Source organism: Pan paniscus, chromosome 2, assembly GCF_029289425.2.
Source record: "Pan paniscus chromosome 2, NHGRI_mPanPan1-v2.0_pri, whole genome shotgun sequence".
Taxonomy (NCBI): Eukaryota; Metazoa; Chordata; class Mammalia; order Primates; family Hominidae; genus Pan; species Pan paniscus.
In genome coordinates this window covers 192,476,716-192,618,891 of record NC_085926.1, presented here as the reverse complement: position 1 = coordinate 192,618,891, position 142,176 = coordinate 192,476,716, and the positions used below count along the sequence as shown (strand labels likewise).

At 47.9% G+C, this 142,176-nt stretch overlaps 3 protein-coding genes and 2 long non-coding RNA genes across 13 annotated transcripts; 2 read left to right on the top strand and 3 right to left on the bottom strand.

Annotated features, from left to right (window-relative positions):
• Positions 1-6,861: 6,861 nt before the first annotated feature.
• Positions 6,862-9,029, bottom strand: FAM43A (family with sequence similarity 43 member A). The gene has a single exon (XM_003807642.5). The coding sequence runs from the start codon at positions 9,013-9,015 to the stop codon at positions 7,741-7,743; it is 1,275 nt and encodes a 424-aa protein (XP_003807690.1). The 5' UTR covers positions 9,016-9,029; the 3' UTR covers positions 6,862-7,740.
• Positions 9,030-23,362: 14,333 nt separating this feature from the next.
• On the top strand, positions 23,363-54,238 carry LSG1 (large 60S subunit nuclear export GTPase 1). The gene is made up of 14 exons (XM_003807643.4): positions 23,363-23,796; positions 25,711-25,837; positions 29,265-29,385; positions 29,548-29,634; positions 30,194-30,280; positions 35,294-35,354; positions 36,291-36,467; positions 42,308-42,721; positions 44,240-44,341; positions 44,432-44,575; positions 46,655-46,778; positions 49,221-49,300; positions 50,633-50,806; positions 52,765-54,238. The coding sequence occupies exons 1-14, from the start codon at positions 23,698-23,700 to the stop codon at positions 52,942-52,944; spliced, it is 1,977 nt and encodes a 658-aa protein (XP_003807691.1). The 5' UTR covers positions 23,363-23,697; the 3' UTR covers positions 52,945-54,238.
• LOC134729916 (uncharacterized) lies at positions 46,017-62,035 on the bottom strand. The gene is made up of 2 exons (XR_010111484.1): positions 61,897-62,035; positions 46,017-50,704 (listed from the first exon to the last, which is right to left on the bottom strand). It is a non-coding gene; the product is annotated as an uncharacterized LOC134729916 (long non-coding RNA).
• Positions 61,342-107,368, top strand: TMEM44 (transmembrane protein 44). Of its 9 annotated transcripts, none has more exons than XM_034957925.3 (11): positions 61,342-61,520; positions 66,797-66,923; positions 69,924-70,017; positions 72,176-72,342; positions 72,561-72,647; positions 78,636-78,806; positions 80,199-80,327; positions 84,852-84,956; positions 91,414-91,572; positions 102,284-102,316; positions 106,406-107,368. In XM_034957925.3, exons 1-11 carry the CDS (start codon positions 61,357-61,359, stop codon positions 106,514-106,516), a joined length of 1,347 nt encoding a protein of 448 aa, XP_034813816.1. In that variant the 5' UTR covers positions 61,342-61,356; the 3' UTR covers positions 106,517-107,368. The 9 variants fall into 9 exon arrangements, with proteins under 9 accessions (XP_034813816.1, XP_034813814.1, XP_054966975.1 ...); XM_034957923.3 differs by having other exon boundaries at positions 78,615-78,806; XM_034957926.3 differs by lacking the exon at positions 61,342-61,520 and adding an exon at positions 61,588-61,985 and having other exon boundaries at positions 78,615-78,806.
• On the bottom strand, positions 104,793-110,752 carry LOC129397532 (uncharacterized). Its single transcript, XR_008625015.2, has 4 exons — positions 110,433-110,752; positions 105,905-106,022; positions 105,420-105,572; positions 104,793-105,191 (listed from the first exon to the last, which is right to left on the bottom strand). It is a non-coding gene; the product is annotated as an uncharacterized LOC129397532 (long non-coding RNA).
• Positions 110,753-142,176: the final 31,424 nt, after the last annotated feature.

Sequence of the window (142,176 nt, the reverse complement as noted above, 5' to 3'; positions counted from 1 at the left end):
AAAACCTGGGTTCTAATCCTGGCTCTGCTGTAAGCTTCCTGTGGCACACGCACAAGTCCTTTCCCCTCTCTGGGCCTCAGTTTCCCTATCTGTAAAATGAAAGGATCGGAACCAAGGGGTGATGAGGTTGTGTCTGGCTCTCAAGATTTTGAAATGAACTGGTGAGCCATGAGTGGCTAATCCTGGAGCAGAGGGTAGGGAGACTCCCCAGTCATCAGCCAAGACCCAACTCTTTTAGAGAAAGAATCCAGGATGGGGGTGAGTCCTGGAGCAGGAGGATCCTGCTGCAAGACAGACAGGGAAGCATTCCCCAGGCCATCAACTCACTCTTCTTCCCAGACTTCCTCAAGTGGGTCTTGGTCTCCCTTGCCAGGAGCCCCAAACTCCCTGCTGCCAGATGCCCTCATGGCCTTTGACCAGATGTTTAGGCTCTGCCAAGTTTCCTTGGACAGTACCCTGGGTTGCCTCCATACTCACTTATCCGCACCTTAAAGGATTCAGGGGAAAGAGTGTAGGACTTGGAGTCAGGGGCCTTGAGTTCTGGTCCCAGCTTGCTGAGTAATCTTAGGCAAGCGATTGCACTTCTCTGAACCCTAACTTGGCCCTTGGATTCAGTGCCAGTTGCCGTTTCAGGACCCACCATGGCCTCTAAGTTTTGAGGTAATGAAAGGGATATCTACCAGCTGGTTCCTGGCTTCGCCAAGGGAATGTCACTTCCAAACCAGACGTTGGTGAAGGTCCAGGAACGTAGGTCCTGAAGACGAGCTCTGTCCTCAGAGCCTGAGATAGTTTCTAGCCCATAGTCAGAGGCTTCTTCTGTTTTGTCCTACTAGGGAAAGGGGGAAGGGAGAAACACTCTTGACCTTAACCTTGGCTTCTTTAAGTCACAATAGTGAAAGTCTTGTTATTGTCTAATCAAGGGCACCCACTTTACCTGGGATGATCCTGGGGCTGGAGAGGGGAAGTGACTTGATTGACTCACACACTGAGGAAGTCCAGGGCTCTCCAGGCCTGGACCCGTGTCTCCCTGGCTTTCTGCCACACCATCACATTGTTTGAGTCTTCATTTGGCACAATTTAGGGAGGTTTGGGGAGTTAATTTGGGGCTGGGATGAGCAGGGATAAGACTCCAATTCCATTCAAAGCCGATTCCAAATAAACCATCCTTCTCCAAACCAGAACCACCCCTCCCTAGAAGGTCAGGGACATTCCAAGGAAATTCTTGGGAATTAAATATACCTCATGGAGAGTTGAGGAATTGAATGATTTCCAATCTTCCCTCCTCACCAAACATATATCCTTGAAACCTTGGTTCCTACTTCTGGACAATGACCTTGAACTTGATTAGACCTGTTCTCTCCTGGAGTGGAATCACTCCTTTACTCCTTCCTTTGCATTTCCTGAGTACCTACTAGGTGCCAGACCCCATGTTAAGTGAGGTAAATCAGAGCTGCCTAAGACATATGCCTGTCCTTGAAGAATTCAGCCAACCAGGAAGGACACAAATGATTCATATCCATGATACAATGGCAAGAGCTTCTCCACCCACAAACTAGATCCACTCTTCTAGGATGGGGTCTCACCACACCAGATACCAAGGGTGGGAGCAAAAGAAGACGAAGTTCCCCTGGGGGCTGCACCCCACCCACCGGCAGCATTCTCCCCAGAAGACAGACCCCCGGCCTCTTTACCTCCAGCGTCATGCACCTAGTACATATTCATTCACACTTGGTCTGGGGAGTAGGGGGTGGGGGGGGTTGGTGAACAATGTCAGAAATAGTTCTCATCAAGCATCTACCATGTATGAAATGTGGGAGTACAAATAAGGGGGAAAGTAAGGGGAAATCCAAATGCCAGTTTCTGCCATCCCAAAGGGAACAATTTACTTATATGCCAGAAAAACTGGAGGCCTAGGCTGGGTGCAGTGGCTCACGCCTGTAATCCCAGTACTTTAGGAGGCCAAGGCCGGCGGGTCGCTTGGGGTCAGGAGTTCGAGACCAGCCTGGCCAACATAGCGAAACCTCGCCTCTACTAAAAATTTAAAAACATAGCTGGGCGTGGTGGTGTACGCCTCTAATCCCAGCTACTTGGAGGCTGACGCAGGAGAATCACTTGAACCCCAGAGGCAGAGGCTGCAGTGAGTGAAGATCATACCACTGCACTCTAGCCTGGGTGACAGAGAAAGACTCTGTCTCAAAAAAATAAATTAAAATAACTGGAGGCCTATTAAAAGCGCATCAGTCTAGGAGGTTGGACCCATGGGTCTTGGTCCCTTAGCATGCCCTGGAGTTGCAGGACTGGTGCTGGCTGATGCCTATGTGCTTGGTTTGCTTTTCCTTTAAAGCCTGGGCTATCTTTTCTTTCAGGCAATATAAGATATCAGCTAGGTTTGTGGAAAGGAGAAATTCAGATGGGGAGCTGTGCCATAGGGGAATGAGGTGTGAACTGGAGAAGCAGGAAGGGGTAGAGATGAAGAGGAGGGGAGAAGAGGAGGCCTTCAGAAATGTCACTCCCCATGGAGGGTTAGAAACAAGGTCCTTTTCTGGTACCACTGAGCAGCTCAAGAAAGAGGAAGGAAGGAGTGCCAAGTTCCAGGGCCATCTTCTCACCATTCAAACCACCAAGACGATGGTTAGTCAAGGCTGCTTAAACTGGGTCACAAGAGCTTTAGAGCAAGCAGTGGGGGTTTAGTCTAGGGGACACTGGGCCTACGAACAGGGGTGAGCCAGAAGAAACAGAAACGGCCCCGGCTACTGGTAAAGCCAGATCCAGGTGTGGCCGCTGTAGTTTGGATATTTGTTCCCCCAAATCTCTTCTTGAAATTTGATCCCAGTGTTGGAGGTGGGGCCTAATGGGAGGTATTTGGGTCATGGAGGTGGATCCCTTATGAATAGGTTAATGCTCTCCCTGTGGGGAGATGGAGGCAATGAGTGATTTCTCTCTCACTCACTTGAGAGCAGGTTGTCCAAAAAAGCCTGGCACTGCCCTTCTCCCTGTCTCTTGCTTCCTTCCTCTTGCCATTTGATTCCTGCTCCAGTTCACCTCCCACCATGAGCGCAAGCAGCCTGAGGCCTCACCAGAGCAGAAGCTGGCACCACACTTCTTGTACAGCCTGCAGAACCTTGAGCCAAATAAACCTCTTTCCTTTATAAATTACCCAGCCTTGCCAGGCATGGTGGCTCATGCCTGTAATCCCAGCACTTCGGGAGGCCAAGGCGGGTGGATCACTTGAGGTCAGGAGTTCAAGACCAGCCTGACCAACATGGTGAAACCATGTTTCTACTAAAAAAAAAAAAAAGTACAAAATTAGCCGGGTGAGGTGGAGGGCGCCTATATTCCCAGCTACTCGGGAGGCTGAGGCAGGAGAATCGCTTGAACCCGGGAGATGGAGGTTGTGGTGAGCCAAGATCATGCTATTGCACTCTAGCCTGGGCAACAAGAGTGAAACTCTGTCTCAAAATAAATAAATCAATAAATATAAATAAATTACCCAGCCTCAGGTATTCTTTATAGCAACACTAAACGGACTAAGACAGTGGACATGTGCAACAAGCCTGGAGCAGAGAGTGCAGAGCGCCCTGGGCCGAGCACCCTCCTGGCTGCCTGGAGCCCTGAGTAGTTCCCCATGTGTCAGTCATGGCTCCCACCCCAGCAGTCTGTGCACATTTCTAGCTCTGTCATGCATCCCTTACCAGCAGATGCTGGGACTACTGATGCATACCACACAGAGGAAAGAGTTCTGCTTATTAAATTACTAAATCCTGTTTTAAAAGACGGCAACTTGCTCCTAATAGAATTTCTATGTTTCTCGTGATCCTTGGCAACTACAATGAGATTTTTAAATCTCCAATATGGTGCCAGGGGTAGATTCTTCCAACCAGTTCTCTCTCTACTCAGAAGCAGAACCCTCAAAAACAGCTCTGTCCCCTGGGAGGGAATTGTGCTTTCTTAGTATAACAGAGCCTTTCTAATTTGGTTAAAATCTGTTCTGCTGACTGTGGGGCAGTGAGAGGTGTTTCTTTAGGGAAACCATGTATGTCCACACACGTGTGTGTGGAGGGGGTTCTCTGAAGCTGTCATAGTTGGGAGGGTATGAAATACTATTGTTTATTTTATGCCATTTTATTCCTCCCACCTTCCTGCTTACATATGCAACAAATGGTAGAAGTGAACATGGGATGTTTGTGCTGTGAGGAGTCGATGAATGCCTCCTCCCGGACTCACGCTGCCACCCCTGGAGGACCGCGTGCCGCCGGGAGTCACTCTGTTTTTCATGCAGTCAATGCTGCATTGTTGAACACGGAGGATTACCTAGGCTGGGAAAGAACGTGGAAAGTGTCTCAGTGCATTTAAAGTACCATCAGGTTAAGTCATGGAGAAACATGAGCCTCACTTTGCAGGAAAGAAAAGCTAAATTTGATGAGTAAACCAGACTTCAGGTGTTTTCTGGAAGGTGTATTTTATCTAATGACTCAGCTTTGCTTTTGTCGCTCCATTCTTTTCCCTCTGAGCTCCAAGAGCAAAGTAGTTTTAGGGTCTTTCTTTTATTTTCATTCAAAACATCTCTTCTTACTCTAGTGATATCATCCCTGGAAGACTGAGAAGTCAGAAGAGGTGAATCACGTGTCACCTTCACATCTCTTCTAGAATTACATCAGTCAGAGCTCTGAGGTGCAGTGGGCATCGATGCCAAAAAGCAGAGGGGAGGAAGGAGAGATGGGGAGGGCACAGACGGAGGAGGAAGGGAGCTGGCTCTTTCCAGCCTGCTTATTTTCTTCTTCCTCCTCCTCAACCTTCAAGCCCCCCTTCCTATTTATAAATCACATAAGAGGAAATATCAGACTTTAAAGAGATGGCTGCTTTATATTTATTGATGGTGTTGGTTTCAACACTATTTGCCTGAACTTTTGGACCAACCACCACATGCCTGTCAGTCACAGATGAAAGCCAACATTGGCATTCTCACAGGACACTTAAACTAGGTAAGAATGAAGACACACAGACCCTGCCCTGTCTCCCAGGTATTAGCCATATTATCTTCACTCTGTCTCATCTCTTCATCAGTTTCAAACAGCAGAGGAACTTGGCTATGCATGGGAATAATTTCAAACGTGAAATCTAGTCACGCAGGCTAGTGATGGCCCACACAGCCGTCTGCTTATCAGGTGAGCACACTGGTGTGGAAGGGCTGGGATGGGTGGCTGGGCTGAGACTGGACTTTCCTGACCTCTCTCTAGCTGGGGTTTTTAATGTCATTCAATGATGTGTATCTGAGGTATTCAGGGAGAGGGATCGGGACGCACAACCAAGCCAAAATATAATAGATTCAAAGGCCTGGACCTTGTCCTAAGGCCCTTAAGACTGAATTTTTTAAAAATGTTTTCCACTCAGCTGGGTACAGTGGCTCATGCCTGTAATCCCAGCACTTTGGTAGGCTGAGGTGGGCAGATCACCTGAGGTCGGGAGTTTGAAACCAGCCTGACCAACATGGAGAAACCCCATCTCTACTAAAAATACAAAATTAGCCAGGCGTGGTGGCGCAGGCCTGTAATCCCAGCTACTTGGGAGGCTGAGGCAGGAGAATCGCTTGAACCCGGGAGGTGGAGGTTGCGGTGAGCTGAGATGGCACCACTGCACTCCAGCCTGGGTGACAAGAGTGAAACTCCATCTCAAAAAAAAAAAAAAAAAATATATATATATATATATACACACACACACACATATTTTCCACTCGCCCCCTTTGCTTTTCTTTCTTAAAGATAGTTCTATGCCTGAATCATTCCTGTTAATTAGGAAGAAAATCTTTCACCCCTCTTTCCTTTATGGTTCCAGTGAATTCCAGACTCCTTAGGATTTCTGGGTCTAGCTGCTCAGAACATATTTATGATGAAAACAAAGCAAAGTGGCCTCAGGACACCAGGGAAGGCCAGGAGTGAGATCCATTTCTGCAACACAGGAAGAGAGGCCTCAAGGGGCAAAAGGAAAATATAATTTGCAGAAGGCACAGTTTTGGCAGCATCTTATTACAACTTCCAGCTGATCGGGTGTAGCCAAACTAGAGACATCTGTTTGGAGTTTACAACAGAAACAAACACACAGAAAGCATGAAAGCACTGAAACATGCACACCCATACCGCGCTCTAACAGCTCCTCTCCCCCTCGACCTTCGCGCCATCCCCCAACTGGGTCACACTGGGTTGTAGAAGGGAAGGAAATGGGCTCTGCAGCCTGCCCAGCCACCCACCCACCTGCACCGTGACTCACTCACACCAGGATCGGAACTTGTCAACTTTTCTCTCTCCTTGGTTTTCCTCCCAGCAAAAACAGAGATGGCCCCACTCCTCAGAGAACTCCTCTTTGGGTTTCTAGTTCATCTTTAAAGCTCCCTGAGCTGTTTGTAAAGGAAAAGATAAGGTAGTCTCCTTACGCTTGATTATTAGCATGGCCCACAGAAGGAGGTAGTAAAATCTCAGCAGATCTGGAAGTCACTCCTCCATAAATAACCTCACAGGTCTGGGAGTGCGATACGGAACTCACCGTGGCCTCTCCAAAAGACCAGAAAAAGATCACACAACTTAATTAGTGAAAAATACAGGATAATACAAGAAAAGGCTGGTCCCAGACACAGCACCCAGAGTTGTGGAGGTCCAGGAAGGCCCCAGATGGCGCATAAAGTGGACCTTCCTTCCCTAATTCTCTCCAAGCACAGGAAAGGCCAAAGACTGTCTTATGACACCATCCCAGGGTGGGACACAGCCTCTCCCACCCCAACGCAGCAGTTCCAGACGCTCACCTGTTCTGTTAAATTTTCCTCTTTATTCTCTCCCCACTGGCGTGCAAACAGAACCAGAACAGTGCTACTTTTAAAAAATAACAAAATGTTTTATACACATTTCTGTATATACAACTGAACAACATTTTACATGTTTCTTTTGCACAGCAAAAGATATAAACATTCAGCTCTGAGAACACAGTTATGTACAGAAAAAAGTCAAAAATACTTCACAACAGTGCAAAAATATTTTACACAGTATCATGGAGTGCGATCTTTTGAGCAAGAGGAAGGGTGTGTGTGTTTCTAAAGGAAAACTCCTTTTTAAGATATTGGATGTCTTTAACTGTAAACAAAATGCAACTCTTTCATCTCCCCCCACCCCCCAAACAGTTATTTGAAGAATTTGGCAACATTTCAGGGGTGTGAGTCTGAGGTAAACAGCCAGAATTCTTGCACCAAAAAGAACCAAGGGCTAAAGGGTTGTATTAAAGCCTCAAACACCTTGAGAGCACATTTTTTTTTTTTTTTTTTTTTTAATGAGATGTCAGTGACAGCGCAGGGCCGCTCCCAGGGGGTGGGAGGAGGAAGTGAACCCCTCCTCCTCAGGCCCCAGCTGCCCCACAAACAGGAAACTGGCCAGGCACCTACGGCCTGAGACTAGGAACTTCAGCCAACCTTCCCTCACCCGCATCCCAGAGGGGTGCCTCTCTCTCCCTCCTGGCGGGGTTTTCCCCTCTCAAATCTCCCCGCATCCCCACGCGCAACAGAGCCAAAAGTGCTGGGGCGGGAGCGGGGGCCGGGAGGTAGGGGGAAGCGGTCGGGGGAACGCTGGACCTGGGCTCCAAGTGTAGGTCTGGGCCCCAAATGCCCCATTTCCCCCTTCCTGGGGGCGGGCAAGGGACAGGGAGGTTGTCGGGACCACGGATGGGTAGCCACGGTGGAGCGCCGGCGACGCGCGGAGGAGCTCAGCCCGAGTGGGGCTCGTCTGCACTGGCGCCGTCGGCCTGGCCGGACGAGTCCCCGGCGGTGGCGGAGGTGGCGTCAGGGCCCCCGCCCTCGATGGAGCTCTCGCTGCCCGTGCTGTCGCCCGACAGCAGGCGCGTCACCCGCAAGTCGGCCTGCAGGGTGCGCACGTCGTTGCCGAAGCTGAGCTCGCCCAGGTCGCTAATAAGTTGCGACAGCTCAGCCTTCATGTCGGAGGCGCTGCCCAGCAGCAGAGGCGGAGGCCCGGCCCCCGGGCCCAGGGAGCCCCCGCCGCCTCCTAGCGCCTCCCCACGGCCATTCTCCAGAGTATCCAACAAGTCCCCGCACTCAAAGTGCATGGCGACCACTAGCGCACGCTGCGCCTCGGCGGCCTCCTCCTCTGCTGGATCTCCCTCTGCCGCACGGTTCTCCTCCTCCTCCGGGCAGCCCTCGGGTTGCTCCTCTTCCTCTTCCTCCTGCAGCTCCTGCTCCTGCTGTTCGCCGAGCAGGTCCTCGGTGATGGAGCCGAGCTTGGGCGCGCTGCGGCTGCGCTCCACCGGCGGTTTATAGCAGCAGGGTCCGTGTAGGAGCAGCTTGCGCAGCGGCACTAGCGGGATGGTGTGTGCGCCCACCAGCTCCTGCTGCTGGTGACGCGCGTCGTCCCGCCGCTTGAGGCGTTTAAATTCCGCCAGCGCGTTGGCCGACGTCTGGTAGAGCAGCAGGGCCATGGCCTGCGCCTTTTCGGGCTTGGACACCAGCACGGCGTGGCAGCGCAGCATCACGGCCTTGTGCTTCAGCTCGTGCCGGTACACCCAGGCGAAGACCTTGGGCAGCCGCGCGTCGGCCACGCAGTAGGTGACGCGGTGCAGCAGGTAGAGGTGGCCCGGGCGGCGCAGCGCGCGCTCCTCGGCGTGCACCATGCGGATACCCTGCGCACTCACCGTCAGCTTCATCTTGGTGCCCTGACGGCCCGCCTCGCTCTTGCTCCAGATCTTGCCCACAGCAAGGTCGGTGCAGCCGTCGCCGCGCGCCTGGATGGTGGTGGCATTGCCTAGGTAGAGCACGGTGTAAGTTGGGTCCTCGCTAGTGATGTGCAGCTTCTTGCGCTTGGAGCGGAACATGCTGCCCACCCGGCTAAGCGCGCCTTCGGGACACGCCCGCGCCAGCGAGCTCAGCGCCGAGTAGTGCAGGCTCACAGCGTAGCCCTTGGGCTTGGACGCCTGCCGCGGCGGCGCCTCGGCCAGCAGCTCGAACTTGTGCTTCTTCCACGGCAGCATCTCCGGAGGGCGCCCCGGCGCAGCAGGGCGGCGGCGGCGGCGGAGCGCCGGGTGCGAGGCCCGCTGAGCCACCGGCCCCTGCCGGGCTCGGCCCGGGCAAGATCGAAAAATAAAACTACTGGCAGCGGCCCAGTGGTAGGGAGTTGGGGGGAGGGGAGCAGAGAGAGTGCTTAGGAACCCCGCAGGGGGTGGGGGTAAATTTTCTAAAAAAGAAAATATTCAGCTTCGAGTGTGCAAAAAAGGTTGGTGCGGGGGAGACACGCGCGCACACAGAATTACCCCAGCCTGGGCAAGGGCGAGAGCAAAGAGTCTCAGGCAAGCAACAAAATGCAAGGGAGAGAGAACGAGCGTGGAATGGAAAATGTCAGGAAAAAAGCTAGAAGCGCGCGTGCAAATAAATAAAGAGAGCCCCAGCAACAGCACCCGGGATGGTGCGAGAATATGCAGGAACTCCTCGGCGAACGTGAGGTGGGTCCCCTAACACACACAACCCTCAGGACTGGGGCCAAAACCCGCGGAAACTCCACAGCGAGTGTGCCCAGGGGCCGGTGCTCCCCACCTCCGAGGGGTGCTGGAGACGGAAAGCCCCTCGGCTGGGCTGGTCTCAAGAGTCAGCAGCTCGCCCAAAGTGCGGTCGGATGCTGGGTCCGGCTGGCCGCGGCGGGCCCCGCGCAGCAGTCCCGCGGGGACTCACTGCATCTTCGCTCCGCCGGACGCCGGGGACTCGCGCTCGGCCCGCTCAGTGTCCGGGCTGGCCTGGCCGAGACAGCGCTGGGCTCCGAGGACAGGGGACGGGCATGGCCGGGTCCGGGAACCGCCGCTACCTCATTTCTTCCCTCCGAGGCGGTGTCCAGCTCCGCTCCCGGGCTCTCCACGGTCTGCTGCCCGCCTTTGCAGCGCGCCCTCTCCGGTGCTGCGAGCGGCGTCCGGCTCGCCTGCCTCACATCCTTGCCGTCCGGGAAGAAGATCTCGGGTAAATATAGGCCGGCGCGAACCATTCGCCGCGCGGGGACAGGGGAGAAGCAGAGAAGAGGATCTGTTTTGGGCTCCGACTCCGGGCGGATTCCTGGTTTCTTAAAGGGACCGCGTGACAGCCATTGGTCGAGGGAGCGGGGAGACCGGTCCAATCCGCCAATTACATCCCAAATTTACCAGCATCTCTTTTGTCTATGGAAATCACTGGGACCTGGGGTTACCCCGCAGCAAAAAGACTTGAATCCTGACACTCCACCCCCCAGGCTGAATTGCCACTCACTGAATACATGTATGTCTAGATCGAAACTTCTGAGGGAGGTGGCAGAAGATGAGATTACAGATTATAATTTCCTGTACAAAAAGTTTGGGAAAATAGTGGTTTCTTCCTTGTGTGACGGCTTTCTGAGAATGACTGGGTGCTGTTTAATATTATTTTCAGAATTGTATTCCATTAAAGAAAAGAGAGATGCACAGAAAACACCAAGGCTTATCTCTCACTATCTTGAGCTCGTATTCACAGGTAAGCAGCAGACAGTGTAAAGTGAAGTGAGTGGTAACATGATTGGGGTGACTACTGTAGAATACCGTCAATGAATAAGGCGCTTCCCCGTCCGAACCCCAGCAAGACCCCCTCCTGCTGTCAGGCCTCAGGGTAGAGCAGTTTTCTGAGATACACACAATTTCTAATGCTCGTGTGTAGTTAGGACTTAGTTTACTTTGGCAAGCCGGTCATGCGGTTTCATTATATCATTGACATATTTTGGATGAGAATTCCTAGTAAAAATTCAAATGACGTTTTTTATTTAAGTGACAAATAATGCCAGGTCACCCTCCAATGGGAGTGATAATTGCATCAGTATTGCTTTTATCATGTGCCAACTGGACAGTGTAGTTGTCTTCTGACCGGCTTGACCCTTAACCAGTAACTCATTTCTGGGCCCTTGAAACAGCCTGCTTGCCTCTATGGTATGGTCAGTCAAAGCAAAAAGACGTATGGCTGGAGTGGGATCAATGTCCAAATGATCCTGCATCAAACTCCCAGCCTGGTCCTGGAGGAGGACAGTGATCCCTTCCCACCATCCCAGTCCCCTGGGGATCTTTGATGTCTCTGGCGTCCACGCCAGGTCTTCATGCCAGACTCACTGCAACCATGACTGGAAATTCCCTTGGGATATTCCAACAAAATAAAACTGACCCCTGCCCACCCTCTACCTTTGCCAACTTTTAACCTTCCTTTGAAATCTAACTCAATTTTCTCAGAGTCGTTGATGCTGAGTTTCCATTTAAGTTACTTTTCTGACTACCTTTTGGTGCCAGGCCCTGAGCTAGGAGCAGACGGGATTCCTGCCTCCTAGTCCAATGAAGGTTGTAAACTCCACCCAACTCTGGGTTTCCACTGGACTGTGGGTTCTCTGCAAGTACCCTGTATCCCCAATATGGTACAAATAGGCACTCAGTAACTAGAATTAATGAGCAAGATATGCATGTGGACGAGAAGACAGAGTGGGCTAAATGCTGTGAGAAAGACTCAAAGCACTATGAGAAGCTGGAGGAAGAAAGCATTCACTGTGACTAGGAAAATCAGAAAAGGCTTCATGGAGGTGGTGACCTTTGAAAGATGAACAGAATTTATCCAAATAGGAAAAGACTGAAGGGCTTTATGGGTATAGAGGGTAGCAAAATTACAGAAGCATGAAAATGCATGCATAAGGCCAGGCGCGGTGGCTCACGCCTGTAATCCCAGCATTTTGGGAGGCTGAGGCGGGTGGATCACTTGAGGTCAGGAGTTCAAGACCAGCCTGGCCAACATGGCAAACCTCTATCTCTACTAAAAATACAAAAATTAGCCGGGCATGGTGGTGCACGCCTGTAATTCCAGCTACTTGGGAAGTTGAGGCAGGAGAATCCCTTGAACCCGGGAGGCGGAGGTTGCAGTAAGCCGAGATCGCGCCACTGCAGTCCAGCCTGGATGACACAGTGAGACCGTCTCAAAGAAAAAAAAAAAAGATAGAAAGAAAGAAAATGCATACACATGTAGTAATTAAGATGGAGCTTGTAACAATCAAAGAAGAAAGCTTCCTGATTGTGTTTTTTGGCTCTCTTACACTCCAAGGGAAGGAACGGCCTCTTCATGGCTAACTGGCCTCACAGGGTCCTTCAACCAGAGCTATAATGCCTTACTCCTCAGCTGCACTGATGGGTTAATGGAGGGATGCCAGACATGCTGCTGGAATGAGGTAGTTAGCACTATAATAAGCCACTTAAGCCAACATTAATTCCTTAAATTTCTGGGCTGTCTTGTAGTGGCAATGAAGGAGACAGCACACGCTCTAAAGAACAAAAACTCTGGTAAAAACACATCAAATGAGGCTGTGTTCAGTGACCTTTAGTAGGTCCATAATCTTGAACTCCACAAAAGCAGACATCATGTTTAAGCAGTGATCATTTCCAAATTGCTCAAAGTTCCAAGGCTCAAGAGGGTTTGGGGAAGAGGAAGAGGGAGTAGTAGCAGGAGCTGAGGCTGGTCTCAGCCTCAGCGAGAGGCACCACTTTGCACTTCATGCAGTGGCATGGACCCCAGTGGCCCACAGAGGCAGGGAGGAGTCTACTGGTGGGCCGGGCTGTTCAGCAGCAGCCGGAGTGCCAGTCCCAGCGGCACAGGCCCACAGAGCTGCTCCTGTTGACGAGGCTATGTCACACCTTGACCGCCTTCCTAATAAGCTTGTTTTCAACCTTGGGAGAACAGAAAGGTTCTAGGCCAGTGTGAACACCCTGGTGTGAGTCATGCCCTGGAGGAGAACCCGCGGTCCCCTTGTGGCCTGGACCTGCGCCAGCCTCTAGGGCCCGCCTCACCTTATGGAGAAGCTGGCCACCCCACCTGAAGCACACATCACAATTAAGGCTGCGTTTCTTCAGCTGGGAGAGCTGGCAGCACCATGTAGGAGTCCACATCACAGATCTGAGACACGGCAACTCCAGAACAGACCGTCAGCAAAGTGGAGCTGGGAAACAGGTTAGAAACTGCAGTGTACTTTTTTAATGACACTGCCCCATCTACTGGTAGCAGGCAGACATGCTGCTCGGTGGATGGTTTCTCGTCAAACCGGATAAGCTAGTGGTTGAAACTACACACAACCGGGTCGCAGTTGGAAGGAAATGCTGCCATCAGGAGTCCCAGCCCTAAACTTGACATCCAGGAGTAAGCCTTTCATCTCACAGAGGATTTGGACCAGCTTCCTCCCACCTTACGTCTTACATAATGCTCCTACCTCTCGCCCCTCCTCCAACATCCCACTCAGTGGACATTGACTTCAGAGATGACACATGACGAATCTGGAATCTTCAATGTCATCTAGTAAATACTTGTGGAGAGTCTCCCATGAATGTCACATAGTTGCTGGGGATATAGCACTAAAGAGGACAGATAGAGAGGTCTTTGCCTGCATGGGATTTATAGCCTCTGGTGGAGGCAGGAGGGCAGACAGTAAACAAAAAACTAATGAAATAGCAGATAGTGAAAAGTCTCTGGAGAAAAGGAGGCAGTGCTGGGAGTGGAAGGTGGCTGGTTTAGACAGCATGGCCAGGGAAGGTGGCTCTGGGCAGAGACAGGAATGAGATGAACCTGCAAAGAGATGGGGGAGAGCATTGCAGCCTGTGCGGCCCAGTACACAGTCACCAGCCACAGGCTGCTGCTGCCACTTGAACCATAGCTGGCCCAAATTTAGACGCACTACGAGTATGAACTACACACTGGATTTTCAGGACTTAGTAAAACAAAAAGAATGCAAAAAATCTTCAGAATGTTATATTCATTATATATTGAATGATAGTATTTTGGCTATGTTGATTTAAATAAATTATTCAGATTAATTTTACCTATTTCTCTAGCCTGGTCAACATGGTGAAACCCCGTCTCTACTAAAAATACAAACATTAGCTAGGCATAGTGGTGCATGCCTATAATCCCAGCTATTCGGGAGGCTGAGGCAGGAGAATCACTTGAACCTGGGAGGCAGAAGTTGCAGTGAGCCGAGATTGTGCCACTGCGCTCCTGCCTGGGCGACAGAGCGAGACTCTGTCTCAGAAAACAACAACAACAACAACAAAAACTTACCTATTTCTTTTTGCTTCTTTAAGGTGGCTACCAGACACCTTGGTTTTAGCCCAGTGAGGCCCGTGTTGGGTTCTAACCTGCAGCGCTGTGAATTTGTGTTGATTTAGGCCACTACGTTTGTGGCAGTTTGTTCCAGCAGCAGTACACCTCCCATCCAGCCATCTTTTCCCTTATCCTGACTCTCTTCCCTCTCCCACTCTCCTCAACACATACGCTAAGTCCTCACTAGTTTCCCAAAGCCACTGGCTCCCCCAGAGCTCAGCAGAACTGACTGGGTGCTTCCCCCACAATAAACGAGGCAGTTAGAGCAACCTCCAGCCCCTGCCAACCTACAAAGAGCACATCCACACCCAAGCCCACCTCCCTCCTCCAGGCTCCGAAGTCTCTCCTCCCTTCAACCTGCCCCTCTGAAAGCCACCTTCAATACTTACCAAACCACACCTCTGACCTTTTCTCTCTTCCCCTTTTAACCTTCAAAGTGGCTTCCCATCAGCCACAGGGTACACTCCCACTCCTCAGTATAACACATGAGAATGTTCAGGTCTGGCACCTGCCTATGTCTCCAGCCTCATTCTTTTCTCCTGGACTCCTAATTTATGAACCAGCCACAGAGAATAGCCTATGCTTCTCCCCATGCTCGTGAGAGTGGTTTTTCCCTTCCTGCCATGACTTATGTGGCTCTATCTAACTGATATGACCTCCTCCTGCCATTTCTCCCGGCCAAGGCTTACTCATTCTTACAGAGCCATCTTGGATACCATTTTCTCCAGGTAAACCGCCTAGGCCTACTCATCGCCTCTCCACATGCCCTTGTGTGCATCCTTACCTCTGCACTTGCCCTGTTATAATATTGTCTTTTTTTAAGTCTTGCTGTGTTGCCCAGGCTGGAGTGTGTGATCTTGGCTCACTGCAACCTCTGCCTGCCAGGTTCAAGTGATTCTCCTGCCTCAGCCTCTTGAGTAGCTGGGATTACAGGCACCCACCACCATGCCCAGCTAATTTTTTTTTTTTTTTTTTGAGATGGAGTCTCTGTTGCCCAGGCTGGAGTGCAACGGCACAATCTCGGCCCACTGCAACCTCTGCCTCCTAGGTTCAAGTGATTCTCCTGCCTCAGCCTCCTGAGTAGCTGGGATTACAGGTGCGCAAAAGCGCATCTGGCTAATTTTTGTATTTTTTTAAGTAGAGACGAGGTTTCACTATGTTGGCCAGGCTGGTCTCGAACTCCTGACCTTGTGATCTGCCCACCTCGGCTCCCCAACATGCTGGGATTACAGGCGCGAGCCACCGTGCCCGGCCTATAATATCGTCTTTAACTCTCTGTCTCCCCCAGTAGACTATGGGCTCCTTATGGCTGGTGACTGTATTTTATTCACTCTTTGTATCCCCAACTTCTAGCACAATGCCAGCCACCAAATTAATGTATGGCAAGTGTTTCTAGAACGAACATTAACCATGTGTTTATTTTCAAAGTCATGGGACTGTCATGAGCACAGACTGTCAGAACTGGAAGAACGTTGTCTGGAAGGCCCTTCGAGATAATCTAGTCAACCTCCCCTGGCTTTACAAATGAGGAAACTGAGGCCCTGACAGCGCAGGTGCATGGCCATACAGTAATTTAGTGGCCACACCAATATGAGGACCCATGTGGCCTGAATCTCAATCCAGGGCCCTTTCCTGTGGCTAAACGTAAAGCCAAAAGCTTCTAAACACATATATGTATGTAGAACCCACGTCCTTCGTTTGCTCCCCCTCTAGCAAGAGCTGCTTGGGGGCTCACAGGTTCATTTGATGATCTGAACAGGAGCAGAAAGCCAAACATACTTCTGTGACTTGACTGAGTGGCCACTCGCTGGGCCCCTTAATGAAAAGTGCACTTTGCTAATGGCTCTCACTGCCCCCAAAGACGTTAGAGTCAAGCATGACTGTCACAGGACTCCACCAGTGAGACGGGTCTCTGTTGTGGTCGACATCGCACTTGGGTCTCTGAGAGTCTGGTAGCCCATTTCCCATTGCAGGAGAAATAACTTGTAGTCAAACAGTGCCCAGACCAGGGCCCTCTTTAGGAAGGAAGTGGACTTCATGCTAAGCATGGAAGGAGGGGCAGATTGCTGTCGACAGAGGCAGGAGAGAGCGGTCCAGAGGAAGAAAATGGCCCATGCAGAAGGTAGTTAGTGTTGAACATCCAACAACTGGGCAAAAGGAGGGAATGCAAAAGCACTGAGCCCCTACCGCATGTCAGACACTGTGCTGAGTCAGATCCGTCCAAACATTTCATGCTCCTAAGAGTGTTGTCAGGTCTGTGCTAGTCTCTTCATTTTTCCGGGGGAAAGGACCACAGCTTGGAGGAGTTAAGAAATTTGCCCAAGATCTCCAAAGCCTGTGTTCTCTGTGTTTGGGTCAGGCCAGGGCCTGACTCCTGATGGCCCTGAATGGCAGGTGGAGGCGTCTCATAAGCTGTGGTGAGTCACTGGAGGTGCTAGAGCAGGGACATGCCACGATCAGAGCCAAGGCTCAGGTACACAAGATTGGCCAAGAAGGAATCCAGACCCCCGCCCTCCAGCCCTGACTCACCAAGGGTCCCGGAGCACGCTGCTGCCCTTCTCTGCCTATTGGGGAGCTGAGCAAATCCTCATTCATTTCTAAGATCACAAGAAAGCTGCAGGTATTTCCTGCAGCTGCCATAACAGATTACCATAAATGAGGTGGCTGAAAACAACAACAATGTAGCCTCACAATTTTGGAGGTTGGGAGAAGGCAGCATCCTTCCTTGCATCTTACTTAAGCCTTCTGATGGCTGCCTGTCATCCTTGGCGTTCCTTGTTTTTTAGACATATTGCTCCAGTCTCTGCCTCTGGCCTCTCCTTCTTTGTCCTCTGCATATGCAGCCAAATATTTCTCTTTCTAAAACAGTAGTTACTGGATTAGGGCCCGTCTAATCCAGTATGACTTCATCTTCACTTGATTACATCTGCAAACACCCTTTTCCAAACCTGGTACAGTGAGTGGCTCATGCCTGTAATCCCAATATTCAGGAGGCCCAGGCAGAAGGGTCATTTGAGCCCAGGAGGTTGAGACCAAGCCTGCACAACATAGTGAAACCTCATCTCAAAAAAAAAGACCTTTTTCCAAATAAAAGCACATCCACAAGTACTAGGGGTTAGGTCTCGCTCTGTTGCCCAGGCTGGAGTGCAGTGGCACTATCATAGCTCACCACAACCTCGACCTCCTGGGCTCAAGTGATCCTCCCACCTCAGCCTCCCAAAATGCTGGGATTACATACAGGCATGAGCCACCAGGCCTGATCATGTCTTTTTAAGGGACACCGTTAACTCAAAACAGAAGCCATGTTTCCAACAAAGCGCGCTGAAAATAAATAAATAAATAAATATAAAAGACAAAAGATCAAAACAGAGCCCATGACAGGAAATTGCAGGAGTGAGAGAGAACCAACAGACAAGTCAGAGGTCTACGAGCTCTGGAGGTCACCCTGTGACCAAAGCTCCCAGAAGTGTTCTCACCATGCCCCTTGCCTTGGAGCCTCTCCTTTCATGGGCTGCTTGCTTGGAACCTTGGACGAGGTTCGCACTTGGGTCTCTGAGAGTCTGGTAGCCCATTTCCCATTGCAGGAGAAATAACGTGTAGTCAAACAGTGCCCAGGCCAGGGCCCTCTTTAGGAAGGAAGTGGACTTCATGCTAAGCATGGAAGGATGGGCAGATTGCTGTAGACAGAGGCAGGAGAGAGCGGTCCAGAGGAAGAAAATGGCCCATGCAGAAGGTAGTTGTTCTGATGGACAACCCGCCATCAGGAGTCAGGCCCTGGCCTGACCCAAACACAAAGAACATAGGCTTTGGAGATCCAGGCAGAAATGCAAGGGCACTAGAAGGAAGCCAAGAGTGATGAAATCATGAGCCTGACAAGCGAGGCTTCTCCTCAGTGCCACCAAAGGCAGGGACCAGTCAAGATGGGTTTGTCCCCTCTGAAGATGGAAGGAGGGGACATGTTACCCCTACATGATTAACTTTAAAGCAGAAACCATGGATCTTTCATTCAAACTGATTCTTTTTAACATTTCCATTTGTGTTAGTAGTATCTGTGACTAATGATGGCTGAATTTGCTAAATGGTGGTTCACGGTACCCTCAACTATCTCATGACAATGAGGGCAAGATGTACTCTTTTTCTCATGTGACATGCTGAAGGCACCACCCTGCTTTTGCCAACCTAGGCACCATTTCTGAGACCATCACTGAGACCCTTGTGATTTCAAATACTGGGATGAGGCAAGGGATAGCATAAAGAGGAAGAGAACCTACCAGGGTCAGGAATCTGTTAAGTACCTTAGCAGTTCTTTATTCCAACACCCACTTTGAGGCTTGAACCTGACTTAGAACATCTGACACCTGATTATCTGGCTTTTGCTTGAATACCTCTGGTGGCAGGGAGCTCACTACCTTACTAAGCTGTCCAATATGTCTTTGAGCCCCTCTGATTGTAAGAAGTTTCCAACAAATTGAACCTAAAATTATAACCCTGTGATTTCTACCCATTTGTTCTGGTTGTTCTTGCCTTGTGTCCTCTCAGAACAGTCTTCTCTCCTTTCCCTATGACAGTCCTCCACATAAATGGAAATAGTTCCCACATACCCCTGGAGTCTCCCTCCTTAGGCTAGTCTCATTTCCATCACCTTTTCCTCATACGACATAGTCGTGCATTCCAGCACCATCCCGGTTTACATGCATATATATATTAGGATATTTACTATGGTTTACATGCATATATGTATTAGGATATTTACTATGGTTTACATGCATATATGTATTAGGATATTTACTATGGGGAATTAAGGAGATGGATCACTTTCAGAGACAAAACATAAAATCCTGGTGGTCAGAAGCCCTCTTAATGGAGTAAGGTCTACCTGGTGGTGTAGTTCATGGCTCCCTGACTTGAGCTCTTTAACCCTGGCTGAGTCTCTCTATTAGGCTGATCACCACTAAAGTGTAAGCTCTTCAGGGCAGGGAGTGTGTCCAGTGCTGAATCCTCAGAGTCCTGTGATGAATGAACGAACGAATGAATGAATGAATGAGTGAATGAATGAATGGATGAGTGAGTGAATGAATGAATGAGTGAATGAATGAATGGGAGAAACCTAGGACTTTCCATGTACAGATTTTAGAGTTGGTGATTATTAATTCTACTTCTAGCCTCCTTTATTTTACTTTATTTGTTTAACTTAACCCTATTGAGACTCAACTTCTACAGCTAAAAGTGCAGTAAAATAACAATACCCTTTTTCACTTGACTGTCAAGAGGGAAAAAGTAATTGCAAAGTCATCTCTGAATAAAAGACACTAGATATTCCATACATAACACGAGTTGAGAAAAAGTTCATGGGTTCAAATACATAGGATCTTGTGGCCTGTGTCACCAAAGCAAGAGGTCTTTTACACATTTCCTTGCACAGGCAAGAAATCAATGTTTGAGTGCAGGGACTCAAATTAATCATTATAATAGCCACCAATAAATGTCTGCTGACAGTAGCGTGACTATGGTTGACAATATTGTGTTGTATATTTCAAAATAACTAGAAGAGAGGATTTTGAATGTTCTTACCACAAAGAAATGATAACTGAGGTGATGGATATGCTGAATACTCAGATTTGATTATTACACAATGTATACATGTATCAAAACCACCTCATACATACATACAATTATTATATGTCAATTAAAAAGATTTTTTAAAATCTGCTGAATTATGAAACTCATGTGAGAATCCACCCATTTTCAATAGGGATAAACTGAGAATGGCAGATAATCATAGGGAGTTTCCCTACTGATTCAATTACGCTCTACAGAGGCTGCCAGTGTCTATTTTCACAACTCTCAGTCTTATGCAAACTGTTTTAATGTCCTTGTAGAAGGAGGTGGTGTATCGTATGGGAAAGAAGGAGAGACCAGACTGCAAGCTCGCCTTGGAACAACTTTTCTGCCACCAACTCATTTTTGGCCAAAGTATGACAGGAAAAACAACAGAAACCAACCCACTCTTTCCTCTCCTTCCTCAGACAGATGTGGAGCCCAGAGGCACAACAGTGTGGACTTGGAAAGCTGAAAGCAACTCCAAAGTTTGTTGCTGGGTGTGGGTTTCAGAGCCTGTAACTACATTTGTTGAGACGCGGTAGAAATCAAGCATTATGCAACCCCATGAATAGGGAACACTCCCTGTGTCACTATTTAGAAGCTGGGTGCCAGGCTTCCAATCCCCAAATCAATGCAGCCTCCTCCAGGAGCCAGCTTTTCAGAGAATCCTGGCTTTAACGGAAGCGTTCAGCTACGTGGGGAATCGGGAGGATCTGACCCATCTTCCAGTCACAAGCCTGGTGGGCGACAGTTTCCGCTGGCGTGAGAAAGCAGTGACAGGGGTTCGGCTAGGTATTGCTGTTCCTGAAGTGTGTGGGTGAAATGGTTTCTGCAGTTGGAGGGCAGGGACCTGGACTGATTCATCTTTGCAACCCCCTCACTTGGGCAGCAGCCAGCACCTTGCTCCACCCTCCATCACCACCATCATCACTCCCCCACGATCTTACCTCCTTCCTTTTAATCTGGGTCCCATGATCTTGTCTCATCAACACCTTCAATTCCCTTCCTCCTTGTCCTTCTCACTGAACAGTTATCCAGCTGGGCTTTCACCGTCATTGCTTAGTTTTGGGGGAAAGAAAACGTGTTCAGCTGTGCCAGATGATACCCCCACAAATTACTAGGCAATCACCTTGCAGCATTATCTCATTTGTTACCTCTTCAGGGCAGGAATTGTTATTAGCCTCATTAACCAGATGAGAAGACCGAGACTCAGTTGTCTGTCATCGGTAGATTTTCGTAACGTCTTGGGAGAAATATTAGGATTATCTATCCTTTTCTTGTCAGCTAGGAGTAGTTGCTGCTAATTAAATCTTTATGACCTTTTGACTCCTCACCACTCCTGATTATCACTTTGGTTTATTTGGTTAAGTTTTTTTTTTTTTTTTTGGAGACGAAGTTTCGCTCTTGTTGCCCAGGCTGGAGTGCAGTGGTGCGATCTGGGTTCACTGCAACCTCTGTCTCCCGGGTTCAAACAATTCTCCTGCCTCAGCCTCCCGAGTAGCTGGGATTACAGGTGCATGCCACCACACCGGGCTAATTTTTCTATTTTTAGCAGAGACGGGGTTTCATCATGTTGGCCAGGCTGGTCTCCAAACTCCTGACCTCAGGTGACCCACCCGCCTCAGCCTCTCAAAGTGCTGGGATTTCAGGCGTGAGCCACCACGCCTGGTCTTATTTGGTCAAGATTTTTTAAGCCCTTAGAAAAGTAACAGTGGAAAACCAAAGTGTTTATTTTCTCCAGAGGTGACAAAATCTGGAAAAAGAAACTAGATGAAGTCCCAAGTTCCTGGTTGAGCTCTAGGAATGAGATGGTGAGTTTCTTTATCTCACCTCCTAGTATTATTATTAAAATGTGAAATCTTACTTCATGAGTTAGTTTGACCTTTAACCACTTAGCTCTGGAGAGAATGCCGGGAGCTGTCTGCTAATTCTATTTCGTGGGTCTTCCTCATATCTTACTTCTGGAGATTATGTGTAGGATTTTAAAGATACACTGTTTCTAAATTGAGAAATGGGAGAAATGATGTTCTGATGCATTCCTTTGCTCATCTGTGAGCACTGCCTTCTCAAAGCGTTGCCAATTGCTTCACAGCTTGTCAGCAGTCCCTTGGGCATTTCCCAAAACTCACTTCAATTCAGTAAGAGGGGTAAGGTGTAGCACACAGAAACCCTGGCAGGGAATTCAGAATGGGTGGGAGTCTGGACCCAGTTTCGCCTGATGCTAACTTGCTATGACTGACCTTTAGCCAGTCCACTTCTGTGTCTTCATTTGCACCAGAAAAGAGTGGACTACGCTTGCTACTCAAAGTGTGACCCAAGGACCAGTAGTATGGGTATCACCTGGAAGCTTGTTAGAGCCACAGGCCTCACCCCAGAGCTTATGAATCAGAATCTGCATGTTAACAAGATTCCCAGGGGATTTATATGCACATTAAAGTGTGAAAAGCCCTAGGTTAAACGGATTCTTGAGCCTATTTATTTCTTTTTGGCTGTTGTTTTAATTGACAACTAAAAATTGTTTATTACTTATGTTGTACCGCATAATGTTTTGATATATGTGTACATTGTGGAATGGCTAAATCAAGCTATGCTAGGTAATATATGCATTACCTCGATCCTATGATTTAAAAATACATGTTTAGCCAGGCGCAGCGGCTCACACCTGTAATCCTAGCACTTTGGGAGGCCGAGGCGGGCGATCACCTGAGGTCAGGAGTTCGAGACCAGCCTGGCCAAAATAGTCAAACCCTGTCTCTACTAAAAATACAAAAATTAGCTGGGTGCGGTGGCACGTGTCTGTAATTCCCGCTACTCGGGAGGCTGAGGCAGGAGAATCACTTGAACTCTGGAAGCAGAGGTTGCAGTGAGCCGAGATCATGCCATTGCACTCCACCTGGGGGACAGCGAGACTCTGTCTCAAAAGAGAAAAATAAATAAATAATACATGTTAACAACCCTCATTCCCCACTCTCCCCAGGGGTGTACAGGCTAGTGACAAGACTTGGGTTTATTCCTGACACTGCACGCACTCAATCTACGACTTGCTCAAGCTGCTTCCTCTCTCCAAGCATCAAAACAAAGAGATGGTTCTCTGGATCAATGAGAATGTAGTTCACCAGCCACTCTAAGCTGACTTTCTATTATTCCCATTATAGGGAAATCAAACATTCAAGTGAGGAACAAAAGCCCAGGCCTCTAGGAGTGGAGCTGGCTCACTGTTTTCACTTTCATTTTAATTATTTTTAAAAAGGGTAATGAAAATATAATTAGAACTGTTTAAACATTTTTTTTCTTTGAAATAAAGCGTAAGTCACTTCCTGTTGGCTTTTCCTACAACCTTGCCAAGCTCTGGAAATACTATTCAGCCTCTCATTCCAAATTCACATCCAGGCGAAGACTTTTCTCCCCAGTTCGCAGCTGGGGTCGGCTAGATAAACAAAAAGTTAGCTGCTGTGCTGGACCTCGGAGAGACCACTCCTCGGGACGCCAGCTGAAAACCAGCGCTGGGAAACGCCCCCGACCCAGCGCCACCGAAACACTCTTCCTCCGAGTCTCCGCGTCCTCCTGACGGAAGCAGCGGGAGGCGGAGCTAGTGCCGCGAATAGGAACCGCCATGTTTCCGAGGTGCGCTAGTTTCTCGCCGGACGCTAAAGACCGACGCACAAATTAAGAATGGACCATTCTTTTAACTCAGTCATTTATCCAAACTCGAGACATTCGCCAGGAAATCTATCGAAAATTTCCCAGAACCATTTTTTCACTTATATTCTATAATACTGGTAAAATCGAGACGTAAAAGGAGCACTTTAGAACAAGTCATTCTGCTTTCCCCTCTCAAGTTTGAGCCTGAACTACTTGGGCTCGCTTATCGTCACTTCCGGGGATCGAACTGTGAATCCCGGAAACTGCACGCGCAGAGCCGGGAAGCTTCGTCCAGCGGTCGTGTTGCCATGGGCCGGAGGAGAGCCCCGGCCGGTGGGTCGCTGGGACGGGCGCTTATGCGCCATCAGACTCAGCGGAGCCGAAGCCATCGTCACACTGACTCCTGGGTAAGACAGACCATGTCATCTTTCTTATCTTTTCTGTCTAGCCTGAGTGCTGCAAAATTCGGGGTCAAAAGTCAGATAAGTTTTGCAGGAGGGACGCCTCAGCCGGGTTTTGAAGGATGAGTTGGAGTTTCTGCCAAGCTGAGTAGCAGGCCCTCCTCCTGGCAAGGCCCAGAACACAAAGGTAGGAGAAGCTTGAAAGAAGAGTTAGTGTGGTGATGAGGCGTGGAGTGAGAATCTGAAGAGTCTTCAGTGCCAGGTCTTGAGTACGTTTGGGTTTTGCCCTAGAAGCCACCGAAGTGCTTGGAACTTCCAGAGCAGGAAAAAGACAAAACGTATTTTTGTATTGATTTGTTCAAAGAATGGATCCTCCAGAAGCGGTTGGTTACTGCCAGAAATATAAAATAATTCAGATCCTTGCCTCACCCTTGCGAAGCACCCCCTAGTGGTTTAGCTCAAAGATAAATCATTAATTTTTCAGGTGTGACAAGACCTAATATTTTACTAGGTTATAGAAGGATCTTTAAAAAAATGAATGAAGTGATTTGGCTTGTGTTCATCATTCTAGTCTGTATTTTCACCATTCATTCCCCCGGGAATGAATGAGAACATGTTGAGTGCTAAGATCGTGTGCTAAATTTAGTTAAATATGTCCCTGGTGTGCACTGTCACACCAGCTGACTTTCATCCATATAGTCTGCAGAGTAAACAGCATAGAGTGCTTATCAGTATTCATCAGGTCAGAGTTACTCTTGACATTAGATTACTGGTAATTTTTAGTAGCTTTGAAGCAACTTGTTATTAATGAAGCCTTTTAGGAAATTGTGGGAAGATGGAACATGAATGGTAAAGAATTGGATCCTAATTCCTTATTTTTGCTGATTCTATGCCCACTAAACTTTTGGCCCTTAATATTTATTTAGGAAATTCATTCATCATTCAGTCATTCATTTTTAGAGACAGGTCACACTCTGTCACCGAGGCTGAGTGCCAGTGGTGTGATCATAACTCACCAATTCACTACAGTCTCAAACTTCTGGGCACAAATGATCCCCCTGCCTCAGTCTCTTGAGTAGCTGGCATTACAGGTGCACACCATCAGGCCTGGTTGTTTGGTTTTGTTTGTTTGTTTGTTTTGGAGAGACAGGGTCTTGCTATGTTGCCCAAGCTGATCACAAACTCCTGGCCTCAAGAAATCCTCCTGCCTTAGCCTCTTGAGCTGGGGTTACAGGCACAAACCACCACGCCTGGCAATTTTTTTTTTTATTTGTATCTATACTAAGTATATAGCTTAGGGTGATGATTATCAAACTCTGGGTTGTGTCTGGAAGTCAATTTAGTGGTCTGCAGCTAGCTGTTTTGTTTTGTTTTTATTTTTTCCCCAGCAAGATAGAGAAATATCAGAATGTTGCATGTAATAGGGTGTGGTTTCAGTATTCTTCTATTGCCATTTTACTGTACTGAATGGTACTTGAATGCTTATATCATTATATGTACATACACCTTTGGGTCACTATGTAAAATGTATTTCTTATTGTGGGACTATATCAAATAAAGTTTTGACTAATTTTGACTAGCAGAGTCAGACAATCTGGGTTCAAGTTCTACCTGTGCCATTTAGTTTTTGACTATAGGCAAGTTATTTTATCTGCTGAAGCCTTAGTTTCATCATCAGTAAAATGGAAATACAATAAAATTCACCTCAAAAGATTTTGAAAATTAATGAAATGGTGAAAGGGAACTGCCTATTGTGAGGTAAGAACGTGTTCCTTTAAACATTAACTATGAGTAGTATTGATTCTAAAGGGACTACAACCACCCTCAAGACCATAGACTAGTTGCAAGGAATTTTAGAGCTTATTGGATGCCAAGAGCGGAAGAGAGCAGCTGTATTTATCACCCTGTGTTTTTTCATAGTTGCACACAAGTGAACTCAATGATGGCTATGATTGGGGTCGTCTTAATCTTCAGTCAGTGACTGAACAGAGCTCCCTTGATGACTTCCTTGCTACTGCAGAACTTGCAGGAACAGAGTTTGTAGCTGGTAAGTTGTTTATTGCTGAGTGCATGTGACACTGTCACATTTCCATCTGGGGCTGAGGTTTTTTTTGTTTTTTGTTTTGAGATGGAGTCTCGCTCTGTCACCCAGGCTGAAGTGCAGTGGCGTGATATCAGCTCACTGCAGCTCCGCCTCCTGGGTTCAAGCAATTCACCTGCCTCAGCCTCCCAAGTAGCTAGGACTACAGGCACGCACTGCCACGCCTGGCTAATTTTTGTATTTCTAGTAGAGATGGGGTTTCACCATGTTGGCCAGGATGTTCTCGATCTCCTGACCTCGTGATTTGCCTGCCTCGGCCTCCCAAAGTGCTGGGATTACAGGTGTGAGCCACCGCGCCCAGCCTGAGTCTTGAACAATGAGTAGATGTTCAAAGGACAGATGAGATAAGACCTTTTACACAGACAGGCAGAGGACTCGAGCCCAGATGTGAAGCAGCAGCCAACTTTGTTCAGAAAATGGCTAGAAGTTTGGCTTTGCTGGTGCAGGGGGCGGGATGTGATGAGCACAGGTGCTGAGGAGGTGGGCAAGGGCCAGATTCTGGAGAGAACAAAGGTTTAAGGCTTTACAGGGCTTTAAGCACGTGTACAACATGATTTCAGATTTCATTGTTTAGTGTTTTTTGGGGGGATGTGTGGGTTCCAGCTTTAATGAGCTATACAATTGGCAACTAAAAATTGTATATAGTTATAGTATATAGTGTGACTTTGGTTATATGTATGTATTGTGAAATGATTACTAAAATCAAGTAATTAACGTATCCATCACCTCACATTGTTTTTTTGTGTGTGCGGTGAGAACAAGATATATACTGTCTTAGCAAATTTCATATTATTAACTAATAAATGCGTTATTATTAACTATGGACACCAGGCTGTACATTAGACCTCCAGAACTTATTCATCCTGCCTCAGTAAAACTTTACCGTTTGACCAGTATCCTCCTATTTGCCCCACTTCCTAATCTCTGGTAACCACCATTTTCTCTCTGCTTCTATGAGCTCGGCTTTATTCCACATATAAGTGAGATCATGTGGTATTTGTCTTTCTGTGCCTGGGTTATTTCTCATACCAGAGTGGTTCATTCATATTGTCACAAGTGTCAACATTTCCCTCTTTTGTAATGCTGAATAGTATTCCATTGTATACGTACATATACCACGTTTTCTTTATCCATTCATACGTTGATGGGCATTGAGGTTGGTTCCATATCTTGGCTATTGTGAATAGCGCTGCAGGGAACATGGGAGTGCAGGTATGTCTCATGGGTACATGAGATTTCATTTTTTAAAAGATCATTGATGAATTTTAAGGAAGCAAGATGAGTTAGGAGACCGTATCACTTTAGTCTAGCAAAATAGGCCAGAACTGAAATACAGGTAGTAGAAGAAGGGAGAAAATAAGAGGAACAAGAACACTTAAGGAGCTAGAGTAAACCAGACTTGATGGAGAGGGTAGTGTAAGTGAAAAAGAGTGAAGGGACAAAAATAAACTCCTGGGTTTCACAGTGAAATAAGCACTTCACCCACTAGGATAGCTAAAATAAAAGAGACTATAACAAATGTTGGTGAGGATGTAGAGAAATTATAACACCATACATTACTGTGGGAGTATAAAATGGTGTAGCTGTTTTATAAAAAAATTTTGGCAGTTCCTCAAAAGGTAAAACATGGAATTACCATCTGATCCAGCAGTCCCACTCCTGGGTATATGCCCGAAAGAAATGAAAACATGTCTACACAAAAATATGTGCATGTGTATTCATAGCAGCATTATTCGTAATCACCAAAAAGTGGAAACACCAAAAAGTCCTAAAGAGGCAAATCTACAGAAAGTAGATGATTTCCACCAGGTACCTGGGGGTGTACAGTGACTGCTAATGGGTAAAGCTTTCTTTTTGGAGTGATGAAAATATTCTAAAATGGATTGTGGCAATGGCTGCACAACTCTGTGAATATACTGAAAATTATTGAATTGTATGCTTTAGTGGGTGGATTGTATAGTATGTGAATCATATTGTAGTAAAGCTATATATATATATATATATATATTTTTTTTTTTTTTTTTTTTTGAGACGGAGTCTCTCTCTTGACGCCCAGGCTGGAGTGCAGTGGTGCGATCTCAGCTCACTGCAACCTCTGCCTCCCAGGTTCAAGCGGTTCTCCTGCCTCAGCCTCCTGAGTAGCTGGGATTACAGGCATGCACCACCACCCCTGGCTAATTTTTGTATTTTTACTAGAGACGGGGGGTTTCACCATGTAGGCCAGGCTGGTCTCGAACTCGTGACCTTGTGATCCGCCCACCTTGCCCTCCCAAAGTGCTGGGATTACAGACGTGAGCCACCGCACCTGGCTGCTATTTTCTTCTTAAAGTCATTAGTAATCTCTGCCAGAACAGTTTTAGTGGAGTGAGAGAGCCACAGCTGGAATCTAGAGAAACAGGAAGTGGGAGGTGAGGAAATCAAGGAATGAGCAAGTTGTATTCTCCTGAGATAGCTGACTATGGCAGGGAAAGAGAAGTGTAAGGGTGTGTGTGAGAAGGATCAGGGTTAATGGTAGTATGTTCTTAGGTTATGGGGTGAGACAGTAGAGAGGGAAGTTGGAAAGATTTGTTTTGGCAGTATCTGTTCGAAGTTTACAGTTGCAGGCCGGGCGCGGTGGCTCATGCCTGTAACCCCAGCACTTTGGGAGGCCGAGGCGGGCGGATCACCTGAGGTCAGTAGTTCGAGACCAGCCTGGCCAACAAAACCCCGTCTCTACTAAAAATACAAAAATTAGCCGGGCGTGGTGGTGCGGGCCTGTAGTCCCAGCTACTCAGGAGGCTGAGTTGGGAGAATTGTTTGAGGTTGCAGTGAACCGAGACTGTGCCACTTCACTCCAGCCTGGGTGACAGAGTGAGACTCTGTCTCAAAAAAAAAAAAAAGAAGACAAAGCAAGTTTACAGTTTCATATCCTATGAGCCAGCACCTCTACTTCTCAGCATCTACCCCAGAGCAGCAGAATTGCCCGGAGAACTCTTTCATACAGATTCCTGGCCCTATCCTCTAGACTCCAGAGCATCTATTCAGTGAGTGGGGGTTAGAGCTGCAGCATCTACATTTTTAACAAGCTACCAGATGATGCTGTATTTTAATAATGAAAACTTGGAAACTGAATGTTCAATAGCAGGGAAAATGTGATATAGACACAGTATGAAATACTGTGTGGCAGTCAAAAAGAATGTAGTAACTCCGGATAGTTATTTGGTATAAAACTTCATTTGGGAATAATAATTTACCCAAGGCTAGAAGAATCTAAATCAAGAAATCTTAAGTTCTCTTAGGCTCTCATTTTTAGTTTTCTAAGTTTATCAGTATGACCAAACACTCTGTATCTATACTGCCTCTTAAGTAATAGTACTTTTCTTTATTTGAACAGAGAAACTTAATATTAAGTTTGTGCCTGCTGAGGCTAGAACTGGACTACTGTCTTTCGAGGAGAGCCAGAGAATTAAGAAGCTCCATGAAGAAAACAAACAGTTCTTGTGTATACCGAGGAGGTGAGCTGAAGAAGAATTTAGAATGCCACAAAACATACGAGGCTGCTGAGTATTCATTTTTTAAATTGCTTCTTTTTCTCAGCTGCCATTATTAGATCCAAATTCCCTATTTTATTTTGGTTACTTATATGAGGAATTTTTTTCCTTCTGTGATTGTTTCAGACCAAACTGGAACCAAAATACTACCCCAGAAGAACTCAAACAAGCAGAGAAAGATAACTTTCTAGAATGGAGACGTCAGCTTGTCCGGTGAGTATTATAGACTCTATGAAGACTTACTTTGAAATCCTGAGTTCAGACATCTGGCATGCTTACACAGCCATTTGTGTTTTGAAGTTTTGATTCTTTTAAGAAGGAAATGGTAGCATTCTGCTAACAAGTGCAAATAGATGTATGCACAAACAAGATTGCTAGGTGTAAATGCATCCTTGCACAGAGATCGTGAGTTGGTTACTCTGCTCAGTTCCGGGCCTTTTCCTTTCATTCCCTTCTTTGGCCATTGGGCATCCTGGAGTTGATCGCTGCTCTCCTGCACATTTTTCCAGTAAGAGTGTGGGAAAGAAATGACTTTGTGTGATAGGTAAACTTCCAGGGCATAAATAGCTTCAGGATAAAATTTGAATTTGGTGGAGTATTGTCTAAATAAATAGTATTTTTATGGTGTCTCAGCAGGAAATACATAAAATAATTTGACTCTGGATATTTGTGCACAGTACTTATTTTTAATGTAATAAATTTGAGCATTTACACTGCTGAAAATTGTCTATTATAATCTGGCAAATATATAAACTTCTCATTCAAAAACTAGGCTAGAAGAGGAACAGAAGCTCTTACTGACTCCATTTGAACGAAATTTGGACTTTTGGCGCCAGCTCTGGAGAGTCATTGAGAGAAGGTGAATTATCATTTTCTTTTGTGTAATAAAGACATTGTAGTGAAGTTATATTTGATTTGGATGTTGATATAGGCTTATAGGCTCAGGGTATGGGGAATTAAGCTATGCAGAGGGTTACTGAGAATTATTATAAAAACACAGTATGATACTACCATATATTTTGTATAGTTTTTTTGTTGTTAGATGAATATGTTGATAAGTGTATGAGAATAATGAACATTTTCTGCGAGGTGAATTCTGAAGCCCCTATATAGATATTTTAGCAAATGTATATTTAGTTTCTACTGGTAATGTGGAAAATATGGATACGAAAAAGAGTTAAGTTCCTGCCTGCAAAGAGCATCTATGTTATGGGGAGAGGCGAATGTCAGAGCTCCTGTCAGCCGAGTTACACCATGTTCAGCTAAATGCTAAGCAAAGCACCAGGCACCAGGGACACACAGATGAATGAAGTGCAGTTCTTGCACTCAGAAAACTTAATACGTAGTAAAATACAGAGGGCAGTATGATTCCTGCTTTGCTGCAGATAGAAAGGCAGTGGGCTGAGTCATAGCAGAGGAAGGAGCAGTTGATAAGTATTGAGGAAATCACAGGGTGGTTATTTTATTTATTTATTTATTTATTTATTTATTTATTTATTTATTTATTTATTTATTTATTTTGAGACGGAGTTTTGCTCTTATTGCCCAGGCTGGAGTGCAATGGCACGATCTCAGCTCACCACAACCTCCGCCTCCTGGGTTCAAGCAGTGCTCCCGCCTCAGCCTCCCAAGTAGCTGAGATTACAGGCGCACACCACCACGCCCAGCTAATTTTTTTTTTTTGTATTTTTAGTAGAGACAGGGTTTCACCATGTTGGTCAGGCTGGTCTCGAACTCCTGACCTCGTGATCCGCCCGCCTCAGCCTCCCAAAGTGCTAGGATTACAGGCATGAGCCACCAGGCCCGGCCTGGTTTTTATTTTTTTTAACTGGGCTCTGAAAAGAAGAGAATGATTTTGACAAATTGAGAATGGGAGATTTTTATTCTTTCTCATGTAACGCTAAGGAGAATTCCTGATTGTTAGAAGTTGATGAACACCTGTCTCTAATCTCATCTCTTTGGTAGAGTTAAAAGGTTTCTGTTTTCCTCAAAGAGTTTCTGAATTACTTTCAAGGATGCCATAAATAAACCTTATATTTGAAATGATGTTTTCAACAAGGACCCTTCAGGCTGGTTTTTTTTTCCTTTGAAATCTATAAAGTGAACCTAGTAAGAACACTAGGAAACGGAATGCTTTAATTGGGATTCTCAGAAAAGAATCTTATCACATTTAGCATTGTTATTAAGAACACAGGGCCCAGCGCGGTGGCTCACACCTGTGATCCCAGCACTTTAGGAGGTCCAGGCAGGTGGATCACTTGAAGTCAGGAGTTCGATACCAGCCTGAGGAATGTGGTGAAACCCTGTCCCTACTAAAAATACAAAAATAGCCAGGCTTGGCTACTACTTGGGAAGCTGAGGCAGGAGAATCACTTGAATCCAGGAGGTGGAGGTTGCAGTGAGCTGAGATCGCTCACTGCACTCCAGCCTGGGTGACAGAGCAAGACTCTGTTTCCAAAAAAAAGAAAACAGTACTTGGACTAAACTTGTTAAAGTCACTTACATTTCTTATTAGGGTGATGACAATTAAAGTCACTTGAATGCCCCCATCCTCAGCTCTCTGCGGGTACAGAAAGGGCTCTTGGGCTGGGATGTGGGGAGGTCAGAGAAGCAAGGCAAATCTCTAAGGCGGAAGAAGGGAAAGGCTTTCTCTGAGGCGGGAGAAGGGAAAGGGTTTCTGCTGATTTGGGGTCCATGCAGGCTCCTTTTACTCAAGCTTGAGGAGGGCTTCGGAAGGCCCACAGGCATTCTCCCGGGGAACTGGGGAACTGCTGTGGAGCAGAGTAGCCTCTTCTTTGGTGCCTCCTTGGTAGTTGACGCTGTGTACTCCTGAGAATGCCCGTTTTCTAATTTCCGAAGAGAAATGGTAACAAGCGCAGAAGTACTGCAGCCCGGACCTTGAGGACAGCACCCTCCATCTTCACACTGAATTAGTTTTTGTTTTGTTTTCAGATTTTGTCCTACTTCCTATATTATCTGTCTTTCCTCTTTGTTCCTTTTCTTTTTCTCCTGGTTTCTGACTTTTACGGAAGAGGCTTTCCTCAGGTGTCTAGTGGTGTTTATCTGTCTTTAAGAACAAAGCATTACAAAGCCGGTTGACAAGCCTGCCTGTTTAGGTGGAATTTGCCAACTGGTGAGCTTCACTGTAGGGTGCCTGGGCAGGGGTCAGTTTTATTTTGTTGGAATACCCCAAGATGTTAAGATCTGTAGGTCTTTTCCCCAGAGCCAGTCAGTTTTGTGTGTGTGTGGTTTTGTTTTGTTTTTTGAGACGGACTTTCGCTCTTGTTACCCAGGCTGGAGTGCAGTGACGTGATCTCGGCTCACTGCAACCTCCACCTCCCAGGTTCAAGCGATTTTCCTGCCTCAGCCTCCCGAGTAGCTAGAATTACAGGCACGCGCCACCACGCCCGGCTAATTTTGTATTTTTAGTAGAGACGGGGTTTCTCCATGTTGGCCAGGCTGGTCTCGAACTCCTGACCTCAGGTGATCCACCCGCTTCAGCCTCCCAAAGTGCTGGGGTTACAGGCATGAGCCATTGTGCCCAGTGCCAGTCAGTTTTTAAAAAGAAGAATGATCTCCTGCCAGGAAAGGGGCAGGAGGTGGTATAATACAAGGGTGCTGGGCACCTTCACAGTTCAGTATCTTCATAGGCTTATGCTGAATTCCCCTTTTTGCCCTATGGCAACTCTTTCCCATTTTCCCTGTGCCTGAGGTCCCAGTCCTGGAACTTGTCAAGTTCATTTTCTCCATAATAAACCCTAGCCTTCTGCTATTGGGGTGGGGAATGGGGGCTGTGTGGTGGGTTGCAGTTGCCTCACTGAATGGAACAGGGTAGCCGACCTACGAGCTCACTGTTCAGATGGATTACGGGCGCGGGCCTCGTTCTTGCCCTGGAGAGATAGAGCTGATGCTTCTAATCCTGGGCTTTCTTGGGTGTCAGGGGCATGAACAGGTTTGCTTCTTGTTGGTTTGACATTTGGTTGCTGCCGTTCTTTCTCTTTATCCTAATGGGTTTCAGCCTTTGTTTTTGTAGGTTTTGAGAGGGAGCAGAGGTAACCATCTGTGTTCAGTTTAACAGGAAGCCCCTCTTACACTGTTTATGTCCCTAATCATTTCCCAAGTGAGCCTGTACATGTTGAAACTTCTAGCTTCAGCTTGGATTACAGTATTATTTGCTCTCTTATTTTTGTTATGTGATATTTCTCCTTTTTTTAAATAAGAGAACATGTTTTCTAGCTCAAGGAATATAGTTATATGAAAGTGGATCTGAGTTACACAGAAATATTTATTTAAAAATGACTGCCGCCACATCTTTGAATGGGAAATATTTATTGACGTCTTCTCCACAGCAGATGTCTCCTGTTTGGTAACAGGCTGGCTAAACCATCTGCCTCTTTAATTCTAATAGTAGTTATCAGAAAAGTTTAGATGTATAACATGTCATTGAAATGCAGGAAACCGCAGAGACACTGAGGGCGGAACACTGTCTTCCAGTCAGATAAGGCACTTCCATTGTGCTGTGTAGACCCTTCCTGCTACATGGCTGGTGCTTTGCTCTGCATCCTCACTCAGCACATGAAGCAGCTGTCTTGAAATGCCTTTTCTTACTGGTGTTTCTAAACTGATGGTTCTTCCTACATGTTCCGTATAAACACAATGTTTGTAGACATTGTAGTTTTGGTTGATTAGGCTTTGTCCATTTTTTTGTAATCATTTTTTCATTCACTATTAAATATCCAGTTTGAAAGTGCATTATTACCTTAAAGAAGGAAATACTAGAAGCAGCTGAACTAGAGAACTTAAAAAACAATTTGTCCAAAATTAGCAACTCTGTGAGTTTCTTTGTGTCGCAGGATTATGCTGACATTTTAACTATCCTAAAAGAAAATGCACTTTTAATTGTCAAAAGAATGTCCTAAATGGTAACCTTAATTCCTTGGAATTTAGCATATTTGCAAAGTTGCCTCAAAAAGGCTGGTTAACAGAATAAGGATTTTGGGGAGACTCTGCCATGAGGTAGTCATGCATCTGTAGCTTGTTTCCTCCCAGTGGCAGTCACGGTGGGCCTTTATAACATCTAGCTCAGAGGCTGAAGGAAGGGAGGAGCCTCCCATAGAAGGGAATTTTTTTTTCTCCTTGCAGTGCTGGACACCTGTAGTCCCCACTGTATTTGTGAGGGATTTGAGGGGCTTGCCACCAGCTGCAGAAAGTTATCTTATTGCTGTACCTTCTTATATGTGATGGAAGAAGTTGGACTTGCCATTCCTGCTTCAGCCGGGCAACCTAAGTTAATACTTTCCTGTTTTCTCTGGAATTGGTGGATGATTGTTTGCCAAAAATATGCTTTCTTCCTTGTTATTCCTGGGTTTAAATAAGATACTAGCTTCAATAGTGGCAGCTGTCAGCAAGTGATTTACTAGTTTTCTTTTGAGGCCTTAACATGAGGGCAGATTAGGGACTGAGTATTTAGTAGACTTCGCCGTGGAGTGAAGTGTTTGGAATACTCTTTTATCTCACCAGGACAGTTTAATAGAAGTACGGTGGATGTCTTAGCAATGAAACATCATCTGAACCCCTCTAGGCTGTATGAGAGCAATAGCACGTTATGATTAAGAGCATCACCTCTGGTCCAGGCTGCCTGGGCTCCCATTCTGGCTGTGTTACTTACTAGCTGGTGGCCTTGGGCAAGTTACTTAACTGCCCTGAGCCTTAAGTCACTCATATATAAACCGGGAATAATTATACCTTAAAAAGTTAATATATGTCCAGTGCTTAATATATTGCCAGGGTTTGCTACTCTGGCCATTATTATGTGGTTAGTAAAATCCCTTTCACTTCACAGTGATTGGTCTATCTCGTGTTTGTTTTTCAGTGATATTGTGGTCCAGATAGTAGATGCTCGAAACCCACTCCTGTTTAGATGTGAGGATTTGGTAAGTCAAGTTTGACAAAATTCAAACATCAGTCCTTTGAGTAGCAGTGCGAGCACCGCATCCCTGAGCAATGACTGTAGGCATACATTCTGCCCTCCCTGGCTTCGTTTAGTGAGGCCTTCCCTCCTTCCAAGGCCAGGAGCTTGCAGAATGCCACTGTTGAGACAGATGTTTTCTCCAACAATGGTGTCCATCTGCAGGAAGGCACAGACACTTCAATGAGCTTCCTAGCTTTTAGTTTAGAAGCCACTTAAGGCATTTGCCGGTTTCCCATTTGTCAGGAAACACCAGTTGAAATAGCATTTTATTTATTTTAGCATATTGCCGGTCACTGCACTTTTTAATTCATCCCATAAGGTTCTGTCTTCTCACACTTTAGTTATGACTCCCTGTGGTATTTTACAAGTGAACTAAGTTTATGAAACACCACAGGGGCTGATAACTAACGTGTGAGAATCCCATGAAATAATGTAATAGAGCTTTGGGTTAGTTAACAAAACATTGTATAATATGTGAGGTATTCATATTTCTTTTTGAGAACTGTAATACATATTATTTATTTATTTATTACTATCTTATATATCTAATTTTTTGTAGACAGGATCTTGTCATGTTGCCCAGGCTGGTCTGGAACTCCTGGGCTCAAGCAATCCTCCCTCCTCCGCCTCCCAAAGTGCTGGAATTACAGGCGTGAGCCCCCATGCCTGGCCCAGATTATTTTTAAACCCACTGGTGCATAACAAAAATATTAATGGTGGAACTTCTTTTCAAAGCTTACTGAAAGGATTAGTATAATGTGTCATGATTAAAAATGTTTAAATTAGGAAATGATTTAAAACTGGGGGCAGTAAAAACTTGTATTGGGATCTTTAATATAATTAGCCTCATTTTTTACTTGTTCGAAGAGGTCTTTCTAAATCTCTTTGTCTTGCTTAGGAATGTTATGTGAAAGAAATGGATGCCAATAAGGAGAACGTCATTCTGATCAACAAGGCAGACTTGCTGACTGCTGAGCAGCGGAGTGCCTGGGCCACGTACTTCGAAAAAGAAGATGTGAAGGTTATTTTCTGGTCAGCTTTGGCCGGAGCCATTCCCCTGAAAGGTGACTCTGAGGTAACTTGAGGGACATTTTAGGTTGGCTTTCAAAGAGGGGGATTTTGATTTCTCGTTAATGTGCTTCGTTTGTGTTTTGTTTATTCTTATTGCAAATCTGTGGGAATTAGAGTTTTTCCCCTGTGTGCTGGATTAGGATGACCTGTAGAAAGCGAATCACAAAGTTACTTTCTCTGTGGTTGCTGGACAGTCTGACATCTCCAGTGTTGTTACACACTGATATTAGCTGTATTTTTTAATTTTTTTAAAAGGTTGTAGACAGGAAATTGTATAGGAAGTTCCACAGTGACCCTGTAACTGCTTTTAAGAGAAGTCAGAACACAAGGGTACAACTGAAGGATGTAGTCAGTTCTCAGGACTTGATTAGAATCTCTTTTGACTTTGTTTTGAAAACAGAGAAACTAAGTAACCCTAAATTAGGATATACCACATATTTTGTCTTTTAGCCCAAATTTTGCAAAAGTAGTTTGGGCTTTATTTTTACTTTTGAATAAAATAATATCTATAAGAGGGCCAGGTGCCGTGGCTCACTCCTGTAATCCCAGCACTTTGGGAAGCCAAGAGGGGCAGATCACCTGAGGTCGGGAGTTCGAGACTAGCCCTACCAACATGGAGAAACCCCATTTCTACTAAAAATACAACATTGGCCGGGCATGGTGGCGGGTGCCTGTAATCCCAGCTACTCGGGAGGCTGAGGCAGGAGAATCGCTTGAACCTGGGAGGCGGAGGTTGTAGTGAACCGAGATCACGCCATTGCACTCCAGCCTGGGCAACAAGAGCGAAACTCTGTCTCAAAATAATAATAACAATAACAACTATGAAAAGAAATTAGTAATTAGAATCGTAGAGATGGAGAGACTTAAGAAGTACTGTCTTTTTCCCTGTCCTTTTCTCCTGTCTCTGTTTATCAGGCATCTGTTGACTGTGGAGTGTGTGTTGAGCTGGGTTATGAATACAACACCCTCCCCTCCATGAGCTCAGTGTATAAGCTCTCACCTCTAACTATGTGAAGGAGTTTCTTCCTCCACTTCCCTGTCAAAGTTGCATATTTCTCTTTGACTACTTTAAGCGACAGGATGCTCGAGACCAGGTAACTCATTTCTTTTTACCTCTAAATGTAGAAAGTTCTTCCATTCAGTGGAACGAAGCCAGCCACCCTACCCTTTGATCTGAGGACTCTTTGTCCCTTCGTTTCTCTCCTACAGCTGTGCATTTTCAGCTTTCATATTCCTCGTAGGCACCAGCTCTGGGACACCCATCCTGGGTGCCTGTCTTCTTGCGTCAGGACCACAGGCAAAACTAGCCACACCTAATTGAATACGTTATTCCAGGTGGTATTTGCCTAGGGCGTATACACGGCATTCATATTTCTTGTGATCAGGATAGTCACATTAATTCAGTTTCTGTTAGTTCATCCCCTTTCAGAAGCTGTTTGCTCTTGGCTCATTGAACCTGTGAGCAACCGAATCCCTCAAATATCAAAAAAAAAAAAAACTTACTGAGCAAACCTCATCCCATCTTTATATGGAAAGATATTTGTTCTGTTTTACCTCAACTTAGGAGAGTACTGTTCCTTTTAAATATGTTAATGGTTTAGTACCAAGGTAGAGTTCGTTTTAGAGTGTGCAGTTAGCATTTCCTCGCCTTCTAACTGTGAATTTTTGTGTCATTGATAACATCGTTGAACAGGCTAGGTCCAAGGATACAGCTCTGTGATCTTTTGTGGACTTACTAGCAGCACTCTATGCCAAGTGTTTTTTTTTTTTTTTTAAGGTTGCCTTTTTTTTCTTTTTAATTTTATTATTATTATACTTTAAGTTTTAGGGTACATGTGCACAATGTGCAGGTTTGTTACGTATGTATACATGTGCCATGTTGGTGTGCTGCACCCATTAACTTGTCATTTAGCATTAGGTATATCTCCTAATGTTATCCCTCCCCTCTCCCCCCACCCCACAACAGGCCCTGGCGTGTGATGTTCCTGTTCCTGTGTCCATGTGTTCTCATTGTTCAATTCCCACCTATGAGTGAGAATATGCGGTGTTTGGTTTTTTGTCCTTGCAATAGTTTGCTGAGAATGATGGTTTCCAGCTTCATCCACGTCCCTACAAAGGACATGAACTCATCATTTTTTATGGCTGCATAGTATTCCATGGTGTATATGTGCCACATTTTCTTAATCCAGTCTATCATTGTTGGACATTTGAGTTGGTTCCAAGTCTTTGCTATTGTGAATAGTGCTGCAGTAAACATACGTGTGCATGTGTCTTTATAGCAGCATGATTTATAATCCTTTGGGTAGATACCCAGTAATGGGATGGCTGGGTCAAATGGTATTTCTAGTTCTAGATCCCTGAGGAATTGCCACACTGACTTCCACAAGGGTTGAACTAGTTTACAGTCCCACCAACAGTGTAAAAGTTTTCCTATTTCTCCACATCCTCTCCAGCACCTGTTGTTTCCTGACTTTTTAATGATCGCCATTCTAACTGGTGTGAGATGGTATCTCATTGTGGTTTTGATTTGCATGTCTCTGATGGCCAGTGATGATGAGCATTTTTTCACGTGTTTTTTGGCTGCATAAATGTCTTCTTTTGAGAAGTGTCTGTTCATATCCTTCGCCCACTTTTTGATGGGGTTGTTTGTTTTTTTCTTGTAAATTTGTTGGAGTTCTTTGTAGATTCTGGATATTAGCCCTTTGTCAGATGAGTAGGTTGCAAAAATTTTCTCCCATTCTGTAGGTTGCCTGTTCACTCTGATGGTGGTTTCTTTTGCTGTGCAGAAGCTCTTTAGTTTATTTAGATCCCATATGTCAATTTTGGCTTTTGTTGCCATTGCTTTTGGTGTTTTAGACATGAAGTCCTTGCCCATGCCTGTGTCCTGAATGGTATTGCCTAGGTTTTCTTCTAGAGTTTTTATGGTTTTAGGTCTAACATGTAAGTCTTTAATCCATCATGAATTAATTTTTGTGTACAGTGTAAGGGAGGGATCCAGTTTCAGCTTTCTACATATGGCTAGCCAGTTTTCCCAGCACCATTTATTAAATAGGGAATCCTTTCCCCATTGCTTGTTTTTGTCAGGTTTGTCAAAGATCAGATAATTGTAGATGTGTGGCATTATTTCTGAGGGCTCTGTTCTGTTCCATTGGTCTATATCTCTGTGTTGGTACCAGTACCATGCTGTTTTGGTTACTGTAGCCTTGTAGTATAGTTTGAAGTCAGGTAGCGTGATGCCTCCAGCTTTGTTCTTTTGGCTTAGGATTGACTTATGCCAAGCGTTTTTATGTGAATATAGATATATTCACAAGAATATACCAATAATAATTATTACTATAATTAAAACTAACCCATAAAATTAATCAGTTAATAAAAACATATTCTTTACCAGACACCACTATTCTAAACACTTTACATATTTTACTCATTTAGTCTTCTCGGCAGTAAGTATAGATACTTACCATTCTTAGGCAGAAGAATAGTTTGCCCTGTTAAACCATTATTTCTATTGTTTCCAGTCTTTCCTGGAAGTCAATGTCTTGGTGAAGTTTTAAAATAGATACTTATCATTATATTGCTCTGCCCTGATGCAATAACCCTATCAAAAATGGAAGAGATTAGTTTCTGCATCTGTGGCCTTCTTGATTTACTAACCAAGATAACAAAGGGAAATGAAATTTTTTGCATGATCAGTTTTCAGGGAACTCACTGCCTCCTGTTGATGACTGTCTTATTTTTAGGGCTCACCAGGTCACCTGTAGAATTGTTTTAATGTCAGTGTCTGGATTAACAGTGTATAGTTTATGGAAGATATTCTTTCCTCCTTTTTAAGAGTGAGGCGCCATTTGCTTCTTCCAAGTTTTCTGGACTCTGTTGTTTTCCATGATTTCTCAGGTTGTGAAGTCTTACTTGTAACTTGTTACTAACATCTGTAATTTGGGTATCAAACATGAATGTATTAGAAGTAGCCTGATATTCACTGTTTTCTTGCCTGGAAGTTTGGGTCATCTTCTATAGTTGTTCAACTTCAGTTGTTTGAAAAACATGAATGTTCTGAAAAAATGTGACATTTTTCAAAAGACACAGGCCAATTCTGAGTTGAGTATCTCTGGTTTCCTTTGGTCACCTTGAAATTGCACTGTGTTCCCCGAAAGCTTGACTTTTTCCTTCTTTCTTTTAATTTTTAACATAATTACGGCAAAGTCCTTTGATTGTCTTTAGTACTTTTCCTGAAGCTGAACTGCTCCCCGCTGTAGTTTTTCTACTACACATTCATGTTCAGTTCACATTCTTGTTTTTATGCTTTCATATTTGAAAATGACTCAAAAGAGCCCACAGTGACGACACTGACTTCTTTACCTTCGCTGCTCATTTACCATAGAAATTGCTTCCAGTTCTATATTTCTCTCATAAGCCAGGGTTCTTTTTCAGTTGCCAGGCTTGATTGTTAAATCATACCTATTTTTCCTGACATTTTGTTTTTATTTCTGCTTTCTTAAGATTTAGGATACATGTTTGAGTTCATTGTGTCCCCTTCTGTGACTGTTAATCATTCTAACAAAGGTACTTGGAAATGATACAAGGTTTCCATCACTTTCAAGTCCCGACAAATTCACCCTTATTTCTGCTTTGTTGTCAAGAGGGATTCAGAAGAATTAACACACCCTTGAGTAGTAAATGATTTGTACCTTTCGCTTTCCAAAGGGAATCTTTCATCAGTAAATAATTTCCACTGTGGAGTTGAGTTTTGCTGCCACATTTCCCACACAGGGATCTGTGTGTGCTCCATGGTGCTTTGACTTCTAAAAGCAATTATGAGAGAAGAGCAGATTTCTTTAAACATCCACCACCGTCTTTAAAAACACCAACCACCGTCTTTAAAAATACAAATGTAAAATGAACTGCAAATGGCAAAGTCTGCCCTTGCTTTGTGCAGAGAAGAGTGTGTTAAATGTGTTACTGTTCCTGAGAAATGCTTTGTTTTATCGTGCAGCCCATTGCAAAATAACATACTGTCAAAGAGTTCAGTTTAACATAAGCTTTTCCCCTTGCTGTCTTTGAAGAGTTTTGTTGTTGTTGTTGTTGTTGTTGTTGTTGTTTTCTGTTTGTTTTTGTAGACACCCAGTCTTGCTGTGTTGCCCAGACTGGTTTTGAATTCCTGGCCTTGAGCGATCCTCCCACCTCCGCCACCCAAGTGCTGGGATTACAGGCGTGAGCCGTAGCACCCGGCCTAGAGTTATTTTAAATTACAAAAGTAATACATGTTCTTTGTACGGAGTTCAAATAGTATAGAAACATATAAAGTAAAAAGTGAAGGGAAGGTCCAATTCTCCTCCCCTCCAGGAGGGCGCCACCCTCGATGGTTGTCTGTCACGGCACTGAACTGAAAGGCTTTCGTTGTCTCCTCCCTGTATTCACCATTCCATCTCCGTCGAACTTTGCTTGTCCCCTGTTCATCTTTTTTTTCTTTTGTGAGACAGAGCCTTGTCTGTTGCCCAGACAGGAGTGCAGTGGCACCATCTCGGCTCACTGCACCCTCCGCCTCTCAGGTTCAAGCAGTTCTCCTGCCTCAGCCTCCCAAGTAGCTGGGATTACAGGTGTGCACCACCATGCCTGGCTAATTTTTGTATTTTTAGTAGAGGCGGGGTTTCACCATGTTGGTCAGCCTGGTCTCAAACTCCTGACCTCAAATGATCTGCGCACCTTGGCCTCCCAAAGTGCTGGGATTACAGGCTTGAGCCACCACGCCCAGCCATCCTCTGTCCATCTCACAACTCATTAAGTATTTTTACTAGAGTGGAAACTGCAGTTATATACTTCTGAGCGTTTCTATTATTTTGTCAGGAAGAGGCAAACAGAGATGATAGACAAAGCAACACAACCGAGTTTGGACATTCCAGTTTCGACGAGGCTGAAATTTCCCACAGTGAATCCGAACATCTCCCACCTAGGGATTCTCCTTCACTTAGTGAAAATCCCACAACGGATGAAGATGACAGTGAGTATGAGGACTGTCCAGAGGAGGGGGAAGATGACTGGCAGACGTGCTCAGAAGAAGACGGTCCCAAGGAAGAGGACTGCGGCCAGGACCAGAAGGAAAGCTCTACTGCAGATTCTGAGGCTCGGAGCAGGAAAACCCCACAGAAGAGGCAGATACACAATTTTAGCCATCTGGTATCCAAGCAGGAGTTACTGGAGCTCTTTAAGGAGCTACACACTGGGAGAAAGGTGAAAGATGGGCAACTTACGGTCGGACTGGTAAGATGACATATGTCATAACATTGTTACCACGTGATTGTCTTTAATCCCCATTTTTCAGTAGCTGCACGACCCCAAAGACCAACCAGGCTTCCGGCATCATAGGGAACATTGCCCTCTTGTTGCCCACTGGCATCACGGGATTAGGCAGTGGGATAGACAGAGCCCAACTCAAAGGAATCAACTTCCTCAAGGCCTGTGTTGGTAACATACCTATTCACATTGAATGTATTCTCCAGTCTCCTTTCAGTTCAGCTTTTCCTGCCGTGTGAAGTACCGAGACAGCAGAATGAGAGAGATGTTAATGTTGTCTTCAGACTTCAGCCCAGTGTTCTTTGGGCACCCTGTGATCCTTGCCAGCTTATGCTGTAAATGTTCCAGATGCTTAATAGGGAGAATCCCAGCATCTTGGGGCTGGACGAAATATGACAAATGCATTAGTTGCATAAACACGGCATAGTAGATAGGGGAAAGCAGATCACATCCCCAGCCTTATATACCCTAATTCCAGAAGTGGCTGCGGAAGTGCGTAAACCCCGAGGGGCTACGGCATGGCTCTAGATGGCCCCATCCTTAGCTAAGGAGATGTGAGATGTTAGAGAAGGTATTTATTATAAAGATCTATCCAGAATATAACAGTGAGGGAAAGGAGATCATGGCAGGTTTAAAGTCTCCCAGCTTTTCAGTTACATGCTAAGTGCAGCTAATCCTAGTTAGTTCTGAGCCCCATTCTCTCTGCCCCAACCCCCTGCCCCAAAATGCCTGTTTAAAATGACTACAGTAGATTAGCATCTTATTTTAGTGCAGTAGTTAAAAGAGCTGTCTGTGGAATCAGACAGACCTAGGTGTAATTCCCAATTCAGCAGTAGAACTAACTTGGTAGGAACACGGGGAAAGTTGCTTAATGTCTCTGAGCTTTAAAGCTTCATTCTCTATATCGTTGCTAAAAATTTGTATCAGAAAGTTCAGCTTCTCTACAAGTTTTCTCACATTTATGGAAAAACTGAGCATCCTCCCTCATTTTCTGAATTTCTTACTCTAGAAATTCTGCAGACACTTATTGATCACCTGCCACGTGCCAGACATTCCACTTGGCTTTAATTAAAAAGTGACTGAAAATTAAAAATAATTGTGTGTTGTGATTATTCAAATGTCCATCCGATCAGCCTCACCCAGTGTGGAAGATGCGATGGAAACCACTGTCTGTAGATGGGGCAGTGAGGGAAGGCTGGGAACAAGGGGATGAAATTTTCTGTAGCATCTGCTGTTAACAGCAAAACGTATAAAATTAAAATGTGCATAGCTTTGCCATTTGTCACTGGAGACGTGTCTGAATAAATATACCCACACACCACAGGAGAAAAAAGATGTCTCAACAAACACAGAGAGCATGGATTTCAAATAATTTTCTAAAGTAACCAGATGCTTATGCTAGTCTTGCCACCATCTATGTCATATCTTTGAGTCTTTTGATAGATGTACTGTTTTACTGTTTGGTAACTTCTGAGTCTCTTCTAGGTGGGCTACCCTAATGTTGGTAAGAGTTCAACAATCAACACCATCATGGGCAACAAGAAAGTATCTGTGTCTGCCACACCTGGTCACACAAAGCACTTTCAGGTATTTCTGTGGTGCTTTGCCACTTGCATGCAGCTCTTTCTTCCTTTTATCTGTTGTATACCCAGCTCAAACCTCTTGCTTGTCTTCCAGACTCTCTACGTGGAGCCTGGCCTCTGCCTGTGTGACTGTCCTGGCTTAGTGATGCCATCTTTCGTGTCTACCAAGGCAGAAATGACTTGCAGCGGAATCCTCCCAATTGATCAGATGAGAGATCATGTTCCTCCTGTATCATTAATATCCTTTCTGCTTTGGAAACACTCTAGTTATTACGTGTATATTAGGGCTTCAGGTTTATTTGGGGCATTTGAGGGATTCAGATTTGATGAAGAATTGAAAATATTAGTGATCTGCACAAGTTTATACTGTGAGATAGCATGAGAACTTCAGAATAGAACCTCATTTCCTGATTTCAGCAGTGTAGCCTTGAAGAAATGGGAGAATCCAGGTTTCAGATACTCAGTTCCAAGTTGCAAACCTATTTAACAATGCCATGTAACCATTTGAATGACCTTGGAAAACTTGCTTAACCTTCCCAAATACTTTCCTTTTCTCTAAGTGGGGGAAAATCTATCTCACGGTTGATTATATTTAATCAGTATAGCTATCATATATTGAATACTTGCTGTGTGCTTTTCTAAACCCTAACCAAATACCTTTTAATCCTCAAAAAGCAACCCTTAAGGCAGATACTGCTGTTATTCCCATTTCCTCAAACTTGAGGAAACTGAGGCACAGAGAAGTTAAATAATTTATCTAAGCTCTTATAGCTAGTAAGCAGTAAATTAGGAACTCTGCTACCTCTCAGCAGCATCATGAATTAACTTACATAAAGCATCTAGGACAGTGCCCGGCATGGAAAAAAGACTCAAAGATGGATTTGTTAAGAACTATGCAGGGGCCAGGTGTGGTGGTTCATGCCTGTAACCCCAACACTTTGGGAGGCTGTGGCAGGCGGATCACTTAAGGCCAGGTTTTGAGACCAGCCTGGCCAACATGGCGAAACCCTGTCTCTACTAAAAATACAAAAATTAGCTGGGCCTGGTGGTGCACATCTGTAGTCCCAGCTACTCGGGAGGCTGAGGCACGATAATCTCTTGAACCTGGGAGGCGGAGGTTGCAGTGAGCTGAGATGGTGCCACTGCCCTCCAGCCTGGGCCACAAAGCGAGACTCTTGCCTTTAAGAAAAAAGAAAATGAAAGAAAAAAAAAACTGCAAGGTCTGAGATTTTACTCTACTTATAAGCTATAATAAGTTAGTCTATTATTGTTTTGTAGATACTAGCAGAAAACAGGAGACTTCATGAAATTGGCACACAAATCCACTGGCTTGTAAGTAGAGTAAAATTCCCTTCATAACTACACTTAAGGCCACAGCTTATTCATAGATACATATATATGAAAAAGTGTATAGCTTTTTTTTTTTTTTGAGATGGAGTCTCGCTCTGTCACCCAGGCTGGAGTGCAGTGGTGCAATCTCTGCTCACTGCAACCTCCACCTCCTGGGTTCAAGCAGTTCTCCTGCCTCAGCCTCCCGAGTAGCTGGGATTAACAGGCATGTACCACCATGCCCAGTTAATTTTTTTTTTTTTTTTTTTTTGGTAGAGACGGGGTTTCACCATGTTGGCCAGGCTGGTCTCAAACTCTTGACCTCAGATAATCTGCCTGCCTCGACCTCCCAAAGTGCTGGGATTACAGGCGTGAGCCACCGCGCCCGGCCTTTTAAGTTTCTCTGTAAATTAATAGTGAGACATGAATCATTTATTGCAGGTAGCCTTAGGTTAGGTGCTGTGGAGGATAGGGCATACATAGAGATGGCTCCTGCCCTTTACGAAGCATCAGTCTGTTGGGGCACATGAGGCATGTACTTGAATAACTCTAGTACAAGGTAGAATATGGTTAGTGGCTTAAGGAAAATTTGTACAAACTATGGGAGATGAGACAAAGGAGGAAAAGTAATCCTGCGTAACTGTAGGCATTAGAAACAGAGACTCCCCTTGCTTTATCTCTAAATTAGAATCACAAATGCGTCATCTTTTCAGGGTAAAAATGTGTCATCTTTAAAGTCTGTTTCAGATATATTTTAAATTACTATTTTAAATGAATTCATATGGAAAAGTCGTGGGAGCTTAAGGCCTTGTTTAAAAGGGAAAAAACAACCGAGTCTTTGTAGATTAATCAAAAACTATCCTCTTCCTGTGGAGAGGACAGAGTGTTTGTCACACGCGGAATGAAGTGCCATGTTCTTCGAGGCACGATTTGTATGCCGTGGGGAGGAGGGAGTCAGTTCAAGAGAATGGATTCCCTGACAAGCTACGTTTGCCAGAATATTCCAAGACATGTTTTAGAAGCTACCTATGGCATTAACATCATCACGCCTAGAGAAGATGAAGATCCCCACCGACCTCCAACATCGGAAGAACTGTTGACAGCTTATGGATGTAAGTTGTGATTCATCAGAAAATGTGAACAAAAGTAACAGTATACCTAATGAATAGAAATAAGAATAGTAATAGTACTAGAATTGCTGTTCTGCAAAGATATACATTTATAATATTTCTTCAGCATTTTTCAAGCCATCTTTCCCACCATCTTTTGTCTCTGCGGGCCTTGCCTACAAAGTAACTTAAAGTGCAAAAAGCTTTTAGGACGTTGGCTGCTTTGATGGTACCCACGTGCAGCACAGGGGTTCTCATCGTAGGCTGTGTTGGCTCTTTCTGGAGTCGTCTCCCAAACAAGAAGAAGGCGGATGTGTGGAAGAAAATGAATCCGCACGCCACAGCGAGGCAGGAGAGTTAGGAGGGGAGCACCAGAAGGGAGACCCCTCAGAGACGGGGACAGAGTGGAGCTTGTTTAGGATAGGGGCACAAAGCATCCTCCTTCCTCTCCCATCAGCCCCTGTAAACTTATTTGACATTAAAATGAGTCCACAGCTCTCCCACCTCCGTGTTTTATCCCAATTCCACGTGGGAACCTATGATTTCTTGCCTTAAATGTAAACTTTAAAGGTGGCCTGGAGAACCTTGTGTCTACCTAAAAAAAAAAAAAATAATAGCAGTGTGGGAAACATTTCCGTGCGTGGGTGACTTGCCTTTACAGGGATTGCTGCTGGTTGGGAAGGAGTTCAGCTTATTTGAGTATTTACTGGCAGAGAAAGGTGAAAGGTGATTTGATATGAATCACACTTAAGCCTTGAACTTAGAGACTCTAAAGAGGATAAATACTAAACACTTGTGGTAAGACTATTCTAATTACAGATTCATAGAACAAGAAAAGACCTTAAAGATCACCTCACCTCCTAGCCCCTGCTTTTAAGAATAATCATCTGAACTCAGAGCCTGAGCTGACCCGAGGTGAGGTGGCTGGTCAGTGGAATAGCCTGGGTGAGATCTCCCTCCAGGATGTTAGCCTGCAAAATGCAGAAAGGTGGACTTCCACCAAACTTCCAGTTTGATTGCACTTCCGATACAACTGAAAATAACGTGAGTCTTTTAAGATGTTTCATCTAATGCTGCCTGATAAAATCAGAGTAAGGAAAAAGCCAGTTTGTAAAAGCAAATGACCACACGTACAGTTTCTAAGTTCACTATCTGCAAGTCCATATAGAAGAAAATCTCTGACAGTAAATTTTCAAAGATATTGCCAGATTACTCTCATTTTACTTTGTATTTCTTTAAATACTAGTGAAGTTGAGCATCTTTCCAAATGTTTTGTGACCATTTATTTTTCTTCTGGGAATCACATTTTCCTATACATGGTTCTGTCTCAATGATTTGTAGAAGTTCTTTGTTATATGTGCTACACATTTTTTCCAATGTTAATCTATGGTTTCTTTGGCCCCAAAGAAGTTGACAATTTTAATAGACTATATTTTTCCTTTTCGGTTTGACTGGGTTTGGTGTTTTACTTGGGAAGGTCTTCTCCCTCCCAAAAAGATAAAACTATCTTCCTGTAATATTTACTTACTTTTTTAACATTTAGATTTTTAATCTGACGAAATTTATTGTTGTATATTGTGTAAATTAGGATTCTAACTATTTTCTTCTAAACTGGAAAAGCCATTCGACAGCTAGTATGTGAGGGAACTGAGTTTTGAACCCAGCCTGTCTGCTGAAGCCATGTTCTTAACCACCGTGCTTCGCTACTTTTCTAATTGAGTTAGTATTAAAGGGATCTTACCGGGGAAAAAATGTAGGTACATCATTCAGTAAGAAAACTTCTCTGTTGCTTTCTGTTTTGCAAGTAGTATTGATAGCGTAGCATTCTCCTACAGGTAGCCTCCATGAATAAATGTTTAAAATAAGGAGGCTGGGTGTAGTGCCTCACGCCTGTAATCCCAGCACTTTGGGAGGCCGAGGTGGGTGGATCACCTGAGGTCAGGAGTTCAAGACCAGCCTGACCAACGTGGTGAAACCCCATCTCTACTAAAAATACAAAAAGTAGCCAGGCGTGGTGGCATGCGCCTGTAATCCCAGGTACTTGGGAGGCTGAGGCATCAGAATTGCTTGAACCTGGGAGGTGGAGGTTGCAGTGAGCCAAGATTGTGCCTCTGCACTCCAGCCTGGGCAACAGAACGAGACTCCGTCTCAACAAAAAATAAAATAAAAATAAAATAAAGAGAAGAAATAACTGGAGTAGAGAGAGATCGAATTTGTCTTTCATAGTGTGGTGCTAGGTGGCATTTTTAGGATATCAGATATAAGTAAATATTCTCCTGGATTATCTAGTGTTTTTAATGCTAAACAATATATATTCTACAATGATACCTAATTTTTTAAAATCCAAGAGTAAGAATGCTTAGTAATAGAAGCTACATCACCTCAGTTGTCTTTGTTGTGATATTCTGTCATCTAAGATTTTGCAAAATTCTTTTCTCTCCACAGACATGCGAGGATTCATGACAGCACATGGACAGCCAGACCAGCCTCGATCTGCGCGCTACATCCTGAAGGACTATGTCAGTGTAAGTGAACCCTGCCTCTCATGCTCTCCAATACACAAGTCTTTTCCACATTCTGTGTTCTTAGATAATGGCAACCTGTTTGATTATAAAGGAAATATTTTTTCATTGAAACTGGAGTTGTGTTCTTGATGTAGGGTAGTTAACATTATATGGATTATAGACATTACAAAAGATGGAGATCTCTGAACACCTATTATGAGTGAAAATCACCAATATATGCATCTGGCTTTTTTTGTCTCCTACAGCCCTTTGCTTGTTATGATTGCAACTATTGTCACAGTCTTCTTCGTAGTGTAGCTGTTTATATGCCTATCTCTATATTTGCCTAGTAACGATAACAACAGCTAACATTTCTTGAAAGCTAACCCTGCTAGAAATAGTTCTGTTTTACGTGCGTCTTCTCAGTAAAAATATGTAACAAGTCTGTGAGATTACTATTTCTCCTTTTCAAATGAGAACATGCTATTTGGGGGTTTCCCCATAGTAAAATGGAGATGAACAGGGCCTATCTCATGAGATTATTATGGGAAATAAATGAAAACTCTGTGTGTGTGTGTGTGTGTGTGTGTGTGTGTGTGTGTGTAGCACTAAGCTCAATGCCTGGCACATAATGAGCCCCCAGTAATTGTTATCTATTAAGTTTCTTTCCACAAATAAGCATTACAGGGCCCTGTTAATAACCAGTTGTGAGGATTTGGCTTTATTTCCTCCTCTTCTCAAGACCACATCGGTGGAGCTCTTGGAGCTCAGTGGCAACCATATGGGCTTGCCTTCAGTTCAGGAAGAAAGCAGTTCATGCTATTGGTATGGATAAGTCATGTATTCGTTTACCACTTACTGTGGAGGATGTAAAGATGAGGTAAAAATAGTCACAGCCTTCAGATCATTTATGATGGAAAGAGGCAGACTTGCACCCAGTGAGCAACTGCAACCCCACATACAGGAGTCGAGGAACTCTCCTGACTTTAACAGTCTATCCCGGCATTACCGTAACTGTCCAGTTATGTCTTGAGTTTGGTTTTGGAAAATATTCACCATAAGTGTGATCATGTCCGTATACTGAAGAATACTTAAGTGGGAATGCAAACGAGAAAAGAAGAAAGAGATTTCATCCTAGTCTGGGGCGCCATGGGAAGAGCTAGGTCTCTAGAACACTTTGACCATTGATGTGTTAGAAAAAGGACTCTTCAGCTGCAGTAGACCAAAACTCAACTCAGCTAACTTAACCAGAAGGCAGAAAGCTCCATCAGAGCGTGACTGGGTGGAGCTGTCTCCTCTGAGGCCACAGATGGCGCTTAGGCTGCACTGTTGTCATTCATGTTGTCTTTGTAGGGTAAGCTGCTGTACTGCCATCCTCCTCCTGGAACAGATCCTGTAACTTTTCAGCATCAACACCAGCGACTCCTACAGAACAAAATGAACAGTGATGAAATAAAAATGCAGCTAGGCAGAAATAAAAAAGCAAAGCAGATTGAAAATATCGTTGACAAAACTTTTTTCCATCAAGTAAGTTTTAAAGCTTTTCTTAAACTTCTGATCCAACACTCTTTTTATAACAGCTTTATTGAGTATCACATGCCATAAACACATTTTATTAACCCCAAAAAGGGTTTAATAATTCCCAAAAGAAACCTTATTTATTAGCAGTTACTGCCTGTCCCCTTTTTTCCCCCAGCCCCTGCCAACCAATAATCAATCTTTATGAACAGATTTGCCTGTTCTGGAGACTTCACGTGACTGGAATCATACTATGTGCTCTTTGTGACAGGCTTCTTTCATTTAGCGTGGTATCTTAAACATTCATCCATGTTGTAGCCTGTGTCAGTATTTCAGTCCTTTTTATTACCGAATAATGTTTCATTGTATAGATATGCCACATTTTGTTTATCTATTTATCATTTGAGGGACGTTTGGGTTGTTTCCACTTTTTGGCTACTATGAATAATGGTGTAATGGACACTTGTGTACAGGTTTTTGTGGAGACATGGATTTCGTCTCTCTTGAGTATATACCTCGGCGTGGGGTTGCTGGGTCGTATTGTAACCCCATGTTTAACATTTGAGGTATTGCCAAACTTTCCAAAAGCGGCTGTGCTGTTTTACATTACTCCCAGTGATGTATGAGGTTTCTAATTGTCTCCTCATCCTTGTCAATGTTTATTATTTCCCGTCTTTTTTTCATTTTAGCCATCCTAATAGATGTGACGTACTGCATTATAGTTTTGATGAGTATTTCCCCAACTACTAGTGATGCTGAGCATCACTTTATGTGCTCATTGGCACATGTATATTTTCTTTAGAGAAATGTCTATTATTAAGTTGTAAGAGTTCTTTATATATTCTGGATACAAGTCCCATATCAGATTTATGATTTACAAATATTTGCACCCATTTAGTCAGTTGTCTTTTCTCTGAGCCAGCACATTTGGTGATAGAAAGTGCTAAAGAAACAGACTTCATAAATGTCTTCTGCACTTTAAAATATTGATAACTTCAGTTGCTTATATCACAGCTACAATTTGTAGGCAGTATTTTAAAGGTCAAATGTACATGCAAAAGAGCTAAATCACACAGTTGTACCCAGTGTAGGTTAAAAATGTTTTTAAGTGACTACTATAGCAAAAATAGGACAGGGGTTAGGATGGGGTGATCAGCTATATCCAGAGAATGTTTTTGTATTTATCCCGTGCTTTATCTGCATGCCTTACACAATGAGCCTGTGAAGCAGGCCAAGCAAGTATTATTCCTTGAGGACACTGAGGCTCAAAGAGACTGAGTTACCCAAGGGCACTTGCTTTAAATTGCAAAGCTGGGATAAAACTTAGATGTTTGTAGCTCCTAGTTTGAATTGTTTTCAAGTTGGTACGTACCAGTATTTGGAAGAAAATTTACCAACATGCAAAAAGATTGCAAGTTTATTCTTGGGCCTACAGCTGTCAGACAGAACATTTCATTTGGAATTTTAAATGTTTATAGGTTTCTAAAAGCTATGTACCAGAAAGCTGAAAACTTGTCATAATTTTAATATAATTCATATGTCTAAACCGTAACCCTCTAGAGTAATATTTTACTATTATAAGTAACTTGCAAATCGTAGGGTACTAATTTTTTTTTTTACTAAGTAAACTTTACATTTGTTTACAGTCCATTTCTAATGTGGTTGAAGCAGGTTAAGTTTTGATATTAAGACAAATTTCCAGAACACAGCTGGTATTAAGTCTAGTTGTAGATGGCATTTGAAAGCATGGGACTAAACAAAGTTGGCGACGGAATGAGGAGGGGGAAGAGATGAACTGAAGACAGAATGCTGGGGGGGAAGGAGGACCAGTGAACGGGAGGGGGGCGGAAGTTCACCCAGTGACTGACTCCTTTTTATCTTGAAGTGATCCACTAATAGTACTGTGCATATCCCTTAAAGGATAGCCTGCTGACAGCTCAGATAATGTTTTCTCTTTTATTTCCTAGGAGAATGTGAGGGCTTTGACCAAAGGAGTCCAGGCTGTGATGGGTTACAAGCCCGGGAGTGGTGTAGTGACTGCAGCCGCTGTGAGCTCTGAGAACGGGGCGGGGAAGCCCTGGAAGAAACATGGCAACAGAAATAAAAAAGAAAAAAGTCGTAGACTCTACAAGCACCTGGATATGTGAGGTTGGGCTGCAACAGAAATGTCATCTGCATTGTGCAGATGGAAAAGAGCAGAAGCTGCCTGTTGCCTGTGGAACTGTCCCAAGACACTAGCACTGTAGAATGGGCCCTGCTCTTGCGGAGCACAGCTGCACCCGACAGTCTCCATGTCAAGACCAAGGGCCTCCTGGAAACACCAACTCTGACGAAAAGGAGTCATCTGGGAGCCCGAGAATCCTACTCCTGGCCGGGCACAGTGGCTCACGCACCAACATGGTGAAACCCCGTCTCTACTAAAAATACAAAAAAATTAGCCAGGCGTGGTGGCACACACCTGTAATCCCAGCTACTCGGGAGGCCGAGGCAGGAGAATCACTTGAACCCGGGAGGCAGAGTTTGCAGTGAACGGAGATTGCGCCACTGCACTCCAGCCTGGGCGACAGAGTGAGACTGCATCACAAGAAAAAAAATTTGCAAGGGATGGTTCACGAGACACATTTGGGACGAAGGTGAAAGAGAAATTCCCCATTCTGAGTGTCCTAGTTGGGTTCCTCCGACTCTAAACAAGGGACTTGGGTTCAGTTAGTGTGCAGCGGGGGCTCACGTCCACTAAGGAACATGTAGAATGTAACCACCAGGTGACAGGGAAGCTGCAGTATTTACTACCTAGCCCCCATCTTCACTGGTTATTCCACTTATTTAAAATGTCCAGAATAAGCAAATCTCCATATAGAGGAAGTAGATTAGTGGTTGCTTCAGGATGGGAGGAATGGGAAGATTGAGGTCTTTCTTTTGCAGTGATAAAAATGTCCTAAAATTGACTATAGCGATGGTCACACAACTCTGAATATGCTTAAGACCACTGAATTACACACTTTACGTTGGTGAATTGTATGGTATGTAAATTATAGTTCAATAACATAGTTACAAAAGATCATCGAAAACATGAAAGCACTATTGATGTGGTTTGGACCTGTGTCCTCACCGAGTCCCATGTTGAAATGTAAGCCCCCTGGTGGGAGGGGGGACCTGGTGGGAGGTGATGGGATTATGGGGCAGAGTCCTCACGAAGGGTTTAGCACCACCCCCTCAGTGCTGTTCTCGTGATACTGAGTCCTCATCACATCTGGTTGCTTCAAAGTGTGTGGTGCCTCCCCTCTGTCTCCCTCCTGCTCTGGCCATATAAGATGTGCCTGCTTCTCCTTCGCCGTCTAACATGATTGTAAGTTTCCTGAGGCCTCCCTAGAAGCAAAAGCTGCTGTGCTTCCTGTACCACCTACAGGACCGTGAGCCAATTAAACCTCTTTTCTTTATAAATTACTGTCTCTGGTATTTCTGGTTTTCTTTTTTTTTTTTTTTTTTTTTTTGAGACGGAGTCTCACTCTGTCGCCCAGGCTGGAGTGCAGTGGCGTGATCTCGGCTCACTGGAACCTCCCTCTCCCGGATTCAAGCAACGTGCCCTCCCAGAAGAGAAAGCTGTTGAGCTGCTGGCCTGTCTCCACCAGGCGGCTGGGATTTATGGTCACCATTGGCTGCCCACTCCCGTAGGGCCGCCCAGGCCGCTGCAGCCTTTCCTTCAGAAGGACGGTGCCTGAGGTCCTGCCACCTCTGCCAACAGGAAATGCCTTTGAGCAGTCACATCACTGCCCACTGTCCAGGAGGACAAGTGCTGCGGTCCTCTTGTTAGTTTTTCTTTTTGGCTAACTCTGAACCATGGCCAAAAACATTATCTTTAGCTCCTGGGCAGCTGCTGGACCTCTGAGGAGCCTGGTTAAGGAACTGATTCATTTCCTGAGGGCCGACCACGTGCAGAGCCCTGTGGAAAGTACAGGGAGAACCTGGGCAGGGTTCTAATGACCCGGAGGGAGCTAGTTAGAAGATACCGTCCAAAGTGTTCACGGCAGGATGAAGTCCCGACTCCCTCGCTACTGAACGCTGACCGTCTCGCCTCCCCTCCTGCAGGTGCTGCCCTCCCTCTGCTATTTGCCTTTCTCCCTATACCATCTCTTGCCGCCTCCAAGGGCCTCTGCAGAGCTGCTGCCATGGCCTTGTTGCCAAAAGCAAACATTCTCCAAGGCCCAGCTCATGCATTATTTCTTGGAAACCTTCCCCCACACACCCCCGCCCACAATGCGGGGTGTCGTCAATGTACTTTAAAGATGCCCCTGCTGTAGTACATGTCGTATTTTTATGGCTTGTTTAAAAATCAGCATATCCGGCCAGGCATGGTGGCTCACGCCTGTAATCCCAGCACTTTGGGAGGCTGAGGCGGGTGGATCACTTGAGGTCAGGAGTTTAAGACTAGCCTGGCCAACATGGTGAAACCCCGTCTCTACTAAAAATACCAAAATTAGCCGGGCGTGGTGTTACGCACCTGTAATCCCAGGAGGCAGAGGTTGCGGTGAGCCAAGATCGCACCCCTGCACTCCAGCCTGGGCAACAGACAGAACAAGACAGTCTCAAAAAAAAAAAAAAAAAAAAAAAAAAAAAAATCAAAAAATCACTGCATTCATTCAGTAAATATTTTCCTTATTATGTGCCAGGCACTGAGCTAGAAGCTGAGGATGCAAGTGTAAACTAAACAACCCTGGCTGCAAGAAGCTCACAGCCTGGTAGAAAGATGGCACTCTTCACCCTTTAGAGGTGTCTTTGTAATAGAGTGGCGCAGGCACTGGGGCTTGGGCCCCCCAGGACCGGACAGCAAGTCAGCTGAAGCAAGGATGACTGCGGTGGAAGAGCCCTGTGAGGGAGAGCCAGGAGTTTGGCTTTAGACGTGTGCAATTAGGCATGCAGGGCAGACGTCAAGTTATCAAGTAGGCAGCTGCGTATGTGAGTCTAAAGTTTGAGAAGGAGGTGACCTGGAGCTGCACATTCGGGAGGTGCAGGTACAGGGACAGTAGTTAAAGCCAGAGACCCGATGAGATCCCCAACAGAGGATAGGTAGGGATGAGAACCAAGAACTGAGCTGCATGTCTCCCCCGCATTAGCTGACCTTCCTCCTTTTACAGAAAGGAACACACAAGTGCAGAGAGGACCAGTGCTTTGCCCCAAGTCACAGCACAGCTGCTGCAATGCGGAGGGAAAATTCCAGTGTAAGATCAGCAGGCTTCAGAGCCCACACTCTTCCCATTGCTTCTGTTTTGTTTGTTTGCTTGTTTTTTGAGACAGAGTCCTGCTTTGTCGCCCAAGCTGGAGTGCAGTGGCACGCTCTCTGCTCACTGTAACCTCCGCCTCCTGGGCTCAAGTGATCTGCCTCAGCCTCCCAAGTAGCTGGGATTACAGGCACCACACCATGCCTGGCTATTTTTTGTATTTTTAGTAGAGACAGGGTTTCACCATGTTGGCCACGCTGGTCTCAAACTCCTGATCTCAAATGATCCACCCGCCTCGGCCTCCCAAAATGCTGGGATTACAGGTGTGAGCCATCGCACCCAGCCTCCCATTGCTTCCTTCTGTGAGCCAGCTTGTCCAGTGACGGGGAGCAGCTCCCTGACTGAGGGCCATCTCCAAAACCCATAGTTTCTTGTAAGAATTGTCATGAAGCTTGTGGAGATGCAGTGTAGGAGGCTGAATAATGGTTCCTGAATATATCAGGCCCTAATCCCTGGAAACTGCAAATGTTACCTTATATGGAAAAAGGGTCTTTGTGGTTGTGATAAAATTTTTTTTTTTTTTTTTTTTGGGTCTTGAGATGGAGTCTCTGTCACCAGGCTGGAGTGCAGTGGCACGAGCTTGGCTCATTGCAACCTCTGCCTCCCAGGTTCAAGCAATTCTTCTGCCTCAGTAGCTGTAATCCCTCCCGAGTAGCTGGGATTACAGGCACGCACCACCACACCCAGCTAATTTTTGCATTTTTAGTAGAGACGGGGTTTCACCTTGTTGGCCAGGATGGTCTCGATCTCTTAACCTTGTGATCTGCCCACCCCAGCCTCCCAAAGTGCTGGGATTACAGGGGTTAGCCACCGCGCCCAGCCAGTTGTGATTAAATTAAGGATGGGGAGATTATCGCAGATTATCTGAGTAGACCATGAATGTAATCACAAGTGTCTAAGAGAGAGGCAGAGGGAGACATGACACACACGGAGGAAAAGGCAATGTGATCACGAAAGGCAGAGATGGATCGACCTGGGTGACGCCATTAAGGGAAGGAATGCTGGCAGTCACCAGAAGCTGGAAGAGGCAAGGGAATGATAGATTCTCCCCCTATAGCCCCCAGAATGGGTACAGCCCTGCTGACACCCTGGCTTTGGCCTAGTGAAACTGATTTCTAACTTCTGGCCTCCGGAACCGTGAGGGAATCCACTGAAGTTGTGCTGATTTGTTACAGTGGCCACCGGAAACGAATCCATGGCGAGTCCAAGGACACGTGCCCAGGAGCTGGATTTAGTTATGTCTATGTTCTTGATAGGCAGAGTGGCTGTGATACCAGCGATCTATGGACCACGCTGCCCCAACTGCTCAGGCAGGGGACTCGAAGCAAAGGACTCAAACCCTTGAACGGGGGGTTTGTAGTCTGGGCTCCATGGAATCCATAGTTGAATTTCAGTGGGTGGGGGCTGGTTCATAAATTTTTTTAAATTGTATGAGGAACTATGTGTGGTGTGCACATATATTCATATTTTTCAAGGATGAGGTGTTTTTGTTTTTGTTTTTTCAGATTCTCAAACGGGTCACAAAAAAAGGTTAAGAACTAACCACTAATCTAAGAACAAACTGCTGAGGTGTGTAAACCCAGCCCAGAGTAGGTGGGGAGGAGTGAAGCACCTTTTAAATCAGGCCCAGCTCTGAGGGTTCATGCTGAGCCGTTCTCCAAGTCTCTACAAAACTCACAGCACAGGGAGCTCTGCCCCAGGGCCTGGTGAGAGGATGACACAAGACTGGGTGGGGCACTTCCCTGCTTTAGCAGGATAGCGAGCAGCAGGTGGACAATGTCCCCAGGAGAGCTAGGATCCAGGCAATCACAGGTTAGTATCTGAGGAAGGTAAAGGCAGAGATGACCACTGATAAGCACACAGGACACACCAGAAGTTCCAGGAAGAGACGGCAGGAATTTCAGACGGGGGGTCCTTCAACAGTGTGGGCAGTGGCTCAGCTAGAAAGACCCTGTGGTTACTTAGTATTTATAGACTATGAGAAACTTGGTTATGTATTTTTTTTCTTTTAACACTTGACTCATTCCTCCATTCATTTTATAACACTTCATCTTAATTGTTTTATTATTTTAATTTTGGCCCTTTTTGGTAAAAAACCATTTTAATTGTATCTTTTTGTTCAGTTGCTTGCTTAATTTCTTTTTTTTGAGACACGGTCTTGCTCTGTTGCCCAGGCTGGAGTGCAGTGGTGCAGTCTCAACTCACTGCAACCTCCGCCTCCAGGGCTCAAGTGATCCTCCCATCTCAGCCTCCCAGGTAGCTGGGACAAATGCATGCAACCACGCCAGGCTAATTTTTTGTAGTTTTTGTTGACATGGGGTTTCACCATGTTACTTAGGCTGACCTCAAACTCCAGAGCTCAAGTGATCCACTCGCCTTAGCCCCCCTAATTGCTGGGATTACAGGCGTGAGCCACAGTGCCCCGCCAGTTGCTTGCTTAATTTCTGTCTCTCCTACTGGACTGTAAGCTCCAAGTAAGTAGGACCCATGTCTGTTTTACTCAATAGTGTGTTCCCAGCTCCTAACGCAATGCCTGTCTTAGTCTATTTGAGCTACTATAACAAAATGCTTTGGACTGAGTGGTGTGTAAATAACACAGATTTGTTTTTCACAGTTGTGGAAGCTAGGAAGTCCGAGATCAAGGTGCCTGCAGATTTAGTTGAAGGGTCTGCTTTCTGGTTCCTAAAGGCGCCACCTAATATAGTTTGGTGCAAAAGTAATTGCGATTTTGGCCATTAAATGTAAGCCACTTTTAATGGCCAAAAAAAGTGGCTTACTTTTAATGGCCAAAACCGCAAATACTTTTGCACCAAAGCTTGCTTTTAATGGCCAAAACTGCAATTACTTTTGTACCAAAGTACTTTTATTTATCTGGCTTTTTTTGTTTTGTTTGTTTGTTTGTTTGTTTGAGACAGAGTCTTGCTCTGTTGCCCAGGCTGGAGTGCAGTGGCGTGATCTCGGCTCACTGCAACCTCTGCCTCCCAGGTTCAAGAGATTCTCCTGCCTCCGCCTCCCAAGTAGCTGGGATTACAGGTGCCTGCCACCACACCCGGCTAATTTTTGTATTTTTAGTAGAGACAGGGTTTCACCATGTTGGCCAGGCTGGTCCGGAACTCCTGACCTCAAGTGATCCACCCGCCTCAGCCTCCCAAAGTGCTGTGATTACAGGCGTGAGCTACCGCTTCCAGTACTTTTAATAGCCAAAACCACAATTACTTTTGCACCAATCTAATACCATCAAATTAGTGATTAGATTTCATTTCTCCTGAGAGGTTATAACTTTGTTTTGTTTTGAGAGACTGGGGTCTCCCTATGTTGTCTAGGCTGGTCTCCAACTCCTGGGCTCCACTGATCCTCCCACCTTGGCCTCCCAGAGTGCTGGGATTACAGGCATGAGCCACCTTACCAAGCCAAATCATAACTTTGAAAACACAGTGAACCACTAAAATAGTGTAGCCACTTTGGAAAATAGTCTGGCAATTCCTCAAAACATTAAACACAGTTACCACAGATCCCAGCAAGGACACGCCTAGGTATATACCCAAGAGAACATGAAACCTGTGTCCACACAAAAACTTGTGCACAAATGTTCAGAGCAGCATTATTCATAATAGCCCAAACGTGAAAGCAATCCAAACATCCCACTAATGAGTGGATAAACGAAATGTGGTATAAAAATATCCATACCATGTATTATGATGAGCCATAAACAGGAATGAAGTACTGATACACGCAGCAACATGAATGAACCTTGAAAACATGCTAAGTGAAAGTCACAGAAAGGTCATATAGTGGATGATTCCATTGATGTGGAATGTCCAAAATGGGCAAATCCATAGAGACAGAAGGTAGATTTGCGATTCCTGGGCTGGGAGTGTTGAGGGGAGTGGACAGTAACTGCCAGTGGGCCGGGTTCTTTTCAGATGGGGGTGATGAAAATGTTCTAAAAGTAGACAGTGATGTTGGTTGCACAACGCTATGGATACACTAAAAACTGCTGAATTGTACATTTTATTTTTTGTTTTGTTTTGAGATGGAGTCTTGCTCTGTCGCCCAGGCTGGAGTGCAGTGGCGCCATCTCAGCTCACAGCAATCTCCGCCTCCCAGGTTCAAGCGATTCTCCTGCCTCAGTCTCCCGAGTAGCTGGGATTACAGGTGCCTGCCACCATGCCTGGCTAATTTTTGTGTTTTTAGTAGAGATGGGGTTTCACCATGTTGGCCAGGGTGGTCTCAAACTCCTGACCTCAAGTGATCCACCTGCCTTGGCCTCCCAAAGTGCTGGGATTACAGGCGCGCACCACCATGCCTGGCTAATTTTTGTATTTTTAGTAGAGACCGTGTTTCACCATGTTGGCCAGGCCGGTCTTGAACTCCTGACCTCAAATGATCCGCCTGCCTCAGCCTCCCAAAGTGCAGGGACTACAGGTGTGAGCCACCGTGCCTGGCCAGAATTGTACATTTTAAAAGTACTATGTAGGCTGGATGTGGTGGCTCACGCCTGTAATCCCAGCACTTTAAGAGGCTGAGGAGGGCAGATCACGAGGTCAGGAGTTCAAGACCAGCCTGGCCAACATGGTGAAACACCGTCTCTACTAAAAATACAAAAATTACTCGGGTGTGGTGGCACGCACCTGTAGTCCCAGCTACTTGGGAGGCTGAGGCAGGAGAATTGCTTGAACCTGGGAGGTGGAGGTTGCAGTGAGCCAAGACGGCGCCACTGCACTCCAGCCTGGGCAACAGAGTGAGACTCTGTCTCAAAAAAAAAAAAAAAAAAAAAAAAAAAAAAAAAAAGTATGTTTATGGCATATAAATAATATCTAAATAAAGCTGTAGTTTTTGAAAATTAAAAAAAAAAGATTTTTTTCAATCCTGCTCCTTCTATAGAAATATTTTTTTCAAGTCATGTCTTGCTTTAAACAAACCTACTAAAATCAATAAGGAGATTTAAAAATTACAATAATAGTTTACTCTCAAGAAAAACAGCCCTGTGTACTTGAACTGTGCGGTGTGTGGCTGGACAGGAGGCGGCCGGTTGCAGAGATAACCAGCTCTTGGCTGCGGGGCCGTGGGCTAGGATGACATCCAGGAGCCGGGCTTGGGCGACTGCCTGGGGGCGGAGGGTGCCGTTGGCAGCTTCAGAAAGGAGAGTGAGAGGCAGATGTGGGGGGGTATTTGTTCTCCGGCACGTTTGTTTGCTCCTTCCTGGCCTTGCACCCCACCCTTTTTACTGCGCCCTGTCCGCGATCAGGACCACGCCCCCTTCACCTCGGGATCCCAGCACCCATGCGCTTCAGCAGCGCAACTAATTGCTGTTGGCTCAGGAAATGTGGAGAATACGCAGGAAGGGCCGCCCTGCCTTACAGCGACCGGCAGGGACTCGGCCGTCCGCGAGCCCAGCCGCCCGCCCCGCTCCGGCCAGGATGTTGGAGGTGGATGACCGCGAAGAGGTCGGCGGGGGGCGGGGGCCGCAGTCTTTGTGCGCGCGCAGCTCCCGGCTCCCGCCGCTGGGGGGCGGCCTCCGCCCTGCCGACCCCCGACAATAGCGCGAAGGGTGGGGAGCGCGCGGTCCCGGAAACTTTTCCCCGGCGCCTTCGCCGCCGCCGCCCGCGCCCGGGAGCGCGCCCTTCTCTGCCCGCGGTCGGTGCGCTCGGCCGGAGGCGCCGCGGCGGAACGGAACCCAGAGAAGGGGACGCGGGGCGGCGGCGCTCGGGGCTGCCCGCGGCGAGGGAGGCTGCGCCCAGGTCCCCGGCCCCGCGCCGCGCGCCCAGCCGCGCCATGGGGGAGGCGCCCAGCCCCGCGCCCGCGCTCTGGGACTGGGACTACCTGGACCGCTGCTTCGCCCGCCACCGCGTCTGCATCTCCTTCGGCCTGTGGATCTGCGCCTCCTCCTGCTGGATCGCCGCCCACGTGCTGTAATGGGGCCACGGGTCGGGGGGGCTGTCGGGCGGGGAAACGGGCGCCAATCCCCTGCTGCTCCCTCTCGGAAACCTAGAGGAGGGGGCGGAAAGGGGGATGAAGGAGATGGCTCAGTAATAGGATCCAATGGAACATTGCTCTGTAGACTGAAGTGGGATCTTCTTTCCGGATCCCACGCACAGGGAAGCTGGGCTGTGAGCCAAAGGGAAGAGGCTGGGTGGTGCAGCGGATGGGGCCCCGAGGACACCGCGAGCCCTGGGTGCTGTTGTCAGCCCTTCCCCATTGACTCGCAGTGTGACCTGGGCAAGCTCCAGAACCTCTCTGGGCCTCCTATGACCAGAGATAATACCTCATAGGATGATGGGAGGATTCGATGAGTCAGTACCGTTAAAGCACTTAGTAAATGCTCATTAAACATCATTTGTATTGCTCCAGCTAGGCCACCAACTCTTAGGACCTTGGCAAGTCCCTTGATGTTTCTGGCCTCAGTCTACCCAAAGTCCTCTTAGGTGGGAAGGGAGGTAGTGATGATCCAGCTGGCCTGTCTTTGCCCTGGTCTGTCCAGCTGGACTGGTTTGTCCAGATGCCCACGGTAGCCTAAGCTCTAAGAGTGAATCTCCAGGTCCTCAGCCGCTCTGTCCTAGGCATGGAAATCCACTAGCAGTGCTCAGGATGGTGCCGCCCAAGCATTCCCTGGCAGGGGAGAAAGGACCAGCACCCCTGGGAGAGGTTAGAACTGTCTCCCCGTGGGCACTCGGTGGATATTCTCCTAAGGCATTTGGTCGTATTGCGGAGATTCTGCAGCCCCACTACCCAGTGACTGGAATACAAATAAAAAGACGCCTTAGAACATTTACTGTAGGCCCAGTGTTGCATTCATTAACTCATTCAATGCCTGCCACTCACAATATCAGCACCAGGAGGTAGGTGCTGTTACCCCCACTTTCAGGAGGGAACACTGAGGTTCTGAGAGGTTAAATAACTTGTCTGAGTAAAAGGAAAGAACCAAAACCCCAGATCCTATTGAAAAGAGGCAGGCTGGTAAAAGAGATTAAACTGTCCAGATCAGAGGCTGGAAACTAACAAGGCGCTGGACACGCATTATCCTTTTGTTCCTCACAGTTGTCCTCAGACCAGCACTGTTAGGCACTTTGCCAACCTTGGAGGGGTTAAGAGCGAGCCTCTGCTTCTCACCCTGCCTGGGATCTGGACATACCCATTTGTTTTCAGGGCCTTGCCATCCCTGAACCTCCCCTGCTCCCCTTTCTCTTAGAAGAATGTCTCTTCGGAGTGGTGTGTGGGCTGGGTTAAGGTCAGCTGGCACCCTGGCCCCAAGAGCTGGGGAAGTGGCTGAGAACAACAGGGTACGGAGCAAAGCCCCTGCAGGTGAAGCCAGAAGACCACCATTAACTCACTTTCTCACCAGAGGCCTCAGTTTTGTCCTCTCAAATGGGAGGGTTGATATAAATTATTTCTAATTTGGGTCCGCCTCTGGGAGTCTCCAATTTAAGAATCTCCACTCCTTGGTCTTCAATTGGTTTTAGGAGCCCAGGGCCCAGATTAAAGTTGATGTTGCCACTGTGAGCTTCAGGCTTGGGCCAGCAGGTCAGGAAATGTTTAGAAAGCCAAGAGCCCTCTGTCCTCATCCACCATTCCCAAGGACAGGCGCTCAGAATCAGCTAAATAGTCCTAAGGATGTGGAATGAGCACCACCCTCTGCTGAGTGGAAATGAAGCCAGCACTGCCGCCCTGCCTCGGTGTCTCCAGAGAAATGTAGCAAGGAGGCAGGTACGACAACGTATTTCAGAGGCCCTATCAGTGATGCCGATAGAAACAGCCAGCCCCTTCAGAAGGCAGGTACGACAACGTATTTCAGAGGCCCTATCAGTGACGCCAATAGAAACAGCCAGCCCCATCGGGAGGCAGGTATGACAACGTATTTCAGAGGCCCTATCGGTGACGCCGATAGAAACAGCCAGCCCCTTCCGGAGGCACGTACGACAGCGTATTACTTCAGAGGCCCTATCGGTGATGCCGATAGAAACAGCCAGCCCCTTCGGGAGGCACGTACGACAGCTTATTATTTCAGAGGCCCTATCGGTGACGCCGACAGAAACAGCCGGCCCCTTCGGGAGGCACGTACGACAGCATATTATTTCAGAGGCCCTATCGGTGACGCCGACAGAAACAGCCGGCCCCTTCGGGAGGCACGTACGACAGCATATTATTTCAGAGGCCCTATCGGTGACGCCGACGGAAACAGCTGGCCCCTTCGGGAGGCAGGTGCGACAACGTATTTCAGAGGCCCTATCGGTGACGCCGACGGAAACAGCCGGCCCCTTCGGGAGGCAGGTGCGACAACGTATTTCAGAGGCCCTATCGGTGACACCGACGGAAACAGCCGGCCCCTTCGGGAGGCAGGTGCGACAACGTATTTCAGAGGCCCTATCGGTGACGCCGACGGAAACAGCCGGCCCCTTCGGGAGGCAGGTGCGACAACGTATTTCAGAGGCCCTATCGGTGACGCCGACGGAAACAGCCGGCCCCTTCGGGAGGCAGGTGCGACAACGTATTTCAGAGGCCCTATCGGTGACGCCGACGGAAACAGCCGGCCCCTTCGGGAGGCAGGTGCGACAACGTATTTCAGAGGCCCTATCGGTGACGCCGACGGAAACAGCCGGCCCCTTCGGGAGGCAGGTGCGACAACGTATTTCAGAGGCCCTATCGGTGACGCCGACGGAAACAGCCGGCCCCTTCGGGAGGCAGGTGCGACAACGTATTTCAGAGGCCCTATCGGTGACGCCGACGGAAACAGCCGGCCCCTTCGGGAGGCAGGTGCGACAACGTATTTCAGAGGCCCTATCGGTGACGCCGACGGAAACAGCCGGCCCCTTCGGGAGGCAGGTGCGACAACGTATTTCAGAGGCCCTATCGGTGACGCCGACGGAAACAGCCGGCCCCTTCGGGAGGCAGGTGCGACAACGTATTTCAGAGGCCCTATCGGTGACGCCGACGGAAACAGCCGGCCCCTTCGGGAGGCAGGTGCGACAACGTATTTCAGAGGCCCTATCGGTGACGCCGACGGAAACAGCCGGCCCCTTCGGGAGGCAGGTGCGACAACGTATTTCAGAGGCCCTATCGGTGACGCCGACGGAAACAGCCGGCCCCTTCTGGAGGCACGTACGACAACGTATTTCAGAGGCCCTATCGGTGATGCCGACAGAAACAGCCAGCCCCTTCGGGAGGCAGGTGTGACAACGTATTTCAGAGGCCGTATCAATAAGTGATGCTGACGGAAACAGCCAGCCCCTTCGGGAGGGACGTACGACAATGTATTTCAGAGGCCCTATCAGTGACGCCAACAGAAACAGCCAGCCCCTTTGGGAGGGACGTACGACAACGTATTTCAGAGGCCCTATCGGTGACGCCGACGGAAACAGCCGGCCCCTTCGGGAGGCACGTACGACAACGTATTTCAGAGGCCCTATCAGTGACGCCGACAGAAACAGCCAGCCCCTTTGGGAGGCACGTACGACAACGTATTATTTCAGAGGACCTATCAGTGATGCCAATAGAAACAGCCAGCCCCTTCGGGAGGCACGTATGACATTGTATTTCAGAGGCCCTATCAGTGACGCCGATGGAAACAGCCAGCCCCTTCGGGAGGCACGTACAACAACGTGTTTCAGAGGACCTATCAGTGACGCCGATGGAAACAGCCGGCCCCTTCGGGAGGCACGTACGACAACATGTTTCAGAGGCCCTATCAGTGACGCCGATGGAAACAGCCAGCCCCTTCGGGAGGCATGTACGACAACGTATTTCAGAGGCCCTATCAGTGACGCTGATAGAAACAGCCAGCCCCTTCCTGCCCCTCCGTGCATCTTCTCCAGTGGATATGGACTGGGGAGGGGCTGTAAGGGGAGAAGTTGCAGTGGGGGCGCTGAGGGAGGGACAGCTCAAAGTGCCAAAAGGGCTCTGTGTGTAAAGAACATGGATACAGGCCAGCAGAAGCCAGGCTGCCCCACTTCACAGATGGTTTAGAAGAATTTCATTTGAATTTATTTCAGAGAAACAAGTTGTCTTTTTAATTCAGGCAATTAACTGTGCTCTGCAGTTGTCTGCAGTGGTTGGGTTACCTTTTTTTTTTTTTGAGACGGAGTCTCGCTTTGTCACCCAGGCTGGAGTGCAATGGCATGATCTCAGCTCACTGCAACCTCTGCCTCCTGGGTTCAAGCAATTCTCTTGCCTCAGCCTCCGGAGTAGCTGGGATTACAGGCACTCGCCACCACACCTGGCTAATTTTTGTATTTTTAGTAGAGACGGGGTTTCACCATGTTGGCCAGGCTGGTCTCGAACTCCTGACCTCAGAGGATCCTCCTGCCTCGGCCTCCCAAAGTGCTGGGATTACAGGTGTGAGCCACCATACCCAGCCTAAGTTACTGTTATAACCCTCCTGTTTCCTTTTCAAAAAATAAAAGCCGATGGCTGCTTTTTCAGTGCTAGGTGGGGGGTCATCAAATGGAGCCGTCCTGATTTGAAGTCGGAAAGTAAAATTCCTCTTCATCCAAAGAGGCGGTGTCTTCACATCTCACGAGGTCTAGCTCCTGCCATGGGCATCTGGACAGGCGGCTCTGGAGTCTTCTGATTGGTTCCCATCTGTAAACTAAGTTCAAAAACACGTCCTAAATGCCTCGGGCAGAAAGAGCTCCCTGACGATGCGGGGTCACAGTTGCCCTTTTTAGATACCTGCGTTTGGGTCCAAACTCACAGTTGCTGTGTTCTGTCCACACCCCTGTCACCCCAGGCTTCTCTATCTGAGATGTGCACAGAAACCCAGACAGGACCAGTCGGCACTGTGTGCTGCGTGCTGCCTCCTGACCAGTCTGTGTGACACCGTCGGGGCTATTCTGGCCAGACAGCTCACAATCCAGGTATGTTGGGCCTCCAGCTGACAGTGGCTCAGGCCAGCACTAAGGGAGGCCTGGCCTTTCTCTCTGCTGCAGCCGTGGTGGCTTCTGTCTTGTTGCTTCAGCATGCATAGCACAGTGTCACCTCAGAACCTATGCCTGGCTGTTCCTTCTGCCCCCCTCAGAGGCTCTTGTTCCCAATATCCACTTGGCTCCCTGCTTAGTCCTTCACATCTTTGCTCAAAAGTCACTTCTCACGGCCAGGAGCAGTGGCTCACACTGTAATCAACACTTTGGGAGGCCGAGGCAGGCCTCTAAATAGATTAGAATAAGGGAATCCAGAACACTGGGGGAAGAGGTGGGTCACCATTATAAGCAGGGGAGGTCTTATTGAGAAGGTGACTTTTTTTTTGCTTGTTTGTTTTTTGAGACAGAGTCTTACTCTGTCGCCCAGGCTGGAGTGCAATGACTTGGTCTTGGCTTACTGCAGCCTCCATCTCCTGGGTTCAAGCAATTCTCCTGCCTCAGCCTCCCGAGTAACTGGGATTACAGGCGCACGCCACCACACCGGCTAATTTTTTGTATTTTTAATAGAGATGGGGTTTCACCATGTTGCCCAGGCTGGTCTCGAACTCCTGACCTCAGGACAATCTGCCTGCCTCGGCCTCCCAATGAGCTAGGATTACAGGCCTGAGCCACCACGCCTGACCTGTTTATTACTTCTTGTATGTGAACTCCCATTAGAGTGTCAGCTCTACAAGGGCAAGGATTTGTTCACTGCTGTATCCCCATCACTTAAAACAGCACCTGGCACCTAGTAGGTGCCCAATACATAGTCATTTAGAGCTTTGACCCAGCCCCAGCTTATGTAGGGTGGCTGAGTCCTTTCCCAGGTAGTGGTGTAGGCTTTGGGGCAAGTGAGAAGTAGTTTCAAGTTTCCCAAAAGCGTAGGCCCTCAAACAAACCTGTGTGGAAGGCTCCTATCGCAAAACACATATCCCCAGGAAAACCCGCTGTGCCCTCCTGCGGAGGCACCTCACGGGATGGTCTTGGTCTTATGCCCATCCAGGTGGAAATGAAGGAAGCTCAGTGGGCAGAGCACAGATTCGGAGCATTCTAGACCCTGGTGGAAATGAAGGAAGGCAGCTCAGTGGGCAGAGCACAGATTCGGAGCATTCCAGACCCTGGTGGAAATGAAGGAAGGCAGCTCAGTGGGCAGAGCACAGATTCGGAGCATTCTAGACCCTGGTGGAAATGAAGGAAGGCAGCTCAGTGGGCAGAGCACAGATTCGGAGCATTCTAGACCCTGGTGGAAATGAAGGAAGGCAGCTCAGTGGGCAGAGCACAGATTCGGAGCATTCCAGACCCTGGTGGAAATGAAGGAAGGCAGCTCAGTGGGCAGAGCACAGATTCGGAGCATTCCAGACCCTGGTGGAAATGAAGGAAGGCAGCTCAGTGGGCAGAGCACAGATTCGGAGCATTCTAGACCCTGGTGGAAATGAAGGAAGGCAGCTCAGTGGGCAGAGCACAGATTCGGAGCATTCTAGACCCTGGTGGAAATGAAGGAAGGCAGCTCAGTGGGCAGAGCACAGATTCGGAGCATTCCAGACCCTGGTGGAAATGAAGGAAGGCAGCTCAGTGGGCAGAGCACAGATTCGGAGCATTCTAGACCCTGGTGGAAATGAAGGAAGGCAGCTCAGTGGGCAGAGCACAGATTCGGAGCATTCTAGACCCTGCTTCAAGCAGTGTTGTCTCAAAAGCAAATCACCTTTCATTTTGGGTGCCCATTCTCATTAGCTAATAGAATACAATAGGGCCAGCTGGGCACAGTGGTTCATGCCTGCAATCCCAGCACTTTGGGAGGCTGAGGCGGGCAGATTGCCTGAGGTCGGGAGATCAAGACCAGCCTGGCCAACATGGAGAAAACTAGCTGGGCGTGGTGGCGCGTGCCTGTAGTCCCAGCTACTCAGTGGGCTGAAGCAGGAGAATCACTTGAACCTGGGAGGCGGAGGTTGCAGTAAGCCGAGATCGTGCCACTGCACTCCAGCCTGGGCAACAGCAAGACTTCGTCTCAAAAAAAGAAAAAAAAAAATACAATAGGTCCCAGCTCAAGTCCAATAATAATATTTATTAAAAACTACCCCGTCTCTACTAAAAATACAAAAAAAAATTAGCCGGGCGTGGTGGCGGGCGCCTGTAGTCCCAGCTACTCGGGAGGCTGAGGCAGGAGAATGGCGTGAACCCGGGAGGCGGAGCTTGCAGTGAGCCGAGGTCACGCCACTGCACTCCAGCCTGGGCAACAGAGTGAGACTCCATTTCAAAAAAAAAAAAAACTTAACTACATACTTGGCACTACAGACCGTTTTGTGTTGACTCCTGGAATCCCAGCATCCTATGACATGAGTGTCCTCATTATTCCTGTTCTACAGATGTAGAGACTGAAGCATAGAGAGGTTAAGGGTCACCCATCTAGTAAGTAGCAGTGCCAAGATTCCGCGATTCAAACTCCACAATGCAAGTTCTTCACCGCTAACTCTACTATCAGAGGAGCTGGTGCCTTTAGAGGTAGTTCGCTTTCCCATAGACACTGGTCTAAACACTGCCCATGTACTGTCTCAAGTAACCTTCCTGACAGTCTTTGAGGGAGGCACTGTTAGTTTGATCGTTTTACAGATGGAGAAACTGAGGGCCAGAGAAGCTCAGTGGGCCAAGGGTACACAGCAGAGACTGCCCCACGCAGTGGGAAGCGTGTGGAATAGAGCTGGAGGGCTGGGCTCTTATCCCAACCCTGCTGGTGGGCATCTGCATACCGTGGGTTCAGTCATGTAAACACCTCATCTCCTCATCAGCCAAGTGGACATGATAATGGACTTTTCCGGGGTTGGCGGGAGGTGTCCCTGGAGGAGTACATGAGAAAGCACCGCATCAGTGTAACCCATGTGATACAGGGTCCCGGATGACAAACTCTGTTGGGGCTGAGGAAAGATGCTTGAATGCCAAGACTCTCTTCCCGTTTGCTCCCAGGTTTTCACTGGTGCCTACCTAGCAGCTATTGACTTAGTGAACTTTATGTTCATTCTCTTCCCAGTCTGTGGATCCAAATTCAAGTCTAATTCAGGTGAGTGTGTGGCTGTCTTTTCCTGTCTTTATTCACCCATTCATTCATCAGCATGCCGAATGCCTACTCCTTATCACTCCCTGAGCGGGCCCCAGCCAGGCAAAAACAAAGGAGAAGGGCTGGGCGCGGTGGCTCACGCCTGTAGTCCCAGCACTATGGGAGACCGAGGTGGGTGGATCACGATGTCAGGAGATCGAGACCATCCTGGCCAACATAGTGAAACCCCTGTCTCTACTAAAAATACAAAAATTAGCCAGGTGTGGTGGCGGGCGCCTGTAGTTCCAGCTTCTTGGGAAGCTGAGGCAGGAGAATCGCTTGAACCCAGGAGGCAGAGGTTGCAGTGAGCCGAGATTGCGCCGTTGCACTCCAGCCTGGGCGACAGAGCGAGACTCCGTCTCAAAAACAAACGAAAAACAAAAACAACACCCCCCCCCCAAAAAAAAAGGAGAGGGTCTCCTTAGGGCTGCCAGCTTGGAGGTGTGTGCACACTGTGGGCAGCCAGAGGGAGGGAAGGGCTGCCGGTGTCAAGGAAGCATGGGGCACTAGAGCTGGGGCCACAGGCAGGGCACTCCAGGCGCACAGAGCAGCATGGGCAAAGGCTAGGAGGAGGTGTGGAGCAGGGCATGGGCATGAGCAGTGATAGCTTAGCATGCAAGTTCGGGGTGGTCAAGCGAAGCTGCACAGCTACTGGAAGTGGATGCCAGGAATGGGCACGGGGCACCACAGGCACAGCAGGGGTTGGAAATGACTGGGCCAGGATGAGTGGCCCCGAGTATCTGCGGTTGTGGCTTCTTGAGAAGGGTCAGCCGTGTGCTTGGGCCCTTGTTCAAAAAGAGGGGATGAGGGGGCCGGGCGTGGTGGCCCACACCTGTAATCCCAGCACTTTAGGAGGCCGAGGCAAGCAGATCATTTTGAGATCAGGAGTTCAAGACCAGCCTGGCCAACATGGTGAAACCCTGTCTCTACTAAAAAAAATACAAAAATTAGCTGGATGTGGTGGCATGCACCTATAATCCCAGCTACTCGGGAGGCTGGGGCAGGAGAATTGCTTAAACCCAGGAACTGGAGGTTGCAGATTGCACAACTGCACTCCAACGTGGGCAACAAGAGCAAAACTCCGTCTCAAAAAAAAAAAAAAGGATGAACCAAGTGGTGCGGTGGCTCATGCCTGTAATCCCAGCACTTTGGGAGGCTGAGTTGGGAAGGTTGCTTGAGGCCAAAAGTTTGAGGCCAGCCTGGGCAACATAGCAAGACCCTATCTCTACAAACATTTTAAAAAGTAGCTGGGCATGATGGTGCGTGCCTGTGGTCCCAGCTGTTTGGGAGACTGAGGTGGGAGGATCACTTGAGCCCAGGAGGTAGAGGCTGCAGTGAACTGTGATTGCGCCACTGCACTCCAGCCTGGGTGACAGAGCGAGACCCTGTCTCAAAAATAAATAAATGAATCAGAGGGGGTGCTGCAGCAGTGTGTAGTGAAGCATGCCCTCAGTGGCTCAATGCTGCCCAGAAGAGAAATGCTCTTCTTAGAGTTTCTCAGGAGAGAGCTGGGCAGTGGCTTACACCCGGAATCCCACCCACTCATGAGGCCAAGGTGGGAGATCGCTTGAGCCCAGGAGTTCAAGTCCAGTCTGGGCAACCTAATGAGACCTCATCTCAAATAGAAAAAATAAACAGAATTGCTCAGAGGAGTGCCTATCTTATAGTTCAAGGACAAAGACACTGCTCATTGCTGTTGTCCCGCTGGTGCCGTCGCTGATTCATTGGTCGATGGTTGTACCACACTTGTACCAGTTCTGCTCTGCGGAGATTGTAGAAACCACCAGAGGATGGTGCCTTATCCTTAGGCACTCTAGTCCAGAAGAGGCACTGCTGTCTGCATGCAGATGCATAGAGAGAAGATAATGTCATCTCTGCCTGAGGAAGGAGAGCAGCACGTTATGGGGGTGGGGTGTGCAGTCAGTGGTGGAGAGGAAAGACTCCTTGAAGAGGTGGCACAACTACAGGGCCCTGAAGGGCGGGGAGGAGCTGGCCTGCAGAATAACGTGGGAACCCGCATCAGCATCATGTGGGGAGCTGACACCAGTTCTTCCCACGCAGCTATCTGATCTGACAAGGTCTGGCTTCCAGGAGTCATGTGGGATTTTGGTGTCTGTTGCAGATCGGGAAGCCCGAGAGAGGAAGAGGAGGCGGCAGCTCAGGGCCAGTGTGTTTGCCCTGGCCCTGCCGCTGAGCCTGGGCCCGTGCTGGGCTCTCTGGGTTGCTGTCCCGAAGGCTTCAGCCACCATCCGGGGGCCGCAGCGGAGGCTGCTGGCGAGCCTGCTGCAGGTGAGGCTGGGCCACCGTGGGGAGGACTCGGGGTACTGCATGTCCTGCCAAATGCCCAGGGTGGGATGAGGCGGGGGCTGGGGGAGTGGGGTTAAGCCTTCCTTTGTTGGAAGAACCCTCTAAAAGTAGAAAAGGACTCCTGAGCTTTGGCTGTTTCTTGGGGCACATGGGCAGTCTCTGCAGAGTACTGATGGTGGATCACCTGTTCGTTCTTGCAGGAAAATACTGAGATCCTCGGCTACCTGCTGGGTAGCGTTGCCGCCTTTGGCTCCTGGGCTTCTCGGATCCCCCCTCTCTCCAGAATTGTGAGGCCGGGGGTGGGGCTGGGACTGTGGGTCACATGGCAGGTCTCAGGGCATCTGGGAGCATCCTGAGAGGGTCATGGGGCGGAGGTGTGGCGTCACCGTGGGTGCATGGACATGGGCTCAGCTTTTCCTGAAGAGCGTTAGTGTGTATGACAGCAAGGAGGGGGTGTGTGTGGAGAGTGGGCAGCCAACCCAGGGCGTCCTGAGGACGGCGGGAGCCTCTCGGGGAAAGCCCGTGTGTTCTTCCCCATTTCCTATAGCAAATGAAAAGCAGGCTCTGAGGAAAAAGCCCCTGAGGCTAAACCCATGAGAGAAAGAGATTTGAGAGACTCCAGGCAGCCAGGTGTTAGGTTCTGTGTAGATCAAGAGTGTCTTAGGCCGGGCGCGGGGGCTCACGCCTGGAATCCCAGCACTTCGGGAGACCGAGGTGGGCGGATCACTTGAGGTCAGGAGTTCGAGACCAGCCTGAACAACACGGTGAAACCGTGTCTCTACTAAAATACAAAAATTAGCCAGGCATGGTGGTGCATGCTTGTAATCCAGGCATGGTGGTGCATGCTTGTAATCCCAGCTACTCTGGAGGCTGAGGCGGAGAATCGCTTGAACCCGGGAGGCAGAGGTTGCAGTGAGCCGAGATTGCGCCATTGCACTACAGCCTGGGCAACAAGAGGGAAACTCCATCTAAAAAAAAAAAAAAAAAAAAAAAAGAGTGTCTTATTGGCAGGCATCCTCCAGGCATCCACGTTGAGGGAGGCCCTGTGTCGGCCAGTGCTGGGGGGGTAAGATGTGAGCAGGGGTGAGCGCTTGCCCTCCGGGAGCTCACAGACTCATGGAAGACACGGAATGTGAAGCAGCATCTCCTCACGCTTCAAGAAAGATAGAAACAAATGTTTGGGGTTTCAGGAGAGAGAGAGAGAAGGCTCCTACGCTCTTCAAATGAGCAAGGGTGAAAGCTGTTTACACTGCCAGACCGTGGGGTGGTGGGGAAGCGTCATGTTACCTCAGAAGGGAGCGTGAATTTGAGGACACAGGCTAGGGAAAGGCCATCGGCAGAGGAGAGCACACAGGAAAAGCCCCCATGCGCGAAAGCGCCTGAGAAACAGCAAGACACTGTGGACGTGTGACTGCTGCTCTGCCAAGTTTCCTCTGCAGATGACTCTGAGACAACTGTTCCTGTCTCACTGACGGAACAGTGGGCAAACCCAACTCCATGGCAAGTCATAGGCCCATTTAGTCTGAAAAGAATCAGCTGGGTGCGGTGGCTCATGCCTGTAATCCCAGCACTTCAGGAGGCCGAGGCAGATGGGTCACCTGAGGTCAGGAGTTCAAGGCCATCCTGGCCAACATGCTGAAACCCTGTCTCTACCAAAAATACAAAAACTAGCCAGGCGTGGTGGCGGGTGCCTGTAATCCCAGCTACTCTGGAGGCTGAGGCAGGGAGGATCACTTGAATCCAGGAGGTGGGGGTTGCAGTGAGCCGAGATCGTGCCGCCGCACTCCATCCTAGGTGACTGAGCACTACTCCATCTAAAAAAAAAAAAAAAAATTACTTGCCCAAGAGCATCTTGGTTGAATAGCAGCTCCAGGGGAACAGGATTCAGGGCTGGAGGGTTGTTCGCGGTTGTTGGTGAAGTCAGTGAAGCTGCATTCTGTGCTGTGACTGCCAGAAGCCTCGCAGGGCCTGGGCCTCATCAGCAGGTGTCCTGTCTTTAGATTAATGGAGGGGAGAGTGGTGAGCACTGGGCTCAGCTCAGCAGCCCACCGGGGTGGCTCTGCAGGGTGGTGTCAGAGCTGGGAGACCACATTGCATGAATGCCTTTGAAGAAGCTGGCACCGTGCCCTAACTGCCGGTAGTAGCTCCCTAGGGCTGTCGTAACAAAGTGCCACTAACTTGCAACAACAGAAGTTTATTGTCTCAGTGCCAGAGGCAGAAGTCTGAGATCAAGGTGCCGGCAGGGCCGTGCTCCCTCTGCAGGTGCCAGGGAAGGATCTGTTCCAGACCTCGCTCCTCTCCCAGGTTCGGGTAGCCCCTTGGCTTGTGGTAATCCTGGGTTTCTCGTGGCCTTCCCTCTGTACCTTTCTGTGTCCGACTTGCTCCTTTTTATAAGGACATTGGAATAGGACTTATCCTAATGACCTCATCTTGACTTGATCATCCACAAAGACCCTATTTCCAAATAAGGCCGCATTCACAGACACTGGGGGTTGGTACTTAAACATCTTTTTTTTTTTTTTTTTTTTTGAGACAGAGTCTCAGCTCTGTTGTCCAGACTGGAGTGCATGATGCAATCTCGGCTGACTGCAACCTCTCCCTCCCGGGTTCCAGTGATTCTGTGCCTCAGCCTCCCGAGTAGCTGGGATTACAGGCACACGCCACCACGCCCGGCTAATTTTTGTATTTTTAGTAGAGACGAGATTTCACCATGTTGGCCAGGCTGGTCTCGAACTACTGACCTCAAGTGATCTGCCCGCCTTGGCCTCCCAGAGTGCTAGGATCACAGGTTTGAGCCACCACGCCCAGCCTAGGGACTTCAACATCTTTTGGGGGCACACATTGCAACTCATAACACCACCCCACCTAAAACAGCCCCCAGGCCAGCCCCACCACTGTGTCCCCTCACTCTGCTTTATTTTCTTCAGATCATTTGTAACAACCTGAAATGTGCCTCTTTATTTTCCCGGTTGCTGCCCGGTCCTGAGGTGGAATGTTAACACCTTGCGGGCAGTGGCCTTGTCTGTGTCATTTCCCACTGCATTGCAGGCACCTGGGACCTGATCATGGTAGGAGTCAGCAAACACTTAGAGAGCAATCTAATCTGACCTGGAAAAAAGGAAGCTGATGAGTGCAGGAATCAGAAGGGCTGTGTGGGGGCAGAAAGAGCTGCCTTGTTCTCTTAAGTCTCAGAGAACAGAACCAAGACAGGGAAGAGGTTGGCGGTGGGCCCTTCCTGGTATTTTTTTTTTTTTTTTTTTTTGAGTCGGAGTTTCACTTGTCAGCCAGGCTGGAGTGCAATGGCGCGATCTCGGCTCACTGCAAACTCCGCCTCCTGGGTTCAAGCGATTCTTCTGCCTCAGCCTCCCGAGTAGCTGGGACTACAGGCATGCACCACCACGCCCAGCTAATTTTTGTATTTTTAGTAGAGACGGGGTTTCTCCATGTTGGCCAGGCTGGTCTCGAACTCCTGACATTTGGTGATCCACCCGCCTTGGCCTTCCAAAGTGCTGGGATTACAGGTGTGAGCCACTGTGCCCAGCCCCTTCCTGTTGAGTAAAAGGAAGAACTTCAGGGTAAGACACTGCACAATGCCCAGCATCTGGAGAGCCGCCAGCATTACCCCTGCCTTAGGAGGTAGTCGTCTCCTCATCACTACAAGGTATTGAAGCCTGAGGGCCCCTGGGCAGGACGATAGAGTGAGATTGCCCTGGGGACTCAGGAAAGGAAACATGCCGTATTTCTAGGGAAGGAGCTGCTGCTGCCTCTCAGTGACTCTGGTTCCAGGAGGAAGAGCCCAGAGCTAGGGTTCCCTTCATAGGGAGAAACCCAGCAGGGTTTGGGGTGTTCTGGGAAGCCAGGCCAGCATGGCTTCAGACCCTGGCTCTCCCAGAAGCTGCTCCTAATTTGGCCACAGTGAGGGCTGCTGAGGAGAAGATGGCTGGGTGGCTTTGGTGGGAAAGTTCCCGTTGCTCCAGGAGTGAGTCCTTGAATGGGACAGGGGTACGAAACACCCACTGATGAGTGAAGCGTTGTGCTGACACCAGGAGTCCTGGCAGCTGCAGAGACCATCCGAGGCCTGTCCTGCCTCCAGCTCCTTACATGGATGTGCCAGGCAGCCCAGGCTGGGGCGCGCCGCCGGCCTCCGTCCCGTCTGTAGGCAAGGCCTGCCTAGGTTGGAGAGGGACTGCCATGTCTCATCCAGTCACAATCCAGTTCCGTTCTTCAAGCCATGATTAAGCACCTACTGTTTGTCTGGCACTGCAGATAAATAGAGCTCTCTATTTTTTTCAGGGTCGGCCCCAGGACTGACCCTGAGAAGGGACTGATTTGGAGGACAGTGGGCGCTGTCACTGGGTTAGCATGCGAGTGAGGGCTTCCCCGTGCGGTTCATCCTGAGCAGCAGCAAGAGCAAGGCCAAGAGGCAGGAGGCCCAGGCCCAGCCCCACTGTGGCCGTCAGTGTCCTCTGTAACATGGTGGTGGGTGGTTAGGTCGGGGGGCCCCAAGCACCTCTAGCCATAGCAGTGCTGCTTCCTGTGTGAGATAGGAAGGGCCGATGGGAAAGGGCGTCGTCTCCACCCTCAGCCTCTGGGCCCAGCGGGCCAGGGCTCACCCTCCCAGCCGGCTGCTCCACGGAGAAGCGTGGGACTGTGCTGTCTCTCGGTTAAGCAGTCTTCAGGGCGCAGGCCAGACACAGGGAGGCCTGGAGACAAAACTGGAGGGGACGCAGAGGGGAATTTTGACACTCTTAAGGATTCTTTTTGAGAATTAAACTTAAAATGGGGCAAAATTGGCCAAAACATGCTTTTTCTCCTGAATTTTTCCCATTCCCTAGCCAAGGCCTATATATCTGTAAATATGGTCATCAAATGAACATATTTAATGAGTCATCTGATGAGTTTATATGTGTATTATGTATATAAACTAAATTTTATATGTGTTATATATAAACTGAATCATATATATAAACTAAATTATATATAAACTTAACTATAATTTAATTTATATAAAACTAAATTATATAAATATTATAATTTGTATATATATGAACTCATCTAATGAATTATAATTTAGTGTATATATAACTCATCTAATGAGTTATATATAAACTATTTACAATTTTTATTCATATATATTTAAATATATAAGTATGTAATCAGAAATATATGGTGTTTGTGTATATACATATTCATATATATAGCGACTTTCTGTATATAAAGGCTGCTTACATATAAATATAAATAGTGCATATTTCCTTTTATTGAACCAATAGTTTTATTACGTATTCTCCAGAAATGTCCTCTTGGCTTTAAAATTTCCAGAATATCATCTCTCATTTTTCGGATCTTCCCCATGTGACCTGGGTCAGAATCGGGGTCCCAGGGAGAGAAGGGCCAGGCCTCAGCTCTTCTGATTCGGTCTCTGTGTTAGGCTGTTCTTGCATTGCTCTAAAGGAATGCCTCAGGCCGGGTCACTCATAAAGAAACCAGGTGTAATTGGCTCACGGTTTGGCAGGCTCCCAAGCACGACGCCAGCATCTGCTGGGCTTCTGGGGAGGCCTCAGGGAACTTTTACTCATGGCGGAAGGCAAAGTGTGAGCAGGCAGAGAGAGAGAGAGTGCAAGAGGGTGGAAGGGAAGGTGCCACACACACATTTTTGAACAGCCACATCTCAGGAGAACTCACTCACTATCACGAGGACAGCACCCAGGGGGTGGTGCCAAACCATTCATGAGAAATCCACCCCATGATCCAACCACCTCCCCCCAGGCCCCACCTCCGACACTGGGGATTACGACTCAACGTGAGGTCTGGGGGGACAAATGTCCAAACCATCCCAGTCTCCCTCATGTTCTCCCAGCGGACATTGGCGAGCTGCTGCCCAGCATCAGGTGCTGGGCACTGAGGTGGTGAGGACCCCTGCCCAGCCCTCAGGAGCCCCCTCTGACTGTGTAAAGAGCTGAGTCATGATCAATCAAAGGTACTCCTGGAGGGATGTGTTAGGGCCCAGAAAAGGGAGTTGCTTGCTCGCCTTAGGGTGGAGTTGGTAAGGGGAGGTTTCCCAGAGTTCAGTTGAAGCCAGGTTCTGAGGTATGAGTAGGAGTTTGACAGGCGGAAGAAGCAACTCGAGCAAAAGCTGGAAATCTAACAGAAGCATTGCCCTGGGGGACTGGCTGCAGGCAGAGGGCTTGCCCCGCAACCTGCTGTGCCACTGAGGGCCCTGGGTCTTGTGATCTGCTGCTTCTCCCGCCCAGCCCCTCCCTCTCTCTGCCCAGTGCCGGGGGAAGACATTTCCCTCCATCCACCTGTGGACCCGGCTCCTGACGGCCCTGGCTGGCCTCCTCTATGCCTCGGCCATTGTGGCCCACGACCGGCAGCCTGAGTACCTGCTGCGGGCCACGCCCTGGTTCCTGACCTCCCTCGGCCGTGCGGCGCTGGACCTCGCTGTATCCACCCCAGGCCCGGGGAGCTCCCTGCTTGCAGCCAGAGGAGGCCTGTATCTCGTCCTCTCACTGCCCCTGCCCCACCCTTCTTTTCTCTTGCTAGATGGAACTCTCCCAGCAGTCAGGGAGTGGTTTGAAGCTTGGGGCAGGCAAACACAAATGCAATTATTTGTAGTTTTATGTTTCCTTTTTTTGTTTGTTTGTTTTGAGATGGAGTCTCGCTGTGTTGCCCAGGCTGGAGTGCAGTGGCGTGATCTTGGCTCACTGCAACCTTCACCTCCCAATTTCAAGCAATTCTTCTGCCTCAGCCTCCTGAGTAGCTGGGACTACAGGTGCATGCCAACACGTCTGGCTAATTTTTGTTATTTTTAGTGGAGACTAAAAATGTTTGTATTTTTAGATGCTGACTGGTTAATGGCTGTGGCGTGTTGGTGGTGGGGTGTGTGTGAAGGCAAGGCAGGGCCACGCCGTCTGCAGGCGCTAAGAGGGGAATCTTCGCTTGCCTCTTCCAGCTGCCAGTGGAGCTGCAGGAGCTGCTAGTGGCTCCTGGTGTCCCTTGACGCATGGCAGTGTCGTTTACATTTCTGCCTTGCCCTTCATGTGGCCTTCTTCCCTTTGTGTATCTTCGTGTGTCTCCTTTTCTTATAGGGACCCCAGCTGTTGGAGTTAGGGCCCAGTCCAATCCACTATGACTTCATTGTCTAATTGTATCAGCAAGGACCCTACTTCCAAATAAGGTCACAGTCTGGGCCGGGCACGGTGGCTCACGCCTGTAATCCCAGCACTTTGGGAGGCCAAGATGGGAGGATCACCTGAGATCAGGAGTTTGAGACCAGCCTGGCCAACATGGTGAAACCCGGTCTCTACTGAAAATTACCCGAGCGTGATGGCAGGTTCCCGTAATCCCAGCTACTTGGGAGGCTGAGGCGAGAGAATCGCTTGAACCGGGGAGGCAGGGGTTGCAGTGAGCTAAGATCATACCACCGCACTCCAGCCTGGGTGACAGAGCGAGACTCTGTCTCAAAAAATAAAAAGGGGGTCACATTCAGAGGTGGATCTGAATTTTGAGGGACACTATTCAACCCACTGCATGTATTGTCACTGTAAGCCAGGCCTGTCAAGAAAGACGTTTTCCAAAATGCTTTAGTTTTGCTAATATTTACCATGTCCTTGTTAGGGACAGGGTCACATTGGATGCTGGGCCCTCGTGAGGACAGGAACATCCACCCTAGCCCTGTCTTCAGATAAGCTCCTCTCTGTCCCAGGCAGGATAATACAGGGGACGGAGGAGAGTAGGTGAGTGGGGAGGGGGGTGGCAGCATGGTGTGGAGGGGTGAAGGGCCACGCTAGGCAGCTGGAATATTCTGCTTCCTACCTTAACTTACACCATCTCAGATTATTTTCCTTTCGTGTGTGATGAAGAGCAAGATGAGACAGGCCTTAGGATTTGCCAAGGAAGCCAGAGAGATCCCTGACACCCAAGCCCTTTTGACCTGTGCAGAGAAAGAGGAAGAAAACCAGGAGGTGAGGAACGAGGACAAGGTCTCTCTGGCTGGAAAACTCTGGTCCCAGCAACAGTATCTTGAGAAACAGCAGGATACTGCGGACGGACGTGTGAAAGCTGCCTGCCGAGTGTTCTCTGCAGGCGACTCAGACAGCTGTCCTGTCTCGCTGAGGGAATAGTGGCCAAACCTAACACATGACATGTAACGGGCCCTTCCTGTTTACTGGCATGGAGTGGACAGGGCATTGAGCCTCCATGAGGGCCAGGGCTTGGGAATTCCAGAAGTCCCTCCCTGCTTGCCCAGTTGGTCACTTTATTTTTATTTTTTTTAATCTGTTGATTGATTGAGATGGAGTCTTGCTCTATTGCCCAGGCTGGAGTGCAGTAGCACAATCTCAGCTCACTGCAACCTCCGCCTCCCAGATTCAAGTAATTCTCCTGCCTCAGCCACCCAAGTAGCTGGGATTACAGGCACATGCCACCACGCCCGGCTAATTTTTTGTATTTTTAGTAGAGACAGATGGTGTTTCACCATGTTGGCCAGGCTGGTCTCGAACTCCTGACCTCAGGTGATCTGCCCACTTTGGCCTCCCAAAGTGCTGGGATTACAGGCATGAGCCGTGGTGCGTAGCCCAGTTGGTCACTTTAAAAAGCTACTGTTTATGTTCAAAGCTAAGGGAAGCCTGAATGCCATAGGATCCTCCGGTTTCCCAGTTATACAAATGTTTTGAAGTTTTTTGGTCACTTAATGACTTATATTTTTAGCAATGTAGATGGAATAGTCAAATGCCCACTTGAAGCTTTTGAATAATTTACTTACTGGTAGTTAAGTTCACATGCTACATACCTTAATATATTCATTTTTAAATAATGTGATTTTTGGCCGGGTGCAGTGGCTCATGCCTGTAATCCCAGCACTTTGGGTGGCCAAGGCAGGCGGATTGCTTGAGCTCAGGAGCTCAAGACTAGCCTGGGCAACAGGATGAAACCCCGTCTGTACCAAAAATACAAAAAAAAATTGGCCGGGTATGGTGGCGTGTGCCTGTAGTCCCAGCAACTTAGGAGGCTGAGGCAGGAGGATCTGTTGACCCTGGAGGCAGAGGTTGCAGTGAGCCAAGATGGCGCCACCGCACTACAACCTGAGCTACAGAGTGAGACCCCATCTCAAAAACATAAGTAAATTATGTGATTTTCACTCATATTTCTTCAAAAACTGTATTCCCACTTTCACATGCATCTTTAATATCCACATCATTACCACCACCTAACACAGTGCTCCAGAGCCTGTCATCATGCCCAGCTACGTGATCCAGCCTTTGGGAATCGGCTTGTGATGCTGCCTCTAGAAAGTCCTCTCAAGCCACAAGGACCCATTTGCTGTTTGTGGTCACTGCAGTGTAACTACTTACTCTATTCCTTGTGTTCTTTTTGGTTTTTTGTTTTGTTTCGTTTTATTTTGTTTTTTTGAGACGGAGTTTTGCTTTTGTTGCCGAGGCTGGAGTGCCGTGGCACGATCTTGGCTCACCACAACCTCTGCCTCCCGGGTTCAAGCGATTCTCCTGCCTCAGCCTCCCAAGTAGCTGGGATTACAGGCGTGCACCACCACGCCCGGCTAATTTTGTATTTTTAGTAGAGACTGGGTTTCTCCATGTTGGTCAGGCTGGTCTCAAACTCCCAACCTCAGATGATCCGCCCACCTCGGCCTCCCAAAGTGCTGGGATTACAGGTGTGAGCCACCGGGCCCGGCCTATTCCGTTTTTTTATGCTAGAAATCTGATCTTTAAGTGTTGTTTAGGAGGTCATGTGCAGTGGCTCACGCCTGTAATCCCAACACTTTGGGAGGCCGACGTGGGTGCATCACGAGGTCAGGAGTTCAAGACCAGCCTGACCAACGTGGTGAAAATCCTGTCTCTACTAAAAATACAAAAATTAGCTGGGTGTGGTGGCACGCACCTGTAATTCCAGCTACTCAGGAGGCTGAGGCAGGAGAATTGCTTGAACCTGGGAGGCGGAGGTTGCAGTAAGCCGAAATCGCGCCATTGCACTCCAGCCTAGGCAACAAGAGCAAAACTCCGTCTCAAAAAAAACCTTTTTTTTAAAAGTGTTCATTAAGCCAGGCACGGTGGCTCATGCCTGTAATGCCAGCACTTTGGGAGGCCGAGACGGGCAGATTGCCTGAGCTCAGGAGTTAGAGACCAGCCTGGGCAACGTGGTGAAACTCCGTCTCTACTAAAAATACAAAAATCAGCTGGGCGTGGTGGCGGGCGCCTGTAATCCCAGCTACTCAGGAGGCTGAGACATGAGAATCACTTGAACCCAGAAGGCGGAGGTTGCAGTGAGCCGGGATCGTGCCACTGTACTCCAGCCTGGGCAATAAAGTGAAAATCTGTCTCAAGAAAATAAATAAATAAATAAAAATAAATAAAAAATAAGTGTTGTTTACAGTAATATCAAACCTTTACAATTATGTCATGCCACCGGCTAAAGTTAATGCGTCTCCTTTTATTGATTTAAACAGATGACCTCTACAAGTAGCCAGAACTTACTCTAATTGAGGCCATTTGTCTTCATCAAAAATTTTTGGTTCCAAATAATTGAGAAAGTAACTCAAAGAAAGCTTGTAAGGACTTGAATATAGGCTGGGCGCAGTGGTTCAGGCCTGTAATCCCAGCACTTTGGGAGGCAGAGGCGGGCGGATCACGAGGTCAGGAGATCGAGACCACGGTGAAACCCCGTCTCTACTAAAAATACAAAAAATTAGCTGGGCACGGTGGCGGGTACCTGTAGTCCCAGCTACTCGGGAGGCTGAGGCAGGAGAATGGTGTGAACCCAGAAGGCGGAGCTTGCAGTGAGTCGAGATCCCGCCACTGCACTCCAGCCTGCGCGACAGAGCGAGACTCCGTCTCAAAAAAAAGGACTTGAATATAAAATGGCTCCCTCTTTTCTAAGATTTCAATTTTTTTTTTTTTTTGGAAAAAATTCTCATCTACTACCTGGGCTCTTCACTACCTTAGACTCCTCTCACAGAGAGTGGGTGTGAGGCTGTGAGTAACTTCCTCCGTGGCCAGGATGGAGGAAGTGATGGGGAGTGCATTTGGACCGACAAAAACAAAAACTGCCTCCGAATGTTCTCCAAGTGGCTTAACAATGTGATCCGACTGAGTCTGTGAAATAGAAGATCGTGGTGTATGTGACGCAGAGGAAAGCATTTTTTATATAGGTGCCCAGACCAAAGAGCCACGTTCCCATGAGGCCCTAGTGGGAAGTTATTTTCATGTCTTTCTAGCAACTGTTAGGAAATTATATTCCAAAAGGGGGCCAAAATATTAACAGAGCCCTGTGTGTCTGGGAATTCTGAAGAGAGAAGTAGAAGCCTCTGGAGTCTCTAGCAGTTCTTCAGAGCAGTGGTTCTCAAAGTGTGGGCCCTAGACCAGGATTACCTGGGAAACTGTGAGAAATGCAGGTTTGGGGGCTCCACCCAGATCTCCCAAATCTGAAACTGAGGGTGTGGTCCAGCAATCTGTATTTTATTTATTTATTTTTGAGACGGAGTCTCACTGTTGTCCAGGCTGGATTGCAGTGGCATGATCTCAGCTTGCTGCAACCTCCGCCTCCTAGGTTCAAGCGATTCTCCTGCCTCAGCCTCCCACGTAGCTAGGATTACAGACACACGCCACCTTGCCCAGCCAATTTTTGTATTTTTAGTAGAGACAGGGTTTCACTATGTTGACCAGGCTGGTCTCGCACTCCTAACCTCAGGTGATCGGCCTGCCTCGGCCTCCCAAGGTGCTGGGATTACAGGCGTGAGCCACCGCGCCCGGCCGCAGTCTGTATTTTAGCAAAACCCACAGGGTGCTTCTGATGTGCACCAGGGTTAGAGAACCACAGCTTTGCAAAAGCACTTATTGGGCACCTGTTGCAGTGGTTCGCAAACCTGGCCGCACGTTAGAATCATCTGGGGCACGTTTAAACGATCCACTTCCCGGTGACATCTCATACCCATGAAATCAGAATGTCTAGAAGTGGGAAGTAGGCATTCCTTGTTTTGTTTTGTTTGTACGACAGGGTCTCACTCTGTCCCCTAGGCTGGAATGCAGTGCCTCGATCACAGCTTCACTCCAGATCGCTGCTCAGCTGGGGATCTTAAAAAGCAGAATAGGCTGGGTGTGGTGGCTCACGCCTGTCATCCCAGCACTTTGGGAGGCTGAGGTGGGAGGATCACTCGTGGATCACTTGAGCCCAGGACTTTGAGACCAACCTGGGCAGTACAGTGAAACTGGTCTCTACAAAATATAAAATAAAATAAAAAAGATTCCTAGCTGACTCTGCTGTGCTGCAAAATTTGGGAAACACTAAATGACTGTGACTTCAAAGAGAAAGATAAGACACATCTTATAGGAAGCAGAAAGTGAGACGTGCCGTTAAAAAAAAGAGAGAGAGAAAATACCACGGGGGTCCTTTTGAATAAAATGTGACCTTGTTTTTAGAAAATGCCTCCTGACTTTGAGAATTCCCCTTTCTGTCTCCCTGCTTCTACTTGCAAGAATTTGGATTGGGTGCCTCTCACCACACTGTCACACTGCAAGTCACTGAGGACAATGACAGCAATCAGTCGCTACATGGAGCTGACCATCGAGCCTGTGCAGCAGGTGAGTGGCCATGAGTCATGGCCAGGTGTCTGAGAGGATGGGAAGCAGTCATGGAAGGCTTCCTGGAGGAGGTGATGCTTTAGCTGAGGGATGAGCAGGAGAAAACAAGAGAAGCAGGTAAAAAAGAAGGAGCTGTCCAAGGCTGCAGTGGAGGGGCAGATATGGGGGAGTGTTGGAGAGAAAAATATTTTCCCTGTCCCCTCTGATGAAACACGGAGTAACAAGAAAAAACAGCTTTAAATGTACAAAGGAAAATGTGGCTCAAGGAGGTGGCCAGATGATGGAGGCGTATATACCATATTAGGCTAAGTCAAGAAAAAGAGGTTTGGGGTTCTGGGGTGGGAGGCAAGGTGAGGGAGGACCTGTGTGGGAAATAAGGGTTTTCTTGCTATGCAGGTGAGAGTCTCTCGGGTGGAAGTAGCTCTCTTCCTGGTGCAGAAATATCTTTACAAATGGAAATTTCCTTTATGAAAGGGAAAATGTATACTCTCTTTTCAGGCAGTTAGGGGAGGTTAATAGCTTCTGCTTCTGCTGGTTTTCAAAGACCTTTAGATCTAAGGAATCCATATGCTAAAGAGGCGTATTTCGGGGTGGTATATGCTGGTACCCTTTAGGAGTGAGGGGAGATGAAAGGGCTGGAGGAGGCAGGGGTCGGGTCGTTTAGACACGGAGTCTATCATCTTTTTCTCTTTTTTTTTTTTTTTTGAGACACTCTGTTGCCCAGGCTGGAGTACAGTGGCATGATCTCAGCTCACTGCAGCCCCCCGGGTTCAAGTGACTCTCCTACCTCAGCCTCCAGAGAAACTGGGACTACAGGAGCCTGCCACCACGCCCAGCTAATTTTTGTATTTTTACTAGAGACGGGGTTTCACCATGTTAGCCAGGCTGGTCTCGATCTCTTGACCTCGTGATCTGCTGGCCTCGGCCTCCCAAAGTGCTGGGACTACAGGTGTGAGCCACTGCGTCCGGCCGTGTCTATCATCTTGAGAGTGATGGGAGTCGGGAGGCTTGAGTACTGGAGACTCAGGGTCAGATGTGCATTTTAGAGCCTTCTGGGGAAGTTGTTGCGGGTGGCCTGGGGGAGAGGAGAGGAGCAGCCGAGCAGTCAGTCAGGGCCAGTTGGAAGCCCGAGGAAAAGGAAGTGTGGCCTAAACTGAGGTTGGAGCAGACGGAGAAGCAGAGACAGAGTTGAGCGAGTTGGGAAGTGGAGCGCTGGAGGGGTGAGGAGGTGCGGGTGAGGGACGGAGGGCTCCGGGTGACCCCCTGAGTTCTGGCCTACACGAGGGGTCCTCAGGAGGAAGAGAATTGGGAAAGAGGTGACGAGAAGTTCACCCCATGTCCCACTATTCCACCAAGACTGTCTTGTCGAGGTCACCGATGACCTCCAAGCTGCCAAATCCACCATCATTCCATTCTGAGAGTCCACGCACTCGGCTGCCAGCTGCTCCTGGCGTCTGTGGCCCCCACTCTTCTGTGTTTCCTGCCACCCTCACAGGCTCTTCTTTCCCCTCGGCCTCTGCTGGCTCCTCTGGGTAAGCTTGACTGTAGAGAGGGAGTCCAACGCCCTGTCCCAGGCAGGCTCCCTGCTCCTGGTGGGCCCTGCAGTCCCACAGTCCCCTCGCTCTGCACACCAGTTCTTGCTGACTTCCCCCATTCGTGTCTCCGTCCTTTCCCCTCCCCTCAGTTCCCATCTCGGCTGCCCAGCTGCCCATTCAGCTGTCACCATATGGCATCTCACGCTTACCTCGTCCAACACAGAATTCTGGATTTCCATGCCCAGACCGGCTCCTCTCCCCATCTTCCTCATCTTAGTAAATGACGCACTGTCTTTGCAGTGGTTCGAGCCCAAAATTCCTCTCTTTCCCTGGCCACACCCCCATGCCCATCCATTCCTTTTGAGAGTCCTGTAAATGCTTCCTTATTTAAACTAGGTCTTGAGTCCAGCAGCCTCCTGGCTGTCATCCTCTTCACTTCTTCTGTGGTCCTGCCCTGCCCATCTCTAACGAGCAGCCAGAAGGATCATTCACAAATGTAAATGACATCTTGTTCCTCCTTTGTTTAAAACACTCCTCTGGGCCAGAGCTCTTGGTGGCCCACACCTGTAATCCTAATACTTTGGGAACCTGAGGTAGGAGTATCGCTTGAGGCCAGGAGTTCGAGACCAGCCTGGACCACATAGCGAGACCCCGTCTCTCGTCTCCTGTTCACTCCTGTCTAGCTGCACAGAGTTTCTCTCCATTCCTCTGCCCAGAATGCTCTCCCTCCTGATTTTTCACAGCTGCCTCTTTCTTGTCTTTCCAGCTTCAATGTAAATGTCTTCTTCTCCAGAGCTCTTCCCTAACCACCCAGTCCGAAGCAGGACCCCTCTGTCCTTCTACTCTATTTTATTACCTATTGAAATTCTCTGCAAAGCACTTATCACGATCTTTTACTTTGGTTTGTCTGTGTCCTGCTGAGATGTAAACTTTATCTCCTGTCTCGTTGACTCCTGGTGCCTATAACCTTGCAGTCCTGGGCTCTCAGTAAAGGTGTGTTTTGAATATATGGTCCAGTGGTGAGGGCCCCTGCCAGGCTGCCCAGACACACCGGTGCCCGGAGAGACTCGGCTGAGAGAGAGGTTTTGCTCTTTGCTGTTGTTGCTCCTTGTATACTGGGTGCACAGAACCTTGTGTATGACCTAAGTGAAGTTCAGAGAGATTCAGAGCATGCCTTTGTAGCTAAGAGCCCGCTTCAGCCATTAAACCATCCTTCCGAAGGGAGGGAGGAGGCAGGGTGTGTGGGGAACCCTTGGGAAGGCACGGGAGTTCCTGCAGCATCTGGCCAAAGCTTTGCACTGGGAAGTTCTACATCATGGGACTTCTGAAGGAGAATGTGTAAAAGTTGTATTCACTTTAACCCCTCCAGTAGCTCAGTGTCGAAGGGATTCTTGTTGGGGAACAGACTCCATGAAAGAAGAGTGTGTTCCACCTTCATTCCCTCCCACTGAAGCCCACAAGTGCATCTTTGAGCTTCCACCCAGTTTTTTCCTTCTGTGTCCATCAGAGGGCTAGAGGGAGCCCCGAGCCCCACTGTCCAGCTGGGCTGGCAGGTGCCTCCCTCAGCACTAGGGGCACCCCTCCCATCACAGCCTGTCTACTGAGGGTTAGGGACTTGCCAGGCTCTGAGTAAACAACGGCAGCCAACACTTACGTGGTACTTATGGGCCAGAGTACTGGTCTAAGTGCTTTACACACATTAACTTGCCCCCACAGCCGACTCCTGAGTATTATACTCATTTTACAGATAAGGAAACTGGGGGTTGGAGCAGTTAAGTGACCTGCTCAAGGTCACACAGTTTGTCAGTGATAGAACCGGATTCAGACCTGTCTCTACCCGAGTTTGTGCCACTGACCTCTATGCTGTACAGCCTTGTACTTGGCATAATGACACCAAGTAAACACTTGATAAATGGCGATTTATTATTAATAAAATAATACTATTTACCATGTAAGTGTTAATAAAAATGAGCCCAACAACTGTATGAGGAAGGATCCTAGTGTGTTTTGCATTGCCATAAAGGAACACCTGAGGCTGGGTAATTTTGAAAGAATAGAGGTTTATGTGGCTCGTGGTTCTGCATGTTTATGTGGCGCCAGCATCTGCACTGGTGAGGCCTCAGGCTGCCTCCACTCATGGGGGAAGGCAAAGGCAAGCAGGCTTCACATGGCAGGAGAGAGAGGAAGGGGTGCCAGGCTCTTTCTAACAAGCAGTTCTTGCAGAACAAAGTGAGAGCTCACTCACCAGAAGGGCCCTTCCCCCAGGATCCAGACACCTCCCACCAGGCCCCACTTCCAACACTGGGATCACATTTCAACATGAGACACGCTGGGGCCAAACAAACCACATCCAAACCATAGCAGAGAGATACTATTATTATTTCTATTTTGTTTTATTTTTATTTTTTCTTTTATTCTTTCCTTTTTTTTTTTTTGAGACAGAGTCTCGCTCTGTCGCCCAGGCTGGAGTGCAGTGGCACAATCACGGCTCACTGTGACCCACACCTCCTGTGTTCAAGAGATTCTCGATTCTCATGCCTCAGCCTCCCAAATAACTGAGACTATGGGCATATGCCACCATGCTTGGCTATTTTGTGTGTGTGTATTTTTAGTAGAGAAGGGGTTTCGCCATGTTGTCCAGGCTGTTCTCGAACTCCTGACCTCAAGTGATCCGCCTGCCTCAGCCTCCCAAAGTGCTGGGATTACAGGTGTGAGCCACCGTGCCTGGCCTGTATCTATTATTATTATTTTATTAACAATTAATAATGTTATTTTAAATTGAGGCACAGAGAGATTAAGTAACTTGCCCAAGATCCCACAGTTAGAAAAATCACAGAAACAGGATTCAAACTAAGCCTGCCCGATTCAGGGACCTGGGCTTTTATGAAGAGAATATGCTCTCTGTGCTGCCACTTTGTACCTGCTCGGTTAGCAGTTTCAAACACTGTTGTAATGTGAATGTCCCAATGGGCAAGATTGTGGGGAAACAGGCACCCTGTTGGCCGTGTCCACTGATACATATCCCATTAGAAGGGCCATCTGGAAATGGGTAAGGAGAGCTGCAGAGATGCTCCCTTGTTTTCCCAGCAACCCCCCTGAGCACTGGTCCTAAGGAGCGATTTTTCAGGAGACGCAGGGGGAGCAGCACTGTGGTTCAGGCTGAGCCTCCAGAGGGGCAGAGGGGTCCCATGGGGCCATATGGATCAAATCCTGCATCCTCGGCTTGGAGTGTTTGAAAATTCTGTTTTATCTTTTGACGCAGGTGTGGTCAGCCCTTGGGCATTTATAGAATTTGTCATTGTTGTTCCTGGGAGGCATCTGCTTCCGCACTCCCATCCAGAGCCTTCTGTTTCAGCATCCTTCCCAGCTGGGAAGCAGGGTGGCCCCTCACCTGTGTTCCTGCTTCCAGAATGCTGCCTTTGTTTCTCTTGTGGATTTTCTCTGCCAGTCCACCTGACTCTGAAAGGAGCTTGTGCACCTAACCCATCAAGGGCTGAAGCCCCGCTGGATTTGGGTCGAGTACTCATAGCCATTCTCCTCATGTGTCCCAGGCATTTACATCTGAGCCCCATGACACCCCCTCACTGGAGGCAAAGCAGGGATTATCATCCCCTTTTATAGATTAGGAAACTGAGACTCAGAGAGGACAACTTTCTTTCTTAGGTGATGTGGTTTGGATGTGTCCCCACGCAAATCTCATCGTGAATTCCCACGTGTTGTGGGAGGGACCCAGTGGGAGGTAATTGAATTATGGGGTCGAGTCTTTCCTGTGCTGTTCTCGTGACAGTGAATTAATCTCACGAGATCTGATGGTTTTATAAAGAGGAGCTCCCCTACACAAGCTCTCTCTTTGCCTGCTGCCATCCATGTAAGACGTGACTTGCTCCTCCTTTGCCTTCTGCCATGATTGTGAGGCCTCCCCAGCCATGTGGAACTGTAAGTCCATTAAACCTCTTCTTCTTCCCAGTCTTGGGTATGTCTTTGTCAGCAGCATGAAAACAAACTAATACATTAGATCACATGGTTAATTAGTGGAAGATGCTGGTCTAGAAAGCAGGTTGTCTGCCCCGTCATGTGTCAGTGGAATGATGTGAATCCTGCAGGACTTCAAAAGTTCAGCTGGGGGAGCTTTGTAGATCTCTGAGGAGTCCCCATGAGCCCATGGGGGGAAGCTTTGGTCTGAGACAGATAGATAGATTGGTAGATAGATAGATACATAAATAGATAGATACATAGATAGATACATACATAGATAGATACATAGAAAATCTCACAAGTTTCTTTCTACCTTAAACCTTCCTAATTCATCCCAACTCACTTTCATCCCCTGCTGGTGGGCATGAGGAAGGCCTCTCTGGGGTGCGTTTTTAGCAGAAGCTATACAGATTTCAAATGTACATACTCTAATCCAGCAATTCCGCCTCTAGGAATTTATCCTTTACTCTGAAATCTTGGATGTACAGTGTAATTTACTGCAGTCAGTATTGATTGCAAAAGCAAGAGACTGGAAACACATTAAGCACCCATTAGCAGGGGATGGGTTAATAGACTGGGAACACCTGAAATGCTACCCAAAACCTCCCAGATCTTCTGATACAGAGCTATCTCTAAGGCATAGTGTTAGGTGAAAAAAAGCAAGGTGCTTAAGAGAATGGAGTGTGTGCTACCATTTTGGAAATCGGGGGAAATATGTGTACATGCATTTGGTTGTATATGTATAGAGTATCTGGAGGGATACACAAGACACAGGGCACTGGCTGCCCTGGGGAGAACTGGATGGCCAGGACAGGAGAGCACAGGTAGATGCTGCCCTGCACACCCTTTTGTACATATTGAACACTGAAGTATGTGAATGCTTTGACAATTCAACCATCAAAACTAAACTACGTGTCCTTGCCTGCCCTTTCTCACACACCTTGCAGGCAGGCTGCAGTGCCACCAGGCTGCCAGGTGACGGACAGATGAGCGCCGGAGATGCGTCCCTGCGGGAGCCCCCGTCGTACCCTCCCGTTCAGGTCATCCGGGCCCGGGTGTCTTCCGGCAGCTCCTCTGAGGTCTCCTCCATCAACTCCGACCTGGAGGTACACGGCTGTTGCCTGCTGGGCGGGTGCGTGGGTGCCATCGTTCGCCGACACTTGCTGGGTGCTCCTTGGGACTTGCACAGCTGTTCTCATCTTATCCACGTTAACTTCATACCTGCTAAATAATGAATGAAGCCAGGCGCGGTGGCTCACGCCTGTAATTCCAGCACTTGGGGAGGCTGAGGCAGGTGGATCACCTGAGGTCAGGAGTTTGAGACCAGCCTGGCCAACATGGAGAAACCCTGTCTCTACTAAAAATACAAAAATTAGCCAGGCTTGGTGGTTCGCACCTGTAATCCCAGCTACTCGGGAGGCTGAGGCATGAGAATCACTTGAACCCGGGAGGTGGAAATTGCAGTGAGCCGAGATCATGCCACTGCACTCCAGCTTAGCCAACAGAGCGAGACTCCGTCTAAAAAAAAAGTCTCAGTGCTTCTCAAACTGATTTGCCCATGGGAGCTTTTCTTCCCCCGAGGAGCACCAGCTACATCCTGCTGTATTAGTGGGGCCATACACAAGTGGGCCCTGTCGTGGGCACCACGGCTGACACCTGTATAAACTTTACCTCATTTTGAGCTTTTATGTCTGTGAATAAAACACACGTCACAGCTTGGATCACACACAGGCGTAACTCTCAGGTCTGAGCTGTTCTCTCTCTTGGTCCCACCGCTGTGGTTCCCAGCCCCATTCAGCGAGGAGGTTTCCATCTGTCTGTGGAAAAATGAGAACCGCAAGGACAATGTAGCGGCCGCTTGTATGTCAGTAGACAATTGCCAGCTGTCTTTTGGTGCGGGGAGAGGACTGTCTTCCATTTTGAGTTTGTGTCCTCCCAACTGTTTTGGTGTTAAATGCCCTTTTAGGAAAGAATGGTAATAGTAAGCAGTAGTTGGTGTTGAGTTTTTGGTTTGGGTTTTAATTGGCCTTATTTGGCAAAATAATCAATTAGCCATTGTAAGTCCCCTAGATTGGTTGAACTTAAACTGACCCTTGAAATCTGAAACTCAGAACCACTGACTGGGATGAAGTCTGGATTCCTCAGGGTGGCAGTCCAGGCCTTTCACAGCCTGCCCGGCCTCACACGCCCCCCTCCCCTCACCGGGAGCACTGCCTGGCCACGGACTCTTCTCTGGCCCTTTCGCCACAGGTCAGAATCTGACCCAGAGGCTAGCGGCTCCTTCCTCTGAGTGCCCAGAGCACGTACCTTTCTTTCCTTCTTTTTTTTTTTTGAGAAGGAGTTCTCACTCTGTCACCCAGGCTGGAGTGCAGTGACGCGATCTCAGCTCACTGCAACCTCCGCCTCCCGGGTTCAAGAGATTCTGGTGCCTCAGCCTCCCCAGCAGCTAGGATTACAGGTGCCCGCCACCACACCCGGCTAATTTTTGTATTTTTAGTAAAGATGAGGTTTCACCATGTTGGCCAGGCTGGTCTTGAACTCCTGACCTCAGGTGATCCACCCACCTCGGCCTCCCAAAGTGCTGGGATTACAGGCGTGAGCCACCGCACCCAGCCTAGAGCACATACCTTTCTGACACCACTTCCACTGCTGGCCGTGTGCCCCGGGAGCCACAGCGGCCTGGGTCGCCTTTGCATCTCTCTGTCCCTGCACCCTGGAGCACAGCTGGCCCCTGAGGGCTGGGTTTGAGTTAGGGACTCTGCATCCTTTGGGTTCATATTCCTGTATCATTCTGTGTTGTGTGGTTCTTGGATCCGGTCTCAGAATTTGTAGGGTACCCAAGGCACGTGGCTGGCAGCCTGGAGCCAGCAGTCTTGGCAGAGATCTAAGGCTAAAGGGGACCGGAGTGAGCATGATGGCAGAGTGCATTCAGTGAGCAGGGACAGTGAAGTTGGTGACTCAGGGATGGCGACGGGGAGGGAGAAGCAACATTTGTTCTGTGGAAACAAGGTTGACTCTTGCCGCCCACCCTCAGTTGAGGTAAGGACTGCACGGTGAACTTGAAAAATTCAGAAATCTGTCCTTATGGCTGATTTGGGCTGTTTTCTTGTTTTTCAGTCTTTGTTCTTTCTCTACTCTTATCTCTCTCTTTTCTAGAAATCGATTGTTAAAAATATGTAAATTCCGGCCAGGCACGGTGGCTCATGCCTGTAATCCCAGCACTTTTTGGGAGGCAGAGGCGGGTGGATCACCTGAGGTCAGAAGTTTGAGACCAGCCTGGCGAACGTGGCGAAACCCCATCTCTACTAAAAATACAAAAATTAGCCTGGCATGGCCAGGCGGGGTGGCTCACACCTGTAATCCCAGTACTTTGGGAGGCCAAGGTGGGCGGATCATCTGAGGTCGGGAGTTCGAGACCAGCCTGACCAACATGGAGAAACCCAGTCTCTACTAAAAATACAAAATTAGCCAGGCGTGGTGGCGCATGCCTGTAATCCCAGCTACTCAGGAGGCTGAGGTGGGAGAATTGCTTGAACCCAGGAGGTGGAGGTTTCGGTGAGCAGAGATCATGCCATTGCACTCCAGCCTGGGCAGCAAGAGCGAAACTCCATCTCAAAAAAAAAAAAAGAAAATTAGCCAGGCGTGGTGGCGGGTGCCTGTAATCCCAGCTACTACTGGGCAGGAGAATCGTTTGAACCCGGAGGGGCGGAGATTGCAGTGAGCCGAGATCACGCCACTTCACTCCAGCCTGGGTGAGAGTGAAACTCCGCCTCAAAAAAAAAAAAAAACAAGTAAATTCCAAGAAGACGGGGTCACATACTTAAATTAAGCAAGTGGAAATGAACGCTTTTGCCCACGCAAAAGGAATATACTTTTAGAAGTTCAGCCGCTGCAGCCTCCCTCCCCATAACCCTCACCCACCTCCCACCACAGTCTTCCTCCTTCATGCCCTAAAACATACAGATAATACAAATGACAAAGCCGCTGAGGTCCTGTAAAGAGATAGCTTAATACCAAACTAAACATAGATAATAGCAGGTCAAACAGGATTGTAAAGTTTCAAATATAGACTGAATATAGACTTACAACAAATGAGCAAGAAATCTTTTTTCAGGTGTGTGATCCCCTGGTCCTTCTGGTAACCTATATTTTCTGTTCTTCTTCTTCTTCTTCTTTTTTTTCTTTTTGAGACAGAGTCTTGCTCTGTCACCAGGCTGGAGTGCCGTGGCGCAGTCTCGGCTCACTGCAACCTCCGCCTCCCAGGTTCAAGCGATACCCCTGCCTCAGCCTCCTGAGTATCTGGGACTATAGGCATGCACCACCATGCCCGGCTAATTTTTTTAAATATTTTAGTAGAGATGAGGTTTCACCATGTTGGCCAAGATGGTCACGATCTCCTGACCTCGTGACCTGCCCACCTCAGCCTCCCAAAGTGCTGGGATTACAGGCGTGAGCCACCGTGCCCGGCCTATTTTCTGTTCTTAAAAGCAATAAATGTTTCTGGGCTGGGCATGGTGGCTCACGCCTGTAATCCCAGCACTTTAGGAGGCAGAGACAGGCCGAGACAGGTGGATTGCCTGAGCTCAGGAGTTCAAGACCAGCCTGGACAACATGGTGAAACCCTGTCTCTACTAAAAATACAAACCCCGTCTCTACTGAAAATAAAAATTTTTAAAATTAGCTTGGCGTAGTGGTACAAGCCCATAGTCCCAGCTACTTGGGAGACTAAGGTGGGAGGATTGCTTGAGCCCGGAAGGCGGAGGTTGCAGTGAGCCAAGATTGTGCCACTGCACTCCAGCCTGGGCATCAGAGTGAGACCCTGTCTGAAAACAAAACAAAACAAAAATAAATGTTTTGGTAGAAAATTTGGAAAAGGGGCTGGGCTTGGTGGCTCACACCTGTAATCCCAGCACTTTGGGAGGCTGAGGTGGGTGGATTACCTGAGGTCAGGAGTTCAAGACCAGCCTGGGCAACATGGTCAAACCCCATCTCAACTAAAAATACAAAAATTAGCCGGGTATGGTGGCGCATGCCTGTAATCCCAGCTACTCGGGAGGCTGAGATAGGAGAATCACTTGAACTCGGGAGGCGGAGGTTGCAGTGAGCCGAGATCGAGCCATTGCACTCCAGCCTGGGCACCAAGAGCAAAACTGCATCTCAAAAAAATAACCCAAGAAACAAAAATTAGCCAGGCGCAGTGGCACGCGCCTGTAATCCCAGCTACTCAGGAGGCTGAGGCAGGAGAATCACTTGAACCTGGGAGGCGGAGGTTGCAGTGAGTCAAGATTAAGCCACCGCACTCCAGCCTGGACGATAGAACGAGACTCTGTCTCAAAAAAAAAAAAAAAAAGAAAGAAAGAAAAGAAAAAGAAAATGAAAAGAAAGTTTGCGAAGTGTAAAAAATGTGAAGAAGAAAATTGAAATTAACCCTCAAGCCTACCAACCAATGGCCGCCTGACACGCCCCCCTGTTTGCTTGAAGCAATATTCCTTGAAGATCCTGGTTCGTCTGCGGCCTAAGGTGGGCGAGGCGGTGTCTTGGAGCAGATGAAGTGTCAGTACACTTCGCCTGGCTGTTGGGTCACTCATACAGCGCACATTTTCTGCCGGTGGGATTTTGAAGGAAACATCCGTGAGGGACCAATAGACTGGCCCCAGCCCACCGCATAGGGTGGCAGGCACTTGGTAAACCAGTCACAGTTGAGAGTCTGGTCCCCCGCCTTGTTCTTCCAGACCATACCCTGGAGAGACAGAGCATAAGATTGATGTCAGGGCCTTACGTCCTCACTTCCTCTGGTTCGTGACTTCTTTTGCTCCCAAGAGAATTGCATAATTCAAATATTTCATGGCGTTGGGCTCAGACCACCCAGGGCGTCTGTCTCTGCTCTTGGACTGCCCCTGGCCTGGCTGCCAAGGCTGGCTGCGGTTCCCTCAGCCACCTCCCGTTGTCTGTCTGTTACTCACCAACTCGGCTTCCGTTTGATCCCTTGGGTTGATGAGTGAACGCTCTCTGACTCCCACTGTCAGGGCCTGTGGGCCTGGGAGCCACTCTGTGTCTTTAAGGTGACGTGTTTACCTTATCTATGGTCCTTTCTGATTTGGCAACTTAACTCTGGGATGCGGTGGTGGTTTTATGTCCAAGTTCTTGGGGCATGGACCGACTGTTTTGAATACTTCTTGCAGTACGCTAGGGGAAGTGGAGAATTGAGTGGTGCCTCAACACGCCGTGGTACCCCCAGCACTCCAGTTCATAAAGTGTTTGAAATCCATTAACAAGAAAAGCGGTGCTCATTGCGAACAGTGACTATGCTAGGCACGGTATGGGCTATTGTTTCCCAGCACCGTTTGCCTTAACAGCCTGAGTCAGGAGACTGGGACTAGGTAAGTTTAAGTCACTTACCTAAGAAAACATAATAATGGTGATAAGAAGAAGTGGCAGGGCTGGGGTTTGAACCCAGTTCTGTCTGCTCTGAAGCCTCTCTTATTAACCACTGCACTCCACTGCCTTGGCAGAGACTGGTACCCGGGGAGGTGTGCAGGAGCATGTTTATTATCCATTATTCCCATTTTACAGACGAGAAAACCGACCCTCTGCCCAGGTGTCTTTTCACTCCAGCTGTGCTCTGACTCTGTTCTCAAGGAGTGTCAGAACAGGAGATGGCTGAGACAGACAGGACCGTGGGCATGTGGGGCTCGCGTGGAGGGAGAACTTGACTGCACTGGTTAGGGTACCAGACGAATCATGTCATGTGGGAGCCTCAGTGTGACCAGTAACTGTGTAGAGAGGGCTTTTTCCTGGGCTGTGCAGATTTCTCTACATCTCCATAGCAGACGGCATACTCCACGGAGACAGCGGATCCATCCATTCATTCATTTACTAGCCCACCCATTCAGTACAACGTCAGCCTCACTCCTGGCAAAGCCATCCGAAGGGCACAATGAACAGATGTTGAATAAGGGTTCCTGAGCTCAGAGTCCCGTGCCTGGGGTCTACATGTAGGTGACAGAGGCCCAGAGAGAGCAGGACTTATGGGAGTGACCCCTCACTTTCTGGGACAGCCAGAACCTATATTATAAATGCAGGCTTGACTTCCCCCAGCATTGAAACTGCTGAGGATATCCCATTTCACTGTCGTTTTTACCTAAATGGGTCAGGGGTATGTGTGACAGCAGGGACGGGACCAAACACGTGTGCTGTGAAAGGCCCGAAGTTCGCTGCTCCTATAGGTTGAATTTATTTTTTTTTCTTTTTTTTTTTTTTTTGAGACAGAGTCACCCAGGTTTGAGTGCAATGGCGCAATCTCGGCTCAGGGCAACCTCCACCTCCCAGGTCCAAGCGATTCTCCTGCTTTAGCCTCCCTAGTAGCTGGGACTGCAGGCACCTGCCACCACACCCAGCTAATTTTTTGTATTTTTAGTAGAGATGGGGTTTCACCATGTTGGCCAGGATGGTCATGAACTCCTGACCTGAGGTCATCCACCCGCCTCAGCCTCCCAAGGTGCTGGGATTACAGGCGGGAGCCACCGTGCCCAGCCTCCTGTACCTTTTAAAGGCTTCCTTTTCTTTCTTTCTTTTTCTTTAGCCTCTGGGATTCAAGAAAAGGTTCAGTCCACCTTTGTGACAAAAGTACATTTATAGACAGCATCTAGTCAATTTTTCCCTTCTGTGCTTCCCAGCATTGCAAGAGACGGGGTATAAGCTTTATAGGAATTCTGCAAGGAGGCTGTTTCTGTCATTGGAACAAAGTCTGCATAGTGAAGAGCGCCTGTGCCTGGAGCCAGTGCAGTCCTGTGTGGGTGTGCGTGTGCATGCCCATGTGTGGGTGTACCTGTGTGGGCCATGAGAACAGTGCTAAATGCCAGATTGCTCTGTCTGAAGAGGGCCAAGTCCCAGGCCCGTGTGTTCCTGTTAATTCTGTGCCTAAGGCTCTTGATAACCCAACTGCTTGTTCTCTCTCCAAACTTTCTGGCACCAGCAGATAAGGGCATATTCCCCTGGATGTCTGCCCTTTTTAAAGCCAAATCATTCGTTCTGGGAAAAAAGTATGCATGAGAAAGATGCTTCACTGGGCCCCAAAGGGAAACGGGCTGTGCAGGGGAAAGAACCTTGACCCAGGAGTCAGATGCACATAGGGGCTTTTGAGACGGAGTCTTGCAACCTCCGCAACCTCCACCTCCCGGGTTCAAGTGATTTTCCTGCCTCAGCCTCCCGAGTAGCTGAGATTACGGGCATGTGCCACCACGCCTGGCTAATTTTGTATTTTTAGTAGAGATGGGGTTTCTCCATGTTGGTCAGGCTGGTCTTGAACTCCCGATCTCAGGTGATCTGCCCGCCTCAGCCTCCCAAAGGGCTGGGATTACAGGTGTGAGCCGCCGCACCCAGCACTGAGTCACTTCTTACACACAGAAAAGCTTCCATCAGGAAAACAGAAAAGTAAACCACCAGCAAAATGTGTGAATGAATCTTGGTAGCACAGCAGTGCAGGCTGCTGTCTGCGCAGAAACCACTCTGGAAAACTTCTGTACTCTTAGTCTCTAGAGGCATTTCCAATCCAGCTCCCCAGATCCAGGTAAGAGCCTCGTTACTTCCTCCTGGACTGGGGCAGGAGCTCCTGATTGCGATGCAGGCGCGCTCTGCCTCCTTTCATTTCCGTCCTGCAGGGAATACAGCAGGATTTTCCAACACTCGACCCCAGCCCGATGCTTCCCTGCTTGAGGCCTTCTGGGCGCCTTGCTGCTTACACTTTTAAGCCCAGGCTCCTAAGCCTGAGCTCCAGAACACCTCCCCATCTGTGCCATCTTTGCAGGTCCTTCCCCATGCACCCAGCCAGCTTTCTCTTCTCTGGGTTTCTCTGCCTATCTGTCTTCTCCTACCTTTCGCTGTCCTGTCTAAATCCCCCTTCCTCCAGGAAGCCTTTCATGATCCTGAGGAGGGCTGTCAGATATAGCAGGTAAGAAATACAGACCATCAGCCAGGTGCGGTGGCTCACGCTTGTAATCCCAGCACTTTGGGAGGCTGAGGCGGGCAGATCACAAGGTCAGGAGTTTGAGACCAGCCTGACCAACATGGTGAAACCCCATCTCTACTAAAAATACAAAAAATGAGCCTGGCATGGTGGCGCGCACCTGTAATCCCAGCTACGCAGGAGGCTGAGGCAGGAGAATCACCTGAACCCGGGAGGCAGAGGTTGCAGTGAGCTGAGATCACGCCATTGTACTCGAGCCTGGGCAACAGAGTGAGACTCCATCTCAAAAAAAAAGAGAATGAGAACTGAAGCTGGTGTATGTCTGGCCAGTCTTAAAACTTTACAATCCATCCCAAGTCCAGCACCATCTCACCTCCCCAAGGTGGAGATGTCACTTCTCCCCAAAGGTAAGAGTAAAGAGTTGGACAAATGGTTTCTGAGGCCCCATCCAGCTTCCACAGCCTAAAATTTAAGCCTAGAAAGTGACCCTGTTTCCTCAGTAACTTAGACACATCCTAAACTCTTCCAGAATTAAAGAAACATTACTACATGCTATATAGACAAAGGCTATAGGATGCTTCTAGATTTCAGAAGCAAGGAAAAATGTGCTTTTAGACATGAGGCAAATTAAAATGCCGTATGCAGTGGTTTGAGGAGGTGATAGAATCATGTTTCTGAAGATGATTTTAAGGGCAAGTGGAAATGCTCGTTGTATGTTAAAGGAGAAAAGCCATTTGCTTTTATTATATTATACATAATACATACATGTTTCAGAGGCATATTTAATCTTTGTAGAGGCCTTCTAAGGATAGAATTTTGGTAGATCTTTGTTTTTTGAAAAATGTTCTATAATGAACACATTTGCTCTTGAAACAGGGAAAAGACTATATAATTTTATTTATTTTTAGGCTGGGGGGGTTGAGGAGAGACCTCAGTTACAAAGATTTGGGTTAATTGTACTCCTTAGGCACACTATCATTAGCGGTTTATAAAGTAACTTTAAAAATATTGACTATTCCCACTAGAGGGCGCTCTTCCTAAATTTTAGATTGCCCGTAACGCTGAAGATCTAAGCTTTGTAAAGGAAGTTTCAAGGTTTCATTTCAACACGGCTGGGAGACTCGAGCCTATTTATTTGCTTGTTTGTTTGCTTGGCTTTAAATAAACTTTTTCGCTGAGTTAACTTTTTCAGCTCTCCTTTATATCATCGGCATTTCTGTCTTTTCCAGAGTGTGTGGAACCATCGATTTACTAATTTGTATCCCTTCCAATTAATCTTTTTTTTTTTTTCAGTTTATGTTCCCTCAGCAGGATAGTGTTAAAAGATGAATGCTAAGGAATTATCACTAATTTTGTTAGGTATAATAATGGCATTGTGCTTAGGTTTTTTTTTTAAGTCCTTATCTATTAGATACATTTTGAAATATTTGTGGATGAAATGATTTACGCCTGGCTGGGCGCAGTGGCTCATGCCTGTAATCCTAGCACTTTGGGAGGCTGAGGCAAGCTGATCACTTGAGGCCAGGAGTTCGAGACCAGCCTGGCCAACATGGTGAAACCCCATCTCTACTAAAAATACAAAATTAGCTGGGCATGGTCGTGGGCGCCTGTAATCCCAGCTACTCGAGAGACTGAGGCAGGAGAATTGCTTGAACCTGGGAGGCGGAGATTGCAGTGAGCCGAGATCGTACCATTGCACTCCAGCCTGCGACAAGAGTGAAACTCCATCATACATAGATAGATAGATAGGTAGATAGATAGATAGATAGATAGATAGATAGATAGATAGATAGATAGATAGATAGATAGAAAACTAGGCCAGGTGCTGTGGCTCATGCCTGTAATCCCAGCATTTTGGGTGGCCAGGATGGGAGGATTGCTTGAGCTCAGGAGTTCAAGACCAGCCTGGGCACCATAGACCTCATCTCTACTAAAAAAATAAAATAAATGTCAGCCAGGCATGGTGGTACACACCTGTAGTCCCAGCTACTCAGGAGGCTGAGGCAGGAGGATCAGTTGAGCCCAGGAGATGGAGGCAGCAGTGGGCTATGACCATGCCACTGCACTCCAGCCTGGGTGACAGAGCAAGCCCCTCTCTCAAAAAAATTAATTAATTGATTTTTTTTAATGAAAAATGTTAAGGAGTTGAACGTGCTTTGTTTTAATGTGATAATAACCCTAAATCCTGTGGACTGCTCGGACTGCCTGCTATTTAATTTCATAGACATTCCCAGATCAATGTAACAGATATTCATAGATTCTTAGCTCATGTCAGAAACATACGTTTCCCAGGCGCTGCAGGAGGTGCTGGAGTAACAAGGGCAGACGTGATGCCTGCCCTGCAAGAACTTGAGTCAGACATATTTGAGGTTTGGAGTGGAACCAACCATGCAGTAAACACTGACTACAAATGAATCTTGGCTGGTAGCAAATACCCCATATTTGCAAGGCAGGAATTTTATTGGCATCTCAGTTTTATGGGTTTGAGTTGAATCATCCCAGCCATGTGGTTAATAAATGGGAGATTTATTATTATTACTGCTACTCCTCCTAATAATAATAATAATTTCTACTAATAGTAATTTTTAAATCTTGATAGATTGTAATTTTTCCCAGGACATGCAGCCCTTCATAATTATCATAACTATCTCATTGATCATTTAACTAAATTGTAACTGCTAGTAGCTGCTGCCTTCCTGCTTGCCGAGTCACCTGTTCCTTTGCCCCCAACCATCTAAGGGCCTGTCTCCTGGCTCACTGAGCAGACAGGAGCTGGTCCTGAGCTCTGCTCTGCTGTGTGATGGTGGCAAAATCTGTCCAACGCTTTTTCTGTCTCTCTTTTTATTCTGCAGCAGAAGTATTGGGAGGCCCTAAACTCGGAGCAGGTATGGACGATCATGCTCTTTCTCTTCCAGGAGGGACTTCCTATGGCTTGATTTCAGTTCCTGTTTTTGTTAGACCTCCTTAGATGGCTAGACCCATGACAAATTCCTTTAGTAAAAAAAGAATGTCAGGCCAGGTGCGGTGGCTCACACCTGTAATCCTAGCACTTTGGGAGGCCGAGGCGGGCGATCACCTGAGGTCAGGAGTTCAAGACCAGCCTGGCCAACATGGTGAAACCCTGTCTCTACTAAAAATACAAAATTAGCCGGGCATGGTGTCACATGCCTGTAATCCCAGCTACTCAGGGGCCGAGGCAAGTGAATCACTTGAACCTGGGAGATGAAGGTTGCGGTGAGCCGAGATTGCACCATTGCACTCCAGCCTGGGCAACAAGAGTGAAACTCCATCTCAAAAAAAAAAAAAAAGTCAAAATGAGAGGCAAGACTGAGGATGAATGGGATTTTCAGGGCTCTCTCAGGTCAGAGTTCTTTCTGCTTTGGGGGTATTCAGGTAAGCCCAAGTAATAGGGACTCCAAGAAGACGTGTAACCCAGTGAAGAAACATGGTTTGGAACAACAGTAGTAGTGGCTGGCATGGCTGCAGTAGCTGTTGCAATAAACAGTTCCAGACATTGTCATTCTGGGACCCTGGGCAGCTGGCTGCTGTCTCCATGCCACCCTTGCCTCCAAGTGACAGGCACGTTTTGTGACAACTACCTGTGCCTGTCGTCTCCCAGGATTGTTTCTGATATGAAAATGGATCTTTTGCTCAGATTCTCTTCATGCCTGGTTTCCAGCAATGATTTTATTATAAAATGAAGTTTTTAGGCCGGGCACGTTGGCTCACACCTGTAATCCCAACACTTTGGAAGGCTGAGGGGGGCGGATCACCTGAGGTCAGGAGTTGGAGACCGGTCTGGCCAACATGGCGAGATCCCCATCTCTACTAAAAATACAAAAATTAGCCAGGTGTGGTGGTGTGTACCTGTGGTCCCAGCTACTCGGGATACTAAGGCAGGAGAATCACTTGAACCCAGGAGGCAGAGGTTGCAGTGAGCCCAGATCATGCCTCCAGCCTGGGTGATGGAGTGAGACTCTGTCTCAAAATAAATAAGTAAATAAATAATGAAGTTTTAAAACACATTATTCTGGAGATTCAGAAAAAAATAGATTCTAAATGTTTTCTAAGATTTGTACCACTTTATTTTTACTTACTTATTTATGTATTTATTTATTTTTTTGAGACAGAATTTCACTCTTGTCGCCCACGCTGGAGTACAGTGGCGTGATCTCGGCTCACTGCAACCTCCGCCTCCCGGGTTCAAGCGATTCTCCTGCTTCAGCCTCCCAAGTGGCTGGGATTACAGGCGCCTGTCACCATGCCTGGCTAATTTTTTGTATTTTTAATAGAGATGGGGTTTCACCATGTTGGCCAGGCTGGTCTCGAACTCCTGACCTCAGGTGATCCACCCGCCTCAGCCTCCCAGAGTGTTGGGATTACAGGCGTGAGCCACCACACCCAGCCTATTTATTTATTTCTTGAGATGGAGTTTCGCTCTTGTTGCCTAGGCTGGAGTGCAATCACAGTCTCAGCTCACTGCAACCTCTGCCTCCCAGGTTCAAGCGATTCTCTTGTGTCAGCCTCCCAAGTAGCTGGGATTACGGGCGCCCACCACTATACTTGGCTAATTTTTGTATTTTTAGTAGAGACGGGGTTTCACCATGTTGGCCAGGCTGGTCTTGAACTCCTGACCTTAGGTGATCTGCCTGCCTCAGTCTCCCAAAGTGCTGAGATTACAGGTGTGAGCCCCCGTGCCCAGCCTGTACTAGTTTAAAGAGCTCACTTGATCAAAGTGACAGGTTTCTGTTTGCAGGCTGCTGAACTGGTCACGGTTGGCAAGAATCATTCTTCAGCAGCCATTTAAGAAGCTCGAGCAGTGGTTCTCAATCATCAGGGCATCTCAGAATCACCCTAGGAGCTTGTAAAAATGCCAAACCTTAGGTCTCTATCCCCTACCCAGGGGCTAGGGTGGGCCCCAGCATCAGTGTTTTTAGCCAGCAGCCTGGGTGCTTCTGGTGTGGCTGGTCAAGAACACGCTGTGAGAACAATGATCTAGGTCTCAGGCCTCAGCTTAGAAACGGTTTTCATCAAAGAGCACACTGACCATCCTCAGAGAACAGAACAGGGCCCTACTTCTTTCACTGGGCAGGTGGGTCACGTAGGCTGAGGGGCCTGGTGAGCTCTTTTATTTGGGGTCTGATAATGTCAGAAAGGAATTTGGTTCAAGGGGTCCAGCCAAGTCTGCGACCGCAAGTTAATGCGATGTTCGCACTGGAAGTGGCTGGCACAGCCCCAAACAGGTGCAGGGGACGAGCTGCCCAAACCCAGTCACGCAGGGTCACTGGGAATCAGGTGGTCTTTTTAACATGATGGCTTTTAAAATCGCCAAGTATTAGTACTCGATTCAGTTATTATCAGTAAATCACTAACAAACTGGGCTCTTTATTTCTGTCCAAAACAAGGCCACAATTTGTGTTTTATCACTGGGATGGCATGGCCATTGTGTCAGTGGCTCAGGGAGACTTCAAGATCTTCGCTGGAAGCTCTAAGGATTGGAATGTTCGATTCAGCTTCAGTGTGAGCAGCTGTCAGGGCATCTTTCTTGGCGAGCATGTCCATGCCTGGGTCTATTATCTTGTCCAAATAGATCGTCTGCCCAGGCAGACACATCCTTTGTCATCTTTGCTTGTTGTTTCCTGGGTTTCCTAGTACTGTCAAATGTGACCTTGTGCCTCAGAATCATCATAGACGCTTGGAAATGGGAGAGATCTTCTTATCTCGTTGCTGATCCAATACCACAGCATACACATGGGGAAACTGAGGCCCCCAAAACGAAGGCAAATTAGTGACAGGAGGAGAACTGGAGCCCAATCCCTACTTGCCTCCATGGCTGGAACCTCAAAGGTAACACCAAGGATCCCCTTGGGCTCTAATCCATCATCTTAGAACAGCAGGAGGGCTTCACAGACAGCTTCATCAATGCTTCTGTGCCCACTTGTTTTAACCCATCACTCACCCCTGCAAATTTCAACTTCCCATACTCACCTGAGTCGGTGATGAACTATTCACTGGCAGTGCCCCCCGCTCTGAATTGGGTTTTAAGTGATGACAAGTCTGCTGAGCCTCAGGTTTAGAGGAAACACCGTGTAGGAGGCAGGAGCGAACGTTTGCTCTGTTCCCATGGAGCCCATCATCTACCTGAGACAACAAGGCAGATGTCCGCATAAACGCCAGGGCTGTCCGTGCTCAGGGGCAAATCAGTGGAATAGGTAATACAAAGAGAAAGGCAGGTGAGAGCTCAATGGGCTAACACGGTCAAGGTAGGCTTCCTGGGGGAAGAGGTATTTACCTGGCCCATAAAGAATAGGTTGAAGCTGGGCATGGTGGCTCAAGCCTGTAAGCTGAGCACTTTGGGAGGCTGAGGCGGGAGGACTGCTTAGGTCCAGGAGTTCGAGATCAGCCTGGGCAACATTGCAAGACTTTATCTCTACTAAAAATTAAAAACTTAGCCAGGGCATTGTGGTACACACCTGTGGTCCCAGCTACTCGGGAGGCTGAAGCAGGAGGATTGCTTGAATCTAGGAGTTTGAGGCAGCAGTGAGCTATGATTACACCACTGTACTCCAGCCTGGGTGACACAGCAAGACCCTGTCTTAAAAAAATAAAAAAGGATTAAGTTCGCCTGGTTTTTTCCAGGAATGAGTTAGGCATGGAGTCAGGATAAGGAGAACATGACTCAGTCTCACTAGATAAGGACTTGGTAGAGGCAGAGAAGAGTGGAGAATGAGGGCGGGAAGGAAAGTGGAGCTGTTACGTTTAGGGTGGTTGTTCATTAGTTGCTTGATGTAAAGTTATGCTTGCCTCCTTAGGTCCTAGAAACAGGCCTGGGTAACTTGTCCTTACCCTTTTGTCCTTGTCTGTGCCTGGATCATGAGAACCAAGATTGGAGCTTTTGTTTGGGTCAGGGGTTATAACAGATGAGAAGCATCTATCCGTTCCACCCAGGTACCCTTTGCATCTTTTCTCCATAGTGGGACCCTGAAGATGTGAACCTTGAAGGCAGCAAAGAAAATGTGGAGCTACTGGGATCCCAGGTGCACCAGGACTCTGTGAGGACAGCACACCTGAGTGATGATGATTAACACCTTCTGGAGCCAGCTCATCAGCTCAGAGCCCAGGGTCAGGAGTTTGTTCAGTAACGCAGCAGGAATCAATCTGCACTGACACCGCGGCAGGAACTGAAGCTGCCCTGGAAAGTGAGGAACCAGGAGCCGTCACTGAGTGTGGCTGGGCTACATCATAGCTCATCATGGAGCTACGACTTTGGGTACTGCGGACAGACCTGGATAGGCCCAGCATTTGTTCTGAAGATTACAGTTCACAGACAGCTTTTGCTTTGTAAGGATAATCCAAAGGATCCTAGACCCGCTTTTCCTTTTCCCTTTATTCCCTTGAGAGTCAGCCATAAACTGAATACCTGCTAGGTTCCAGGAATGAGTTCACCTAACAAATAGCAAATGTGTCTGGTTAGATCTCAGCAGAGCCCATTCTGCAAGACCTGGCTGAGCCAGATGAGAGGGTGGGCCCTGTGCTGGGGGGCCTTGGGTCACACACAGGAACCAAGACCTGGCTTCCGCCCCCCAGTCACCCACTTGGGTTATCTGCTGGAAGTTATCGATAGGACTGCGTGGCCAACCAAGTGCTTGTGAGATCACTGACACTGCAAAAACAAAGCAAACTGCTCCGGGTACCAGGACTTCCTCCAACCTGGCAAGGGTGTGTGCTGAGGCGGGGCTTGCAGGTGAGGGGGGCTGTATGCTTCAGGAACTAACCAAATGCATGCAGAAGATAAGAGGCATGATGGGAGGTGTTCAAGCACAGCAATCCCATTTGGGAGTTATTTTGATACTGCGATGAGTAAGGGTAAGGGCGCATGGAATGGGGCTAAGGTGGGAGTGAACACTGGGGTGAATAAATTTTAAATCAAGCATGAATCCCTGCACAGTCACAGAATGACGTCGGCCATGAGAGGAAGTGGAGAAATGCCAAGCAACACAGTTTTGCTCCGGGCTGGCCCACAGCTGCCTGCGTGACGCACCTACAGCAGCCCAGTTTCTCCTGAGGGGTAGGGCAAGTTCCAGCAGCATGAAGGGGGTCCCTTGGGGAAGCAGCGTGGCTCTGCAGGTCTCTGCATAGATCCTAATCCCCTGGGTGACCTCTGAACTACAAGTGATCTTAAAGCCACTTTATTTATCCCCTTTAATCTGAACTGTGTTGGTCCCTGGTTGTCTTGGAAAGTTTGCTGAAGTCAGCTTTGCTTTGTGATGTTAACCACTGAAGCTGTACTTCCAGGGAAGAGGAAGATTTGAATGGAGACCCAGGATGCAGGGAGAAAAGAGTGTTCAAATAGATGAAATAGTACAGAGGACTGGATGCAGGGAAAGGTGGGAGCTAGCAAGGAAGAATCTGAGATGGCCAGAATGGATGATGTGGTATGGGCTGTAGGGGTGGCAAAAAGGCTGAAAAGGAACCAGACTGTGGAGGCTGGTGAGTCAGTGCTTGGTTCTGTGGCCAACTGGTAGCCATGGAAGATACCAGAGTAGGAAGGTGACTGACTTGCCTCAGGAAGACCACAACTGATTGGTGAGTTTTTCATTCCTATGGCTACAACTTTCCAGGAAGCAGAAATATAGTCATGGGTACAGAATGAGCATGGGGAACAGGTTTAATCTAGAGTACTGAGTGGTAACAGCAGGGCAGAAGAGCTTCTCTTTAGAAAGGCGGAAGGTTTGGGGATAGGATGACCTCTGGAGTTTGCCTTTAGCACATCCTGTCTTGAGGGAACTCTGGATCATGCTCCCTAGGGCACCAAAAATTGGTGGGATCCAGGTGAAAGTGGCCATTCACCCAAGAACATCAAATGATCTTGGCCAGGTGCAGTGGCTCACACCTGTAATCCCAGCACTTTTGGTAAGCTGCAGCAGGCAGATCACTTGAGGACAGGACTTCAAGACCAGCCTGGCCAACATGGTGAAACTCCATCTCTACTAAAAGTACAAAAAATTAGCCAAATGTGGCGGCCCGCACCTGTAGTCCCAGCTACTCAGGAGGCTGAGGCACAAGAATTGCTTGAACCCACGGGGTGGAGGTTGCAGTGAGCTGAGATCGCACCGCTGCACTCCAGGCTGGGCAACATAACAAGACTGTCTCAAAAAACAACAAAAACCTTGCTGACTTTGAGTAACACGAACTACCTAAGGTCCAGATATCATCTATCTCCCTAGATCCTGTTAGCCCAGCCTCCTCCCTTCACAAACTGGTTCCTATCATCATGGTCCCAGCTTGTCTAAGGGTGTCTCCGGCCTCTTCATCCACAGTGAACTACCAAACTGGGAATTTTGGAAGCAAGGTTTGGCTTCATTGTTCAACGAGAATCTTCCTGTATGCAAAGCTCTAGAACACTGGAGCCTTTGTGAGGAAGTGCCAATTAAAATGCCTTTCTCCTAGTAGGAGTGGGCCTCTGTTGCAGCTTTGTTTCTAGCCGTTAGACCAAGAGGGCAGTGGGAGCAACTTGCTCTGATGACCCAGTGAGCAGTGCAGGCACTTTACCTACACTGGGGAGGGGCTGGGGAACAAACTATGTAATCATCGGCTCACTCATCTGGTATCATCTGGTTGTGCTGCCTATCATCTGTGTGGCTTGGAGCATGTCACCTAACCTTTGTGAACTTCTTAGGTAGACTAAGAATAATACCAACCTAGAAAGCCTATGGTGAAGACTAAGTGAACTAACATGTCTGAAAATGCAAACATAATACCTATTCAAAGAAGACTTTGAAGAGGGATTAGTTTTCTTCCCCCCCATGCTTCCTGCACACATATACTGAAAGAGTAACCAAATAATTAGACCTGCAGATGGAAGAGATTTCAGAGGTTTGAATGCCCTTAAACACAACCCCAATTAGTGATTATCCAGTCCCTACTTAAGTTCTCTGAAAAAAAGGATATCATCAGTTGCCAAGTCTTTATCATTTAGCGAGAGCTCTGCTAAGATGATGATGATCATGATGATTTTTTTTTTTGAGATGGAGTTTCACTCGTTGCCCTGGAGTGCAATGGCGCGATCTCACTTCACTGCAACCTCCGCCTCCCAGGTTCAAGCCATTCTCCTGCCTCAGCCTCCCGAGTAGCTGGGATTACAGGCTCCCGCCACCATGCCCGGCTAATTTTTGTATTTTTAGTAGAGACAGGGTTTCCTCATGTTGGCCAGCCTGATCTGGAACTCCTGACCTCAGGTGATCCACCTGCCTCAGCCTCCCAAAGCGCTGGGATTACACGCATGAGCCACCGCACCCAGCTAAGATTTTCTTGAAAGCCTGTCTAGATCCTGAAGAACTAATCCCCTTATCTCCCTCCCTCAGTATGATGAAGAGGTTTATGAGCATCATTTGAAGACACATTCATATTATGTTTCTTTCAAAGGGGTATGAGCTCCTAGAATAAGAAGAGGCACTGGGCCAAGGAGCATGGCTGGGCTCCAGTTCCCAGGTCTGATTCAGTGTGATCTTTGTCATTTCCTTTTCCATGTCACAGTTTCCTCATCTGTAAAATGAAAGTTGGGCCTGATTTTTTTCATTTTTTCTCTTTTATGAATGTGCCAATTTGTTTCCCACAGAATACTGACATCTTTATAAGCTCTCAAGAAAGACATTATAAAAACAAATTTCAGATATACTTTGAACATAGGCTTCAATATACGACATATACCTCTTTCTGTTTGGATTTTACTGTCCACTTAATATAAAAACCTGTATTAATCACTAAGGAAAAGGATAGAGGAGACTTAGAAATATCTCCAGAATAATTTTGCAACAATTCCAAGATTCTCTGCACTTCTTTTTCTGTCCCTTAATTGGCCTCCTCCACATTTTCCAACTATGGAGGTATTGCTCTACTCTCTTCGACTTTACATTGTTTTAGAATGCTTTTGCAAGGAGACTCTGCCTTGAATGAACCCAAGATATGGTGCAATGTTGAGGAAGATCTCCAAGTTTACACATGCCTGTACGATGGTCCAAAGGTCATCATCAGGTGAAAGGGACGACCTTAGAGATGAAAGAAGTTCAAGGAATGGTGCTACATTAAATGACTTAGCATTAGAAAGCATCTACTTTGCTTTTTCTTTCACCAACCCTGAAAGCCAAATAAGGCACTGGGCATTCAGGCCTTCTTTTGAGCAGAACACGTGATTACACAGTTATTCTTCAAGAGCCTCTGTTAATCTGTCGCTTGGAGAACTCTGCATACTGTCCCAAATCCGTCTGAATTTTCCATCGGCTGCCAGTGTTCGTAGCAGAGGCCTCGGGTCTTCTCGTCCTCTCCTCAGGGTCTGGCAGCTGTCACTACCGTGGAGTTCGGTCCAGTCCCCAGAGTCGGGGGCGCTGCCTTTCCCATTTCAGTTGCCAGGGGGTTCATCCACGATCGTGCCAGAGGGGCAGCGCGTGGTCTCCTCGAACTACGGGGGAGAGAGGAACCACTGTTGGCACGGGCGGGACTGAACGTCGGCTCCCACTGCCTACCTCCTCGGAGCTGCATCCGCCGACATCTTGCACCCTATTCCCAGCACCACCAGGGCACTTCCGGGAAGAACGGAATTGCGGTTCCGCGCGTGCGCACTCCGCAGCCACCGCCTCCCGCGAGGAGCGAGAGTCCCGCGGCCCCGCCCCGCCGCCGCAGCCGCCGCCGAAGGCCGGGGTTTCTGACCCCAGCCAGCGGCGACGCAGCCGGGAAAGAACTGCTGAGGGCGTCTCCGTAGTTCAGTTTTGGTTTGTTTATTTGAGACGGAGCCTCTGTCGCCCAGGCTGGAATGCAGTGGCGCGGTCTCTGCTCACTGCAGCCTCCGCCTGCCGAATTCAAGCGATTCTCTTGCGACTGAATAGCTGGGACTACAGGGGCGCGCCACGACGCCCGGCTAATTTTTGTATTTTTAGTGGAGACGGAGTTTCACCATGTTGGTCAGGCTGGTCTCGAACTCCTGACCTCGTGATCCGCCCGCCTCGGCCTCCCAAAGTGCTGGGATTACAGGCACAAGCCACCACTGCAGCCGGGAAATTACTTTTAAAACAGATCTATTTGTATGAGATGTTCTCACAAAACTACTTAGAATAGCAAACAAACAAAGTGATAAAGCTCCCAAACCCCACTGTTGTGCAGAATTAAACATACTTTTTTTTTTTTTTTTTTTTTTTTGAGATGGAGTCTGTCTCTGTTGCCCAAGCTGGAATGCAGTGGTGCCATCTCGGCTCATTGCAACCTCTGCCTCCTGGGTTCAGGCGATTCTCCTGCCTCAGCTTCCCGAGTAGCTGGGACTACAGGCGCGTGCCACCATGACTGGCTACATTTTGTATTTTTAGTGGAGACGGGGTTCGCCATGTTGGCCAGGCTGGTCTTGAACTCCTGACCCCAAGTGATCCACCTTCCTTGGCCTCCCAAAGCGCTGGGACTACAGGCATGATCCACCACACCTGGCCCAAACATTATGCTTTAATGAAGAAATGACATTTTGCCATTTAACCTAAAATATCATAGAACCATGGATTGAAGAACAGACATGAATTACCTTGAAATCATCTACTGCAGTGCCTGAGTGGCTTTGCCTGTTCTCACAGCATGAATTCCCAGTTCACACACAGTAAAAAAAAAAAAAAAAAAATTATGAAAGATAATGTCAGCTAATAGGCAGGGTGCAGTGGCTCACCCCTGTAATCCCAGTACTTTGGGAGGCCAAGTGGGGGCAGATTACCTGAGGTCAGGAGTTCAAGACCAGCCTGGCCAACATGGTGAATACCCCGTCTCTACTAAAAATACAAAAATTAGACACACGCCTGTAATCCCAGCTACTCGGGAGGCTAAGGCAGGAGAATTGCTTGAATCCAGAAGGCGGAGGTTGCAGTGATCGCTGCACTCCAGCCTGGGCAACAGAGCAAAACTCTGTCTCAAAAAAAAAAAAAAAAACCCATAATGTAAACTAGTAAAGGTAGAACACAAGAGAGCTTGAGCCACCATTCACAATTATAAGAAAAATTTTGATAGATCAGAAAAGTCTTAGAAGTCATTAGATTCTGTTGTAAAAAGATTATGTGGATTTTTGTAGTAGATGTTTCTTGACTGTGGAAACACTTAAATACATCTTAAGAGAACTGTTCTAGTTTAAAGGAGTCTGCAGTGGGGATGGGGTGGGAGAGCTATATGGGATTACTGGGACAATTGAGCAAATTTGAATATGTACAGTGTATTAGCTAACGTTATTGTTTCCTTTCTTAATAATAATATGGTTGCGCAGGAGAACGCCCCTTTGGATATACATGCTGAACTACTTAGGAGTGAAGCACCGTGATTTGGCAACTGACTTTTATTTTTTATTTTTTATTTTTATTTTTTGAGACAGAGTCTCGCTCTGTCGCCCAGGCTGGAGTGCAGTGGCACGATCTCGGCTCACTGCAAGCTCCGGGTTCACACCATTCTCCTGCCTCAGCCTCCTGAGTAGCTGGGACTACAGGCGCCTGCCACCATGCCCGGCTAATTTTTTTTGTATTTTTAGTAGAGACGGGGTTTCACCGTGGTCTTGATTTCCTGACCTCATGATCCGTCCGCCTTGGCCTCCCAAAGTGCTGGGATTACAGGTGTGAGCCACCGCACCTGGCCCCAAGCAACTGACTTTTAAATATTTCAGCAGAAAAAAATTATAAATTTTTCAGGTAGTTGGAGAGAGACAAAGCAAATGGAAAAACGGGAACAATGGATTAATCTAGGCGAATAGTATAAACATGTTCGTTATTCTTTCATCTTTTCTGTAGGTTGGAAGTTTTTCAAAGCCAGCTGGGTGAGAAAGAACAGGAATAAAGAAAGATTCTCGCCAGGCGTGGCTCACGCCTGTAATCCCAGCACTTTGGGAGGCCGAGGCAGGTGGATCACCTGAGGTCAGGAGTTCGAGACCAGCCTGACCAACATGGAGAAACCCTGTTTCTACTAAAAATACAAAATTAGCCGGGTGTGGTGGCACCTGCCTGTAATCCCAGCTACTCAGGAGGCTGAGGCAGGAGAATTGCTTGGAGCCAGGAGGCGGAGGTTGCGGTGAGCTGAGATCACGCCATTGCACTCCAGCCTGGGCAACAAGAGCGAAACTCCATCTCAAAAACAAAAAAAGGCCGGGCACAGTGGCTCACGCCTATAATCCCTGCACTTTGGGAGGCTGAGGCGGGTGGATCACCTGAGGTCAGCAGTTCGAGACCAACCTGGCCAACATGGTGAAACCCTGTCTACTAAAAATACAAAAATTAGCCAGGCGTGGTGGTGGGCACCTGTAATCCCAGCTACTCGGGAAGCTGAGGTAGGAGAATTTCTTGAACCCAGGAGTCAGAGGCTGCAGTGAGCTGAGATTGCACCACTGCACCCCAGCCTGGGCAACAGAGCGAGACTCCATCTCAAAAAAAAAAAGAAAGAGTCTCACAGTTGGCCCATCATGAGATGGGGTCTCCACGCATCGCCACCACTGTTGCCAGCAGAGGACCCTGAAATTCTAGGGCTTTGCAAGGAAAGAGCTGGTTATTAGAGACTGCTTTTCAAGCAGCTTCCCAAATGTGGCTGGATTCTGGGCCGACTAATTGTCGTGTGATGTCAGGCCACAAAGGGTGGATAAATTCCAGTTTGTCTGGTACTGAGAAAAAAATAGGCCCTATATCTTAGACAGCCCTGATAAGGTGCCTCCATGGATATGAGTAATGGTCAGACCCAGGGGATGACCCAGGACTAAGAAAGCTGGACAATGGAAAGTCTGGAGCACTGTGACAGGGAAATTCTTCCCCTGAATTGCCTTTTCCTATTGAGATAAGATAGTGCACAATAAAGCGCCAGGCTCAGAAGTGCTGCTGAAAATCCCAGCCAGGGCAGCCAGCACTCGGCCCGAGCTGACGCACATCAGTGCCTGGGGCTGTCAGCACCTGTGTGGTCTCCAGAAGGCCAGCTCTGATGGGGACCAGTCCTAACTCCCACCATTCACCAACTGTGAGACTCCTATTCTTGTTCATTAAAAAAAGAAAGAAAGAAAGAAAGAAAGAAAGAAAGAAAGAAAGTGTACTCCTCTTCTACCTGCTTTACTCTATGGTGCCTCCAAAAACTAGAAACCATGCCGGGCGCGGAGGCTCACGCCTGTGATCCCAGCACTTTGAGAGGCTGAGGCGGGCGGATCACCTGAGGTGATCAAGACCAGCATGGCCAACATGGTGAAACCCCGTTTCTACTAAAAATACAGAAATTAGCTGGGCATGGTGGTGGGTGCCTGTAATCCCAGCTACTCAGGAGGCTGAGGCAGGAGAATCACTTGAACCAGGGAGGTGGAGCTTGCAGTGAGCTGAGATGGTGCTATTACACTCCAGCCTGGGCAACAAGAGCAAAACTCCATCCAAAACACACACACACACACACACACAGAAAAAAACTAAAAGCAAACCATGAAAGGGCCTTTCCACTCCCAAATGCTATAAAGGTGTCAGTTATTATTATGACTTCCTCAGCATGAAGCAGTTACTTTTGTAGATTCTCCCTCTTTTTTTTTCTTTAAGACACAGGGTCTGGCTATGTTGCCCAGCTGTTCTCAAACTCCTGGCTCAACGATCCTCCTACCTTAGCCAGCCTAGTAGCTGGGACTACAGGCACGTGCCACCCAGCCCAGCTAGCATCCCCTGTTTTAGGTCTAGTTCCATATTTCTTTAAAAGTCATCAGGATGTCTTTTAGATCCTGAGTATATTTTTATTATGAGATTGTATAAGTAAAGACCTTTGAACTTCTGAGGAGGCAAGATTGAGACACCTTAGATGCTCCACTGTCTCCTGAGTGAGCAGAGTGGCAGAGGCTGTTACCCTTTTAATAGCACCTTAACCGGGAAGTAGACTCCTTGTAGGCAAGCAGTGACTCACCCACACTGTCACGAATGAGTCAGTGTCCCAGCCGAGCAGGGGCTGGCAGCCTCCTACTTCAAGGGGTGGGAAGCAAGGCCTAGGCTCAGTCCTGGATATTGGTCTTGTCACATTAGGGGTGGTAGCACAGAGCCCGCAGAGTGGAAAGAAGCTGATGCCTTTGGATTGGTCTTCAGGAGGAGAGGATTGAGCTAATGGGCATGTGATACAGAGAAAGACTGTAAGTTAGGGTAAAGGAGAGCTTTCATATGGCCCTGTCTGAGCTGCAATGGTTGCACGGGCTCCCTGTTACTGGAGTAATTCCAACACAGCCTCAACCCACCTATAGAGATGTTTTGGGCCAGGCACAGTGCCTCACACCTGTAATCCCAGCACTTTGGGAGGCCAAGGTGGGTGGATCATTTCAGGCCAGGAGTTTGAGACCAGCCTGGCCAACATGGTGAAATCCCATCTCTACTAAAAATACAAAAATTAATCGGGCATCATGACGCACACCTGTAATCCCAGCTAGTTGGGAGGCTGAGGCAGGAGAATCCATTGAACCCAGGAGGCGGAGGCTGCAGTGAGCCAAGTTGGCACCACTGCACTCTACCTGGGAGACAGAGCGAGACTCCATCTCAAAAAAAAAAGATGGTTTGGGGAAGATGTTACCATTGACCAGAGAGTTGGATCAGATGGCTATCAGACTTTTTCAATGTTAAAAATCTGAGCTATGGGGCCAGCGTGGTGGCTTACGCCTGTAATCCCAGCACTTTGGGAGGCTGAGGCAGGCGGATCATGAGGTCAGGAGATCGAGAACATCCTGGCTAACACAGTGAAACCCTGTCTCTACTAAAAATACTAAAAAATTAGCTGGGTGTGGTGGTGGGCACCTGTAATCCCAGCTATTCGGGAGGCTGAGGCAGGAGAATGGCGTGAACCTGGGAGGCGGAGCTTCAGTGAGCTGAGATCGCGCCACTGCACTCCAGCCTGTGTGACAGAGCAAGACTCCGTCTCAAAAAAAAAAAAATCTGAGCTATTTTTGCCTCACGATGAACTTGCATTAACTCACCTTCTGCTTAGTAGCTACATTCTGAGCTTTTTTTTTTTCTTTTAATTTTTTGGAGAGACAGGGTCTTGCTCAGTTGCCCAGGCTGGATTACAGTGGTGCAATCATAGCTCACTATAACCTCAAATTGCTGGGCTCAATTGATGCTCCTGCCTCAGTCTCCCAAGTAGCTAGGACTACAGGTGCACACCACAACACCTGGCTAACCTTTAATATTTTTTTTTTTAAATGGAGGCTCACTCTGTCACCCAGTCTGTGGTGCAGTGGCACGATCTCAGCTCGCTGCAATCTCTGCCTCGTGGGTTCAATCAATTCTCCTGCCTCAGCCTCCTGAGTAGCTGGGACTACAGGTGCTCGCCACCACGCCCAGCTAATTTTTGTATTTTTAGTAGAGACGGGGTTTCACCACGTTGGCCAGGCTGGTCTCGAACTCCTGACCTCAGGTGATCCACCCATCTCAGCCTCCCAAAGTGCTGGGATTACAGGCGCGAGCCACCGTGCCCGGCAACTTTTAATTTTTTGCGCAGATGGGGGTTTCACTATGTTGCTAAGGCTGGTCTTGAATTCCTGGCCTCAAGGGTTCCTCCAGCCTTCGCTTCCCAAATTGTTGGGATTACAGGCGTGACCCGTTGCACCTGGCCCTTTTGGAGCTTTAGCTTCCTCAGCTGCAAAATGGGATTATTAATATCTACCCTACTTATCTCAGAGGGTCATAATAAGGATCAACAATGATAATAAATGATTCCTGGTACAATCATGCATGTTTTTCTCACGTTTCTCTCAGTGTTTGTGATCCACAGGTAGAGGGTGACCAGGTGAGTACCTGGACCGGCTGTCCCATGGGTCAGAGATCCCATTTACTCATGGGGTTGGCATTAAATCACCTTTCACTGGCCATCCCCCAAATATGGTTACCGCTTTACCCTTTGAGTTCTCTGTCCCTCTGTCTTCTCTCCTCCCATCTTCCTTTCCCTTATGTTCATTGGACTGACACTTTCTGAGGGGTTACTATGTCCAAGGCACCCTGCTGGGGCAGGGGGAGCACAGGAATAACTCCCAGCCCTTGTCTGCAAGGGCATCTCAGCCCTGTAGGGGAAGCACAGTGCCCAGGAGGAGAGGCCAGGAGGAGGCGGAGGCCAGACAGAGGGAGTGTTCACCAAGAAGACATGGCTTCGTGGGCCTGGCTTTTAAGACCAGTTAATGATTCTCCAAGTAGAGAAGGCAGGGGGAAGGGTAAGAACAGAGTGCCTGGATGTTTGCTTGTCTGCCCCAGGCCTTACCCAACTCCTTCCTTGGCACGTTCTCTTGCCTGTTGAGCAACATCCCCTCTGTGACAGGAGAGGAGTTCTGCTCAGGTCTCGCATGCAGCTTCTTTCTAAGCAAGAGAATTTGAAAACTAGAAGTTGTTGTTGGAAATGAAACCACCATTGCAAAACTGTAAGCGAGACAGTGAAAGAGACTTGACCTAACCAACTCCATCTTGCTTCTAACCTCCAAGCTGTCCTTGTTCATTCCTGGGCGAAGGTGAACTAACTTTGGGAGAAACTTAGTTTCTACTTTAAAGCAAAGACGACAGCTGCTCTTTCCCAAAACAAACCTCCTTCTTGCCTGGGGTCTAGACTGTCTTTGTAGGACAAACAAATTAGCCAAGAGATTAGAAATTATGGTTTAGGAGTCACAGGGCTGGAGGCTACAAGATTCTGACCCTCCCTAAACTGCTCCTAAGATCAGTGCTTGAGATATTTTGCAGACTCCGCACTTGATGGATCAGCTGGCACCACCCAGATGGATAAACTGGCTCATCTGATCTTGTGGCCCCAACCCAGGAACTGACTCAGCGCAAGAAGACAGCTGACTCCCTGTGATTTCATCCCTGACCAATCAGCACTCCCGGCTCACTGGCTTCCCCCACCCACCAAGTTGTCCTTAAAAAGTCTGCTCCCCAAATGCTCGGGGAGACTGATTTGAGTAATAATACAGCTTCGGTCTCCCACACGGCCGGCTCTGCATGGATTACTCTTTCTCTACTGCAGTTCCCCTGTCTTGATAAATAGGCTGTGTCTAGGCAGCGGGCAAGGTGAAACAGTGCTGACTACTCACTGGGGCCATGCATATGACCGTGAGATAACGCAGTGATTTTCAACCCCAGTTGTGCACCAGAATCACCTGTGGTTTGTTTTTGGTTTTGATTTAATTCAGATTTCCTGGCCCCACTCTTCATGTATTCTGATTCAATGGATCTGGGATGAGGCCCCTATAATTGGTATGATTTACTTTCACAAATTTAGAGGGAGAAAGAATGTCCTATAATCTTTGTTTTTCCAGTTCTGCACTCAAGAGGGCAAATGTTTTATTGCAGGATGCCCAGAATCCGCTGTTGAAGCTTCCACCTACCCTGAGTTTTCTGAGAACCCTAAAGGCTTATTGAGTTCTAAAAAGTGAAAGAGCTGGTTGGGCACAGTGACTCACACCTGTAATCCCAGCACTTTGGGAGGCTGAGCAGGGTGGATCACCTGAGGTCAGGAGTTCATGACCAGCCTGGACAACACGGTGACCCCCATCTCTACTAAAAATACAAAATTTAGCTGGGCGTGGTGGCAGGCACCTGTAATCCCAGCTACTCGAGAGGCTGAGGCAGGAGAATCCCTTGAACCTGGGAGGTGGAGGTTGTAGTGAGCCGAGATCGTGCCACTGCACTCCAGCCTAGGCGACAGAGCATGACTCTGTCTCCAAAAAAAAAAAAAAAAAAAAAAAAGCAAAGGAGCTGCCGTGGAATTAGTCTGGCTTCCACTCCCAGAGGGGAGAGAATGGATGGTAAGCAGTTGCCTATTTTTCTTTCCTGCGCCTCACTTTCCTTATCTGTGAAATGAGAAGATTTCGGTGAAGCCTGAAAGAGCACAGAGGCTGTGACAGCACATAGTAAGTGCTCAATAAATGAAGGCTATTGCCATGAAGGCAGCAAGGCCTCCTGGGTAGGGGTGTGGGCTCCAGAGCCAGACTGCCTGGGTTCACAGACTGGCAGCCACTCTAATTGTGTAGCCTTCATGCCTCCATTTCCTTCTCTCTACAGTGGGGGTGATAATGACTTCCTCACAGAACTTTTATCAGGTGAATTAATAAGTGTAAGGCACATTGATCAATGCTGGGCAATAACACCAAATCACTATTAGCAGTTACGGTTACCTCTGCTGTGACCGCTCACTGCCTCATGGTGTCACTGTCAGTCACTGGTCCTGCCCCATCCTTAGCTTGTACCCTCCAGCTGCTCCTAGCAGCCTCGCAGGGCAGCTGTGCCTCTTCAAGAAGAGACCACCTCCCCCTCCCTCTTGCTAATCCTGGACAAGGAATCCCTACTTGGACTCCTAAGTTCACCTGTACAGCCTCCTCGTGGGACACCAGCTGGCTCTGGAATGCTGTGTCAGACCCCGTTCCAGCCTCACCAGCACAGAGAGCCAGGACCTCCACGCTCTTGCCCGCTCTTCCCCAGGGATCCACCCCAGGGTCTGCAGCTTTTCTTTGGCCACCTTGGAGCCTAAGCGTCTGAGAGCACCCCTTTCTCCAACACTGAAGCGATTCTTCTAAAGGAAATTACCACAGTAAGTCCTGGGATCCCCAGTCCCCACTCTGTTCAGATGGCTGCCCTCTGTGCCTCCAAGTGACTTAGTTGGGAGATTTCCTTACCAGGTGTCAACATTACACTTCCGGTGGTACCACTGCCTGGGATTCCAAGGCCATTTTTTGCTTCTTAGAGAAGCGGGGTGGGGAAAGCCCGTATGTCTCATCTCTGCTGGGAACCATATTATGTGTAACTTTAAAAAACCCCAGGCATGATTCCAACATGCAGCCAAGGAAGAGAATCACTGAGGTAGGAAGACTGAGACCTAATGGTTATTAAAACCCCTGCACAAGTGGGAGGCTGTGCGTTGATTCCCTTGAGGCTGCCTTCCCTGGAACATTTCGATTCTAGAACGCAGGCTCTAAGTCGGTGGTTAGAGATCAGCCGACTCAATGATTCTCCAGTTCAGTGGGCAGCAGAATCGCGGGAGTGGTCTGCTTCTTATACAGCTTCTCAGGTCTCAGCTCCTGATCGGCGACGCTGATTCAGTGGGATGGAGGTGGAGGAGTGGGAGGGATCCCAGATCGCAGTGAGATGCATGGTGAGGAACCCTGGGTGGGGAGGGTGTGGGCAAGGTGGGCGAAGGGCTGCCTGCACATCATGCCTAGGCAGGGAGTTATAAGAAGGAAGGGCAGCATCTCAGAGGGGCTCAGATGTGAGGGAATTGTCATCAGAAGCTGGAAAAAACCAAAATTGTCAAAGTTAATTGCCAAATCTCTCTCCAAATAATATATCCCCTGTCCGACTATCAGGGCCTATTTTCAGATGGAAGAAAATGTGTGTCCAAAGCAGGAATCCCAAGATCAGAACCCTCTGTGGGAGCGGAGGTGAACCCTTGGGAGTGGAAGCTGGGAAGACAATTGCTGCCGATGGTCAGTGAGGAAAGCCTTGGGCTCCAATGACCTCATGGCTCTTTTCTGTCGCCGGTGACAGGACACTCCCTTCCCCTCTGCCCACCTCCACCCACAGGCATATCAGACAGATGACCACATGAGAGCACGGGAAAAGTGTTCCCCGTCGATAACACACATTCTCACGTGCTGCCGCTGCCGCCACCGTCCGACCTCATCCCCCAAATGTCCCGTGATGTCAGGCTGAGTGAGGCAGGGTGAGGTCACCCCAGAGCTCGTGCTCTTTTTCCCTGGAGACCCAGGAATTTTTAAAGTTGCATAAGAGCAAATGCCTGGTCATGCCTTGGATTCTTTGTGTGAAACCTTTAGCTCCGGCAGCCCGAGTCTCATTTGTCCCCTAATTCACAGTGTGTGACTTTGTTTTTCTCAGCGGTGTTCACCAGGAGAGGTAAAACAATACTCCCTTATCTCCTCAGAGGGGTCAGCAAGGCAGCCTGGTCGGCCATGAAGCAGGGAAGAGCTGGGTCAAACTAGGCTCAAAAGCTACCAGCTCCAGAGCCCGCGCCTCAGAAGGACTCTTCCCCCACGGCAGTGCATTCCGGCAGGGGGTGTCCCTGAGGGGTCTCCTTACACCTAAAGTGGTTGTCAGTCCTTCAAAGTTAGTGATAAAGAGTCCAGAGCCTCCTTGGTATTACCATTCACAACAATATGCAGAGATCACCAAAAACAGCACTTTTCCCCTCCATGAGCGTGCTCTCCAGCCTCTGACCCTCCCCAATTTTCTCAGGCGTCCTACTTGACTAAATATTTGGGAAGTGAAACAATAGCTCACTACAGCAGTGGTGGGCAATTACTGGAAAATCACGTGATTGTCCGAATTGAACCAATTTGTCAAAGACCATTTTCCTTTCACTCATCGCCTCCCCCACACCCCACGATAAGATAGGGTCCCTAGAGCACAATAATCCTTTCCTGAGATACAATTTAGAGGCTCCTGAGAAAAGAAACAAAAGTGAGGCTAATTTTGGCTTTTCTGAGACTAAAGAAAAGCACACAGGCAGGCCCTGTCCTGCTCGAGGAAGCCAGGGTGGGCCTCGTTTCGTCCCTCCAGGGTATCTGCTCGGTCACCAGGGGATTTGGAGAACAATGCAAGGGCGGCGAGGGGGAGATAGGAACCGAGTCCTGGCCCTGGCCGCAGTGACCGAAGTCTTGCCTGGGCCCTGAAGAGATCTCTACCATAACAGCCATGGCTTCAGACTTAAACATTTTGTTAACTGCAAATTTATCACTACCCTTCCCCAGCCAAATTAGTTTTTATTTTATTTATTTATTCATTTTTTTGAGACAGAGTCTCGCTCTTGTCACTCAGGCTGGAGTGCAATGGTGCGATCTCGGCTCACTGCAACCTCCACCTCCCAGATTCAAGTGATTCTCCTGTCTCAGCCTCCCGAGTAGCTGGGACTACAGGCACCCACCATCACGCCTGGCTAAAAGTTTCCCCATAAACCTTTCACCTACTGGTGTCTTGGAGTTTGATGAATATTTACTCATTCTCTCTGTACTTAATAACTCTGCGTCAAGCCCAAAGAGGCAGGTATTATTATCTACAGATGAAACTACAGATTGAAAGGTTGACACTTGTCCAGGTCACACAGTGTGATAATAGCAGAGGCTGCGTCATGGAAACAGAGGTCCTGTTTTCCTGGAAGAAAACATTTTCACTCTGCTTTCCACCATGACTTAGCTGTTGGGAAGCAGCAGGCCTCACTTCTAGCGAACTCCACTGGGCACGGGGGCACACCTGTCCGAGGTGGCTCCTGCCCTCTCATCATCCCAGGAAGGAGAAGAGACAGTACATCCTAGGCAACACTTCCTCTCTCGTGGGCCAGCTCTGTCTGTGCTTCGGGCCCTTCAATCTCACTCCCATGTCTCCCAAGCCCTTTCATATCTTGTCCGCTGCTTTTCCCTGCCCTTGTGTTCCAGCTTGAGCTGCCTCGGGTGTCCCCAGCTGCGCTCTCCCATCCAGAAAGGCAAAGAGGCAGGAAAACTTTCACCAGGGGTGGAGGAGGTGATGAGAAGGAAAAATGTTAGACTTGCAGTTGTCCTGGGGGTCAGTGGGGCAGCTGCAGAGATGCTCCAGCGTTTCCCTGTAGTGTGACAAAATGGAAACTCCTGCTGCTTCATGCCAGCATTTCACATCACAGCACACGCATGCTTGTGGCTTTCTGTTGACAAAGGGGAGGCAGACTCTTTTCATCCAAATCCACGATGTCTTGTAGACTTCTTTTTAGCTTTGCTCAGCGGAGAAGCATTTCCGAAGCCCCGCGGTGGTTTCACTACCCCTTCGCAGTCTGCTCGCAATCCGTTTGCGGCCACAGACAATCTCCTTCTGGAAACCATGCGTCTAGTAGATCAGTGGCAAGCAAAGTGTCCAGTTTAGCCACAGGTCTTTGTGTGGCTGTGCTTTGAGGGTGCAGCGGATGCTTCTCTCTTGGGAAATGATAAATTCCACCCTGTAGAAGGTTATTTGGGCTGATGGAAAATCTAACAGACCGCTTGTCTGGAATAAGCAGGATAGTGAACCCCCTCAGTCAGGCCTGAGCCGTTACCAGTTGCCTGCCCTTCAACTTTCTGTCAATATTGTTCAAATTTCTCTTCCTTCAAAGCTGAATTTGTTGGTATGACAAAAAATAATCTTTTTTTTTTTTTGAGACAAGATCTTGCTCTGTCACCCAGGCTGGAGTGCAGTGGCACTATCTCGGCTCACTGCAACCTTCACTTCCCAGGCTCAGGTGATTCTCCTGCCTCAGCCTCCCGAGTAGCAGGCATTTGCCACCATGCCCAGCTACTTTTTGTCTTTTTAGTAGAGACAGGTTTTCGCCATGTTGGTCAGGCTGGTCTCGAATTCCTGACTTCAGGTGACCCACCCGCCTGGCCTCCCAAAGTGCTGGGATTACAGGCGTGAAGCACGGCGCCTGACCAAGAAAAGTAAAATTTTACTAAAAATTGCAACCTCTGCCTCCTGGGTTCAAGCGATTCTTGTGCCTCAGCCTCCTGCGTAGCTGGAATTTACAGGTGTGCACCACGACTACATTTTTGTATTTTTTAGTAGAGATGGATTTTCGCCACGTTGGTCAGGCTGGTCTCGAATTCCTGACCTCAAGCCTGACCAATCCAGCAGTCTCTGCCTCCGAAAGTGCTGGGATTACAGGCGTGAGCCACTGTGCCCGGCCCCATTTTTTTTTTTAAAGACAAGCTCTGGTTCTGTCACCCAGGCTGGAATGCAGTGACACCATCTCGGTTCACTGCAAACTCCGCCCCCCAGGCTCAAGCCATCCTCCCACCTCAGCCTCCTGCACCACCACACCCAGCTAATTTTTGTATTTTTCATAGAGCCGGGGTTTCTCATGTTGCTCAGACTGGTCTCGAATTTATGAGCTCAAGCCATCCACCTGCCTTGGCCTCTCAAAGTGCTGTGATTATGGGCGTGAGCCACCACACCTGGCCTTAACAGCCTCATGTTAACCTAAGCACCTCTAAACTGTATCTCCAAATACAGTTGCTCGAGGTACAAGGTGTTGAGCTTGAACAACTGAGTTTTGGAGTACCCGAGTCAGCTCACAGCAAGGCCTGGATCGTCTTTCAGCTAGTCTGTCTGCCTTCAGCCTTTCCTTCCTTGAAACCAGCCTCCACAGAGCAATCGACGGGCCTACAGCACATTTGTGATCATGTGAATGCATCCGCTGCTGAAAGGCTCTCCACCTTCTACAGGGGGCATTGTGATGGTCAATTTTTTTTTTTTTTTTTGAGACGGAGTTTCACTCTTGTTGCCTAGGCTGGAGTGCAATGGCACGATCTCGGCTCACCACAACCTCTGCCTCCCAGGTTCAAGCGATTCTCCTAGCTCAGCCTCCCGAGTAGCTGGGATTACAGGCACCTGCCACCATGCGTGGCTAATTTTTTATTTTTAGTAGAGATGGGGTTTCTCCACATTGGTCAGGCTGGTCTCAAACTCCCGACCTCAGGTGATCTGCCTGCCTCAGCCTCCCGAAGTGCTAGGATTACAGGCGTGAGCCTCCACGCCCGGTGTGATGGTCAGTTTTATGTGTCAACTTGGCTAGGCTACAGTCCCATTTTTCAATCAAACCCAAATCTAGGCATTGCTGTGCAGGTATTTTATAGATGTGATTCAAGTCCATAATCAGTTGACTTTAAGGGAGATTATCCTAGATAATCTGAATGGGCTTGGTTCGGTCAGACCTTGAAAGGCCTTCAGAGCAGAGCTGAGGGTTCCCTGAAGAAATTTCATCTGTGGGCAGCAGCATTTGGTAATGCCTGAGAAAGTTAAACCTTGCTTTTTCTGGTCTGCCCTTCAGATATCAGATTTGCCTACCCAGTCCCCACAATCACACAGGCCAATTCCTTGCAATATATCTCTTAATATTTATCTCCTAGTTATCTTTGTCTTGGTTATAGTCTGGCTAATACAGGCTTTGGTTCTGAAAGTGGTTCTAAAGGAATAGAATCTTAAAAATGAGTTCTTCTTTATATATTTATTTATTTATATTTTAAGATAGGGCAAAACCCCATCTCTACTAAAAATACAAAGATTAGCTGGGTGTGGTGGCACACGCCTGTAATCTCAGCTACTCGGGAGACTGAGGCAGGAGAATCGCTTGAACCTGGGAGGCAGAGGCTGCAGTGAGCTGAGATTACACCACTGCACTGCAGTCTGGATGAAAGAGTAAGACTGTCTCATTAAAAAAAAAAAAGTGGGGAAAGAAAAGGATGAGTTCAGGGCTTCAAATTCCTAGCTCATGTTTTGCATAAATGATCTGAAAGCTTCTCTATCTGCCCTGAGAAAAACTCTTATCTCCTGTGGTTACAGGACTGAGATTTCTGAAAATAAAATCCAGGGTCTTATCCTCCAAGTAGCTAAATTCCAATGTAAATTCAATTCTCAATGTTGCAGGATCTTTTATTAAAGCAAGGGCATTGACTGGGAAGGAATGGGATACTGATAATTGGAATTGGGACATATGGGCAGATCCTGATGAAGCTGGGATCATCAAACCCCTAAATTCTGCCAAGTCTTCTTTGCCAAAAGTAGCCTTTCCTGTCTGAGCAGATTGGCCACACTCTGCAGGTATAAACCTCATAGGCCTCACCTAAGTTGCCTTGCAAGGTTCTGCTGATTCTCCTCAGGACCCACCCCTGCCTCTCCTCTTGTACTGGGATTACAGTCATGAGCCACTGCACACAGCTGAACAACAATTTATTTCTCACAGTTCTGGAGGCTGGAAAGTCCAAGATCCAGGTGCTGGCGGTTCTGGCACCTGCTGAATGCAGTCTCCTGGTTTGCACATGGCCGTCTTTTTGTGGCTCCTCACATGGTGGGAGAGAGCAGAAAGGAAGCAGGGTCTCTGTGTCTCTTTTCCTAAGGAGTACTGATCCCTTTCACGAGGGCTCCACCCTCACTACTTCCTAATAGCATCACATTGGGGGTTAGAATTTCAACAGATAAATGTTAGGGAGATACAAACATTTAACCCATAGCATGGGCTATCACCAATGGATTGGCTGGATGGTCAGAGACTTAAAGGGAACATAATTGGAAAGTTGGTGACAAGGAGGTCTGAAGGAGGAGTAAGCAGATAGACCTCTCTGAATAGGCAAAAATGTGAAGATATTTATGTTCCACGTGAGTGCTCACCAAATGGTAACCTCAGCAGAGAGAGAATTTAACAATAGGTGGATGGGATGACCCATTTTATGGATACCAGTCAGCCTCTTTCCCCAGCCAGTTCTGTCATTGCCCACTGGGCTCATGAATCAAGTGGACATGGTGGCAGGGATGGAGGCTGTGTGTGGGCTCAGCCCCAAGGTTGACCTGGCTGCAGCCAGTGCTGAGTGCCCAGTCTGCTGGCAGCGGAGAGACCCTGATAGGACCCCAGGGTTATCAGACAGCTACCTGGTGGCAAATTGATTACACTGAATCATTTCCATCATAGAAGGGCCAGCACTTTGTTCTTACCAGAATAGCTACTTACTCTGGATACAGATTTGCCTTTCCTGTAGACAATCTTTCTGCTAAAACGACCATCCATGGATTTATAGCACGGCTTATCCACCATCATGACATTTCACACAATACTGCTTCTCATCGGAGAACTCAATTCATGTGGCAATGAGCCCCAGCTTATGGAACTCAGAATCTTACCATGTTCCCCATATCCTCAAGCAACTGGCTTGATAGAGTGGTAAGATGGCCTTGAAATTGTTTTTGTTTATTTTTAAATTAGAGACAGGGTCTCACTATGTTGTCCAGGCTGGTCTCAAACTCCTGGGCTCAAACGAGGAATTACAGGTGTGAGCCACTGTACCTGGCCAGAATGGGCTTTTGAAGACTCAATTACAGTGCCAACCAGGTGGCAATACCTCGTGGGGCAAAGTCCTCTAGGAGGCTGGATAGTCTCTACATTCGTGTCTAATACATGCTACTGTTTCTTCCATAGCCAGAATTCACGAGTCCAGGATTTGAGGGGTGGAAATGGGAATGACCCCACTCGCCATTGCCCGTAATGATCCACTAGCAAAACGTCTGCCTCCTTTCCTTGTGACCTTAGGTTCTGCTGGTCTAGAGTCTTAGGCTGAAAGGGAGGAATGCTTCCACCAGGAAACACAGCAACGATTCCACTGAATTGGAATTAAGACTGACCCTCAACCACTTGAGGCTCCTCATGCCTCTGTATGAACAGGCAAAAAGGGGGTTTTACTATCCTAAGCAAACAATACGGACATTTCTAAAAAGCTTGTTTAGAAGGGCACATTTTCTAGCAGTCCTTCTTATAAGAAACAGAAAGAAGAAATAAGTGTATATGTGGGATGAGTCCCTCCCAAAGTTCCAAGATAAGTATTTGAGGAATGTGATGGTCTTTTTTATGTGTTAACTTGGTTAGGCTACATTCCCCAATTATTTACTCAAACACGAATCCAGATGTTGCTGTGAAGGTACCGTATTTTATAGAAGTGACTAAAGCCCGTAATCACTGACTCTGGGTAAGAACGGTTATCCTAAATCATCAGATAATTCCAATAGGTGAAGGGTTTTTTGTTTTTGTTTTTCTTTTCAGATAGAGTTTCACTCTGTCACCCAGGCTGGAGTGCAGTGGCACAATCACAGCTCACTGCAGCCTCCACCTCTCGGGCCCAGGTGATCCCCTGCCTCGGGCTTCCTGGTGGCTGGGACTACTGGTGTGGGCCACCACGCCAGGCTAATTTTTTTTTTTTTTTTTCCAGATGGAGTTTCGCTCTGTTGCCCAGGCTGGAGTGCAGTGGTGTGATCTTGGCTCACTGCAAGCTTCGCCTCCTGGGTTCATGCCATTCTCCTGCCTCAGCCTCCCAAGTAGCTGGGACTACAGGCGTCCGCCACCACGCCCGGCTAATTTTTTCATTTTTTTAGTAGAGACGGGGTTTCACCTTGTTAGCCAGGTTGGTCTCGACCTCCTGACCTCATGATCCACCTGCCTTGGCCTCCCAAAGTGCTGGGATTACAGGCGTGAGCCACTGTGCCCGGCCTTTTTTTGCATTTTTTATAGAGATAGTGTTTCACCCTGTTGCCCAGGCTGGTCTTGAACTCCTGGGCTCAAGTGATCTGCTCACCTCCAAAGTGCTGGGATTACAGGCGTGAGCCGCCAGGTGAAAGATCTTAAGAGCAGGGCTGAGGTTTCCCTGAGGAAAAAGAAATTCCACCTGAGAACTTGCGTGTCCTTCCTGATGGCCTGCCCTGGGGCTTTCAGACTTACCTAGCCATCCCCCACCATTGCATAAACCAATTCCTTGCATGGAACCTCTTCATATATCAGCATACATATCCTACTTGCTCTGTTTCTGTAGTTGAACCCTGGCTGGTGCAAACATAAAAACCTTTCTCTTCAAAGCCTCTCCCATTTCCTACCTTCCCATCCACTGTAGGAACCCAAGAATTAGGCAGGAACATGTGAGCATAATTTCCCCGAGTTAATGGAAAAGCACATTGTGATAAAGACCTAGGGTTGAGAAGGCAGCGGGACCTCCGTTCTACAAAGTGAAAGATTAAAGCTGTGTTGACAAAAGGAATGCGAAGTACTTACGTAGCCCCTTTGAAAGTTAACTAATCCTTGAGGTGCAAGATGGGTCTAATTTTTTTGCTAACATATTTGGGGGAGAGCAAACTGCACTTTGAAATGGGAGTCCCTTTTATCCTGAATGTCCTTTATGTCCACTCTTGGGTCTCAGAGCTACCTCTTCTCTGTACCCAGTGACAGAAAGTGAGGACAGCAGAGAGAGATGCTGGAGGCTGCACAATTTATAGGGACAAGAGAGAACTAGGGCCAGGATATTTCTGATAAGAGTGTTGGTGACACAGAAAAATGGAGTTGGGAGATGCAGGGACCCCACTAGGGCTACAGAAGAAAGGGGGAATATGAGAAGGGAGAAAGGCCAGCATTAGAAAAGGAAGGGACAGCCACATGGTTGTAGGGCAGCTCAGTGAGGTCCAGACTTTTGCTCAGGGCAAAAGGACAAAGTCTCAGACAAGGGACACAATGCCTCGCTTTCCACACTTCCAACTCTGTAGGGTTCACGGTCATCATTGGAGCTTGGAGTACATATCTGCCCACTCTTGTTCAGGTGCTGAAGTCTAAAATAGGAAAGGACTTTTCACAAGATGGCACTCAAGGCGAAGAAGGAAGCTCCTGCCCCTCCTCAAGCCAAAGCCAAAGTGAAGACTTTAAGGGCCAAGAAGGCAGTGCTGAAAGGTGTCCACAGGACAAAGCCTCCATCGCACCTGCCCATTCCCCAGAGACCAGTCATCCACATCTGGTGGCCCAAGACACTGCGACACCACAGGTAGCCCAAATATCCTTGGAAGAGTGCCCTCAGAAGAAACAAGTTTGACCGCTATGCCAGCCTCAAGTTCCCACTGACCATGAGGAGATTGCAGGACTAAGGTCTCTGGAGAATGAGCAGGTGCGTGGGAGGCTTTGTGGTTCTCATCCAAGAACAAAGAGTATAAAAGGGCCATTGGTGGCTGGGTACGGTGGCTCATGCCTGTAATCCCAGCACTTTGGGAGGCCGAGGCGGGGGCATCACCTGAGGTCAGGAGTTCAAGACCAGCCTGGCCAACATGGTGAAACCCCGTCTTTATTAAAAATACAAAATTAGCCGGGCATGGTGGTGCATACCTGTAGTCCCAGCTACTCAGGAGGCTGAGGCAGGAGAATTGCTTGAACCTGGGAGGCAGAGGTTGCAGTGAGCCAAGATCATGCCATAGCACTCCAGCCTGGCAACAGAGTGAGACTCCATCTCCAAAAAAAAAAAGGGAGGGGGGCCATTGGCACTGCTGGAGAAGCAGCCATGAAGACAGAAGGCAACACACTTGTGTTCACTGTGGATGTTAAAGCCAACAAGCACCAGATGGAACAGGCTATGAAGGAGTTCCATGACATCTGTGTGGCCAAGGTCAACACTGAGTCAACCTGATGGAGAGAAGAAGGGAGGGAGCTCCATGACATCAATGTGGCCAAGGCCAACACTGAGTCGACCTGATGGAGACAAGAAGGGAGCGAGCTCCATGACACTGGTGTGGCCAAGGCCAACACTGAGTCGACCTGATGGAGAGAAGAAGGCATGTGTCCACTGGCTCCTGATGACCATGCTTTGGATGTTGCCAACAAAATTGGGATCATCTAATCTGAGTCCAGCTTGCTAATTCTAAAGGTATATATGTATCTTTTCACCAGAAAAAAATACAAATAAAACAAAATAGAAAAGGGAAAACCCCCTTCTCCAACATCAGGGAATTAGAAACACCTTCTCTGAGGCTGCAAAGGGTGCAGGGAAGGGGACAAAAGAAAAGCGTCCTCTGCAAAGTGATCGGGAGAGCAGACAGTAAATGGAAGTTAGAAGGTTGCAGATTTCAGCTCTCCCAAGAAACACCTTTTTTTTGAGATGGAGTCTCGTTCTGTCACCCAGGCTGGGGTGCAGTGGTGCAATCTCAGCTCACTGCAAGCTCCACCTCCCAGGTTCAAGCGATTCTCCTGCCTCAGCCTCCCGAGTAGCTGGGACTACAGGCGCCCACCACCATGCCCGGCTAATTTTTTGTGTTTTTAGTAGAGACGGGGTTTGGTTTCGATCTCCTGATCTCGTGATCCACCCACCTCGGCCTCCCAAAGTGCTGGGATTATAGGCATGAGCCACTGTGCCCGGCCAAGAAACACCTTTTAAATGCTCTTTACAAATAAAGAGAAATGGGCTACCTCGGGAGGGAGGGGATTTCTTGTCCCCGTAGGTGTTAGTTGACACAAGGTGACCACCTAGCAAGGGTGGCATGGGAAGGATTCAAGCAGTGACCTCTAAGGCCGTAGTCAACCATATACTTTTCTACTTATTGAAAGACTTAGATATGAAGATAACTTTAAGAATATTTGGCACTAGGACTATAAAATATGCTATTATAAGCTCAGAACTAAAACTCATCATAGGGAGACAGAGCTGGACAAGTTTTGTTTTTGTTTTTGTTTTTTTTTAAGAACGAGGTCTCACTATATTGCACAGGCAGGTCTTGAACTCCTGGGCTCAAGCTATCCTCCCGCCTCTGCCTCCCTAAGAGCTGTGATTACAGGCATGAGCCACCGCACCTGGCCGGGACAGGATCTTTAAAATAATCTTGTCTAATGTCCCTCTTACCCTCCCCTCCAATTTTATGTGAGAAAATACCCAGAAAGATCTTTAAAATAATCTTGTCTAATGTCCCTCTTACCCTCCCCTCCAATTTTATGTGAGAAAATACCCAGAAAGATCTTTAAAATAATCTTGTCTAATGTCCCTCTTACCCTCCCCTCCAATTTTAAGTGAGAAAATACCCAGAAAGAAATGACTAACTCCAGATGACACAGCTAAAAAGTAGATGTGGGCTAGAACCTGGAACTTGCAGCCATGCTCCATCCATTTCTTAACGTCTTCTTTTCAGGTCTCTTTATCAAAGCTGCCCAGCAATATCTGGAAACTTACCAGGAAAAAAATAATGGAAACAATTAAACCTTGACAAATGACAGCTTCTTCAGATATGGTTTAAACACAAAGAACTATAAGGAACTCAACTGCTCAAACTCCTTGATAACATCAAGGAGAAGGAGTCATTTCACATAAATCTCAGAGATGATGTCATCAAAACATACAAGTAGCAAGTGGAAGTTACAACTCATCCTGAAGGAAATGATTCTTATAAATAGTTTTGATCTGGAGATACCATTTGGCGTCTTAGAATCGTTAGACTCTTGAAATAGGAAGGCCTACCGCAGAGGCTATCGGATCCAGGGCGTGCTGGCCGCACAGTGTCAGCAAGGTCAATGCCACTCTCCACTTGGCTTCTATAGGACTTTGTCCTGGCCACTACTCCAGTATTTTGCACATTAGAGCATGCCAAATTGAATGGAAGTTTTTTCTTCCAAAATTAAAAAAAAAAAAAGTTTTTTTCTGATGATAAGAGAAACATGCTTATTGTGAAACTTCAAATAGTACAGAGAAGTATAAAGAAGACTTACCAGAAATCTCACTGCCCAGAGATAACCACTGCGAGCGTTTTGATGACTGCCATTCCGTTTTCTCCAGGCACACGTTTGCACTCACGCATCCATGTTTTGGTAAAGTTGGGACCAGAGTACAAAGGCAGTTTGTCATATTCTTCTTTACACTAAACTATTTATTTATTTATTTATTTATTTATTTTTGAAACAGAGTTTCGCTCTTATTGTGCAGGCTGGAGTGCAGTGGCATGATCTCGGCTCACTGCAACCTCCACCTCCTGGGTTCAAGCGATTCTCCTGCCTCAGCCTCTGGAGTAGCTGGGATTACAGGCGTGTGCCACCACGCCCGGCTAATTTTTGTATTTTTAGTAGAGATGGGGTTTCACCATGTTGGCCAGGCTAGTCTCGAGCTCCTGACCTCAAATGATCCACCTGCCTTGGCCTCCCAAAGGGCTGGGATTACAAGCATAAGCCACTGTGCCTGGCCCTACACTAAATCATTTATATAGACCCGCAATTTCATTTTAATGGCTGCAGAGTAGACATTGTATGAAGAGATCTTCATATAGTTAACCACACTCTGATTGATTGATCGATTAGGTGTTCTCAGTTTTTTACTGACTTGGGGGGTTAGTTCTTGCTTTAGGGAAAGAGGTCACCTTGGCCACCCTTGGGAATGTGAATTAACTTTGGAAACTAAAAGCACTTGGCTTCCTCCAAAGTAGTAAGTGTTTGCGGGTGATTGCGGGGCTAAGGTCTCTGGAGAATGGGCAGGTGGGTGGGAGGCTTTGTGGTTCTCCTCCAGGATAAAAGAGTATAAAGGGGCCATTGGTGCTGCTGGAGAAGCTGCCATGCTCCAGGGGAAGACCTCAAGGATATGTCAGTGCCTGGAGCCCGGCCTGACCCTGGCTGACTTCCGGGTCGGCTTGCGACCCTGCCCCGGCTAACCTACCTCTGGAAAGAGCCAGAATTGAAGACTGGACCAGCCCCTGGTCCAAGGTCCAGCTTGCCCAGGCCAGTTGCTGCTCTGCCACCAGAACTCCACCTGTGGCTCCAGGAAGAGACATGGCTGCCTGATACTCACTAGTGAAGGCCAAAGCTTTACCCACTTCGGGGCTTCGGTAGATCACCAAGGCAACAGCTACTCTGTCACCAACGCTTCCCCTTACACGTACAGTGAGAGACCACACCATCAATTAATCCCCACTGGTGCTATGGAAGGTGGAGACTGAGGGGCTCTGGCACCCAAACTCTGAGGACATCCTGGGATATAAAAGTGCCACCACCAATACCTCCAGCTGAGGGGAGGTGACAATACCACAATGAATACCTTTTTGACATACGTCTTTACATATGTATCCAATTATCTCCTCCATATAAACTCCTTTAAGTGGTATTACTACATCTGTGGGAAAATGTGGAACAAATCTTGCAGCAATGCTGGCAGGTGCCTAGGAAGGACCAGCTGGCCCACTGCTGAGAACCTTCACGGGGCAGCAACTTGTGACAGACGTAGCCACTGTTCAGAGTCTGGCCTTGTAGGTTCAGCACCCCATAGTCAATGGGACTCCCAAAGCAGACTCACTCAGAGGAGACTGGAGGGGACAGAGCAGAATGTCCAGCGATGAGTTTATAATGAAATGTATAAATGCTGGGAGAAGCAGGCGTTTGAGTCAGCCTGACCAGCCTGCTCTCTCTCTTGCTGTGGAAATCAGCATGGGAAGCCAAAATCACAATCAGAAGGCTAATGGTAAGCCTAGAATCCAGGAAGGGGAGTTAGTTTGGTGATCTGAATGATGGCTGGACGCATCATCCATCCCACCACTAGGGTAATATACACCCTTCAGGTGACAGTGGGGGCAAAGGAAAGTCAGGTGAGTCGTAAGTCAGAAACTGCTCTGTGGCTAAAGTGAACCCCTAGCCATTCTCCTGCAGAGTCCTTCTTCTATCTGGCAATACTCTGTGCACCTGGGGACTCATAGCTTTTCTTGCAGATAGAGAGGGTAAAAAATCACACCATAGGCCGGGCGCGGTGGCTCACACCTGTAATCCCAGCACTTTGGGAGGCCGAGGTGGGTGGATCACGAGGTCAATAGATCGAGACCATCCTGGCCAACATGGTGAAACCCCATCTCTACTAAAAATACAAAAAAAAAAAAAAAAAAAGCGGGTGTGGTGGCAGGCACCTGTAGTCCCAGCTACTTGGGAGGCTGAGGTAGGAGAATCACTTTAACCCTGGAGGCGGAGGTTGCAGTGAGCCAAGATTGCGCCACTGCACTCCAGCCTGGGCAACAGAGCAAGACTCCATCTCAAAAAGAAAAAAAAAAATCACACCTTAGGGCCCTATTTTTAAAAAGAGCCCATCCATATCTTTTTTTTTTTTTTTTGAGACAGAGTCTCACTCTGTTGCCCAGGCTGGAATGCAGTGGCACAATCTCAGCTCACACTGCAACCTCCACCTCCCAGGTTCAAACGATTCTCCTGCCTCAGCCTCCTGAGTAGCTGGGATTACAGGCACCCGCCACCATGCCTGGCAAAATTTTTGTATTTTTAGTAGATATAGGGTTTCACCATGTTAGCCAGGATGGTCTCGATCTCCTGACCTGGTGATCCACCTACCTCGGCCTCCCAAAGTGCTGGGATTACAGGCGTGAGCCACTGCGCCTGGCCCATATCTACTTTTCTTATTCATTTGTTCATTTATTCACTCGACAAATGATGGTTGAGTTCTGTATAGGTCCTGGGGAGACAGCAGGGAGTAAAGTAGATACAATTCCTGCTGTCATGGAGTTCATATTCTGGTGGGAGAGAAAGACGATTAATGAATATGCAATGATTGTATATTTATTTGAGCACACCATTAATTAAATAGGACAATTTCTAACTATAAAAATCTATATGTGGCTGGGCATGGTGGCTCACCCCTGTAATTCCAGCACTTTGAGAGGCTGAGGCAGGTGGATCATGAGGTCAGGAGTTTGAGACCAGCCTGGCCAACATGGTGAAACCCCGTCACTACTAAAAATACAAAAATTAGCTGGGCATGGTGGTGGTGTGCTCCTGTAATCCCAGCTACTTGGGAGGCTGAGGCGGGAGAATCACTTAAACCCGGGGGGGGCAGAGGTTGCAGTGAGTCGAGATCACGCCACTGCACTCCGGCCTGGGCAAGAATGAGACTCTGTCAAAAAAAAAAAAAAAAAAAAAAGTCAGGAGCAAGTCAAGAGAAACATGGATAAAATCCTGGGCTAATGTCACCGAAAACCTCCTGGAGTACCATAGGTCTCAGCTGCGTGATTTCCCTCCTGCATCTCACCATGTACTGAGATTTGCTGGAAGCGCCCGGGATGTTTAGGTGTGGTGCCCCCTGAAATGTTTCTTCCTTCAGGAGGGTGGGAAAGAACATAAATTTCATTGTCTTCTCAGTCGAAAAAGAAAAAAAAAATCCCCTATGGCCTGATGCAATTAAAAAAAAAAAATCCATGTGATGTACCACCCCAGCATCTCAGAGATTAGACGCAGAAACCCAGGTCATGTCCCAGAAGGGAAGAGTGAGGGAGGAACAACTGTTTTCAGGGATTGATAGGGTGAATGACTGGAAGTTTCTACAATGGGAAAAAAAAAAAAAAAGGCTGGGTTATCATTCCTGTCATTGCTATTATTGTTGTTATTATCAAAAACATGTAAATAGTCCTCTTAAATTATTGTCCCTCTTAAACAATAAAGGTGATAACAGAGACTTCTTTGGGCATTTGCAAACCCACAGAGAATATTGTTCTATACTGTTATTCACCAGCAGCTTTGCTTTAAGGGACCCAGCAATGACTGTGAGATCCAGACAATTCCAGGGGAAGGTCTAGGTGTGTTGTTTGAGTGACTGAAGAGGGTCAGAGGGCCCTTTAAAGAAACGGGTAGGGGGAGGGGTGAGAGATAGCATTAGGAGATATACCTAATGTAAATGACGAGTTAATGGGGGCAGCACACCAACACAGCACATGTATACACATGTAACACACCTGCGCATGATGCACATGGACCCTAAACAGTCAAAACAAACAATAATAAAGTTCATACTTACACAGGCAAGAAAAAAAAAAGAAACGGTTCTGGCAGAGTGGAAAAGGCACTTTCAAGGGGAGAAGGGGCCATTTGAGCAGTTCGGGTGGTACACAGTGAGGAAAGATGTTGAGGGAAGAGAGGAGAGGGCAGAGGAGAGGCACGGTGGCATTAGACACCTATGACAGGGCAGGATGGGAGGAGGGGTGAGAAAGATGGAGCTGCAAGATGTCTCTGAAAAGAAGACCTGAGTGATGGGTGGGAAATGGGGGTCACCTGGACAGTGACACAACATCTGTGTTAACCAGGGTTGTTGGCACCGGCTGTAGCCTGCCCTTCCCACTCCTGATCGCGGTTCTGGACACAACAAAAACTTATTTATTTCTCTTTCATTTCAAGGTCGGATGTGGATGGAGCTGGTGGGGGCGGCACTCTGACACAGCTGTCTTCCAAACTGGGCATCCTGGCTGTGCTCATGTGTGTCTTCACCATCTTGGAATCCTTTGCTTCCAGCCAGGTGGACAGAAGAGAAAGCAAAGCTTTTCCTTCGCCACCACAAACCGGAAGTGAGCCGTAACTTCTGTTTGCTTCTGTTGGTAAAAATTCATCACACGGCCATTGCTAGGGAGCACAGGAGGGGCCCTGCAGCCCAGGCCTTGTGTGGCCATTCGGGAAGCTGACCCGTCAGGAGGGAGCTGGTCACTGTAGGAGTCAGGAGGTGTTAGTCTCTGTGAGTAGAAAGGAGCTCCCTTGGGTGCCTCCTCACTCCAAATCACACCATGCTGTTTTGTCTGGAGAGTCCCTGGCTAGGCTTAGGGTTTGGGGGACACCAGGGACAACTGAGGCTCTGGCAGTCCCCCCTTGTAGACGGCAAAACCCTGTACTGCAGGTGGCTTGTTGTTTATTGGGGTCAGTGTGCCCTTTAATACTCCTTCCAGCATGAAGATTTGAGGATGAATGTTCAGGGGCTCTGGATTCTTACCCTGTCTCTCCCACTACCTTACCCTCTGACCCCACGGGAGTCTCCTCTTCCTGGGCCTCGGCTTCCTGAGCTACAAAGGGAATGGGCTGGCCTGCGTGACCTTTAATGCTTTTCCAGGCACGAGAGTCTATGTCCCCTTAGGGACAAGCTTGAACCACCTCATTTCTGCATCTCCTGAGCTCTTGGAAAGGAGTGAGGCCTGGAAGACTTTCTGGGGTTACTGCTGTGAGCTTCAGCCCTACCTGATCCTACCTAAAATTGCATCATCAAAATCAGAGACTTCTTAAGCTCATCAGCTGCTTGCAGCCACTCAAAAAGTGCATGATCTGAATGGGTAGAGGGAGAGACCCAGTGGCCTGTGCCAGGGCTCCGATTTCAAGGCAGCACCTGTTCTGCCTCTGTGAGATCCAGCTGTGAGCGAGGCCTGAACATCCATAGATGTGAGACCAAGTTACATCCGTCAGGGTACCAGCAGGCAACAGATGCACACCCGGAAGTGTTTGCGGAGGGGGAAAAAAGCTTGAAGCAGAGACTGTTCACAAATGTGTAGCCAGAGGCAAGGAACCAACAAAGAATGGTGAGGTGCCCAGGGCCGGGGACCAGGCCTGAAGGGGCAAAGGAGGAAATGGTGTGCGCAGAGTCATGGGAGACGGACCTTCCCACAGAAGCCAGAGCCATAGAAGAATGTAACAGCAGGAAAGCAGGGTTGAGCCAGCGCGGATGGGGGTGGGATGGAGCAGGGAATAAATGTGTCAACCTCCAATCTCTTGCCAGCGCCTCCCATTGGACAAACCCAACAGGAAGCCAAGGGAACAGGGACTCTGGTGATGCAGTTATAGAAAACACAGAGGGCAGGAGAGGCAGTGGACGGGGGAGGCACATGGAGAATAACCAGCTCGGGAGTCTGGTTATCCCATGACAGGGGGAGTCTGAATGGCCTGGACCCTGTGGTATACTGGCAGTGAAATTCCCAGCCAGGTTGATGATGACAGCAGTGATAACGAAGAAGGTGACCCTATCTTAGATTTATATAACTGTTTTGTCCTCCAACAATATCGGGTTACCCAGCGCATCTTTCAGGACATCTGAAGGAGCCTGGTGGAATTCTCTGATCTTGCCTCTGAGATTTCTTTTAGACACAAATTTAGACCCTGCTCTGACTTTTTCCCGCGTGGTAACACGAGCTGCTCCGTCAGTCCTGAGAGAGTTGGAAGAGTGGGATAAATTTAGACCAGAGTTATTGTGCCTCAGCCAATATTTTAAATACTTGATTTTTAACATGACCCTGACCTCCGTGCCCTGCATAGCCACATATTCCCCGTCCTCTATTTGACCAGCCTCTAGGTCTCTCACCCCCACACTCATGTGTACCTCCCCGCCTCCGCCAGCTATGAATAGTTGGTGTGGACAAAGAGACCGGGTGTTGGGCTGCCATCAGCTCCCACTCCATCAGATACCATCACTGTCAAAACAAAGTCAGCTATGTGGAAACCCTCGCCATGCCTCCTGCCTCCTTTTGGAATGCAGTGTTCTGACTGCAAGTACAGAGCGGCAATTTATAAGCATGAGTTGGTGCAGAAAACAAGTCACAAAACCAAGAAAATGAATATGATATAGAATGGCATGAAATTCAGGACTGTCGACAGAGATAGAATGGAGCCAGGAGAAGATGATGCTTCAAGATTAACATACATGAGAGACGAGGGCCAAGAAACCAGGCCTTGGATATTTTTTGATTTCTCTGCATACTTGAGTTCACTGTAGTTATTACTGTTAATAGATCATTTTACTCTAGCACTTTTCAAATGTTTTTGTGCATTAGCCATGCATCTTAGTACTTAAAAAAGGTACAGAATTTTTTTCTTTCTTTTTTTTTTCTTTTTGAGATGGAGTCTCACTCTGTCGCCCAGGCTGGAATACAATGGTGCAATATATCGGCTCACTGCAACCTCCACCTCCTAGGTTCAAGCAATTCTCCCACCTCAGCCTCCCCAGTAGCTGGGATTACAGGCACCCACCATCATGCCCAGCTAATTTTTGTATTTTTGTAGAGACGGAGTTTCACCATATTGGTCAGGCTGGTCTCGAACTCCTGACCTCAGGTGATCCGCCCACCTTGGCCTCCCAAAGTTCTGTGATCATAGGTGTGAGCCACTGCACCCGGCCAATATTTTTTTTTCACTCTGTTATATACTGTGCTCTTTTCTTTTTTTTTTTTTTCTTTCTTTTCTTTTTTTTTTGAGATGGAGTTTTGCTCTTGTCACCCAGGCTGCAGTGCAGTGGCGCAATCTCTGCTCACCTCAACCTCCACCTCCCAGGTTCAAGACATTCTCCTGCTTCAGCCTCCCAAGTAGCTGGGATTATAGGTGTCTGCTACCACGCCAGGATAATTCTTTTTTTTTTTTTGTATTTTTAGTAGAGATGGGGTTTCACCATGTTGGTCAGGCTGGTATCAAACTCCGGACCTCCGGAGATCCGCCCGCCTCAGCCTCCCAAAGTGCTGGGATTACAGGCATGAGCCACTGCGCCCGGCCTTAGTGTTCTGTTTCCCAACTTTGGGTCACAACCCATTAATAGGACATGAAATTAATTTAATTGAGTGTGGTCAGCATTTTTCAAAAAATGAAATAGATGGAATATAAGCATCAGAGTATATTATAGAGAGAAAGCTAAGTGTTGTATGATACACCTGAACACGCATGCTGGGCGTCTACTTAAATGCATTCTTCACCCAGGCCTCGGTGTAGCAGAGCTGGCCAGGTGTCAAGGCACTCAGGCACTTGTTCCAGCACTGTTATTAATCTAAGTGGCCTCATCTGGACAGTTGTCCTCTCTGGTCTTGGTATCTTTATCTATAAAGTAACACATTTGCACTGAACGAACCCTAAGGGCTTTTCTTCTTTTCTTTTCTTTTTTGAGACAGAGTCTCGCTCTGTTGCCCAGGCTGGAGTGCAGTGGTGTGATCTTGGCTCACTGCAACCTCTGCCTCCCAGGTTCAAGTGATTCTCTTGCCTCAGCCTCCAGAGTAGCTGGGACCACAGGCACGCGCCACCATGCCCACCTAATTTTTGTGTTTTTAGTAGAGATGGGGTTTCACCGTATTTGTCAGGCAGGTCTTGAACTCCTGACCTCAGGTGATCCACCCACCTCGGCCTCCCAAAGTGCTGGGATTACAGGTGTGAGCCACCGTGCCTGGGCCCTTAAGGGCTTTTTAATCCCCCACTTAACACATATTTATTGAGCATCTGCTAGATACCAAGCACTGGGGGTTTAGCAGCAGGCAAAATGAAGATCTTGCCCTCCCTGACTTTATATTCTAGTAGAGGGATGACAGGCAATAAACAAACTAATGAGTAGATAATATGCTGAGTCATGCTAAGTGCAATGGAGAAAAATATGGCAGAATAAGGGGGCAAGAGTGCAATGGAGGAGGGCATTGCCATTTTAGGTAGTTTGAGGTGGCATTTCCACAGAGGTGTGAAGAAAGTGAAGGGATCAAGCTACACAGATATCTGTGGGAAGAGTGAGCTCGCTGAAGGCTGGAGAGCGCTTACCTTGTTCAAGGATCAGGAAAGGGCCAGAGTGGCCACAGCAGAGTGGGCAAGGGACAGTGGGTGGGAGAGCAACTCAGAGGGAGGGGGCCGGGGCCAGGACCAGGGCCAGGGCCAGGGAAAAAGAACCTGTGCAGGTTTTGAGTGGCAGAGAGAATCCATCGGACTGTATGGAGGCCAGCTAGGAGGCTGCTAGAATACTCCAGAAGTGAGATTATGATGTCTTGCTCTAGGATGGTAAACAGAAAGGAGATGAGAGGGATTCTGAATATATTTTGGTGGTAGGGCAAGTGGGGTTTGCTGATGACATCTACGAAGTGAAGGACCAAGAGGAATATAGGATGACTTCAAGGTTCAAAGCCTAAGCAGCTGGAATGAGTTTCAGTTTATGGAGATAACGAAGACTCTGGGAGGAGAGGCATTGGGGTGTGTGTGCGTAAAGTATGAGGTCAGAGATGCTGATTTTTTACTTTTATGTTTTTGAGATGGAGTCTCGTTCTGTCGCCCTGGATGGAGTGCTGTGGCACAATCTCGGCTCACTGCAACCTCCGCCTGCTGGGTTCAAGCGATTCTCCTGCCTCAGCCTCCTGAGTTGCTGGGATTACAGGCACCTGCCACCACGCCCAGCTAATTTTGTACTTTTAGAAGAGACGGGGTTTCACCATGTTGGCCAGGCTCATCTGGAACTGCTAGCCTCAAGTGATCCTCCCGCCCCAGCCTCCAAAAGTGCTGGGATTACAGGCATGAGCCACTGTGCCGTTGTGGATGCTTATTGAACATCCACATGGCCATGTTGATGGTCCTTGGAAATCTCAATCTGAAGGGGCATTTATGAGTATAAGGATACAGAAGGCCACTGCACTGGACCAGATAACAGAGGGAGTGGTAGAGATGAGAAGAGGCTCCAGGACTGAGGTCTAGGCCCCTCCAACATACAGAAGCCTGGAAAATGAGAAGGAAACAGCAAACATTATTTGACTCTGCGACTCTTTTCAGAATAAGTTGCTAAACAGAGGAAAATCAGAAAAATATGGTTTTAAACAAAAAAAGAAAATAAATAAAAGAAAAAAATCGGGCCGGACGCAGTGGCTCACACCTGTAATCCCAGCACTTTGGGAGGCCGAGGCGGGCAGATCAGGAGGTCAGGAGATTGGGACCA

Bases quoted from the DNA above. Each gene is read 5' to 3' on its own strand.
- FAM43A (XM_003807642.5), bottom strand. From the start codon at position 9,015: ATGCTGCCGTGGAAGAAGCACAAGTTCGAGCTGCTGGCCGAGGCGCCG.
- LSG1 (XM_003807643.4), top strand. From the start codon at position 23,698: ATGGGCCGGAGGAGAGCCCCGGCCGGTGGGTCGCTGGGACGGGCGCTT. The intron at 29,635-30,193 runs GTGAGTATTATA...TTCAAAAACTAG, and splicing joins TGGAGACGTCAGCTTGTCCG to GCTAGAAGAGGAACAGAAGC. The intron at 35,355-36,290 runs GTAAGTCAAGTT...TGTCTTGCTTAG, and splicing joins TGTTTAGATGTGAGGATTTG to GAATGTTATGTGAAAGAAAT.
- TMEM44 (XM_034957923.3), top strand. From the start codon at position 61,357: ATGCGCTTCAGCAGCGCAACTAATTGCTGTTGGCTCAGGAAATGTGGA. The intron at 91,573-102,283 runs GTACACGGCTGT...TTTATTCTGCAG, and splicing joins CCATCAACTCCGACCTGGAG to CAGAAGTATTGGGAGGCCCT. The intron at 102,317-106,405 runs GTATGGACGATC...TTTTCTCCATAG, and splicing joins AGGCCCTAAACTCGGAGCAG to TGGGACCCTGAAGATGTGAA.